Raw genomic sequence first — 144,179 nt, forward strand, 5'->3', positions numbered from 1 at the left:
TCCCTCCCTAACAGCGCTGTGGGAGATCCTACACCACATGGACAAAATACTGGAACTCCCTCCCTAACAGCACTGTGGGTGTAGCTACACCACATGGACAAAGTCCTGGAACTCACTCTCTTACAGCAATGTGGGAGTACCTATACCACATGGACAATATCCTGGAACTCCCTCCCTAACAGCACTGTGTGTGTACCTACACAACATGGTCAAAATCCTTGAACTCCCTCCCTAACAGCACTGTGAGTGTACCTACACCACAGGGACAAAATCCTGGAACGCCCACCCGAACAGCACTGTGGGTGTACCTACACCACACGGTCAAAATCCTGGAACTCCCTCCCTAACAGCACTGTGGGTGTACCTACACCACAGGGACAAAATCCTGGAACTCCGTCCCTAACAGCGCTGTGGGTGTACCTACACCACAGGGACAATATCCTGGAACTCCTTCCCTAACAGCGCTGGGGGTGTACCTACACGACACAGACAGAATCCCGGAACTCTCTCCCTAACAGCACTGTGGGTGTACCTACACCACACGGATAAAATCCTGGTACACACTCCCTAACAGCACTGTGGATGTACCTAAACCACAGGGACAAACTCCTGGAACTCCCTCCCTAACAGCACTATGGGTGTACCTACACTACACATAACAAAATTCTCAAACTCCCTCCATAACAGCACTGTGGGCGTACCAACACCACAGGGTAAACAACTGGAACACCCTCCATAACAGCACTGTGGGTGTACCTACACCACACGGACAAAATCCTGCAACTCCAATCCTAACAGCACTGTGGGTGTACCTACACCACACGGACAAATTCCTGGAATTCCGTCCCTAACAGCACTGTGGGAGTTCCTACACCACATGGACAAAATCCTGGAACTCCCACCATAACAGCACAGTGGGTGTACCTGCACCAGATGGACAAATTCCTGGAACTCCCTCCCTAACAGTACAATGGGTGTACCTACACCACACGGACAAAATCCTGGAACTCCGTCCCTAACAGCGCTTTGGGAGTTCCTACACCACATGGACAAAATCCTGGAACTCCCTCCCTAACAGCACTGTGGGTGTACCTACACCACATGGACAAAATCCTGGAACTCGGTCCCTAACAGCACTGTGGGTGTAGCAACACGACACGGACAAAATCCTGGAACTCTCTCCCTAACAGCACTGTGGGTGTACCTACACCACACGGACAAAATCCTGGAACTCCGTCCCTAACAGCGCTTTGGGAGTTCCTACACCACATGGACAAAATCCTGGAACTCCCTCCCTAACAGCACTGTGGGTGTACCTACACCACATGGACAAAATCCTGGAACTCCCTCCCTAACAGCACTGTGGGTGTACCTACACCACATGGACAAAATCCTGGAACTCCCTCCCTAACAGCACTGTGGGTGTACCTACACCACACGGACAAAATCCTGGAACTCAGTCCCTAACAGCACTGTGGGTGTAGCAACACGACACGGACAAAATCCTGGAACTCTCTCCCTAACAGCACTGTGGGTGTACCTACACAACACGGATAAAATCCTGCAACTACCTCCCTAACAGCGCTGTGGATGTACCTAAACCACAGGGACAAACTCCTGGAACTCCCTCCTTAACAGCGCTGTGGGTGTACCTACGCCACACGCACAAACTCCTGGAAGTCCCTCCCTAACAGCACCGTGGATGTACCTAGACCACGGGAATAAAATGCTGTAACTCCCTCCCTAACAGCACTATGGGTGTACCTACACAACACGGACAAAATTCTCAAACTCCCTCCATAACAGCACTATGGGTGTACCAACACCACAGGGTAAACAACTGGAACACCCTCAATAACAGCACTGTGGGTGTACCTACATTACAGGGACAAAATCCTGGAACTCCCTCCCTAACAGCACTGTGGGTGTACCTACACCACAGGGAAAAAGTCCTGGACCTCCCTCCCTAACAGCACTGTGGGTGTACCTACATGTTGGGACAAAATCCTGGAACTCCCTCCCTAACAGCACTGTGGGTGTACCTACACCACACGAACAAAATCCTGCAACTCCCACCCTAACAGCACTGTGGGTGTACCTACACCACACGGACAAATTCCTGGAACTCCCTCCCTAACAGCACTGTGTGTGTACCTACACCACATGGTCAAAATCCTGGAACTCCCTCCCTTACAGCACTGTGGGTGTACCTACACAACACTGACAATATCCTGGAACTCCTTCCCTAACAGCACTGTGGGTGTACCTACACAGCATGGACAAAATCCTGGAACTCGCTCCCGAACAGCACTGTGGATGTACCTAAACCACAGGGACAAACTCCTGGAACTCCCTCCCTAACAGCACCGTGGGTGTACCTACACGACACAGACAAAATCCTGGGACTCTCTCCCTAACAGCACTGTGGGTGTACCTACACCACATGGACAAAATCCTGGAACTCACTCCCTAACAGCACTGTGGATGTACGTAAACAAAAGGGACAAAGTCCTGGAACTCCCTCCCTAACAGCACTGTGTGCGTACCTACACCACATGGACAAAATCCTGCAACCCTTCCCGAACAGCACTGTGGGTGTACCTACACCAGATGGACAAATTCCTGCAACTCCCACCCTAACAGCACTGTGGGTGTACCTGCACCACACGGACAAAATCCTGCAACTCCCACCCTAACAGCACTGTGGGTGTACCTACACCAGATGGACAAATTCCTGGAACTCCCTCCCTAACAACACAGGGGTGTACCTACACCACATGGACAAAATCCTGGAACTCACTCCCTAACAGCACTGTGGAAGTACCTACACCACAGGGAAAGAATCCTGGTCCTCCCTCCCTAACAGCACTGTGGGTGTACCTACACCACACGGACAAAATCCTGCAACACTTTCCTTACAGCACTGTGGGTGTACCTACAATACAGGGACAAAATCCTGGATCTCCCTCCCTTACAGTACTGTGGATGTACCTACACCTCAGGGAAAAAGTCCTGGACCTCCCTCCCTAACAGCACTGTGGGTGTACCTACATCTTGGGACAAAATCCTGGAACTGCCTCCCTAATAGCACTGTGGGTGTACCTAAACCACACGAACAAAATCCGGCAATTCCCTCCCTAACAGCGCTGCGGTGTACCTACACCACAGGGACAAAATCCTGGAACGCCCACCCTAACAGCACTGTGGGTGTACCTACACCAGATGGTCAATATCCTGGAACTCCCTCCCTAACAGCACTGTGAGTGTACCTACACCACAGGGACAAAATCCTGGAACGCCCACCCTAACAGCACTGTGAGTGTACCTACACCACACGGTCAAAATCCTGGAACTCCCTCCCTAACGGCACTGTGGGTGTACCTACACCAGACGGACAATATGCTGGAACTCCTTCCCTAACAGCACTGTGTTTGTACCTACACGACACGGACAAAATCCTGGAATTCTCTCCCTAACAGCACTGTGGGTGTACCTACACGACACGGACAAAATCCTGGAACTCTCTTCCGAACAGCACTGTGGGTGTACCTACACCACACGGACAAAATCCTGGAACTACCTGCCTAACAGCACTGTGGGTGTACCTACACCACAGGAACAATCTCCTGGAACTCCCTCACTAACAGCACCGTGGGTGTACCTACACCACAGGCACAAAATGCTGTAACTCCATCCCTAACAGCGCTCTGTGTGTACCTACACCACATGGACAAAATCCTTGAACTCCCTCCCTAACAGCACTGTGTGTGTACCTATACCACATAGACAAAATCTTTGAACTCCATCCCTAACAGCACTGTGGAATTACCTACAACACAGTGAAAAAATCCTGGTCCTCCCTCCCAAACAGCACTGTGGGTGTACCTACACCAGATGGACAAATTCCTGCAACTCCCTCCCTAACAGCACTGTGTGTGTACCTACACCACACGGACAAAATCCTGGAACTCCCACCCAAACAGCACTGTGGGTGTACCTACACCAGATGGACAAATTCCTGGAACTCCCTCCCTAACAACACAGGGGTGTACCTACTCCACAGGACAAAATCCTGGAACCCCCACCCTAACAGCACTGGGGGTGTACCTACACCACACGGACAAAATCCTGGAACTCCGTCCCTAACAGCACTGTGGGTGTACCTACACCACATGGACAAAATCCTGGAACTCCCTCCCTAACAGCACTGTGGGTGTACCTACACCACATGGACAAAATCCTGGAACTCCCTCCCTAACAGCACTGTGGGTGTACCTACACCACATGGATAAAATCCTGGAACACCGTCCCTAACAGCACTGTGGGTGTAGCAACACGACACGGACAAAATCCTGGAACTCTCTCCCTAACAGCACTGTGGGTGTACCTACACAACACGGACAAAATCCTGGAACTCCCTCCCTAACAGCACTGTGGGTGTACCTACACCACACGGACAAAATCCTGGAACTCTCTCCCTAACAGCACTGTGGGTGTACCTACACCACACGGACAAAATCCTGGAACTCCCTCCCTAACAGCACTGTGGGTGTACCTACACCACACGGACAAGATCCTGGAACTCTCTCCCTAACAGCACTGTGGGTGTACCTACACAACACGGATAAAATCCTGCAACTACCTCCCTAACAGCGCTGTGGATGTACCTAAACCACATGGACAAACTCCTGGAACTCCCTCCCTAACAGCGCTGCGGGTGTACCTACACCACACGCACAAACTCCTGGAAGTCCCTCCCTAACAGCACCGTGGATGTACCTAGACCACGGGAATAAAATGCTGTAACTCCCTCCCTAACAGCACTATGGGTGTACCTACACTACACGGACAAAATTCTCAAACTCCCTCCATAACAGCACTATGGGTGTACCAACACCACAGGGTAAACAACTGGAACACCCTCCATAACAGCACTGTGGGTGTACCTACATTACAGGGACAAAATCCTGGAACTCCCTCCCTAACAGCACTGTGGATGTACCTACACCACAGGAAAAAAGTCCTGGACCTCCCTCCCTAACAGCACTGTGGGTGTACCTACATGTTGGGACAAAATCCTGGAACTCCCTCCCTAACAGCACTGTGGGTGTACCTACACCACACGAACAAAATCCTGCAACTCCCAACCTAACAGCACTGTGGGTGTACCTACACCACACGGACAAAATCCTGCAACTCCCACCCTAACAGCACTGTGGGTGTACCTACACCAGATGGACAAATTCCTGGAACTCCCTCCCTAACAGCACTGTGGGTGTACCTACACCACATGGTCAAAATCCTGGAACTCCCTCCCTTACAGCACTGTGGGTGTACCTACACAACACTGACAATATCCTGGAACTCCTTCCCTAACAGCACTGTGGGTGTACCTAAACCACAGGGACAAACTCCTGGAACTCCCTCCCTAACAGCACCGTGGGTGTACCTACACGACACGGACAAAATCCTGGAACTCTCTCCCTAACAGCACTGTGGGTGTACCTACACCACATGGACAAAATCCTGGAACTCACTCCCTAACAGCACTGTGGATGTACGTAAACAAAAGGGACAAAGTCCTGGAACTCCCTCCCTAACAGCACTGTGTGCGTACCTACACCACAATGACAAAATCCTGCAACCCTTCCCGAACAGCACTGTGGGTGTACCTACATGTTGGGACAAAATCCTGGAACTCCCTCCCTAACAGCACTGTGGGTGTACCTACACCAGATGGACAAATTCCTGCAACTCCCACCCTAACAGCACTGTGGGTGTACCTGCACCACACGGACAAAATCCTGCAACTCCCACCCTAACAGCATTGTGGGTGTACCTACACCAGATGGACAAATTCCTGGAACTCCCTCCCTAACAACACAGGGGTGTACCTACACCACATGGACAAAATCCTGGAACTCACTCCCTAACAGCACTGTGGAAGTACCTACACCACAGGGAAAGAATCCTGGTCCTCCCTCCCTAACAGCACTGTGGGTGTACCTACACCACACGGACAAAATCCTGCAACACTTTCCTTACAGCACTGTGGGTGTACCTACAATACAGGGACAAAATCCTGGATCTCCCTCCCTTACAGTACTGTGGATGTACCTACACCACAGGGAAAAAGTCCTGGACCTCCCTCCCTAACAGCACTGTGGGTGTACCTACATCTTGTGACAAAATCCTGGAACTCCCTCCCTAACAGCACTGTGGGTGTACCTACACCACACGAACAAAATCCAGAAATTCCCACCCTAACAGCACTGTGGGTGTACCTACACCACATGGACAAAATCCTGCAACTCCCACCCTAACAGTACAGTGGGTGTACCTACACCACACGGACAAAATCCTGGATTTCCGTCCCTAACAGCACTGTGGGTGTACCTACACCTCATGGACAAAATCCTGGAACTCCCTCCCTAACAGCACTGTGGGAGTACCTATACCACATGGACAAAATCCTGGAACTCCCTCCCTAACAGCACTGTGGGTGTACCTACACCACAGGGACAAAATCCTGGAACTCCCTCCCTAACAGCACTGTGGGTGTACCTACACCACAGGGACAAAATCCTGGAAATACCTCCCTAACAGCACTGTGGGTGTACCTACACCTCATGGACAAAATCCAGGAACTCCCTCCCTAACAGCACTGTGGGTGCACCTACACCGCATGGACAAAATCCTGGAACTCCCTCCCTAACAGCACTGTGGGTGTACCTACACCACAGGGACAAAATCCTGGAACGCCCACCCTAACAGCACTGTGGGTGTACCTACACCACACGGTCAAAATCCTGGAACTCCCTCCCTAACAGCACTGTGGGTGTACCTACACCACACGGTCAAAATCCTGGAACTCCCTCCCTAACGGCACTGTGGGTGTACCTACACCACATGGACAAATTCCTGGAACTCGCTCCCTAACAGCACTGTGGGTGAACCTAAACCACAGGGACAAACTGCTGGAACTCCCTCCCTAACAGCACCGTGGGTGTACCTACACGACACGGACAAAATCCTGGAACTCACTCCCTAACAGCACTGTGGGTGTACCTACACCAAACGGACAAAATCCTGGAACTACCTCCCTAACAGCGCTGTGGGTGTACCTACATCTTGGGACAAAATCCTGGAACTCCCTCCCTAACAGCACTGTGGGTGTACCTACACCACATGGACAAAATCCTGGAACTCCCTCCCTAACAGCACTGTGGGTGTACCTACACCAGATAGACAAATTCCTGGAACTCCCTCCCTAACAGTACAGTGGGTGTACCTACACCACACGAACAAAATCCTGGAACTCCCTCCCTAACAGCACTGTGTTTGTACCTACACGACACGGACAAAATCCTGGAACTAACTCCCTAACAGCACTGTGGGTGTACCTACACCACACGGACAAAATCCTGGAACTCCCTCCTTAACAGCACTGTGGGTGTACCTAAACCACACGGACAAAATCCTGGAACTCCCTCCCTAACAGCACTGTGGGTGTACCTACACGACACGGACAAAATCCTGGACCTCTCTCCCCATCAGCACTGTGGGTGTACCTACACCACACGGACAAAATCCTGGAACTAACTGCCTAACAGCGCTGTGGATCTACCTAAACCACAGGGACAATCTCCTGGAACTCCCTCCCTAACAGCGCTCTGTGTGTACCTACACCACATGGACAAAATCCTTGAACTCCCTCCCTAACAGCACTGTGGGTGTACCTAAACCACATGGACAAAATCCTTGAACTCCCTCCCTAACAGAACTGTGGAATTACCTACACCACAGTGAAAAAATCCTGGTCCTCCCTCCCTAACAGCACTGTGGGTGTACCTACACCACACGGACAAAATCCTGCAACACTTCCCGAACAACACTGTGGGTGTACCTACATGTTGGGACAAAATCCTTGAACTCCCTCCCTAACAGCACTGTGGGTGTACCTACACCACACGGACAAAATCCTGCAACACTTCCCGAACAGCACTGTGGGTATACCTACATGCTGGGACAAAATCCTTGAACTCCCTCCCTAACAGCACTGTGGGTGTACCTACACCAGATGGACAAATTCCTGCAACTCCCACCCTAACAGCACTTTGGGTGTACCTACACCACACGGACAAAATCCTGCAACTCCCACCCTAACAGCACTGTGGGTGTACCTACACCAGATGGACAAATTCCTGGAACTCCCTCCCTAACAACACAGGGGTGTACCTACTCCACAGGACAAAATCCTGGAACCCCCACCCTAACAGCACTGGGGGTGTACCTACACCACACGGTCAAAATCCTGGAACTCCCTCCCTAACAGTACTGTGGGTGTACCTACACCAGATGGACAAATTCCTAGAACTCCCTCCCTAACAGCGCTGTGGGTGTACCTACACCACATGGTCAAAATCCTGGAACTCCCTCCCTAACAGCGCTGTGGGTGTACCTACACCACACGGACAAAATCCTGGAACTCCCTCCCTAACAGCGCTGTGTGTGTACCTACACCATTTGGACAAAATCCTTGAACTCCCTCCCTAACAGCACTGTGTGTGTACCTACACCATTTGGACAAAATCCTTGAACTCCCTCCCTAACAGCACTGTGGGTGTACCTATACCACATGGACAAAATCCTTGAACTCCCTCCCTAACAGCACTGTGGAAGTACCTACACCACAGGGAAAAAATCCTGGTCCTCCCTCCCTAACAGCACTGTGGGTGTACCTACACCACACGGACAAAATCCTGCAACACTTCCCTAACAGCACTGTGGGAGTTCCTACACCACATGGATAAAATCCTGGAACTCCCTCCCTAACAGCACTGTGGGTGTACCTACACCACAGGGAAAGAATCCTGGTCCTCCCTCCCTAACAGCACTGTGGGTGTACCTACACCACACGGACAAAATCCTGCAACACTTTCCTTACAGCACTGTGGGTGTACCTACAATACAGGGACAAAATCCTGGATCTCCCTCCCTTACAGTACTGTGGATGTACCTACACCACAGGGAAAAAGTCCTGGACCTCCCACCCTAACAGCACTGTGGGTGTACCTTCATCTTGGGACAAAATCCTGGAACTCCCTCCCTAACAGCACTGTGGGTGTACCTACACCACACGAACAAAATCCTGCAACTCCCACCCTAACAGCACTGTGGGTGTACCTACATCAGATAGACAAATTCCTGGAACTCCCTCCCTAACAGTACAGTGGGTGTACCTACACCACACGGACAAAATCCTGGAACTCCGTCCCTAACAGCGCTTTGGGAGTTCCTACACCACATGGACAAAATCCTGGAACTCCCTCCCTGACAGGACTGTGGGTGTACCTACACCACAGGGACAAAATCCTGGAACGCCCACCCTAACAGCACTGTGGGTGTACCTACACCACATGGACAAAATCCTGGAACACCGTCCCTAACAGCACTGTGGGTGTACCAACACCAGACGGACAATATCCTGGAACTCCTTCCCTAACAGCACTGTGTTTGTACCTACACGACACGGAGAAAATCCTGGAACTCTCTCCCTAACAGCACTGTGGGTGTACCTACACCACACGGACAAAATCCTGGAACTCCCTCCTTAACAGCGCTGTGGATGTACCTAAACCAGAGGGACAAACTCCTGGAACTCCCTCGCTAACAGCACTGTGGGTGTACCTACACGACACGGACAAAATCCTGGAACTCTCTCCCTAACAGCACTGTGGGTGCACCTACACGACAGGGACAAAATCCTTGAACTCCCTCCCTAACAGCACTGTGGAATTACCTACACCACAGTGAAAAAATCCTGGTCCTCCCTCCCAAACAGCACTGTGGGTGTACCTACTTCACACGGACAAAATCTTGCAACACTTCCCGAACAGCACTGTGGGTGTACCTACATGTTGGGACAAAATCCTGGAACTCCCTCCCTAACAGCACTGTGGGTGTACCTACACCAGATGGACAAATTCCTGCAACTCCCTCCCTAACAACACAGGGGTGTACCTACTCCACAGGACAAAATCCTGGAACCACCACCCTAACAGCACTGGGGGTGTACCTACACCACACGGTCAAAATCCAGGAACTCCCTCCCTAACAGCGCTGTGGGTGTACCTACACCACATGCTCAAAATCCTGGAACTCCCTCCCTAACAGCGCTGTGAGTGTACCTACACCACAGGGACAAAATCCTGGAACACCCTCCCTAACAGCACTGTGGGTGTACCTACACCAGATGGACAAATTCCTAGAACTCCCTCCCTAACAGCGCTGTGGGTGTACCTACACCACATGGTCAAAATCCTGGAACTCCCTCCCTAACAGCGCTGTGAGTGTACCTACACCACAGGGACAAAATCCTGGAACACCCTCCCTAACAGCACTGTGGGTGTACCTACACCACACGGACAAAATCCTGGAACACCCTCCCTAACAGCACTGTGTGTGTACCTACACCACACGGACAAAATCCTGGAACTCACTCCCTAACAGCACTGTGGAAGTACCTACACCACAGGGAAAAAATCCTGGTCCTCCCTCCCTAACAGCACTGTGGGTGTACCTACACCACACGAACAAAATCCTGCAACACTTCCCTAACAGCACTGTTGGTGTAGCTACATTACAGGGATAAAATCCTGGAACTCCCTCCCTAACAGCACTGTGGATGTACCTACACCACAGGGAAAAAGTCCTGGACCTCCCTCCCTAACCTCACTGTGGGTGTACCTTCATCTTGGGACAAAATCCTGGAACTCCCTCCCTAACAGCACTGTGGGTGAACGTACACCACACGAACAAAATCCTGCAACTCCCACCCTAACAGCACTGTGGGTGTACCTACACCACACGGTCAAAATCCTGGAACTCCCTCCCTAACAGCACTGTAGGTGTACCTACACTACACGGACAAAATTCTCAAACTCCCTCCATAACAGCACTGTAGGTGTACCTACACTACACGGACAAAATTCTCAAACTCCCTCCATAACAGCAATGTGGGTGTACCTACACCACAGGGTAAACAGCTGGAACACCTTCCCTAACAGCACCTTGGGTGTACTGATACCACAAGGACAAAATCCTCGAACTCCCTCCCTAACAGCACTGTGGGAGTACCTATACCACAAGGACAAAATCCTTGAACTCCCTCCCTAACAGCACTGTGGGTGTACCTACACGACTCGGACAAAATCCTTGAACTCCCTCCCTAACATCACTGTGGAAGTACCTACACCACAGGGAAAAAATCCTGGTCCTCCCTCCCTAGCAGCACTGTGTGTGTACCTACACCACACGGACAAAATCGTGCAACACTTCTCTAACAGCACTGTGTGTGTACCTACACCACACGGACAAAATCCTGCAACACATCCCTTACAGCACTATGGGTGTACCTACATTACAGGGACAAAATCCTGGTCCTCCCTCCCTAAAAGCACTGTGTGTGTACCTACAACACAAGAACAAAATCCTGGAACTCCCTCCCTAACAGCGCTGTGGGTGTACATACACCACACGGACAAACTCCTGGAACTCCCTCCCTAATAGCACCGTGGATGTACCTAGACCACGGGGATAAAATGCTGTAACGCCCTCCCTAACAGCACTATGGGTGTACCTATACCACACGGACACAATGTTTGAACTCCCTCCCTAACAGCACTGTGTGTGTACCTATACCACATGGACAAAATCGTTGAACTCCCTCCCTAACTGCACTGTGGATGTACCTACACCAGAGGGAAAAAGTCCTGGACCTCCCTCCCTAACAGCACTGTGGGTGTACCTACACCTTGGGACAAAATCCTGGAACTCCCTCCCTAACAGCACTGTGGGTGTACCTACACCACACGGACAAAATCCTGCCACTCCCTCCCTAACAGCACTGTGGGTGTACCTACACCACACGGACAAAATCCTGCGACTCCCACCCTAACAGCATTGTGGGTGTACCTACACCAGATGGACAAATTCCTGGAACTCTGTCCCTAACAGCGCTGTGGGTGTACCTACACTACACGGACAAAATTCTCAAACTCCCTCCATAACAGCAATGTGGGTGTACCTACACCACAGGGTAAACAGCTGGAACACCCTCCCTAACAGCACTGTGGGTGTACTGATACCACAAGGACAAAATCCTGGTACTCCCTCCCTAACAGCACTGTGGGTGTACCTACACGACTCGGACAAAATCCTTGAACTCCCTCCCTAACATCACTGTGGAAGTACCTACACCACAGGGAAAAAATCCTGGTCCTCCCTCCCTAGCAGCTCTGTGTGTGTACCTACACCACACGGACAAAATCGTGCAACACTTCTCTAACAGCACTGTGGGTGTACCTACACCACACGGACAAAATCCTGCAACACATCCCTTACAGCACTATGGGTGTAACTACATTACAGGTACAAAATCCTGGACCTCCCTCCCTAAAAACACTGTGGATGTACCTACAACACAAGAACAAAATCCTGGAACTCCCTCCCTAACAGCGCTGTGGGTGTACATACACCACACGGACAAAGTCCTGGAACTCCCTCCCTAATAGCACCGTGGATGTACCTAGACCACGGGGATAAAATGCTGTAACGCCCTCCCTAACAGCACTATGGGTGTACCTATACCACACGGACAAAATCTTTGAACTCCCTCCCTAACAGCACTGTGGATGTACCTACACCAGAGGGAAAAAGTCCTGGACCTCCCTCCCTAACAGCACTGTGGGTGTACCTACACCTTGGGACAAAATCCTGGAACTCCCTCCCTAACAGCACTGTGGGTGTACCTACACCACACGGACAAAATCCTGCCACTCCCTCCCTAACAGCACTGTGGGTGTACCTACACCAGATGGACAAATTCCTGGAACTCCCTCCCTAATAGCACTGTGGGTGTACCTACACCACACGGACAAAATCCTGCCACTCCCTCCCTAACAGCACTGTGGGTGTACCTACACCACACGGACAAAATCCTGCCACTCCCTCCCTAATAGCACTGTGGGTGTACCTACACCGCACCGACAAAATCCTGCAACACTTCCCGAACAGCACTGTCGGTGTACCTACATGTTGGGACAAAATCCTTGAACTCCCTCCCTAACAGCACGGTGTGTGTACCTACACCACACGGACAAAACTCTGGAACTCCCTCCCTAACAGCGCCATGGGTGTACCTACACCACAGGGACAAAATCCTGGAACTCCCTCCCTAACAGCGCTGTGGGAGTACCTACACCACAGGGACAAAATCCTGGAAATCCCTCCCTTACAGCACTGTGGGTGTACCTACAACACAAGAACAAAATCCTGGAACTCCCTCCCTAACAGCGCTGTGGGTGTACCTACACCACATGGACAAATTCCTGCAACACTTCCCTAACAGAACTGTGGGTGCACCTACATTACAGGGACAAAATCCTGGAACTCCCTCGCTAACAGCACTGTGGATGTACCTATACCACAGGGAAAAAGTCCTGGACCTCCCTCCCTAACAGCACTGTGGGTGTACCTACACCACACGGACAAAATCCTGCGACTCCCACCCTAACAGCACTGTGGGTGTACCTACACCAGATGGACAAATTCCTGGAACTCTGTCCCTAACAGCGCTGTGGGTGTACCTACACCACATGGACAAATTCCTGGAACTCACTCCCTAACAACACTGTGGGTGTACCTACACCACACGGTCAAAATCCTGGAACTCCCTCCCTAACAGCACTGTGGGTGTACCTACATTACAGGGACAAAATCCTGGAACTTCCTCGCTAACAGTACTGTGGATGTACCTACACAACAGGGAAAAAGTCCTGGACCTCCGCCCCTAACAGCACTGTGGGTGTACCTACACCAGATGGACAAATTCCTGGAACTCCCTCCCTAACAACACCGGGGTGTCCATACACCACATGGACAAAATCCTGGAACTCCCTCCCTAACAGCACTGTGGGTGTACCTACACCACACGGTCAAAATCCTGGAACTCCCTCCCTAACAGCACTGTGGGTGTACCTACACCACACGGTCAAAATCCTGGAACTCCCTCCCTAACAGCACTGTGGGTGTACCTACACCAGATGGACAAATTCCTGGAACTCCCTCCCTAACAGCACTGTGGGTGTACCTACACCATATGGTCAAAATCCTGGAACTCCCTCCCTAACAGCATTGTGGGTGTACCTACACCACACGGACAAAATCCTGGAACTCCCTCCCTAACAGCACTGTGGGTGTACCTACACCACAGGGACAAAATCGTGGAACTCTCTCCCTAACAGCACTGTGTGTGTACCTACAACACATGGACAAAATCCTTGAACTCCCTCCCTAACAGCACTGTGTGTGTACCTACACCACAGGGAAAAAATCCTGGTCCTCCCTCCCTAACAGCACTGTGTGTGTACCTACACCACTTGGACAAAATCCTTGAACTCCCTCCCTAACAGCACTGTGGGTGTACCTACACCACATGGACAAAATCCTTGAACTCCCTCCCTAACAGCACTGTGGAAGTACCTACACCACAGGGAAAAAATCCTGGTCCTCCCTCCCTAACAGCACTGTGGGTGTACCTACACCACAGGGACAAAATCCTGCAACACTTCCCGATCAGCACTGTGGGTGTACCTTCATCTTGGGTCAAAATCCTGGAACTCCCTCCCTAACAGCGCTGTGAGTGTACCTACACCACACGGACAAAATCCTGGAACACCCTCCCTAACAGCACTGTGGGTGTACCTACACCACACGGACAAAATCCTGGAACTCCCTCCCTAACAGCACTGTGTGTGTACCTACACCACACGGACAAAATCCTGGAACTCCCTCCCTAACAGCACTGTGGAAGTACCTACACCACAGGGAAAAAATCCTGGTCCTCCCTCCCTAACAGCACTGTGGGTGTACCTACACCACACGGACAAAATCCTGCAACACTTCCCTAACAGCACTGTTGGTGTAGCTACATTACAGGGATAAAATCCTGGAACTCCCTCCCTAACAGCACTGTGGATGTACCTACACCACAGGGAAAAAGTCCTGGACCTCCCTCCCTAACCTCACTGTGGGTGTACCTTCATCTTGGGACAAAATCCTGGAACTCCCTCCCTAACAGCACTGTGGGTGAACGTACACCACACGAACAAAATCCTGCAACTCCCACCCTAACAGCACTGTGGGTGTACCTACACCACACGGTCAAAATCCTGGAACTCCCTCCCTAACAGCACTGTAGGTGTACCTACACTACACGGACAAAATTCTCAAACTCCCTCCATAACAGCACTGTAGGTGTACCTACACTACACGGACAAAATTCTCAAACTCCCTCCATAACAGCAATGTGGGTGTACCTACACCACAGGGTAAACAGCTGGAACACCTTCCCTAACAGCACCTTGGGTGTACTGATACCACAAGGACAAAATCCTCGAACTCCCTCCCTAACAGCACTGTGGGAGTACCTATACCACAAGGACAAAATCCTTGAACTCCCTCCCTAACAGCACTGTGGGTGTACCTACACGACTCGGACAAAATCCTTGAACTCCCTCCCTAACATCACTGTGGAAGTACCTACACCACAGGGAAAAAATCCTGGTCCTCCCTCCCTAGCAGCACTGTGTGTGTACCTACACCACACGGACAAAATCGTGCAACACTTCTCTAACAGCACTGTGTGTGTACCTACACCACACGGACAAAATCCTGCAACACATCCCTTACAGCACTATGGGTGTACCTACATTACAGGGACAAAATCCTGGTCCTCCCTCCCTAAAAGCACTGTGTGTGTACCTACAACACAAGAACAAAATCCTGGAACTCCCTCCCTAACAGCGCTGTGGGTGTACATACACCACACGGACAAACTCCTGGAACTCCCTCCCTAATAGCACCGTGGATGTACCTAGACCACGGGGATAAAATGCTGTAACGCCCTCCCTAACAGCACTATGGGTGTACCTATACCACACGGACACAATGTTTGAACTCCCTCCCTAACAGCACTGTGTGTGTACCTATACCACATGGACAAAATCGTTGAACTCCCTCCCTAACTGCACTGTGGATGTACCTACACCAGAGGGAAAAAGTCCTGGACCTCCCTCCCTAACAGCACTGTGGGTGTACCTACACCTTGGGACAAAATCCTGGAACTCCCTCCCTAACAGCACTGTGGGTGTACCTACACCACACGGACAAAATCCTGCCACTCCCTCCCTAACAGCACTGTGGGTGTACCTACACCACACGGACAAAATCCTGCGACTCCCACCCTAACAGCACTGTGGGTGTACCTACACCAGATGGACAAACACCTGGAACTCCCTCCCTAACAGCACTGTGGGTGTACCTACACTACACGGACAAAATTCTCAAACTCCCTCCATAACAGCAATGTGGGTGTACCTACACCACAGGGTAAACAGCTGGAACACCCTCCCTAACAGCACTGTGGGTGTACTGATACCACAAGGACAAAATCCTGGTACTCCCTCCCTAACAGCACTGTGGGTGTACCTACACGACTCGGACAAAATCCTTGAACTCCCTCCCTAACATCACTGTGGAAGTACCTACACCACAGGGAAAAAATCCTGGTCCTCCCTCCCTAGCAGCTCTGTGTGTGTACCTACACCACACGGACAAAATCGTGCAACACTTCTCTAACAGCACTGTGGGTGTACCTACACCACACGGACAAAATCCTGCAACACATCCCTTACAGCACTATGGGTGTACCTACATTACAGGTACAAAATCCTGGACCTCCCTCCCTAAAAACACTGTGGATGTACCTACAACACAAGAACAAAATCCTGGAACTCCCTCCCTAACAGCGCTGTGGGTGTACATACACCACACGGACAAAGTCCTGGAACTCCCTCCCTAATAGCACCGTGGATGTACCTAGACCACGGGGATAAAATGCTGTAACGCCCTCCCTAACAGCACTATGGGTGTACCTATACCACACGGACAAAATCTTTGAACTCCCTCCCTAACAGCACTGTGGATGTACCTACACCAGAGGGAAAAAGTCCTGGACCTCCCTCCCTAACAGCACTGTGGGTGTACCTACACCTTGGGACAAAATCCTGGAACTCCCTCCCTAACAGCACTGTGGGTGTACCTACACCTTGGGACAAAATCCTGCCACTCCCTCCCTAACAGCACTGTGGGTGTACCTACACCACACGGACAAAATCCTGCCACTCCCTCCCTAACAGCACTGTGGGTGTACCTACACCACACGGACAAAATCCTGCCACTCCCTCCCTAATAGCACTGTGGGTGTACCTACACCGCACCGACAAAATCCTGCAACACTTCCTGAACAGCACTGTGGGTGTACCTACATGTTGGGACAAAATCCTTGAACTCCCTCCCTAACAGCACTGTGGGTGTACCTACACCACACGGACAAAACTCTGGAACTCCCTCCCTAACAGCGCCATGGGTGTACCTACACCACAGGGACAAAATCCTGGAACTCCCTCCCTAACAGCGCTGTGGGAGTACCTACACCACAGGGACAAAATCCTGGAAATCCCTCCCTTACAGCACTGTGGGTGTACCTACAACACAAGAACAAAATCCTGGAACTCCCTCCCTAACAGCGCTGTGGGTGTACCTACACCACATGGACAAATTCCTGCAACACTTCCCTAACAGAACTGTGGGTGCACCTACATTACAGGGACAAAATCCTGGAACTCCCTCGCTAACAGCACTGTGGATGTACCTACACAACAGGGAAGAAGTCCTGGACCTCCCTCCCTAACAGCACTGTGGGTGTACCTACACCACACGGACAAAATCCTGCGACTCCCACCCTAACAGCATTGTGGGTGTACCTACACCAGATGGACAAATTCCTGGAACTCTGTCCCTAACAGCGCTGTGGGTGTACCTACACCACATGGACAAATTCCTGGAACTCACTCCCTAACAACACTGTGGGTGTACCTACACCACACGGACAAAATAATGCAACTCACTCCCTAACAGCACTCTGTGTACCTACACCACAGGACAATATACTGGAACACCCACCCTAACAGCACTGTGGGTGTACCTACACCACACGGTCAAAATCCTGGAACTCCCTCCCTAACAGCACTGTGGGTGTACCTACATTACAGGGACAAAATCCTGGAACTTCCTCGCTAACAGTACTGTGGATGTACCTACACAACAGGGAAAAAGTCCTGGACCTCCGCCCCTAACAGCACTGTGGGTGTACCTACACCAGATGGACAAATTCCTGGAACTCCCTCCCTAACAACACCGGGGTGTCCATACACCACATGGACAAAATCCTGGAACTCCCTCCCTAACAGCACTGTGGGTGTACCTACACCAGATGGACAAATTCCTGGAACTCCCTCCCTAACGGCACTGTGGGTGTACCTACACCAGATGGACAAATTCCTGGAACTCCCTCCCTAACAGCACTGTGGGTGTACCTACACCATATGGTCAAAATCCTGGAACTCCCTCCCTAACAGCATTGTGGGTGTACCTACACCACACGGACAAAATCCTGGAACTCCCTCCCTAACAGCACTGTGGGTGTACCTACACCACAGGGAAAAAATCCTGGTCCTCCCTCCCTAACAGCACTGTGTGTGTACCTACACCACTTGGACAAAATCCTTGAACTCCCTCCCTAACAGCACTGTGGGTGTACCTACACCACATGGACAAAATCCTTGAACTCCCTCCCTAACAGCACTGTGGAAGTACCTACACCACAGGGAAAAAATCCTGGTCCTCCCTCCCTAACAGCACTGTGGGTGTACCTACACCACAGGGACAAAATCCTGCAACACTTCCCGATCAGCACTGTGGGTGTACCTTCATCTTGGGACAAAATCCTGGAACTCTCTCCCTAACAGCACTGTGGGTGAACCTACACCACACGAACAAAATCCTGCAACTCCCACCCTAACAGCACTGTGGGTGTACCTATGCCGCATGGACAAAATCCTGGAACTCCCTCCCTAACAGCACTGTGGGTTTACCTACACCACATGGTCAAAATCCTGGAACTCCCTCCCTAACAGCACTGTGGGTGTACCTACACCACATGGACAAAATCCTGGAACTCCCTCCCTAACAGCACTGTGGGTGTACCTACACCACAGGGAAAAAATCCTGGTCCTCCCTCCCTAACAGCACTGTGTGTGTACCTACACCACATGGACAAAATCCTGCAACACTTCCCTAACAGCACTGTGGGTGTACCTACATTACAGGGATAAAATCCTGGACCTCCCTCCCTAACAGCACTGTGGGAGTACCTTCATCTTGGGACAAAATCCTGGAACTCCCTCCCTTAAAGCACTGCGGGGAAAACTACACCACACGAACAAAATCCTGCAACTCCCACCCTAACAGCACTGTGGGTGTACCTACACCAGATGGACAAATTCCTGGAACTCCCTCCCTAACAGCACAGGGGTGTACCTACACCACACGGACAAAATTCTGAAACTCCGTCCCTAACAGCACTGTGGGTGTACCTACACCACATGGACAAAATCCTGGAACTCCCTCCCTAACAGCACTGTGGGTGTACCTACACCACACGGTCAAAATCCTGGAACTCCCTCCTTAACAGCACTGTGGGTGTACCTACGCAGCATGGACAAAATGATAGAGTTTTGTAGGAATCTGTGTGTCTCTGCTTGTATTAAATCACAAATTGTGTCTCAATGTCCATGTAATAAAAGAGTTTTGTAGGACTGGGTGTGTCTCTATATCTTTAAACTCACACATTGGGTCTCACTGTCGATGTAATGAAAGAGTTTTGAAGGAATCTGTGTGTCTCTGCATCTTTAAACTCACACTTTGTATCTCACTGTGCATGTAATCAAAGAGTTTTGCAGGACTGGATGTGTCTCTGTATCTTTAAAGTCACACATTGGGTCTCACTTTCCATGTAATGAAAGAGTTTTCTGGGAATCTGTGTGTCTCTGTATCTTTTAACTTACACATTGTGTCTCACTTTCCATGAAATGAAAGAGTTTTGTAGCAATCTGTGTGTTTCTGCATCTTTACACTCGCACATTGTGTCTCACTTTCCATGTAATGAAATAGTTTTGTAGGAATCTGTGTGTCTCTGCATCTTTAAGCTCACACATTGTCTCACTGTCCATGTGATGAAAGAGTTTTGTAGGAATCTGGGGGTATCTGCATCTTTAAACTCACACATTGTGTCTCACTGTCCATGTAATGAAAGAGTTTTGTAGGAATCTGTGTGTCTCTGCATCTTTAAACTCACACTTTTTTCTCTCTGTGCATGTAATAAAAGAGTTTTGTAGGCCTGCGTGTGTCTCTGTATCTTTAAACTCACACATTGGGTCTCACTGTCCATGTAATGAAAGTGTTTTGTAGGACTGGGTGTGTCTCTGCATCTTTAAACTCACACATTGGTTCTCACTGTCCATGTAAAGAAAGAGTTTTGTAGGACTGAATGTGTCTCTGTATCTTTAAACTCACACATTGTGTCTCACTGTCCATGTAATGATAGAGTTTTGTAGGATTCTGTGTGTCTCTGCATCTTTCAGCTCTCACATTGTGTCTCACTGTCCAATTAATGAAAGAGTTTTGTAGGAATCTGTGTGCATCTGCATCTTTAAACTCACACATTGTGTAACATTGTCCATGTAATGATAGAGTTTTGTAGGAATCTGTGTGTCTCTGTATCTTTTAACTTACAAATTGTGTCTCACTTTCCATGTAACGAAAGAGTTTTGTAGCAATCTGTGTGTTTCTGCATCTTTACACTCACACATTGTATCTCACTGTCCATGTAATGAAAGAGTTTTGTAGGAATCAATGTGTCTCTGCATCTTTAAGCTCCCACATTGTGTCTCACTGTCCATGTAATCAAAGAGTTTTGTAGGAATCTGGGTGTATCTGCATCTTTAAACTCACACATTGTGTCTCACTGTCCATGTAATCAAAGAGTTTTGTAGGAATCTGGGTGTATCTGCATCTTTAAACTCACACATTGTGTCCCACTGTCCATGTAATGAAAGAGTTTTGCAGGAATATGTGAGTCTCTGTATCTTTAAACTCACACATTTGTCTCACTGTCCATGTAATGAGAAGTTTTGTAGGACTGGGTGTTTCTCTGTATCTTTAAACTCACACATTGGGTCTCACTGTCCATGTAATGAAAGAGTTTTGTAGGAATCTGTGTGTCTCTGCATCTTTAAACTCACAAATTGTGTCTCACTGTCCATGTAATAAAATAGTTATGTGGGAATATGTGAGTCTCTGTATCTTTAAACTCACACATTGTGTTTCACTGTCCAAGTAATGAAAGAGTTTTATAGGAATCTGTGTGTATCTGCATCGTTAAACTCACACATTGTATTTCACTGTCCATGTAATGAAAGAGTTTTGTAGGAATCTGTGTGTCTCTGCATCTTTTAAATCACAAATTGTGTCTCAATGTCCATGTAATAAAAGACTTTTGTAGGACTGGGTGTGTCTCTGTATCTTTAAACTCACACATTGGGTCTCACTGTCCATGTAATGAAAGAGTTTTGTAGGAATCTGTGTATATCTGCATCTTTAAACTCACACATTGTGTCTCACTGTCCATGTAAAAATAGAGTTTTGTAGGTATCTGTGTGTCTCTGCATCTTCAAACTCACACATTGTGTCTCACTGTCCATGTAATGAAAGAGTTTTGTACGACTGGGTGTGTCTCGCATCTTTAAACTCACACATTGGTTCTCACTGTCCATGTAAAGAAAGAGTTTTGTAGGAATCTGTGTGTCTCTGTATCTTTAAACTCACACATTGTGTCTCACTGTCCATGTAATGATAGAGTTTTGTAGGATTCTGTGTGTCTCTGCATCTTTCAGCTCTCACATTGTGTCTCACTTTCCAATTAATGAAAGAGTTTTGTAGGAATCTGTGTGTCTCTGCATCTTTAAACTCAAACATTGTGTAACATTGTCCATGTAATGATTGAGTTTTGTAGGAATCTGTGTGTCTCTGCTTGTTTTAAATCACAAATTGTGTCTCAATGTCCATGTAATAAAAGAGTTTTGTAGGACTGAGTGTGTCTCTGTATCTTTAAACTCACACTTTGGGTCTCACTGTCCATGTAATGAAAGAGTTTTGAAGGAATCTGTGTGTCTCTGCATCTTTAAGCTCACACATTGTGTCTCACTGTCCATGTAATGAAAGAGTTTTGTAGGAATCTGTGTGTCTCTGTATCTATTAACTTACACATTGTGTCTCACTTTCCATGTAATGAAAGAGTTTTGTAGCAATCTGTCTGTTTCTGCATCTTTACACTCACACATTGTGTCTCACTTTCCATGTAATGAAAGAGTTTTGTAGGAATCTGTGTGTCTCTGCATCTTTAAGCACACACACTGTGTCTCAATGTCCATGTAATGAAAGAGTTTTGTAGGAATCTGGGGGTATCTGCATCTTAAAACTCACACATTGTGTCTCACTGTCCATGTAATGATAGAGTTTTGTAGCAATCTGTGTGTTTCTGCATCTTTACACTCACACATTGTGTCTCACTTTCCATGTAATGAAAGAGTTTTGTAGGAATCTGTGTGTCTCTGCATCTTTAAACTCACACATTGGGTCTCACTGTCCATGTAATGAAAGAGTTTTGTAGGTCTGGGTTTGTCTCTGCATCTTTAAACTCACACATTGTGTCTCTCTGTCCATGTAATGAAAAGTTTTGTAGGACTGGGTGTTTCTCTGTATCTTTAAACTCACACATTGGGTCTCACTGTCCATGTAATGAAAGAGTTTTGTAGGAATCTGTGTGTCTCTGCATCTTTAAACTCACACTTTGTGTCTCACTGTCCATGTAATGAAATGGTTTTGTAGGAATCTGTGTGTATCTGCATCTTTAAACTCACACTTTTTTCTCTCTGTGCATGTAATAAAAGAGTTTTGTAGGACTGCGTGTGTCTCTGTATCTTTAAACTCACACATTGTGTCTCACTGTCCATGTAATGAAAGAGTTTTGTAGGAATCTGTGTGTCTCTGCATCTTTAAACTCACACATTGTGTCTCACTTTCCATTTAATGAAAGAGTTTTGTAGGAATCTGTGTGTCTCTGTATCTTTTAACTTACACATTGAGTCTCACTTTCCATGTAATGAAAGAGTTTTGTAGGAATCTGTGTGTCTCTGCATCTTTAAACTCACACATTTTGTCTCACTGTCCATGTAATAAAAGAGTTATGTAGGAATATGTGAGTCTCTGTATCTTTAAACTCACACATTGTTTCTCTCTGTCCAAGTAATGAAAGAATTTTGTAGGAATCTGCGTGTATCTGCATCATTAAACTCACACATTGTATTTCACTGTCCATGTAATGAAAGAGTTTTGTAGGAATCTGTATGTCTCTGCATCTTTTAAATTACAAATTGTGTCTCAATGTCCATGTAAAAAAAGTGTTTTGTAGGACTGGGTGTGTCTCTGTATCTTTAAACTCACACATTGTGTCTCACTGTCCATGTAAGGAAAGAGTTTTGTAGGAAGCTTTTTATATCTGCATCTTTAAACTCACACATTGTGTCTCACTGTCCATGTAAAAATAGAGTTTTGTAGGATTCTGTGTGTCTCTGCATCTTCAAACTCACACATTGTGTCTCACTGTCCATGTAATGAAAGAGTTTTGTAGGACTGGGTGTGTCTCTGCATCTTTAAACTCACAGATTGGTTCTCACTGTCCATGTAATGAAAGAGTTTTGTAGGAATCTGTGTGTCTCTGCTTTTTTTAAATCACAAATTGTGTCTCAATGTCCATGTAATAAAAGAGTTTTGTAGTACTGGGTGTGTCTCTATATCTTTAAACTCACACATTGGGTCTCACTGTCCATGTAATGAAAGAGTTTTGTTGGAATCTGTGTGTCTCTGCATTTTTAAACTCACACATTGGGTCTCACTTTCCATGTAATGAAAGAGCTTTTTAGGAATCTGTGTGTCTCTGTATCTTTTAAATTACACATTGTGTCTCACTTTCCATGTAATGAAAGAGTTTTGTAGCAATCTGTGTGTTTCTGCATCTTTACACTCACACATTGTATCTCACTTTCCACGTAATGAAAGAGTTTTGTAGGAATTTGTGTGCCTCTGCATCTTTAAGCTCCCACATTGTGTCTCACTGTCCATGTAATGAAAGAGTTTTGTAGGAATCTGGGTGTATCTGCATCTTTAAACTCACACATTGTGTCTCACTGTCCATGTAATGAAAGAGTTTTGCAGGAATATGTGAGTCTCTGTATCTTTAAACTCACACATTGTGTCTAACTGTCCATGTAATGAAAGAGTTTTGTAGGACTGGGTGTTTCTCTGTATCTTTAAACTCACACATTGTGTCTCACTGTCCATGTAATGAAAGAGTTTTTTAGGAATCTGTGTGTCTCTGCATCTTTAAACTCACAAATTGTGTCTCACTGTCCAAGTAATGAAAGAGTTTTGTATGAATCTGTGTGTATCTGCATCGTTAAACTCACACATTGTATTTCACTGTCTATGTAATGAAAGAGTTTTGTAGGAATCTGTGTGTCTCTGCTCTTTTAAATCACAAATTGTGTATCTATGTCCATGTAATAAAAGAGTTTTGTAGGATGGGTGTGTATCTGTATCTTTAAACTCACACATTGGGTTTCACTGTCCATGTAATGAAAGAGTTTTGTACTTAAGGGTGTGTCTCTGCATCTTTAAACTCACACAAAGTGTCTCACTCTCCATGTAATGAAGGAGTTTTTTAGGACTGGATGTGTCTCTTTATCTTTAAACTCACACATTGTGTCTCACTGTCCATGTAATGAAAGAGTTTTGTAGGAATCTGTGTATATCTGCATCTTTAAACTCACACATTGTGTCTCACTGTCCATGTAAAAATAGAGTTTTGTAGGAATCTGTGTGTCTCTGCATCTTCAAACTCACACATTGCGTCTCACTGTCCATGTAATGAAAGTGTTTTGTAGGACTGGGTGTGTCTCTGCATCTTTAAACTCACACATTGGTTCTCACTGTCCATGTAAAGAAAGAGTTTTGTAGGAATCTGTGTGTCTCTGTATCTTTAAACTCACACATTGTGTCTCACTGTCCATGTAATGATAGAGTTTTGTAGGATTCTGTGTGTCTCTGCATCTTTCAGCTCTCCATTGTGTCTCACTTTCCAATTAATGAAAGAGTTTTGTAGGAATCTGTGTGTATCTGCATCTTTAAACTCAAACATTGTGTAACATTGTCCATGTAATGATTGAGTTTTGTAGGAATCTGTGTGTCTCTGCTTGTTTTAAATCACAAATTGTGTCTCAATGTCCATGTAATAAAAGAGTTTTGTAGGACTGAGTGTGTCTCTGTATCTTTAAACTCACACATTGGGTCTCACTGTCCATGTAATGAAAGAGTTTTGAAGGAATCTGTGTGTCTCTGCATCTTTAAACTCACACTTTGTGTCTCACTGTCCATGTAATCAAAGAGTTTTGTACGACTGGATGTGTCTCTGTATCTTTCAACTCACACATTGGGTCTCACTTTCCATGTAATGAAAGAGTTTTGTAGCAATCTGTGTGTTTCTGCATCTTTACACTCACACATTGTGTCTCACTTTCCATGTAATGAAATAGTTTTGTAGGAATCTGTGTGTCTCTGCATCTTTAAGCTCACACATTGTGTCTCACTGTCCATGTAATGAAAGAGTTTTGTAGGAATCTGGGGGTATCTGCATCTTTAAACTCACACTTTGTGTCTCACTGTCCATGTAATTAAATGGTTTTGTAGGAATCTGTGTGTATCTGCATCTTTAAACTCACACTTTTTCTCTCTGTGCATGTAATAAAAGAGTTTTGTAGGACTGCGTGTGTCTCTGTATCTTTAAACTCACACATTGTGTCTCACTGTCCATGTAATGAAAGAGTTTTGTAGGAATCTGTGTGTCTCTGCATCTTTAAACTCACACATTGTGTCTCACTTTCCATGTAATGAAAGAGTTTTGTAGGAATCTGTGTGTCTCTGTATCTTTTAACTTACACATTGTGTCTCACTTTCCATGTAATGAAAGAGTTTTGTAGCAATCTGTGTGTTTCTGCATCTTTACACTCACATTGTGTCTCACTTTCCATGTAATGAAAGAGTTTTGTAGGAATCAGTGTGTCTCTGCATCTTTAAGCTCCCACATTGTGTCTCGCTGTCCATGTAATGAAAGAGTTTTGTAGGAATCTGGGTGTATCTGCAACTTTAAACTCACACATTGTGTCTCACTGTCCATGTAATGAAAGAGTTTTGCAGGAATATGTGAGTCTCTGTACCTTTAAACTCACACATTGGGTCTCACTGTCCATGTAATGAAAAGTTTTGTAGGACTGGGTGTTTCTCTGTATCTTCAAACTCACACATTGGGTCTCACTGTCCATGTAATGAAAGAGTTTTGTAGGAATCTGTGTGTTTCTGCATCTTTACACTCACACATTATGTCTCACTTTCCATGTAATGAAATAGTTTTGTAGGAATCTTTGTGTCTCTGCATCTTTAAGCTCACACATTGTGTCTCACTGTCCATGTTATGAAAGAGTTTTGTAGGAATCTGGGGGTATCTGCATCTTTAAACTCACACATTGTGTCTCACTGTCCATGTAATGAAAGAGTTTTGTAGGAATCTGTGTGTCTCTGTATCTTTTAACTTACACATTGTGTCTCACTTTCCATGTAATGAAAGAGTTTTGTAGCAATCTGTCTGTTTCTGCATCTTTACACTCACACATTGTGTCTCACTTTCCATGTAATGAAAGAGTTTTGTAGGAATCTGTGTGTCTCTGCATCTTTAAGCACACACACTGTGTCTCAATGTCCATGTAATGAAAGAATTTTGTAGGAATCTGGGGGTATCTGCATCTTAAAACTCACACATTGTGTCTCACTGTCCATGTAATGATAGAGTTTTGTAGCAATCTGTGTGTTTCTGCATCTTTACACTCACACATTGTGTCTCACTTTCCATGTAATGAAAGAGTTTTGTAGGAATCTGTGTGTCTCTGCATCTTTAAACTCACACATTGGGTCTCACTGTCCATGTAATGAAAGAGTTTTGTAGGTCTGGGTTTGTCTCTGCATCTTTAAACTCACACATTGTGTCTCTCTGTCCATGTAATGAAAAGTTTTGTAGGACTGGGTGTTTCTCTGTATCTTTAAACTCACACATTGGATCTCACTGTCCATGTAATGAAAGAGTTTTGTAGGAATCTGTGTGTCTCTGCATCTTTAAACTCACACATTTTGTCTCACTGTCCATGTAATAAAAGAGTTATGTAGGAATATGTGAGTCTCTGTATCTTTAAACTCACACATTGTTTCTCTCTGTCCAAGTAATGAAAGAATTTTGTAGGAATCTGCGTGTATCTGCATCATTAAACTCACACATTGTATTTCACTGTCCATGTAATGAAAGAGTTTTGTAGGAATCTGTGTGTCTCTGCATCTTTTAAATTACAAATTGTGTCTCAATGTCCATGTAATAAAAGTGTTTTGTAGGACTGGGTGTGTCTCTGTATCTTTAAACTCACACATTGTATCTCACTGTCCATGTAATGAAAGAGTTTTGTAGTTAAGGGTGTGTCTCTGCATCTTTAAACTCAGACAAAGTGTCTCACTCTCCATGTAATGAAGGAGTTTTTTAGGACTGGATGTGTCTCTGTATCTTTAAACTCACACATTGTGTCTCACTGTCCATGTAATGAAAGAGTTTTGTAGGAAGCTTGTTATATCTGCATCTTTAAACTCACACATTGTGTCTCACTGTCCATGTAAAAATAGAGTTTTGTAGGATTCTGTGTGTCTCTGCATCTTCAAACTCACACATTGTGTCTCACTGTCCATGTAATGAAAGAGTTTTGTAGGACTGGGTGTGTCTCTGCATCTTTAAACTCACAGATTGGTTCTCACTGTCCATGTAACGAAAGAGTTTTGTAGGAATCTGTGTGTCTCTGTATCTTTAAACTCACACATTGTGTCTCACTGTCCATGTAATGAAAGAGTTTTGTAGGAATCTGTGTGTCTCTGCTTTTTTTAAATCACAAATTGTGTCTCAATGTCCATGTAATAAAAGAGTTTTGTAGTACTGGGTGTGTCTCTATATCATTAAACTCACACATTGGGTCTCACTGTCCATGTAATGAAAGAGTTTTGTTGGAATCTGTGTGTCTCTGCATTTTTAAACTCACACATTGGGTCTCACTTTCCATGTAATGAAAGAGTTTTTTAGGAATCTGTGTGTCTCCGTATCTTTTAACTTACACATTGTGTCTCACTTTCCATGTAATGAAAGAGTTTTGTAGCAATCTGTGTGTTTCTGCATCTTTACACTCACACATTGTGTCTCACTTTCCACGTAATGAAAGAGTTTTGTAGGAATTTGTGTTCCTCTGCATCTTTAAGCTCCCACATTGTGTCTCACTGTCCATGTAATGAAAGAGTTTTGTAGGAATCTGGGTGTATCTGCATCTTTAAACTCACACATTGTGTCTCACTGTCCATGTAATGAAAGAGTTTTGCAGGAATATGTGAGTCTCTGTATCTTTAAACTCACACATTGTGTCTCACTGTCCATGTAATGAAAGAGTTTTGTAGGACTGGGTGTTTCTCTGTATCTTTAAACTCACACATTGTGTCTCACTGTCCATGTAATGAAAGAGTTTTGTAAGAATCTGTGTGTCTCTGCATCTTTAAACTCACACATTGTGTCTCACTGTCCATGTAATGAAAGAGTTTTGTAGGCATCTGTGTGTCTCTGCATCTTTAAACTCACAAATTGTGTCTCACTGTCCATGTAATTAAAGAGTTATGTAGGAATATGTGAGTCTCTGTATCTTTAAACTCACACATTGTGTCTCACTGTCCAAGTAATGAAAGAGTTTTGTATGAATCTGTGTGTATCTGCATCGTTAAACTCACACATTTTATTTCACTGTCTATGTAATGAAAGAGTTTTGTAGGAATCTGTGTGTCTCTGCTCTTTTAAATCACAAATTGTGTATCTATGTCCATGTAATAAAAGAGTTTTGTAGGACTGGGTGTGTATCTGTATCTTTAAACTCACACATTGGGTTTCACTGTCCATGTAATGAAAGAGTTTTGTACTTAAGGGTGTGTCTCTGCATCTTTAAACTCACACAAAGTGTCTCACTCTCCATGTAATGAAGGAGTTTTTTAGGACTGGATGTGTCTCTGTATCTTTAAACTCACACATTGTGTCTCACTGTCCACGTAATGAAAGAGTTTTGTAGGAATCTGTGTATATCTGCCTCTTTAAACTCACACATTGTGTCTCACTGTCCATGTAAAAATAGAGTTTTGTAGGAATCTGTGTGTCTCTGTATCTTTAAACTCACACATTGTGTCTCACTGTCCTTGTAATGATAGAGTTTTGTAGGATTCTGTGTGTCTCTGCATCTTTCAGCTCTCACATTGTGTCTCACTGTCCATGTAATGAAAGAGTTTTGTAGGACTGGGTGTGTCTCTGCATCTTTAAACTCACAGATTGGTTCTCACTGTCCATGTAACGAAAGAGTTTTGTAGGAATCTGTGTGTCTCTGTATCTTTAAACTCACACATTGTGTCTCACTGTCCATGTAATGAAAGAGTTTTGTAGGAATCTGTGTGTCTCTGCTTTTTTTAAATCACAAATTGTGTCTCAATGTCCATGTAATAAAAGAGTTTTGTAGTACTGGGTGTGTCTCTATATCTTTAAACTCACACATTGGGTCTCACTGTCCATGTAATGAAAGAGTTTTGTTGGAATCTGTGTGTCTCTGCATTTTTAAACTCACACATTGGGTCTCACTTTCCATGTAATGAAAGAGTTTTTTAGGAATCTGTGTGTCTCTGTATCTTTTAACTTACACATTGTGTCTCACTTTCCATGTAATGAAAGAGTTTTGTAGCAATCTGTGTGTTTCTGCATCTTTACACTCACACATTGTGTCTCACTTTCCATGTAATGAAATAGTTTTGTAGGAATCTGTGTGTCTCTGCATCTTTAAGCTCCCACATTGTGTCTCACTGTCCATGTAATGAAAGAGTTTTGTAGGAATCTGGGTGTATCTGCATCTTTAAACTCACACATTGTGTCTCACTGTCCATGTAATGAAAGAGTTTTGCAGGAATATGTGAGTCTCTGTATCTTTAAACTCACACATTGTGTCTCACTGTGCATGTAATGAAAGAGTTTTGTCGGACTGGGTGTTTCTCTGTATCTTTAAACTCACACATTGTGTCTCACTGTCCATGTAATGAAAGAGTTTTTTAGGAATCTGTGTGTCTCTGCATCTTTAAACTCACAAATTGTGTCTCACTGTCCATGTAATTAAAGAGTTATGTAGGAATATGTGAGTCTCTGTATCTTTAAACTCACACATTGTGTCTCACTGTCCAAGTAATGAAAGTGTTTTGTATGAATCTGTGTGTATCTGCATCGTTAAACTCACACATTGTATTTCACTGTCTATGTAATGAAAGAGTTTTGTAGGAATCTGTGTGTCTCTGCTCTTTTAAATCACAAATTGTGTATCTATGTCCATGTAATAAAAGAGTTTTGTAGGACTGGGTGTGTATCTGTATCTTTAAACTCACACATTGGGTTTCACTGTCCATGTAATGAAAGAGTTTTGTACTTAAGGGTGTGTCTCTGCATCTTTAAACTCACACAAAGTGTCTCACTCTCCATGTAATGAAGGAGTTTTTTAGGACTGGATGTGTCTCTGTATCTTTAAACTCACACATTGTGTCTCACTGTCCATGTAATGAAAGAGTTTTGTAGGAATCTGTGTATATCTGCATCTTTAAACTCACACATTGTGTCTCACTGTCCATGTAAAAATAGAGTTTTGTAGGAATCTGTGTGTCTCTGCATCTTCAAACTCACACATTGTGTCTCACAGTCCGTGTAATGAAAGAGTTTTGTAGGAATCTGTGTATATCTGCATCTTTAAACTCACACATTGTGTCTCACTGTCCATGTAAAAATAGAGTTCTGTAGGAATCTGTGTGTCTCTGCATCTTCAAACTCACACATTGCGTCTCACTGTCCATGTAATGAAAGTGTTTTGTAGGACTGGGTGTGTCTCTGCATCTTTAAACTCACACATTGGTTCTCACTGTCCATGTAAAGAAAGAGTTTTGTAGGAATCTGTGTGACTCTGTATCTTTAAACTCACACATTGTGTCTCACTGTCCATGTAATGATAGAGTTTTGTAGGATTCTGTGTGTCTCTGCATCTTTCAGCTCTCACATTGTGTCTCACTGTCCAATTAATGAAAGAGTTTTGTAGGAATCTGTGTGTATCTGCATCTTTAAACTCACACATTGTGTAACATTGTCCATGTAATGATTGAGTTTTGTAGGAATCTGTGTGTCTCTGCTTGTTTTAAATCACAAATTGTGTCTCAATGTCCATGTAATAATAGAGTTTTGTAGGACTGAGTGTGTCTCTGTATCTTTAAACTCACACAGTGGGTCTCACTGTCCATGTAATGAAAGAGTTTTGAAGGAATCTGTGTGTCTCTGCATCTTTAAACTCACACTTTGTGTCTCGCTGTCCATGTAATCAAAGAGTTTTGTAGGACTGGATGTGTCTCTGTATCTTTAAACTCACACATTGGGTCTCACTGTCCATGTAATGAAAGAGTTTTGTAGGAATCTGTGTGTCTCTGCTTTTTTTAAATCACAAATTGTGTCTCAATGTCCATGTAATATAAGAGTTTTGTAGTACTGGGTGTGTCTCTATATCTTTAACTCACACATTGGGTCTCACTGTCCATGTAATGAAAGAGTTTTGTTGGAATCTGTGTGTCTCTGCATTTTTAAACTCACACATTGGGTCTCACTTTCCATGTAATGAAAGAGTTTTTTAGGAATCTGTGTGTCTCTGTATCTTTTAACTTACACATTGTGTCTCACTTTCCATGTAATGAAAGAGTTTTGTAGCAATCTGGGTGCTTCTGCATCTTTACACTCACACATTGTGTCTCACTTTCCATGTAATGAAATAGTTTTGTCGGAATCTGTGTGTCTCTGCATCTTTAAGCTCACACATTGTGTCTCACTGTCCATGTAATGAAAGAGTTTTGTAGGAATCTGGGTGTCTCTGCATCTTTAAACTCACACATTGTGTCTCACTGTCCATGTAATGAAAGAGTTTTTTAGGAATCTGGGTGACTCTGCATCTTTAAACTCACACTTTTTTCTCTCTGTGCATGTAATAAAAGAGTTTTGTAGGACTGCGTGTGTCTCTGTATCTTTAAACTCACACATTGTGTCTCACTGTCCATGTAATGAAAGAGTTTTCTAGGTCTGGGTGTGTCTCTGCATCTTTAAACTCACACATTGTGTCTCACACTCCATGTAATGAAAGAGTTTTGTAGGAATCTGTGTGTATCTGCATCTTTAAACTCACACATTGTGTATCACGGTCCATGTAATGCAAGAGGTTTGAAGAATCTGTGTGTCTCTGCATCTTTAAACTCACACATTGTATCTCACTGTCCATGTAATGAAAGAGTTTTGAAGGAATCTGTGTGTCTCTGCATCTTTAAACTCACACTTTGTGTCTCACTGTCCATGTAATCAAAGAGTTTTGTAGGACTGGATGTGTCTCTGTATCTTTAAACTCACACATTGTGTCTCACTTTCCATGTAATGAAAGAGTTTTGTAGGAATCTGTGTGTCTCTGTATCTTTTAACTTACACATTGTGTCTCACATTCCACGTAATGAAAGTGTTTTGTAGCAATCTGTGTGTTTCTGCATCTTTAAGCTCACACATTGTGTCTCAATGTCCATGTAATGAAAGAGTTTTGTAGGAATCTGGGGGTATCTGCATCTTTAAACTCACACATTGTGTCTCACTGTCCATGTAATGAAAGAGTTTTGTAGCAATCTGTGTGTTTCTGCATCTTTACACTCACACATTGTGTCTCACATTCCATGTAATGAAAGAGTTGTAGGAATCTGTGTTTCTCTGCATCTTTAAACTCACACATTGGGTCTCACTGTCCATGTAATGAAAGAGTTTTGTAGGTCTGGGTGTGTCTCTGCATCTTTAAACTCACACATTGTGTATCACGGTCCATGTAATGAAAGAGGTTTGTAGGAATCTGTGTGTCTCTGCATCTTTAAACTCACACATTATGTCTCACTGTCCATGTAATAAAAGATTTCTGTACGACTGGGTGTGTCTCTGTATCTTTAAACGCACACATTGGGTCTCACTGTCCATGTAATGAAGGAGTTTTTTAGGACTGGATGTGTCTCTGTATCATTAAACTCACACATTGTGTCTCACTGTCCATGTAATAATAGAGTTTTGTAGGAATCTGTGTGTCTCTGTATCTTAAAACTCACACTTTGTGTCTCACTATCCATGTAATGAAAGAGTTCTGTATAAATCTGCGTGTCTCTGTACCTTTAAACTGGCACATTTTGTCTCACTGTCCATGTAATTAAAGAGTTTTGTAGGACTGGATGTGTCTCTGCATCTTTAACCTCACACATTGCGTCCCACTTTCCATGTAATGAAAGAGTTTTTTAGGAATCTGTGTGTCTCTGTATCTTTTAACGTACACATTGTGTCTCACTTTCCATGTAATGAAAGAGTTTTGTAGGAATCTGTGTGTTTCTGCATCTTTACACTCACACATTCTGTCTCACTGTCCATGTACTGAAAGAGTTTTGTAGGAATCTGTGAGAATCTGCATCTTTAAACTCACACATTGTGTCTCACTCTCCATGTAATGAAAGAGTTTTGTAGGAATCTTTGTGTATCTGCATCTTTAAGCTCACACATTGTGTATCACGGTCCATGTAATGAAAGAGGTTTGTAGGAATCTGTGTGTCTCTGCATCTTTAAACTCACACATTATGTCTCACTGTCCATGTAATAAAAGAGTTCTGTACGACTGGGTGTGTCTCTGTATCTTGAAACGCACACTTTGGGTCTCACTGTCCATGTAATGAAAGAGTTCTGTAGGAATCTGTGTATCTCTGCATCTTTAAACTCACACATTGGGTCTCACTTTCCATGTAATTAAAAAGTTTGTAGGACTGGGTGTGTCTCGGCATCTTTTAACTCACACATTGTATCTCACTGCCCATGTAATGAAAGAGTTTTGTAGGAATCTGTGTGTCTCTGCATCTTTTAAATCACAAATTGTGTCTCAATGTCCATGTAATAAAAGACTTTTGTAGGACTGGGTGTGTCTCTGTATCTTTAAACTCACACATTGGGTCTCACTGTCCATGTAATGAAAGAGTTTTGTAGTTAAGGGTGTGTCTCTGCATCTTTAAACTCACACAAAGTGTCTCACTCTCCATGTAATGAAGGAGTTTTTTAGGACTGGATGTGTCTCTGTATCTTTAAACTCACACATTGTGTCTCACTGTCCATGTAATGAAAGAGTTTTGTAGGAATCTGTGTGTCTCTGCATCTTTAAACTCACACATTTTTCTCACTGTCCATGTAATGAAAGAGTTTTGTAGGACTGTGTGTGTCTCTGTACCTTTAAACTCACACATTGTGTCTCACTTTCCATGAAATGAAAGAGTTTTTTAGGAATCTGTGTGTCTCTGTATCTTTTAACTTACACATTGTGTCTCACTTTCCATGTAATGAAATAGTTTTGTAGGAATCTGTGTGTTTCTGCATCTTTACACTCACACATTGTGTCTCACTGTCCATGTAATGAAAGAGTTTTGTAGGAGTCTGTGTGTCTCTGTATCTTTAAACTGACACATTTTGTCTCACTGTCCATGTAATTAAAGAGTTTTGTAGGACTGGATGTGTCTCTGTACCTTAAAACTCCGACTTTGTGTCTCACTTTCCATGTAATGAAAGAGGTTTGTAGGAATCTGTGTGTATCTGCATCTTTAAACTCACAAATTGTGTCTCACTGCCCAGGTAATAATAGAGTTTTGTAGGAATCTGTGTGTCTCTGCATCGTCAAACTCACACATTGTGTCTCACTGTCCATGTAATGAAAGAGTTTTGTAGGACTGGGTGTGTCTCTGCATCTTTAAACTCACACATTGTGTCTCACTGTCCATGTAATGAAAGAGTTTTGTAGGAATCTGTGTGTCTCTGCATCTTTAAAATCACAAATTGTTTCTCAATGTCTTATGTAATAAAAGAGTATTGTAGGACTGGGTGTGTCTCTGTATCTTTAAACTCACACATTGGGTCTCACTGTCCATGTAATGAAAGAGTTTTGTTGATCAGGGTATGTCTCTGCATCTTTAAACTCACACAATCTGTCTCACTGTCCATGTAATGAAAGAGTTTTGTTGGAATCTGTGTGTCACTGTATCTTAAAACTCACACATTGTGTCTCACTATGCATGTAATGAAAGAGTTTTGTAGGAGTCTGTGTGTCTCTGCATCTTTAAAATAACAAATTGTGTCTCAATGTCCATGTAATAAAAGAGTTTTGTAGCTCAGGGTGTGTCTCTGCATCTTTAAACTCACACAATGTTTCTCACTGTCCATGTAATGAAAGAGTTTTGTAGGAATCTGGGTGTATCTGCATCTTTAAACTCACACATTGTGTCTCACTGTCCATTTAATGAAAGAGTTTTGTAGGAATCTGTGTGTCTCTGCATCTTTAAACTCACACTTTTTTCTCTCTGTGCATGTAATAAAAGAGTTTTGTAGGACTGCGTGTGTCTCTGTATCTTTAAACTCACACATTGGGTCTCACTGTCCATGTAATGAAAGAGTTTTGTAGGTCTGGGTGTGACTCTGCATCTTTAAACTCACACATTGTGTCCCACTGTCCATGTAATGAAAAAGTTTTGTAGGAATCTGTGTGTGCCTGCATCTTTAAACTCACACATTGTGTCTCACTGTCCATGTAATGAAAGAGTTTTGTAGGAATCTGTGTGTCTCTGCATCTTTAAATTCACACGTTGTGTCTCACTGTCCATGTATTGAAAGAGTTTTGAAGGAATCTGCGTGTCTCTGCAACTTTAAACTCACACATTGTGTCTCACTGTCCATGTAAAAATAGAGATTTTTAGGAAACTGAGTGCTCAGCATCTTCAAACTCACACATTGTGTCTCACTGTCCATGTAATGAAAGAGTTTTGTAGTTCAGGGTGTGTCTCTGCATCTTTAAACTCACACAAAGTGTCTCACTGTCCATGTAATGAAGGAGTTTTTTCAGACTGGATGTGTCTCTGCATCTTTAAACTCACACATTGTGCCTCACTGTCAATGTAATGAAAGAGTTTTGTAGGAATCTGTGTTTCTCTGCATCTTTAAATTCACACGTTGTGTCTCACTGTCCATGTATTGAAAGAGTTTTGAAGGAATCTGTGTGTCTCTGCAACTTTAAGCTCACACATTGTGTCTCATTGTCCATGTAATGAAAGAATTTTGTAGGAATCTGTGTGTCTCTGCATCTTTAAACTCACAAATTGTGTCTCACTGTCCATGTAATAATAGAGTTTTGTAGGAATCTGTGTGTCTCTGTATCTTAAAACTCACACTTTGTGTCTCACTATCCATGTAATGAAAGAGTTCTGTATAAATCTGCGTGTCTCTGTACCTTTAAACTGGCACATTTTGTCTCACTGTCCATGTAATTAAAGAGTTTTGTAGGACTGGATGTGTCTCTGCATCTTTAACCTCACACATTGCGTCCCACTTTCCATGTAATGAAAGAGTTTTTTAGGAATCTGTGTGTCTCTGTATCTTTTAACGTACACATTGTGTCTCACTTTCCTTGTAATGAAAGTGTTTTGTAGGAATCTGTGTGTTTCTGCATCTTTACACTCACACATTCTGTCTCACTGTCCATGTACTGAAAGAGTTTTGTAGGAATCTGTGAGAATCTGCATCTTTAAACGCACACATTGCGTCTCACTGTCCATGTAATGAAAGAGTTTTGTAGGAATCTGTGTGTCTCTGCATCTTTAAAATCACAAATTGTGTCTTAATGTCCATGTAATAAAAGATTTTTGTAAACTGGGTGTGTCTCTGTATCTTTAAACTCACACATTGAGTCTCACTGTCCATGTAAATAAAGAGTTTTGTAGGAATCTGTGTGTCTCTGTATCTTTAAACTCACACATTGTGTCCCACTGTCCATGTAATGAAAGAGTTTTGTAGGAATCTGTGTGTCTCTGCATCTTTCAGCTCTCACATTGTGTCTCATTGTCCATGTAATGAAAGAGTTTTGTAGGAATCTGTGTGTATCTGCATCTTTAAACTCACACATTGTGTCTCACTGTCCATGTAATGAAAGAGTTTTGTTGGAATCTGTGTGTCTCTGTATATTAAAACTCACACATTTTGTCGCACTTTCCATGTAATGAAAGAGTTTTGTAGGAATCTGTGTGTATCTGCATCTTTAAACTCACACATTGTGTCTCACTGTCCATTTAATGAAAGAGTTTTGTAGGAATCTGTGTGTCTCTGCATCTTTAAACTCACACTTTTTTCTCTCTGTGCATGTAATAAAAGAGTTTTGTAGGACTGCGTGTGTCTCTGTATCTTTAAACTCACACATTGGGTCTCACTGTCCATGTAATGAAAGAGTTTTGTAGGTCTGGGTGTGACTCTGCATCTTTAAACTCACACATTGTGTCCCACTGTCCATGTAATGAAAAAGTTTTGTAGGAATCTGTGTGTGCCTGCATCTTTAAACTCACACATTGTGTCTCACTGTCCATGTAATGAAAGAGTTTTGTAGGAATCTGTGTGTCTCTGCATCTTTAAATTCACACGTTGTGTCTCACTGTCCATGTATTGAAAGAGTTTTGAAGGAATCTGCGTGTCTCTGCAACTTTAAACTCACACATTGTGTCTCACTGTCCATGTAAAAATAGAGATTTTTAGGAAACTGAGTGCTCAGCATCTTCAAACTCACACATTGTGTCTCACTGTCCATGTAATGAAAGAGTTTTGTAGTTCAGGGTGTGTCTCTGCATCTTTAAACTCACACAAAGTGTCTCACTGTCCATGTAATGAAGGAGTTTTTTCAGACTGGATGTGTCTCTGCATCTTTAAACTCACACATTGTGCCTCACTGTCAATGTAATGAAAGAGTTTTGTAGGAATCTGTGTTTCTCTGCATCTTTAAATTCACACGTTGTGTCTCACTGTCCATGTATTGAAAGAGTTTTGAAGGAATCTGTGTGTCTCTGCAACTTTAAGCTCACACATTGTGTCTCATTGTCCATGTAATGAAAGAATTTTGTAGGAATCTGTGTGTCTCTGCATCTTTAAACTCACAAATTGTGTCTCACTGTCCATGTAATAATAGAGTTTTGTAGGAATCTGTGTGTCTCTGTATCTTAAAACTCACACTTTGTGTCTCACTATCCATGTAATGAAAGAGTTCTGTATAAATCTGCGTGTCTCTGTACCTTTAAACTGGCACATTTTGTCTCACTGTCCATGTAATTAAAGAGTTTTGTAGGACTGGATGTGTCTCTGCATCTTTAACCTCACACATTGCGTCCCACTTTCCATGTAATGAAAGAGTTTTTTAGGAATCTGTGTGTCTCTGTATCTTTTAACGTACACATTGTGTCTCACTTTCCTTGTAATGAAAGTGTTTTGTAGGAATCTGTGTGTTTCTGCATCTTTACACTCACACATTCTGTCTCACTGTCCATGTACTGAAAGAGTTTTGTAGGAATCTGTGAGAATCTGCATCTTTAAACGCACACATTGCGTCTCACTGTCCATGTAATGAAAGAGTTTTGTAGGAATCTGTGTGTCTCTGCATCTTTAAAATCACAAATTGTGTCTTAATGTCCATGTAATAAAAGATTTTTGTAAACTGGGTGTGTCTCTGTATCTTTAAACTCACACATTGAGTCTCACTGTCCATGTAAATAAAGAGTTTTGTAGGAATCTGTGTGTCTCTGTATCTTTAAACTCACACATTGTGTCCCACTGTCCATGTAATGAAAGAGTTTTGTAGGAATCTGTGTGTCTCTGCATCTTTCAGCTCTCACATTGTGTCTCATTGTCCATGTAATGAAAGAGTTTTGTAGGAATCTGTGTGTATCTGCATCTTTAAACTCACACATTGTGTCTCACTGTCCATGTAATGAAAGAGTTTTGTTGGAATCTGTGTGTCTCTGTATATTAAAACTCACACATTTTGTCGCACTTTCCATGTAATGAAAGAGTTTTGTAGGAATCTGTGTGTCTCTGCATCTTTAAGCTCACACATTGAGTCTCACTGTCCATGTAATGAAAGAGTTTTGTAGGAATCTGTGTGTCTCTGCATCTTTAAACTCACATTTTTTTCTCTCTGTGCATGTAATAAAAGAGTTTTGTAGGACTGCGTGTGTCTCTGTATCTTTAAACTCACACATTGGGTCTCACTGTCCATGTAATGAAAGAGTTTTGTAGGTCTGGGTGTGACTCTGCATCTTTAAACTCACACATTGTGTCTCACTCTCCATGTAATGAAAGAGTTTTGTAGGAATCTTTGTGTATCTGCATCTTTAAACTCACACATTGTGTATCACGGTCCATGTAATGAAAGAGGTTTGTAGGAATCTGTGTGTCTCTGCATCTTTAAACTCACACATTATGTCTCACTGTCCATGTAATAAAAGAGTTCTGTACGACTGGGTGTGTCTCTGTATCTTGAAACGCACACTTTGGGTCTCACTGTCCATGCAATGAAAGAGTTCTGTAGGAATGTGTGTGTCTCTGCAACTTTAAACACACTCATTGTGTCTCACTGTCCATGTAGTGAAAGAGTATTGTAGGAATCTGTGTATCTCTGCATCTTTAAACTCACACATTGGGTCTCACTTTCCATGTAATGAAAAAGTTTGTAGGACTGGGTGTGTCTCGGCATCTTTTAACTCACACATTGTATCTCACTGTCCATGTAATGAAAGAGTTTTGTAGGAATCTGTGTGTCTCTGCATCTTTTAAATCACAAATTGTGTCTCAATGGCCATGTAACAAAAGACTTTTGTAGGACTGGGTGTGTCTCTGTATCTTTAAACTCACACATTGGGTCTCACTGTCCATGTAATGAAAGAGTTTTGTAGTTAAGGGTGTGTCTCTGCATCTTTAAATTCGCACAAAGTGTCTCACTCTCCATGTAATGAAGGAGATTTTTAGGACTGGATGTGTCTCTGTATCTTTAAACTCACACATTGTGTCTCACTGTCCCTGTAATGAAAGAGTTTTGTAGGAATCTGTGTGTCTCTGCATGTTTAAACTCACACATTTTTCTCACTGTCCATGTAATGAAAGAGTTTTGAAGGACTGTGTGTGTCTCTGCATCTTTAAACTCACACATTGTGTCTCACTGTCCATGTACTTAAAGTGTTTTGTAGGACTCGGTGTGTCTCTGTATCTTTAAACTCACACATTGGGTCTCACTGTTCATGTAATAAAAGAGTTTATTAGGTCTGGGGGTGTCTCTGCATCTTTAAACTCACACATTGTGTCTCACTGTCCATATAATGAAAGAGTTTTGTAGGAATCTGTGTTTCTCTGCATCTTTAAATTCACACGTTGTGTCTCGCTGTCCATGTATTGGAAGAGTTTTGAAGGTATCTGCGTGTCTCTGCAACTTTAAACTCACACATTGTGTCTCACTCTCCATGTAAAAATAGAGATTTGTAGGAATCTGTGTGTCTCTGCATCTTTAAAATCACAAATTGTTTCTCAATGTCCATGTATTAAAAGAGTATTGTAGGACTGGGTGTGTCTCTGTATCTTTAAACTCACACATTGTGTCTCACTGTCCATGTAATGAAAGAGTTTTGTAGATCAGGGTATGTCTCTGCATCTTTAAACTCACACAATCTGTCTCACTGTCTATGTAATGAAAGAGTTTTGTTGGAATCTGTGTGTCACTGTATCTTAAAACTCACACATTGTGTCTCACTATCCATGTAATGAAAGAGTTCTGTATAAATCTGAGTGTCTCTGCATCTTTAAACTCACACATTGTGTCTCACTGTCCATGTAATTAAAGAGTTTTGTAGGACTGGATGTGTCTCTGTACCTTTAAACTCACACATTGTGTCTCACTTTCCATGAAATGAAAGAGTTTTTTAGGAATCTGTGTGTCTCTGTATCTTTTAACTTACACATTGTGCCTCACTTTCCATGTAATGAAATAGTTTTGTAGGAATCTGTGTGTTTCTGCATCTTTACACTCACACATTGTGTCTCACTGTCCATGTAATGAAAGAGTTTTGTAGGAGTCTGTGTGTCTCTGCATCTTTAAAATAACAAATTGTGTCTCAATGTCCATGTAATAAAAGAGTTTTGTAGTTCAGGGTGTGTCTCTGCATCTTTAAACTCACACAATGTTTCTCACTGTCCATGTAATGAAAGAGTTTTGTTGGAATCTGGGTGTATCTGCATCTTTAAACTCACACATTGGGTCTCACTGTCTATGTAATGAAAGAGTTTTGAAGGAATCTGTGTGTCTCTGCATCTTTAAACTCACACATTGGGTCTCACTGTCCATGTAATGAAAGAGTTTTTTAGTTCTGGGTGTGTCTCTGCATCTTTAAACTCACACAATGTGCCTCACTGTCGATGTAATGAAAGAGTTTTGTTGGAATCTGTGTGTCTCTGTATCTTTAAACTCACACATTTTAACTCACTCTCCATGTAATGAAAGAGTTTTATACAAATCTGTGTGTCTCTCTATCTTTAAACTCACACAGTGTGTCTCACTGTCCATGTAACGAAAGAGTTTTGTAGGAATCTGTCTTTCTCTGCATCTTTAAACTCACACATTGTGACTCTCTGTCCATAATAATGAAAGAGTTTTGTAGGGGTCTGTGTGTCTCTGCATCTTTAAGCTCGCACATTGTGTCTCACTGTCCATGCAATGAAAGAGTTTTGTAGTAATCTGTGTGTATCTGCACCTTTAAACTCACACATTGGGTCTCACTTTCCATGTAATGAAAGAGTTTTTTAGGAATCTGTGTGTCTCTGTATCTTTTAACTTACACATTGTGTCTCACTTTCCATGTAATGAAAGAGTTTTGTAGCAATCTGTGTGTTTCTGCATCTTTACACTCACACATTGTGTCTCACTTTCCACGTAATGAAAGAGTTTTGTAGGAATTTGTGTGCCTCTGCATCTTTAAGCTCCCACATTGTGTCTCACTGTCCATGTAATGAAAGAGTTTTGTAGGAATCTGGGTGTATCTGCATCTTTAAACTCACACATTGTGTCTCACTGTCCATGTAATGAAAGAGTTTTGCAGGAATATGTGAGTCTCTGTATCTTTAAACTCACACATTGTGTCTCACTGTCCATGTAATGAAAGAGTTTTGTCGGACTGGGTGTTTCTCTGTATCTTTAAACTCACACATTGTGTCTCACTGTCCATGTAATGAAAGAGTTTTTTAGGAATCTGTGTGTCTCTGCATCTTTAAACTCACAAATTGTGTCTCACTGTCCATGTAATTAAAGAGTTATGTAGGAATATGTGAGTCTCTGTATCTTTAAACTCACACATTGTGTCTCACTGTCCAAGTAATGAAAGAGTTTTGTATGAATCTGTGTGTATCTGCATCGTTAAACTCACACATTGTATTTCACTGTCTATGTAATGAAAGAGTTTTGTAGGAATCTGTGTGTCTCTGCTCTTTTAAATCACAAATTGTGTATCTATGTCCATGTAATAAAAGAGTTTTGTAGGACTGGGTGTGTATCTGTATCTTTAAACTCACACATTGGGTTTCACTGTCCATGTAATGAAAGAGTTTTGTACTTAAGGGTGTGTCTCTGCATCTTTAAACTCACACAAAGTGTCTCACTCTCCATGTAATGAAGGAGTTTTTTAGGACTGGATGTGTCTCTGTATCTTTAAACTCACACATTGTGTCTCACTGTCCATGTAATGAAAGTGTTTTGTAGGACTGGGTGTGTCTCTGCATCTTTAAACTCACACATTGGTTCTCACTGTCCATGTAAAGAAAGAGTTTTGTAGGAATCTGTGTGACTCTGTATCTTTAAACTCACACATTGTGTCTCACTGTCCATGTAATGATAGAGTTTTGTAGGATTCTGTGTGTCTCTGCATCTTTCAGCTCTCACATTGTGTCTCACTGTCCAATTAATGAAAGAGTTTTGTAGGAATCTGTGTGTATCTGCATCTTTAAACTCACACATTGTGTAACATTGTCCATGTAATGATTGAGTTTTGTAGGAATCTGTGTGTCTCTGCTTGTTTTAAATCACAAATTGTGTCTCAATGTCCATGTAATAAAAGAGTTTTGTCGGACTGAGTGTGTCTCTGTATCTTTAAACTCACACATTGGGTCTCACTGTCCATGTAATGAAAGAGTTTTGTAGGAATCTGTGTGTCTCTGCATCTTTAAACTCATACATTTTGTCTCACTGTCCATGTAATAAAAGAGTTATGTAGGAATATGTGAGTCTCTGTATCTTTAAACTCACACATTGTTTCTCTCTGTCCAAGTAATGAAAGAATTTTGTAGGAATCTGCGTGTATCTGCATCATTAAACTCACACATTGTATTTCACTGTCCATGTAATGAAAGAGTTTTGTAGGAATCTGTGTGTCTCTGCATCTTTTAAATTACAAATTGTGTCTCAATGTCCATGTAATAAAAGTGTTTTGTAGGACTGGGTGTGTCTCTGTATCTTTAAACTCACACATTGTATCTCACTGTCCATGTAATGAAAGAGTTTTGTAGTTAAGGGTGTGTCTCTGCATCTTTAAACTCAGACAAAGTGTCTCACTCTCCATGTAATGAAGGAGTTTTTTAGGACTGGATGTGTCTCTGTATCTTTAAACTCACACATTGTGTCTCACTGTCCATGTAATGAAAGAGTTTTGTAGGAAGCTTTTTATATCTGCATCTTTAAACTCACACATTGTGTCTCACTGTCCATGTAAAAATAGAGTTTTGTAGGATTCTGTGTGTCTCTGCATCTTCAAACTCACACATTGTGTCTCATTGTCCATGTAATGAAAGAGTTTTGTAGGACTGGGTGTGTCTCTGCATCTTTAAACTCACAGATTGGTTCTCACTGTCCATGTAACGAAAGAGTTTTGTAGGAATCTGTGTGTCTCTGTATCTTTAAACTCACACATTGTGTCTCACTGTCCATGTAATGAAAGAGTTTTGTAGGAATCTGTGTGTCTCTGCTTTTTTTAAATCACAAATTGTGTCTCAATGTCCATGTAATAAGAGAGTTTTGTAGTACTGGGTGTGTCTCTATATCTTTAAACTCACACATTGGGTCTCACTGTCCATGTAATGAAAGAGTTTTGTTGGAATCTGTGTGTCTCTGCATTTTTAAACTCACACATTGGGTCTCACTTTCCATGTAATGAAAGAGTTTTTTAGGAATCTGTGTGTCTCTGTATCTTTTAACTTACACATTGTGTCTCACTTTCCATGTAATGAAAGAGTTTTGTAGCAATCTGTGTGTTTCTGCATCTTTACACTCACACATTGTATCTCACTTTCCACGTAATGAAAGAGTTTTGTAGGAATTTGTGTGCCTCTGCATCTTTAAGCTCCCACATTGTGTCTCACTGTCCATGTAATGAAAGAGTTTTGTAGGAATCTGGGTGTATCTGCATCTTTAAACTCACACATTGTGTCTCACTGTCCATGTAATGAAAGAGTTTTGCAGGAATATGTGAGTCTCTGTATCTTTAAACTCACACATTGTGTCTCACTGTCCATGTAATGAAAGAGTTTTGTAGGACTGGGTGTTTCTCTGTATCTTTAAACTCACACATTGTGTCTCACTGTCCATGTAATGAAAGAGTTTTTTAGGAATCTGTGTGTCTCTGCATCTTTAAACTCACAAATTGTGTCTCACTGTCCATGTAATTAAAGAGTTATGTAGGAATATGTGAGTCTCTGTATCTTTAAACTCACACATTGTGTCTCACTGTCCAAGTAATGAAAGAGTTTTGTATGAATCTGTGTGTATCTGCATCGTTAAACTCACACATTGTATTTCACTGTCTATGTAATGAAAGAGTTTTGTAGGAATCTGTGTGTCTCTGCTCTTTTAAATCACAAATTGTGTATCTATGTCCATGTAATAAAAGAGTTTTGTAGGACTGGGTGTGTATCTGTATCTTTAAACTCACACATTGGGTTTCACTGTCCATGTAATGAAAGAGTTTTGTACTTAAGGGTGTGTCTCTGCATCTTTAAACTCACACAAAGTGTCTCACTCTCCATGTAATGAAGGAGTTTTTTAGGACTGGATGTGTCTCTGTATCTTTAAACTCACACATTGTGTCTCACTGTCCATGTAATGAAAGAGTTTTGTAGGAATCTGTGTATATCTGCATCTTTAAACTCACACATTGTGTCTCACTGTCCATGTAAAAATAGAGTTTTGTAGGAATCTGTGTGTCTCTGCATCTTCAAACTCACACATTGCGTCTCACTGTCCATGTAATGAAAGTGTTTTGTAGGACTGGGTGTGTCTCTGCATCTTTAAACTCACACATTGGTTCTCACTGTCCATGTAAAGAAAGAGTTTTGTAGGAATCTGTGTGACTCTGTATCTTTAAACTCACACATTGTGTCTCACTGTCCATGTAATGATAGAGTTTTGTAGGATTCTGTGTGTCTCTGCATCTTTCAGCTCTCACATTGTGTCTCACTGTCCAATTAATGAAAGAGTTTTGTAGGAATCTGTGTGTATCTGCATCTTTAAACTCACACATTGTGTAACATTGTCCATGTAATGATTGAGTTTTGTAGGAATCTGTGTGTCTCTGCTTGTTTTAAATCACAAATTGTGTCTCAATGTCCATGTAATAATAGAGTTTTGTAGGACTGAGTGTGTCTCTGTATCTTTAAACTCACACATTGGGTCTCACTGTCCATGTAATGAAAGAGTTTTGAAGGAATCTGTGTGTCTCTGCATCTTTAAACTCACACTTTGTGTCTCGCTGTCCATGTACTCAAAGAGTTTTGTAGGACTGGATGTGTCTCTGTATCTTTAAACTCACACATTGGGTCTCACTGTCCATGTAACGAAAGAGTTTTGTAGGAATCTGTGTGTCTCTGCTTTTTTTAAATCACAAATTGTGTCTCAATGTCCATGTAATAAAAGAGTTTTGTAGTACTGGGTGTGTCTCTATATCTTTAAACTCACACATTGGGTCTCACTGTCCATGTAATGAAAGAGTTTTGTTGGAATCTGTGTGTCTCTGCATTTTTAAACTCACACATTGGGTCTCACTTTCCATGTAATGAAAGAGTTTTTTAGGAATCTGTGTGTCTCTGTATCTTTTAACTTACACATTGTGTCTCACTTTCCATGTAATGAAAGAGTTTTGTAGCAATCTGGGTGCTTCTGCATCTTTACACTCACACATTGTGTCTCACTTTCCATGTAATGAAATAGTTTTGTCGGAATCTGTGTGTCTCTGCATCTTTAAGCTCACACATTGTGTCTCACTGTCCATGTAATGAAAGAGTTTTGTAGGAATCTGGGTGTCTCTGCATCTTTAAACTCACACTTTTTTCTCTCTGTGCATGTAATAAAAGAGTTTTGTAGGACTGCGTGTGTCTCTGTATCTTTAAACTCACATATTGTGTCTCACTGTCCATGTAATGAAAGAGTTTTGTAGGTCTGGGTGTGTCTCTGCATCTTTAAACTCACACATTGTGTCTCACACTCCATGTAATGAAAGAGTTTTGTAGGAATCTGTGTGTATCTGCATCTTTAAACTCACACATTGTGTATCACGGTCCATGTAATGCAAGAGGTTTGAAGAATCTGTGTGTCTCTGCATCTTTAAACTCACACATTGTATCTCACTGTCCATGTAATGAAAGAGTTTTGAAGGAATCTGTGTGTCTCTGCATCTTTAAACTCACACTTTGTGTCTCACTGTCCATGTAATCAAAGAGTTTTGTAGGACTGGATGTGTCTCTGTATCTTTAAACTCACACATTGTGTCTCACTTTCCATGTAATGAAAGAGTTTTGTAGGAATCTGTGTGTCTCTGTATCTTTTAACTTACACATTGTGTCTCACATTCCACGTAATGCAAGTGTTTTGTAGCAATCTGTGTGTTTCTGCATCTTTACACTCACACATTGTGTCTCACTTTCCATGTAATGAAAGAGTTTTGTAGGAATCTGTGTGTCTCTGCATCTTTAAGCTCACACATTGTGTCTCAATGTCCATGTAATGAAAGAGTTTTGTAGGAATCTGGGGGTATCTGCATCTTTAAACTCACACATTGTGTCTCACTGTCCATGTAATGAAAGAGTTTTGTAGCAATCTGTGTGTTTCTGCATCTTTACACTCACACATTGTGTCTCACATTCCATGTAATGAAAGAGTTGTAGGAATCTGTGTTTCTCTGCATCTTTAAACTCACACATTGGGTCTCACTGTCCATGTAATGAAAGAGTTTTGTAGGTCTGGGTGTGTCTCTGCATCTTTAAACTCACACATTGTGTATCACGGTCCATGTAATGAAAGAGGTTTGTAGGAATCTGTGTGTCTCTGCATCTTTAAACTCACACATTATGTCTCACTGTCCATGTAATAAAAGATTTCTGTACGACTGGGTGTGTCTCTGTATCTTTAAACGCACACATTGGGTCTCACTGTCCATGTAATGAAGGAGTTTTTTAGGACTGGATGTGTCTCTGTATCGTTAAACTCACACATTGTGTCTCACTGTCCATGTAATAATAGAGTTTTGTAGGAATCTGTGTGTCTCTGTATCTTAAAACTCACACTTTGTGTCTCACTATCCATGTAATGAAAGAGTTCTGTATAAATCTGCGTGTCTCTGTACCTTTAAACTGGCACATTTTGTCTCACTGTCCATGTAATTAAAGAGTTTTGCAGGACTGGATGTGTCTCTGCATCTTTAACCTCACACATTGCGTCCCACTTTCCATGTAATGAAAGAGTTTTTTAGGAACCTGTGTGTCTCTGTATCTTTTAACGTACACATTGTGTCTCACTTTCCTTGTAATGAAAGAGTTTTGTAGGAATCTGTGTGTTTCTGCATCTTTACACTCACACATTCTGTCTCACTGTCCATGTACTGAAAGAGTTTTGTAGGAATCTGTGAGAATCTGCATCTTTAAACTCACACATTGTGTCTCACTCTCCATGTAATGAAAGAGTTTTGTAGGAATCTTTGTGTATCTGCATCTTTAAGCTCACACATTGTGTATCACGGTCCATGTAATGAAAGAGGTTTGTAGGAATCTGTGTGTCTCTGCATCTTTAAACTCACACATTATGTCTCACTGTCCATGTAATAAAAGAGTTCTGTACGACTGGGTGTGTCTCTGTATCTTGAAACGCACACTTTGGGTCTCACTGTCCATGTAAATAAAGAGTTTTGTCGGAATCTGTGTGTCTCTGTATCTTTAAACTCACACATTGTGTCCCACTGTCCATGTAATGAAAGAGTTTTGTTGGAATCTGTGTGTCTCTGTATATTAAAACTCACACATTTTGTCGCACTTTCCATGTAATGAAAGAGTTTTGTAGGAATCTGTGTGTCTCTGCATCTTTAAGCTCACACATTGAGTTTCACTGTCCATGTAATGAAAGAGTTTTGTAGGAATCTGTGTGTCTCTGCATCTTTAAACTCACATTTTTTTCTCTCTGTGCATGTAATAAAAGAGTTTTGTAGGACTGCGTGTGTCTCTGTATCTTTAAACTCACACATTGGGTCTCACTGTCCATGTAATGAAAGAGTTTTGTAGGTCTGGGTGTGACTCTGCATCTTTAAACTCACACATTGTGTCTCACTCTCCATGTAATGAAAGAGTTTTGTAGGAATCTTTGTGTATCTGCATCTTTAAACTCACACATTGTGTATCACGGTCCATGTAATGAAAGAGGTTTGTAGGAATCTGTGTGTCTCTGTACCTTTAAACTCACACATTGTGTCTCACTTTCCATGAAATGAAAGAGTTTTTTAGGAATCTGTGTGTCTCTGTATCTTTTAACTTACACATTGTGTCTCACTTTCCATGTAATGAAATAGTTTTGTAGGAATCTGTGTGTTTCTGCATCTTTACACTCACACATTGTGTCTCACTGTCCATGTAATGAAAGAGTTTTGTAGGAGTCTGTGTGTCACTGTATCTTTAAACTGACACATTTTGTCTCACTGTCCATGTAATTAAAGAGTTTTGTAGGACTGGATGTGTCTCTGTACCTTAAAACTCCGACTTTGTGTCTCACTTTCCATGTAATGAAAGAGGTTTGTAGGAATCTGTGTGTATCTGCATCTTTAAACTCACAAATTGTGTCTCACTGCCCAGGTAATAATAGAGTTTTGTAGGAATCTGTGTGTCTCTGCATCGTCAAACTCACACATTGTGTCTCACTGTCCATGTAATGAAAGAGTTTTGTAGGAAGGGTGTGTCTCTGCATCTTTAAACTCGCACAAAGTGTCTCACTCTCCATGTAATGAAGAGATTTTTAGGACTGATGTGTCTCTGTATCTTTAAACTCACACATTGTGTCTCACTGTCCCTGTAATGAAAGAGTTTTGTAGGAATCTGGTGTGTCTCTGCATGTTTAAACTCACACATTTTTCTCACTGTCCATGTAATGAAAGAGTTTTGAAGGACTGTGTGTGTCTCTGCATCTTTAAACTCACACATTGTGTCTCACTGTCCATGTACTTAAAGAGTTTTGTAGGACTCGGTGTGTCTCTGTATCTTTAAACTCACACATTGGGTCTCACTGTTCATGTAATAAAAGAGTTTATTAGGTCTGGGGTGTCTCTGCATCTTTAAACTCACACATTGTGTCTCACTGTCCATATAATGAAAGAGTTTTGTAGGAATCTGTGTTTCTCTGCATCTTTAAACTCACACGTTGTGTCTCGCTGTCCATGTAATGGAAGAGTTTTGTAGGAATCTGGGTGTATCTGCATCTTTAAACTCACACATTGTGTCTCACTGTCCATTTAATGAAAGAGTTTTGTAGGAATCTGTGTGTCTCTGCATCTTTAAACTCACACTTTTTTCTCTCTGTGCATGTAATAAAAGAGTTTTGTAGGACTGCGTGTGTCTCTGTATCTTTAAACTCACACATTGGGTCTCACTGTCCATGTAATGAAAGAGTTTTGTAGGTCTGGGTGTGACTCTGCATCTTTAAACTCACACATTGTGTCCCACTGTCCATGTAATGAAAAAGTTTTGTAGGAATCTGTGTGTGCCTGCATCTTTAAACTCACACATTGTGTCTCACTGTCCATGTAATTAAAGAGTTTTGTAGGAATCTGTGTGTCTCTGCATCTTTAAATTCACACGTTGTGTCTCACTGTCCATGTATTGAAAGAGTTTTGAAGGAATCTGCGTGTCTCTGCAACTTTAAACTCACACATTGTGTCTCACTGTCCATGTAAAAATAGAGATTTTTAGGAAACTGAGTGCTCAGCATCTTCAAACTCACACATTGTGTCTCACTGTCCATGTAATGAAAGAGTTTTGTAGTTCAGGGTGTGTCTCTGCATCTTTAAACTCACACAAAGTGTCTCACTGTCCATGTAATGAAGGAGTTTTTTCGGACTGGATGTGTCTCTGCATCTTTAAACTCACACATTGTGCCTCACTGTCAATGTAATGAAAGAGTTTTGTAGGAATCTGTGTTTCTCTGCATCTTAAAATTCACACGTTGTGTCTCACTGTCCATGTATTGAAAGTGTTTTGAAGGAATCTGTGTGTCTCTGCAACTTTAAGCTCACACATTGTGTCTCATTGTCCATGTAATGAAAGAATTTTGTAGGAAACTGTGTGTCTCTGCATCTTTAAACTCACAAATTGTGTCTCACTGTCCATGTAATAATAGAGTTTTGTAGGAATCTGTGTGTCTCTGTATCTTAAAACTCACACTTTGTGTCTCACTATCCATGTAATGAAAGAGTTCTGTATAAATCTGCGTGTCTCTGTACCTTTAAACTGGCACATTTTGTCTCACTGTCCATGTAATTAAAGAGTTTTGTAGGACTGGATGTGTCTCTGCATCTTTAACCTCACACATTGCGTCCCACTTTCCATGTAATGAAAGAGTTTTTTAGGAATCTGTGTGTCTCTGTATCTTTTAACGTACACATTGTGTCTCACTTTCCTTGTAATGAAAGTGTTTTGTAGGAATCTGTGTGTTTCTGCATCTTTACACTCACACATTCTGTCTCACTGTCCATGTACTGAAAGAGTTTTGTAGGAATCTGTGAGAATCTGCATCTTTAAACTCACACATTGCGTCTCACTGTCCATGTAATGAAAGAGTTTTGTAGGAATCTGTGTGTCTCTGCATCTTTAAAATCACAAATTGTGTCTTAATGTCCATGTAATAAAAGATTTTTGTAAACTGGGTGTGTCTCTGTATCTTTAAACTCACACATTGAGTCTCACTGTCAATGAAATGAAAGAGTTTTGTAGGAATCTGTGTGTATCTACAACTTTAAACTCACTCATTGTTTCTCATTTTCCATGTAATGAAAGAGTTTTGTAGGAATCTGTGCATCTCTGCATCTTTAACCTCACACATTGTGTCTCACTGTCCATGTAATGAAAGACTTTTGTAGGAATCTGTGTGTCTCTGCATCTTTTAGCTTACACATTGTGTCTCACAGTCCATGTAATGAAAGAGTTTTGTCGGAATCTGTGTATATCTGTTTCTTTAAACTCACACATTGAGTCTCACTGTCCATGTAATGAAAGAGTTTTGTAGGAATCTGTGTGTCTCTGCATCTTTAAGCTCATACATTGTTTCTCACAGTCCATGTAATGAAAGATTTTTGTAGGAATCAGTGTGTATCTGCATCTTTAAACTCACATATTGTGTCTCACTGTCCATATAATGAACGAGTTTTGTAGGAATCTGTGTGTCCCTGCATCCTTAAACTCACACATTTTTCTCGCTGTGCATGTAATAAAAGAGTTTTGTAGGACTGGGTTTGTCTCTGTATCTTTAAATGCACACATTGTGTCTCACTGTCCATGTAATGAAAGAGTTTTGTAGGAATCTGTGTGTCTCTGCATCTTTAAACTCACACATTGGGTCTCACTGTCCACGTAATTAAAGAGTTTTGTAGGACTGGATGTGTCTCTGTACCTTTAAACTCACACATTGTGTCTCACTTTCCCTGAAATGAAAGAGATTTTTAGGAATCTGTGTGTCTCTCTATCTTTTAACTTACACATTGTGTCTCACTTTCCATGTAATGAAATAGTTTTGTAGGAATCTGTGTGTTTCTGCATCTTTACACTCACACATTGTGTCTCACTGTCCATGTAATGAAAGAGTGTTGTAGGAGTCTGTGTGTCTCTGCATCATTAAAATAACAAATTGTGTCTCAATGTCCAAGTAATAAAAGAGTTTTGTAGGACTGGGTTTGTCTCTGTATCTTTAAACTCACACATTGGGTCTCACTGTCCATGTAATGAAAGAGTTTTGTAGTTCAGGGTGTGTCTCTGCATCTTTAAACTCACAATGTGTCTCACTGTCCATGTAATGAAAGAGTTTTGTTGGAATCTGGGTGTCTCTGTATCTTAAAACTCACACATTGTGTCTCACGATCCATGTAATGAAAGAGTTCTGTATAAATCTGTGTGTCTCTGTATCTTTAAACTGACACATTTTGTCTCACTGTCCATGTAATTAAAGAGTTTTGTAGGACTGGATGTGTCTCTGTACCTTTAAACTCAGACATTGTGTCTCACTTTCCATGTAATGAAAGAGTTTTTTAGGAATCTGTGTGTCTCTGTATCTTTTAACTTACACATTGTGTCTCACTTTCCATGTAATGAAAGAGTTTTGTAGGAATCTGTGTGTTTCTGCATCTTTACACTCACACATTGTGTCTCACTGTCCATGTAATGAAAGAGTTTTGTTGGAATATGTGAGTCTCTGTATCTTTAAACTCACACATTGTATCTCTCTGTCCATGTAATGAAAGAGTTTTGTAGGACGGCGTGTGTCTCTGTATCTTTAAACTCACACATTGGGTCTCACTGTCCATGTAATGAAAGAGTTTTGTAGGAATCTGTTTGTCTCTGCATCTTTAAACTCACACATTGTGTCTCACTGTCCATGTAATGAAAGAGTTTTGTAGGACTGGGTGTGTCTCTGCATCTTTAAACTCACACATTGTATCTCACTGCCCTGTAATGAAAGAGTTTTGTAGGAATATGTGAGTCTCTGTATCTTTAAACTCACATATTGTGTCTCACTGTCCATGTAATGAAAGAGTTTTGTAGGACTGGGTGTGTCTCTGTATCTTTTAACTCACACATTGGGTCTCACTGTCCATGCAATGAAAGAGTTTTGTAGTAATCTGTGTGTATCGGCACCTTTAAACTCACACATTGTGTCTCACGGTCCATGTAATGAAAGAGGTTTGTAGAAATCTGTGTGTCTCTGCATCTTTAAACTCACACATTGTGTCTCACTGTCCATGAAATAAAAGAGTTCTGTACGACAAGGTGTGGCTCTGTATCTTTAATCTCACACATTGGGTCTCACTGTCAATGTCATGAAAGAGTTTTGTAGGAATCTGTGTGTCTCTAGGACTTTAAACTCACTCATTGTGTCTCACTGTCCATGTAATGAAAGAGTTTTTTAGTTCTGGGTGTGTCTCTGAATCTTTAAACTCACACAATGTGCCTCACTGTCGATGTAATGAAAGAGTTTTGTTGGAATCTGTGTGTCTCTGTATCTTTAAACTCACATATTTTAACTCACTCTCCATGTAATGAAAGAGTTTTATACAATTCTGTGTGTCTCTCTATCTTTAAACTCACACAGTGTGTCTCACTGTCCATGTAACGAAAGAGTTTTGTAGGTTTCTGTCTTTCTCTGCATCTTTAAACTCACACATTGTGACTCACTGTCCATGCAATGAAAGAGTTTTGTAGTAATCTGTGTGTATCTGCACCTTTAAACTCACACATTGTGTCTCACAGACCATGTAATGAGAGAGGTTTGTAGGAATCTGTGTGTCTCTGCATCTTTAAACTCACACATTGTGTCTCACTGTCCATGTAATAAAAGAGTTCTGTACGACTAGGTGTGGCTCTGTATCTTTAAACACACACATTGGGTCTCACTGTCCATGTAATGAAAGAGTTTTGTAGGAATCTGTGTGTCTCTGCATCTTTAAGCTCACACATTGTTTCTCACAGTCAATGTAATGACAGAGTTTTGTAGGAATCTGTGTGTCTCTGCATCTTTAAGCTCACACATTGTTTCTCACAGTCAATGTAATGACAGAGTTTTGTTGGAATCTGTGTGTATCTGCATCTTTAAACGCACATATTGTGTCTCACTGTCAATGTAATGAAAGAGATTTGTAGGAATCTGTGTGTCTCTGCATCTTTAAACTCACACATTTTTCTCACTGTGCATGTAATAAAAGAGATTGTAGGACTGGGTGTGTCTCTGCATCTTTAAACTCACACATTGTGTCTCACTGTCCATGTAATGAAAGAGTTTTGTAGGAATCTGTGTGTATCTACAACTTTAAACTCACTCATTGTGTCTCATTTTCCATGTAATGAAAGAGTTTTGTAGGAAGCTGTGCGTCTCTGCATCTTTAAGCTCACACATTGTGTCTCACTGTCCATGCAATGAAAGTGTTTTGTAGTAATCTGTTTGTATCTGCACCCTTAAACTCACACATTGTGTCTCACGGTCCATGTAATGTAAGAGGTTTGTAGGAATCTGTGTGTCTCTGCATCTTTAAACTCACACATTGTATCTCACTGTCAATGTCATGAAAGAGTTTTGTAGGAATCTGTGTGTCTCTACAACTTTAAACTCACTCATTGTGTCTCACTGTCCATGTAATGAAAGCGTTTTGTAGGAATCTGTGCGTCTCTGCATCTTTAAACTCACACATTGTGTCCCACTGTCCATGTAATAAACGAGTTCTGTACGACTGGGTGTGTCTCTGTATCTTTTAACTCACACAATGGGTCTCACTGTCCATGTAATGAAAGAGTGTTGTAGGTCTGGGTATGTCTCTGCATTTTTAAACTCACACATTGTGTCTCACTGTCCATGTAATGAAAGAGTTTTGTCGGAATCTGTTTGTCTTTGCATCTTTAAACTCACACATTGGGTCTCACTGTCCATGTAATAAAAGAGTTTTGTAGGAATATGTGAGTCACTTTATCTTTAAACTCACACATTGTGTCTCACTGTCCATGTAATGATAGAGTTTTGTAGGAATCTGTGTGTCTCTGCATCTTTAAACTCACACATTGGGTCTCACTGTCCATGTAATGAAAGAGTTTTTTAGTTCTGGCTGTGTCTCTGCATCTTTAAACTCACACAATGTGCCTCACTGTCGATGTAATGATAGAGTTTTGTTGGAATCTGTGTGTCTCTGTATTTTTAAGCTCACACATTTTGACTCACTGTCAATTTAATGAAAGAGTTTTGTACAAATATGTGTGTCTCTCTATCTTTAAACTCACACATTGTGTCTCTCTGTCCATGTAATGAAAGATTTTTGTAGGAATCTGTCTATCTCTGCATCTTTAAACTCACACATTGTGACTCTCTGTCCAAGTAATGAAAGAGTTTTGTAGGAATCTGTGCGTCTCTGCATCTTTAAGCTCCCACATTGTGCCCCACTGTCAATGTAATGAAAGAGTTTTGTAGGAATCTGAGTGTATCTCATCTTTAAACTCACACATTGTGTCTCACTGTCCATGTAATGAAAGAGTTTTGTAGGAATCTGTGTGTCTCTGCATCTTTAAACTCACACATTGTGTCTCACTGTCCATGAAACGAAAGAGTTTTGTTCTAATCTGTGTGTCTCTGCATCTTTAACCTCACACATTGGTTCTCACTGTCCATGTAATGAAAGAGTTTTGTTGGACTGGGTGTGTCTCTGCATCTTTGAACTCACACATTGTGTCTCACTGTCCATGTAATGAAAGAGTTTTGTAGGAATATGTGAGTCTCTGTATCTTTAAGCTCACACATTGTGTCTCACTGTCCATGTCATGAAAGAGTTTTGTAGGACTGGGTGTGCCTATGTATCTTTAAACTCACACATTGGGTCTCACTGTCCATGTAATGAAAGAGTTTTGTAGGAATCTGTTTGTCTCTGCATGTTTAAACTCACGCATTGTGTCTCACTGTCCATGTAATGAAAGAGTTTTGTAGGACTGGGTGTGTCTCTGAATCTTTAAACTCACACATTGTGTCTCACTGTTCATGTAATGAAAGAATTTTGTAGGAACATGTGAGTCTCTGCATCTTTAAACTCACATATTGTGTCTCACTATCCAAGTAATGAAAGAGTTTTGTAGGACTGGGTGTGCCTCTGTATCTTTAAACTGAAACATTGGGTCTCACTGTCCACGTAATGAAAGAGTTTTGAAGGAATCTGTGTGTCTCTGCATCTTTGAACTCACACATTGTGTCTCACTGTCCATGTAATAAAAGAGTTTTGTAGGACTGGGTGTGTCTGTATCTTTAACCTCACACATTGGTTCTCACTGTCCATGTAATGAAAGAGTTTTGTACGACTGGGTGTGTCTCTGCATCTTTTAACTCACACATTGTGTCTCACTGTCCATGTAATGAAAGAGTTTTGTCGGAATATGTGAGTCTCTGTATCTTTAAGCTCACTCATTGTGTCTCACTGTCCATGTAATGAAAGTGTTTTGTAGGACTGGGTGTGTCTCTGTATCTTTAAACTCACACATTGGGTCTCACAGTCCATGTAATGAAAGAGTTTTGTAGGAATCTGTTTGTCTCTGCATCTTTAAACTCACACATTGTGTCTCACTGTCCATGTAATGAAAGAGTTTTGTAGGACTGGGTGTGTCTCTGTATCTTTAAACTCACACATTAGGTGTCACTGTCCATGTAATGAAAGAGTTTTGTAGTTCAGGGTGTGTCTCTGCATCTTTAAACTCACAATGTGTCTCACTGTCCATGTAATGAAATAGTTTTGTTGGAATCTGGGTGTCTCTGTATCTTAAAACTCACACATTGTGTCTCACGTTCCATGTAATGAAAGAGTTCTGTATAAATCTGTGTGTCTCTGTATCTTTAAACTGACACATTTTGTCTCACTGTCCATGTCATTAAAGAGTTTTGTAGGACTGGATGTGTCTCTGTACCTTTAAACTCAGACATTGCGTCTCACTTTCCATGTAATGAAAGAGTTTTTTAGGAATCTGTGTGTCTCTGTATCTTTTAACTTACACATTGTGTCTCACTTTCCATGTAATGAAAGAGTTTTGTAGGAATCTGAGTGTTTCTGCATCTTTACACTCACACATTGTGTCTAACTGTCCTTGTAATGAAAGAGTTTTGCATGAATCTGAGTGTCTCTGTATCCTTAAACTCACACATTGTGTCTCACTGTCCATGTAATGAAAGAGTTTTGTCGAACTGGGTGTGTGTCTGCATCTTTAAACTCACACATTGTGTCTCACTGTCCATGTAATGAAAGAGTTTTGCAGGAATCTGTGTGTCGCTGCATCTTTCAGCTCTCACGTTGTGTCTCACTGTCCATGTAATGAAAGAGTTTTGTAGGAATCTGTGTGTATCTGCATCTTTAAACTCACACATTGTGTCACAATGTCCATGTAATGAAAGAGTTTTGTAGGACTGGATGTGTCTCTGTATCTTTAAACTCACACATTGTGTCTCACTGTCCATGTAATGAAAGAGTTTTGTACAAATCTGTGTGTCTCTGTTTCGTTAAACTCACACATTGTGTCTCACTTTCCATGTAATGAAAGAGTTTTGTAGGAATCTGTGTGTCTCTGTATCTTTTAACTTACACATTGTGTCTCACTTTCCATGTAATGAAAGAGTTTTTTTAGGAATCTGTGTGTTTCTGCATCTTTACAGTCACACATTGTGTCTCACATTCGATGTAATGAACGAGTTTTGTAGGAATCTGTGTGTCTCTGCATCTTTAAGCTCACACATTGTGTCTCACTGTCCATGTAATAAAAGTGTTTTGTAGGGCTGGGTGCGTCTCTGTATCTTTAAACTCACACATTGTGTCTCACTGTCCATGTAATGAAAGAGTTTTGTAGGTCTGGTTGTGTCTCTGCATCTTTAAACTCACACATTGTGTCTCACTGTCCATGTAATGAAAGCGTTTCGTTGGAATCACTGTTTCTCTTCATCTTTAAACTCACACATTGTTTCTCACTGTCCATGTAATAAAAGTGTTTTGTAGGACTGGGTGTGTCTCTGCATTTTTAAACTCCGACATTCTGTCTCACTGTCCATGTAACGAAAGAGTTTTGGAGGAATCTGTGTGTCTCTGCGTCTTTAAACTCGCACATTGTGTCCCACTGTCCATGTAATGAAAGAGTTTTTTAGTTCTGGGTGTGTCTCTGCATCTTTAAACTAACACAATGTGCCTCACTGTCGATGTAATGAAAGAGTTTTGTTGGAATCTGTTTGTCTCTGTATCTTTAAACTCACACATTTTGACTCACTCTCCATGTAATGAAAGAGTTTTGTACTAATCTGTGTGTCTCTGCATCTTTAAGCTCCCACATTGTGTCTCACTGTCCATGCAATGAAAGAGTTTTGTAGTAATCTGTGTGTATCGGCACCATTAAACTCACACATTGTGTCTCACGGTCCATGTAATGAAAGAGGTTTGTAGAAATCTGTGTGTCTCTGCATCTTTAAACTCACACAATGTGCCTCACTGTCCATGTAATGAAAGAGTTTTGTAGTAATCTGTGTGTATCTGCACCTTTAAACTCACACATTGTGTCTCACGGACCATGTAATGAGAGAGGTTTGTAGGAATCTGTGTGTCTCTGCATCTTTAAACTCACACATTGTGTCTCACTGTCCATGTAATAAAAGAGTTCTGTACGACTAGGTGTGGCTCTGTATCTTTAAACACACACATTGGGTCTCACTGTCCATGTAATGAAAGAGTTTTGTAGGACTGGGTGTGTCTCTGCATCTTTAAACTCACACATTGTGTCTCACTGTCAATGTAATGAAAGAGTTTTGTAGGAATCTGTGTGTATCTACAACTTTAAACTCACTCATTGTGTCTCATTTTCCATGTAATGAAAGAGTTTTGTAGGAATCTGTGCGTCTCTGCATCTTTAGGCTCACACATTGTGTCTCACTGTCCATGTAATGAAAGAGTTTTGTAGGAATCTGTGTGTCTCTGCATCTTTAAGCTCACACATTGTTTCTCACAGTCCATGTAATGAAAAAGTTTTGTTGGAATCTGTGTGTATCTGCTTCTTTAAACTCACATATTGTGTCTCACTGTCCATGTAATGAAAGAGTTTTGTAGGAATCTGTGTGTCTCTGCATCTTTAAACTCACACATTTTTCTCACTGTGCATGTAATAAAAGAGATCGTAGGACTGGGTTTGTCTCTGTATCTTTAAACGCACACATTGTGTCTCACTGTCCATGTAATGAAAGAGTTTTGTAGCAATCTGTGTGTCTCTGCATCTTTAAGCTCACACATTGTGTCTCACTGTCCATGTAATGAAAGAGTTTTGTAGGAATATGTGAGTCTCTGTATCTTTAAGATCACATATTGTGTCTCACTGTCCATGTAATGAAAGAGTTTTGAAGGAATCTGTGTGTCTCTGCATCTTTAAACTCACACATTGGGTCTCACTGACTATGTAATCAAAGAGTTTTGAAGGAATCTGTGTGTCTCTGCATCTTTAAACTCACACATTGGGTCCCACTGTCCATGTAATGAAAGAGTTTTTTAGTTCTGGGTGTGTCTCTGCATCTTTAAACTCACACAATGTGCCTCACTGTCCATGTAATGAAAGAGTTTTGTTGGAATCTGTGTGTCTCTGTATCTTTAAACTCACACATTTTAACTCACTCTCCATGTAATGAAAGAGTTTTATACAAGTCTGTGTGTCTCTCTATCTTTAAACTCACACAGTGTGTCTCACTGTCCATGTAACGAAAGAGTTTTGTAGGTTTCTGTCTTTCTCTGCATCTTTAAACTCACACATTGAGACTCACTGTCCATGCAATGAAAGAGTTTTGTAGTAATCTGTGTGTATCTGCACCTTTAAACTCACACATTGTGTCTCACGGACTATGTAATGAGAGAGGTTTGTAGGAATCTGTGTGTCTCTGCATCTTTAAACTCACAACTTGTGTCTTAATGTCCATGTAATGAAAGAGTTTTGTAGGACTGGGTGTGTCTCTGCATCTTTAAACTCACTCATTGTATCTCACTGCCCATGTAATGAAAGAGTTTTGTAGGATTATGTGAGTCTCTGTATCTTTAAACTCACATATTGTGTCTCACTGTCCATGTAATGAAAGAGTTTTGTAGGACTGGGTGTGTCTCTGTATCTTTTAACTCACACATTGGGTCTCACTGTCCATGTAATGAAAGAGTTTTTTAGTTCTGGGTGTGTCTCTGCATCTTTAAACTAACACAATGTGCCTCACTGTCGATGTAATGAAAGAGTTTTGTTGGAATCGGTTTGTCTCTGTATCTTTAAACTCACACATTTTGACTCACTGTCCATGTAATGAAAGAGTTTTGTAGGAATCTGTTTGTCTCTGCATCTTTAAACTCACACATTGTGACTCACTGTCCATGTAATGAAAGAGTTTTGTAGGAATCTGTGTGTCTCTGCATCTTTAAGCTCCCACATTGTGACTCACTGTCCATGCAACGAAAGAGTTTTGTAGTAATCTGTGTGTATCGGCACCTTTAAACTCACACATTGTGTCTCACGGTCCATGTAATGAAAGAGGTTTGTAGAAATCTGTGTGTCTCTGCATCTTTAAACTCACACATTGTGTCTCACTGTCCATGAAATAAAAGAGTTCTGTACGACAAGGTGTGGCTCTGTATCTTTAATCTCACACATTGGGTCTCACTGTCAATGTCATGAAAGAGTTTTGTAGGAATCTGTGTGTCTCTAGAACTTTAAACTCACTCATTGTGTCTCACTGTCCATGTAATGAAAGAGTTTTTTAGTTCTGGGTGTGTCTCTGAATCTTTAAACTCACACAATGTGCCTCACTGTCGATGTAATGAAAGAGTTTTGTTGGAATCTGTGTGTCTCTGTATCTTTAAACTCACATATTTTAACTCACTCTCCATGTAATGAAAGAGTTTTATACAAATCTGTGTGTCTCTCTACCTTTAAACTCACACAGTGTGTCTCACTGTCCATGTAACGAAAGAGTTTTGTAGGTTTCTGTCTTTCTCTGCATCTTTAAACTCACACATTGTGACTCACTGTCCATGCAATGAAAGAGTTTTGTAGTAATCTGTGTGTATCTGCACCTTTAAACTCACACATTGTGTCTCACGGACCATGTAATGAGAGAGGTTTGTAGGAATCTGTGTGTCTCTGCATCTTTAAACTCACACATTGTGTCTCACTGTCCATGAAATAAAAGAGTTCTGTACGACAAGGTGTGGCTCTGTATCTTTAATCTCACACATTGGGTCTCACTGTCAATGTCATGAAAGAGTTTTGTAGGAATCTGTGTGTCTCTAGAACTTTAAACTCACTCATTGTGTCTCACTGTCCATGTAATGAAAGAGTTTTTTAGTTCTGGGTGTGTCTCTGAATCTTTAAACTCACACAATGTGCCTCACTGTCGATGTAATGAAAGAGTTTTGTTGGAATCTGTGTGTCTCTGTATCTTTAAACTCACATATTTTAACTCACTCTCCATGTAATGAAAGAGTTTTATACAAATCTGTGTGTCTCTCTACCTTTAAACTCACACAGTGTGTCTCACTGTCCATGTAACGAAAGAGTTTTGTAGGTTTCTGTCTTTCTCTGCATCTTTAAACTCACACATTGTGACTCACTGTCCATGCAATGAAAGAGTTTTGTAGTAATCTGTGTGTATCTGCACCTTTAAACTCACACATTGTGTCTCACGGACCATGTAATGAGAGAGGTTTGTAGGAATCTGTGTGTCTCTGCATCTTTAAACTCACACATTGTGTCTCACTGTCCATGTAATAAAAGAGTTCTGTACGACTATGTGTGGCTCTGTATCTTTAAACTCACTCATTGTGTCTCATTTTCCATGTAATGAAAGAGTTTTGTAGGACTGGGTGTGTCTCTGCATCTTTAAACTCACAGATTGGTTCTCACTGTCCATGTAACGAAAGAGTTTTGTAGGAATCTGTGTGTATCTACAACTTTAAACTCACACATTGTGTCTCACAGTCCATGTAATGAAAGAGTTTTGTAGGAATCTGTGCGTCTCTGCATCTTTAAGCTCACACATTGTGTCTCACTGTCCATGTAATGAAAGAATTTTGTAGGAATCTGTGTGTCTCTGCATCTTTAAGCTCACACATTGTTTCTCACAGTCAATGTAATGACAGAGTTTTGTTGGAATCTGTGTGTATCTGCATCTTTAAACTCACATATTGTGTCTCACTGTCCATGTAATGAAAGAGTTTTGTAGGAATCTGTGTGTCTCTGCATCTTTAAACTCTCACATTTTTCTCACTGTGCATGTAATAAAAGAGATTGTAGGACTGGGTTTGTCTCTGTATCTTTAAACGCACACATTGTGTCTCACTGTCCATGTAATGAAAGAGTTTTGTAGCAATCTGTGTGTCTCTGCATCTTTAAGCTCACACATTGTGTCTCACTGTCCATGTAATGAAAGAGTTTTGTAGGAATATGTGAGTCTCTGTATCTTTAAGATCACATATTGTGTCTCACTGTCCATGTAATGAAAGAGTTTTGAAGGAATCTGTGTGTCTCTGCATCTTTAAACTCACACATTGGGTCTCACTGACTATGTAATCAAAGAGTTTTGAAGGAATCTGTGTGTCTCTGCATCTTTAAACTCACACATTGGGTCTCACTGTCCATGTAATGAAAGCGTTTCGTTGGAATCACTGTTTCTCTTCATCTTTAAACTCACACATTGTTTCTCACTGTCCATGTAATAAAAGTGTTTTGTAGGACTGGGTGTGTCTCTGCATTTTTAAACTCCGACATTCTGTCTCACTGTCCATGTAACGAAAGAGTTTTGGAGGAATCTGTGTGTCTCTGCGTCTTTAAACTCGTACATTGTGTCCCACTGTCCATGTAATGAAAGAGTTTTTTAGTTCTGGGTGTGTCTCTGCATCTTTAAACTAACACAATGTGCCTCATTGTCGATGTAATGAAAGAGTTTTGTTGGAATCTGTTTGTCTCTGTATCTTTAAACTCACACATTTTGACTCACTGTCCATGTAATGAAAGAGTTTTGTAGGAATCTGTGTGTCTCTGCATCTTTAAGCTCCCGCATTGTGTCTCACTGTCCATGCAATGAAAGAGTTTTGTAGTAATCTGTGTGTATCGGCACCTTTAAACTCACACATTGTGTCTCACGGTCCATGTAATGAAAGAGGTTTGTAGAAATCTGTGTGTCTCTGCATCTTTAAACTCACACATTGTGTCTCACTGTCCATGAAATAAAAGAGTTCTGTACTACAAGGTGTGGCTCTGTATCTTTAATCTCACACATTGGGTCTCACTGTCAATGTCATGAAAGAGTTTTGTAGGAATCAGTGTGTCTCTAGAACTTTAAACTCACTCATTGTGTCTCACTGTCCATGTAATGAAAGAGTTTTTTAGTTCTGGGTGTGTCTCTGAATCTTTAAACTCACACAATGTGCCTCACTGTCGATGTAATGAAAGAGTTTTGTTGGAATCTGTGTGTCTCTGTATCTTTAAACTCACACATTTTAACTCACTCTCCATGTAATGAAAGAGTTTTATACAATTCTGTGTGTCTCTCTATCTTTAAACTCACACAGTGTGTCTCACTGTCCATGTAACGAAAGAGTTTTGTAGGTTTCTGTCTTTCTCTGCATCTTTAAACTCACACATTGTAACTCACTGTCCATGCAATGAAAGAGTTTTGTAGTAATCTGTGTGTATCTGCACCTTTAAACTCACACATTGTGTCTCACGGACCATGTAATGAGAGAGGTTTGTAGGAATCTGTGTGTCTCTGCATCTTTAAACTCACACATTGTGTCTCACTGTCCATGTAATAAAAGAGTTCTGTACGACTAGGTGTGGCTCTGTATCTTTAAACACACACATTGGGTCTCACTGTCCATGTAATGAAAGAGTTTTGTAGGACTGGGTGTGTCTCTGCATCTTTAAACTCACACATTGTGTCTCACTGTCAATGTAATGAAAGAGTTTTGTAGGAATCTGTGTGTATCTACAACTTTAAACTCACTCATTGTGTCTCATTTTCCATGTAATGAAAGAGTTTTGTAGGAATCTGTGTGTCTCTGCATCTTTTAGCTCACACATTGTGTCTCACAGTCCATGTAATGAAAGAGTTTTGTTGGAATCTGTGTGTATCTGCATCTTTAAACTCACATATTGTGTCTCACTGTCCATGTAATGAAAGAGTTTTGTAGGAATCTGTGTGTCTCTGCATCTTTAAACTCACACATTTTTCTCACTGTGCATGTAATAAAAGAGTTTTGTAGGACTGGGTTTGTCTCTGTATCTTTAAACGCACACATTGTGTCTCACTGTCCATGTAATGAATGAGTTTTTTAGTTCTGGGTATTACTCTGCATCTTTAAACTCACACAATGTCCCTCACTGTCGAAGTAATGAAAGAGTTTTGTTGGAATCTGTGTGTCTCTGTATCTTTAAACTCAAACATTTTGACTCACTGTCCATGTAATGAAAGAGTTTTGTACAAATCTGTGTGTCTCTCTATCTTTAAACTCACACATTGTTTCTCACTGTCCATGTAACGAAAGAGTTTTGTAGGAATCTGTCTTTCTCTGCATCTGTAAACTGACACATTGTGACTCTCTGCCCATGTAATGAAAGTGTTTTGTAGGAATCAGTGTGTCTCTGCATCTTTAAACTCACACATTGTGTCTCACTGTCCATGCAATGAAAGTGTTTTGTAGTAATCTTTTTGTATCTGCACCTTTAAACTCACACATTGTGTCTCACGGTCCATGTAATGTAAGAGGTTTGTAGGAATCTGTGTGTCTCTGCATCTTTAAACTCACACATTGTGTCTCACTGTCAATGTCATGAAAGAGTTTTGTAGGAATCTGTGTGTCTCTACAACTTTAAACTCACTCATTGTGTCTCACTGTCCATGTAATGAAAGCGTTTTGTAGGAATCTGTGCGTCTCTGCATCTTTAAACTCACACATTGTGTCTCATTGTCCATGTAATAAAAGAGTTCTGTACGACTGGGTGTGTCTCTGTATCTTTAAACTCACACAATGGGTCTCACTGTCCATGTTATGAAAGAGTTTTGTAGGTCTGGGTATGTCTCTGCATTTTTAAACTGACACATTGTGTCACACTGTCCATGTAACGAATGAGTTTTGTAGGAATCTGTGTGTCTCTGCATCTTTAAACTCATACATTGTGTCTCACTGTCCATGTAATGAAAGTGTTTAGTAGTAATCTGTGTGTCTCTGCATCTTTAAACTCACACATTGTGTCTCACTGTCCATGTAATAAAAGAGTTTTGGAGGACTGGGTGTGTCTCTGTATCTTTAAACTCACACATTGGGTCTCACTGTCCATGTAATGAAAGAGTTTTGTAGGAATCTGTTTGTCTCTGCATCTTTAAACTCACACATTGGGTCTCACTGTCCATGTAATAAAAGAGTTTTGTAGTAATATGTGAGTCACTTTATCTTTAAACTCACACATTGGGTCTCACTGTCCATGTAATGAAAGAGTTTTTTAGTTCTGGCTGTGTCTCTGCATCTTAAAACTCACACAATGTGCCTCACTGTCGATGTAATGAAAGAGTTTTGTTGGAATCTGTTTGTCTCTGTATTTTTAAGCTCACAGATTTTGACTCACTGTCAATGTAATGAAAGAGTTTTGTACAAATCTGTGTGTCTCTCTATCTTTAAACTCACACATTGTGTCTCTCTGTCCATGTAATGAAAGATTTTTGTAGGAATCTGTCTTTCTCTGCATCTTTAAACTCACACATTGTGACTCTCTGTCCAAGTAATGAAAGAGTTTTGTAGGAATCTGTGTGTCTCTGCATCTTTAAGCTCCCACATTGTGCCCCACTGTCCATGTAATGAAAGAGTTTTGTAGGAATCTGAGTGTATCTCATCTTTAAACTCACACATTGTGTCTCACTGTCCATGTAATGAAAGAGTTTTGTAGGAATCTGTGTGTCTCTGCATCTTTAAACTCACACATTGTGTCTCACTGTCCATGTAATGAAAGAGTTTTGCAGGAATCTGTGTGTCGCTGCATCTTTCAGCTCTCACGTTGTGTCTCACTGTCCATGTAATGAAAGAGTTTTGTAGGAATCTGTGTGTATCTGCATCTTTAAACTCACACATTGTGTCACAATGTCCATGTAATGAAAGAGTTTTGTAGGACTGGATGTGTCTCTGTATCTTTAAACACACACATTGTGTCTCACTGTCCATGTAATGAAAGAGTTTTGTACAAATCTGTATGTCTCTGTTTCGTTAAACTCACACATTGTGTCTCACTTTCCATGTAATGAAAGAGTTTTGTAGGAATCTGTGTGTCTCTGTATCTTTTAACTTACACATTGTTTCTCACTTTCCATGTAATGAAAGAGTTTTTTTAGGAATCTGTGTGTTTCTGCATCTTTACAGTCACACATTGTGTCTCACTGTCCATGTAATAAAAGTGTTTTGTAGGACTGGGTGCGTCTCTGTATCTTTAAACTCACACATTGTGTCTCACTGTCCATGTAATGAAAGAGTTTTGTAGGTCTGGTTGTGTCTCTGCATCTTTAAACTCACACATTGTGTCTCACTGTCCATGTAATGAAAGCGTTTCGTTGGAATCACTGTTTCTCTTCATCTTTAAACTCACACATTGTTTCTCACTGTCCATGTAATAAAAGTGTTTTGTAGGACTGGGTGTGTCTCTGCATTTTTAAACTCCGACATTCTGTCTCACTGTCCATGTAACGAAAGAGTTTTGGAGGAATCTGTGTGTCTCTGCGTCTTTAAACTCGCACATTGTGTCCCACTGTCCATGTAATGAAAGAGTTTTTTAGTTCTGGGTGTGTCTCTGCATCTTTAAACTAACACAATGTGCCTCACTGTCGATGTAATGAAAGAGTTTTGTTGGAATCTGTTTGTCTCTGTATCTTTAAACTCACACATTTTGACTCACTCTCCATGTAATGAAAGAGTTTTGTACTAATCTGTGTGTCTCTGCATCTTTAAGCTCCCACATTGTTCTCACTGTCCATGCAATGAAAGAGTTTTGTAGTAATCTGTGTGTATCGGCACCTTTAAACTCACACATTGTGTCTCACGGTCCATGTAATGAAAGAGGTTTGTAGAAATCTGTGTGTCTCTGCATCTTTAAACTCACACAATGTGCCTCACTGTCCATGTCATGAAAGAGTTTTGTTGGAATCTGTGTGTCTCTGTATCTTTAAACTCACACATTTTAACTCACTCTCCATGTAATGAAAGAGTTTTATACAAATCTGTGTGTCTCTCTATCTTTAAACTCACACAGTGTGTCTCACTGTCCATGTAACGAAAGAGTTTTGTAGGTTTCTGTCTTTCTCTGCATCTTTAAACTCACACATTGTGACTCACTGTCCATGCAATGAAAGAGTTTTGTAGTAATCTGTGTGTATCTGCACCTTTAAACTCACACATTGTGTCTCACGGACCATGTAATGAGAGAGGTTTGTAGGAATCTGTGTGTCTCTGCATCTTTAAACTCACACATTGTGTCTCACTGTCCATGTAATAAAAGAGTTCTGTACGACTAGGTGTGGCTCTGTATCTTTAAACACACACATTGGGTCTCACTGTCCATGTAATGAAAGAGTTTTGTAGGACTGGGTGTGTCTCTGCATCTTTAAACTCACACATTGTGTCTCACTGTCAATGTAATGAAAGAGTTTTGTAGGAATCTGTGTGTATCTACAACTTTAAACTCACTCATTGTGTCTCATTTTCCATGTAATGAAAGAGTTTTGTAGGAATCTGTGCGTCTCTGCATCTTTAAGCTCACACATTGTGTCTCACTGTCCATGTAATGAAAGAGTTTTGTAGGAATCTGTGTGTCTCTGCATCTTTAAGCTCACACATTGTTTCTCACAGTCCATGTAATGAAAAAGTTTTGTTGGAATCTGTGTGTATCTGCATCTTTAAACTCACATATTGTGTCTCACTGTCCATGTAATGAAAGAGTTTTGTAGGAATCTGTGTGTCTCTGCATCTTGAAACTCACACATTTTTCTCACTGTGCATGTAATAAAAGAGATCGTAGGACTGGGTTTGTCTCTGTATCTTTAAACGCACACATTGTGTCTCACTGTCAATGTAATGAAAGAGTTTTGTAGGAATCTGTGTGTCTCTGCATCTTTAAGCTCACACATTGTGTCTCACTGTCCATGTAATGAAAGAGTTTTGTAGGAATATGTGAGTCTCTGTATCTTTAAGATCACATATTGTGTCTCACTGTCCATGTAATGAAAGAGTTTTGAAGGAATCTGTGTGTCTCTGCATCTTTAAACTCACACATTGGGTCTCACTGACTATGTAATCAAAGAGTTTTGAAGGAATCTGTGTGTCTCTGCATCTTTAAACTCACACATTGTGTCTCACTGTCCATGTAATGAAAGAGTTTTTTAGTTCTGGGTGTGTCTCGCATCTTTAAACTCACACAATGTGCCTCACTGTCCATGTAATGAAAGAGTTTTGTTGGAATCTGTGTGTCTCTGTATCTTTAAACTCACACATTTTAACTCACTCTCCATGTAATGAAAGAGTTTTATACAAGTCTGTGTGTCTCTCTATCTTTAAACTCACACAGTGTGTCTCACTGTCCATGTAACGAAAGAGTTTTGTAGGTTTCTGTCTTTCTCTGCATCTTTAAACTCACACATTGAGACTCACTGTCCATGCAATGAAAGAGTTTTGTAGTAATCTGTGTGTATCTGCACCTTTAAACTCACACATTGTGTCTCACTGACTATGTAATGAGAGAGGTTTGTAGGAATCTGTGTGTCTCTGCATATTTAAACTCACAACTTGTGTCTCACTGTCCATGTAATGAAAGAGTTTTGTAGGACTGGGTGTGTCTCTGCATCTTTAAACTCACACATTGTATCTCACTGCCCATGTAATGAAAGAGTTTTGTAGGAATCTGAGTCTATCTCATCTTTAAACTCACACATTGTGTCTCACTGTCCATGTAATGAAAGAGTTTTGTAGGAATCTGTCTGTCTCTGCATCTTTAAACTCACACGTTGTGTCTCACTGTCCATGTAATGAAAGAGATTTGTAGGAATCTGTGTGTCTCTGCATCTTTAAACTCACACATTGTGTCTCACTGTCCATGTAATGAAAGAGTTTTGCAGGAATCTGTGTGTCGCTGCATCTTTCAGCTCTCACGTTGTGTCTCACTGTCCATGTAATGAAAGAGTTTTGTAGGAATCTGTGTGTATCTGCATCTTTAAACTCACACATTGTGTCACAATGTCCATGTAATGAAAGAGTTTTGTAGGACTGGATGTGTCTCTGTATCTTTAAACTCACACATTGTGTCTCACTGTCCATGTAATGAAAGAGTTTTGTACAAATCTGTGTGTCTCTGTTTCGTTAAACTCACACATTGTGTCTCACTTTCCATGTAATGAAAGAGTTTTGTAGGATTCTGTGTGTCTCTGTATCTTTTAACTTACACATTGTGTCTCACTTTCCATGTAATGAAAGAGTTTTTTTAGGAATCTGTGTGTTTCTGCATCTTTACAGTCACACATTGTGTCTCACTTTCGATGTAATGAACGAGTTTTGTAGGAATCTGTGTGTCTCTGCATCTTTAAGCTCACACATTGTGTCTCACTGTCCATGTAATAAAAGTGTTTTGCAGGACTGGGTGCGTCACTGTATCTTTAAACTCACACATTGTGTCTCACTGTCCATGTAATGAAAGAGTTTTGTAGGTCTGGTTGTGTCTCTGCATCTTTAAACTCACACATTGTGTCTCACTGTCCATGTAATGAAAGCGTTTCGTTGGAATCACTGTTTCTCTTCATCTTTAAACTCACACATTGTTTCTCACTGTCCATGTAATAAAAGTGTTTTGTAGGACTGGGTGTGTCTCTGCATTTTTAAACTCCGACATTCTGTCTCACTGTCCATGTAACGAAAGAGTTTTGGAGGAATCTGTGTGTCTCTGCGTCTTTAAACTAACACAATGTGCCTCACTGTCGATGTAATGAAAGAGTTTTGTTGGAATCTGTTTGTCTCTGTATCTTTAAACTCACACATTTTGACTCACTCTCCATGTAATGAAAGAGTTTTGTACTAATCTGTGTGTCTCTGCATCTTTAAGCTCCCACATTGTGTCTCACTGTCCATGCAATGAAAGAGTTTTGTAGTAATCTGTGTGTATCGGCACCTTTAAACTCACACATTGTGTCTCACGGTCCATGTAATGAAAGAGGTTTGTAGAAATCTGTGTGTCTCTGCATCTTTAAACTCACACAATGTGCCTCACTGTCCATGTAATGAAAGAGTTTTGTTGGAATCTGTGTGTCTCTGTATCTTTAAACTCACACATTTTAACTCACTCTCCATGTAATGAAAGAGTTTTATACAAATCTGTGTGTCTCTCTATCTTTAAACTCACACAGTGTGTCTCACTGTCCATGTAACGAAAGAGTTTTGTAGGTTTCTGTCTTTCTCTGCATCTTTAAACTCACACATTGTGACTCACTGTCCATGCAATGAAAGAGTTTTGTAGTAATCTGTGTGTATCTGCACCTTTAAACTCACACATTGTGTCTCACGGACCATGTAATGAGAGAGGTTTGTAGGAATCTGTGTGTCTCTGCATCTTTAAACTCACACATTGTGTCTCACTGTCCATGTAATAAAAGAGTTCTGTACGACTAGGTGTGGCTCTGTATCTTTAAACACACACATTGGGTCTCACTGTCCATGTAATGAAAGAGTTTTGTAGGACTGGGTGTGTCTCTGCATCTTTAAACTCACACATTGTGTCTCACTGTCAATGTAATGAAAGAGTTTTGTAGGAATCTGTGTGTATCTACAACTTTAAACTCACTCATTGTGTCTCATTTTCCATGTAATGAAAGAGTTTTGTAGGAATCTGTGCGTCTCTGCATCTTTAAGTTCACACATTGTGTCTCACTGTCCATGTAATGAAAGAGTTTTGTAGGAATATGTGAGTCTCTGTATCTTTAAGATCACATATTGTGTCTCACTGTCCATGTAATGAAAGAGTTTTGAAGGAATCTGTGTGTCTCTGCATCTTTAAACTCACACATTGGGTCTCACTGACTATGTAATCAAAGAGTTTTGAAGGAATCTGTGTGTCTCTGCATCTTTAAACTCACACATTTGGTCTCACTGTCCATGTAATGAAAGAGTTTTTTAGTTCTGGGTGTGTCTCTGCATCTTTAAACTCACACAATGTGCCTCACTGTCCATGTAATGAAAGAGTTTTGTTGGAATCTGTGTGTCTCTGTATCTTTAAACTCACACATTTTAACTCACTCTCCATGTAATGAAAGAGTTTTATACAAGTCTGTGTGTCTCTCTATCTTTAAACTCACACAGTGTGTCTCACTGTCCATGTAACGAAAGAGTTTTGTAGGTTTCTGTCTTTCTCTGCATCTTTAAACTCACACATTGAGACTCACTGTCCATGCAATGAAAGAGTTTTGTAGTAATCTGTGTGTATCTGCACCTTTAAACTCACACATTGTGTCTCACGGACTATGTAATGAGAGAGGTTTGTAGGAATCTGTGTGTCTCTGCATCTTTAAACTCACAACTTGTGTCTCACTCTCCATGTAATGAAAGAGTTTTGTACTAATCTGTGTGTCTCTGCATCTTTAAGCTCCCACATTGTGTCTCACTGTCCATGCAATGAAAGAGTTTTGTAGTAATCTGTGTGTATCGGCACCTTTAAACTCACACATTGTGTCTCACGGTCCATGTAATGAAAGAGGTTTGTAGAAATCTGTGTGTCTCTGCATCTTTAAACTCACACAATGTGCCTCACTGTCCATGTAATGAAAGAGTTTTGTTGGAATCTGTGTGTCTCTGTATCTTTAAACTCACACATTTTAACTCACGCTCCATGTAATGAAAGAGTTTTATACAAATCTGTGTGTCTCTCTATCTTTAAACTCACACAGTGTGTCTCACTGTCCATGTAACGAAAGAGTTTTGTAGGTTTCTGTCTTTCTCTGCATCTTTAAACTCACACATTGTGACTCACTGTCCATGCAATGAAAGAGTTTTGTAGTAATCTGTGTGTATCTGCACCTTTAAACTCACACATTGTGTCTCACGGACCATGTAATGAGAGAGGTTTGTAGGAATCTGTGTGTCTCTGCATCTTTAAACTCACACATTGTGTCTCACTGTCCATGTAATAAAAGAGTTCTGTACGACTAGGTGTGGCTCTGTATCTTTAAACACACACATTGGGTCTCACTGTCCATGTAATGAAAGAGTTTTGTAGGACTGGGTGTGTCTCTGCATCTTTAAACTCACACATTGTGTCTCACTGTCAATGTAATGAAAGAGTTTTGTAGGAATCTGTGTGTATCTACAACTTTAAACTCACTCATTGTGTCTCATTTTCCATGTAATGAAAGAGTTTTGTAGGAATCTGTGCGTCTCTGCATCTTTAAGCTCACACATTGTGTCTCACTGTCCATGTAATGAAAGAGTTTTGTAGGAATATGTGAGTCTCTGTATCTTTAAGATCACATATTGTGTCTCACTGTCCATGTAATGAAAGAGTTTTGAAGGAATCTGTGTGTCTCTGCATCTTTAAACTCACACATTGGGTCTCACTGACTATGTAATCAAAGAGTTTTGAAGGAATCTGTGTGTCTCTGCATCTTTAAACTCACACATTTGGTCTCACTGTCCATGTAATGAAAGAGTTTTTTAGTTCTGGGTGTGTCTCTGCATCTTTAAACTCACACAATGTGCCTCACTGTCCATGTAATGAAAGAGTTTTGTTGGAATCTGTGTGTCTCTGTATCTTTAAACTCACACATTTTAACTCACTCTCCATGTAATGAAAGAGTTTTATACAAGTCTGTGTGTCTCTCTATCTTTAAACTCACACAGTGTGTCTCACTGTCCATGTAACGAAAGAGTTTTGTAGGTTTCTGTCTTTCTCTGCATCTTTAAACTCACACATTGAGACTCACTGTCCATGCAATGAAAGTGTTTTGTAGTAATCTGTGTGTATCTGCACCTTTAAACTCACACATTGTGTCTCACGGACTATGTAATGAGAGAGGTTTGTAGGAATCTGTGTGTCTCTGCATCTTTAAACTCACAACTTGTGTCTCACTCTCCATGTAATGAAAGAGTTTTGTACTAATCTGTGTGTCTCTGCATCTTTAAGCTCCCACATTGTGTCTCACTGTCCATGCAATGAAAGAGTTTTGTAGTAATCTGTGTGTATCGGCACCTTTAAACTCACACATTGTGTCTCACGGTCCATGTAATGAAAGAGGTTTGTAGAAATCTGTGTGTCTCTGCATCTTTAAACTCACACAATGTGCCTCACTGTCCATGTAATGAAAGAGTTTTGTTGGAATCTGTGTGTCTCTGTATCTTTAAACTCACACATTTTAACTCACTCTCCATGTAATGAAAGAGTTTTATACAAGTCTGTGTGTCTCTCTATCTTTAAACTCACACAGTGTGTCTCACTGTCCATGTAACGAAAGAGTTTTGTAGGTTTCTGTCTTTCTCTGCATCTTTAAACTCACACATTGTGACTCACTGTCCATGCAATGAAAGAGTTTTGTAGTAATCTGTGTGTATCTGCACCTTTAAACTCACACATTGTGTCTCACGGACCATGTAATGAGAGAGGTTTGTAGGAATCTGTGTGTCTCTGCATCTTTAAACTCACACATTGTGTCTCACTGTCCATGTAATAAAAGAGTTCTGTACGACTAGGTGTGGCTCTGTATCTTTAAACACACACATCGGGTCTCACTGTCCATGTAATGAAAGAGTTTTGTAGGACTGGGTGTGTCTCTGCATCTTTAAACTCACACATTGTGTCTCACTGTCAATGTAATGAAAGAGTTTTGTAGGAATCTGTGTGTATCTACAACTTTAAACTCACTCATTGTGTCTCATTTTCCATGTAATGAAAGAGTTTTGTAGGAATCTGTGCGTCTCTGCATCTTTAAGCTCACACATTGTGTCTCACTGTCCATGTAATGAAAGAGTTTTGTAGGAATATGTGAGTCTCTGTATCTTTAAGATCACATATTGTGTCTCACTGTCCATGTAATGAAAGAGTTTTGAAGGAATCTGTGTGTCTCTGCATCTTTAAACTCACACATTGGGTCTCACTGACTATGTAATCAAAGAGTTTTGAAGGAATCTGTGTGTCTCTGCATCTTTAAACTCACACATTTGGTCTCACTGTCCATGTAATGAAAGAGTTTTTTAGTTCTGGGTGTGTCTCTGCATCTTTAAACTCACACAATGTGCCTCACTGTCCATGTAATGAAAGAGTTTTGTTGGAATCTGTGTGTCTCTGTATCTTTAAACTCACACATTTTAACTCACTCTCCATGTAATGAAAGAGTTTTATACAAGTCTGTGTGTCTCTCTATCTTTAAACTCACACAGTGTGTCTCACTGTCCATGTAACGAAAGAGTTTTGTAGGTTTCTGTCTTTCTCTGCATCTTTAAACTCACACATTGAGACTCACTGTCCATGCAATGAAAGAGTTTTGTAGTAATCTGTGTGTATCTGCACCTTTAAACTCACACATTGTGTCTCACGGACTATGTAATGAGAGAGGTTTGTAGGAATCTGTGTGTCTCTGCATCTTTAAACTCACAACTTGTGTCTCACTGTCCATGTAATGAAAGAGTTTTGTAGGACTGGGTGTGTCTCTGCATCTTTAAACTCACACATTGTATCTCACTGCCCATGTAATGAAAGAGTTTTGTAGGAATCTGAGTCTATCTCATCTTTAAACTCACACATTGTGTCTCACTGTCCATGTAATGAAAGAGTTTTGTAGGAATCTGTGCGTCTCTGCATCTTTAAGCTCACACATTGTGTCTCACTGTCCATGTAATGAAAGAGTTTTGTAGGAATCTGTGTGTCTCTGCATCTTTAAGCTCACACATTGTTTCTCACAGTCCATGTAATGAAAAAGTTTTGTTGGAATCTGTGTGTATCTGCATCTTTAAACTCACATATTGTGTCTCACTGTCCATGTAATGAAAGAGTTTTGTAGGAATCTGTGTGTCTCTGCATCTTTAAACTCACACATTTTTCTCACTGTGCATGTAATAAAAGAGATTGTAGGACTGGGTTTGTCTCTGTATCTTTAAACGCACACATTGTGTCTCACTGTCCATGTAATGAAAGAGTTTTGTAGGAATCTGTGTGTCTCTGCACCTTTAAGCTCACACATTGTGTCTCACTGTCCATGTAATGAAAGAGTTTTGTAGGAATATGTGAGTCTCTGTATCTTTAAGATCACATATTGTGTCTCACTGTCCATGTAATGAAAGAGTTTTGAAGGAATCTGTGTGTCTCTGCATCTTTAAACTCACACATTGGGTCTCACTGACTATGTAATCAAAGAGTTTTGAAGGAATCTGTGTGTCTCTGCATCTTTAAACTCACACATTGGGTCTCACTGTCCATGTAATGAAAGAGTTTTTTAGTTCTGGGTGTGTCTCTGCATCTTTAAACTCACACAATGTGCCTCACTGTCCATGTAATGAAAGAGTTTTGTTGGAATCTGTGTGTCTCTGTATCTTTAAACTCACACATTTTAACTCACTCTCCATGTAATGAAAGAGTTTTATACAAGTCTGTGTGTCTCTCTATCTTAAAACTCACACAGTGTGTCTCACTGTCCATGTAACGAAAGAGTTTTGTAGGTTTCTGTCTTTCTCTGCATCTTTAAACTCACACATTGAGACTCACTGTCCATGCAATGAAAGAGTTTTGTAGTAATCTGTGTGTATCTGCACCTTTAAACTCACACATTGTGTCTCACGGACTATGTAATGAGAGAGGTTTGTAGGAATCTGTGTGTCTCTGCATCTTTAAACTCACAACTTGTGTCTCACTGTCCATGTAATGAAAGAGTTTTGTAGGACTGGGTGTGTCTCTGCATCTTTAAACTCACTCATTGTATCTCACTGCCCATGTAATGAAAGAGTTTTGTAGGATTATGTGAGTCTCTGTATCTTTAAACTCACATATTGTGTCTCACTGTCCATGAAATGAAAGAGTTTTGTAGGACTGGGTGTGTCTCTGTATCTTTTAAATCACACATTGGGTCTCACTGTCCATGTAATGAAAGAGTTTTTTAGTTCTGGGTGTGTCTCTGCATCTTTAAACTAACACAATGTGCCTCACTGTCGATGTAATGAAAGAGTTTTGTTGGAATCTGTTTGTCTCTGTATCTTTAAACTCACACATTTTGACTCACTCTCCATGTAATGAAAGAGTTTTGTAGGAATCTGTGTGTCTCTGCATCTTTAAACTCACACATTGTGACTCACTGTCCATGCAATGAAAGAGTTTTGTAGGAATCTGTGTGTCTCTGCATCTTTAAACTCACACATTGTGACTCACTTTCCATGTAATGAAAGAGTTTTGTAGGAATCTGTGTGTCTCTGCATCTTTAAGCTCCCACATTGTGTCGCACTGTCCATGAAATAAAAGAGTTCTGTACGACAAGGTGTGGCTCTGTATCTTTAATCTCACACATTGGGTCTCACTGTCAATGTCATGAAAGAGTTTTGTAGGAATCTGTGTGTCTCTAGAACTTTAAACTCACTCATTGTGTCTCACTGTCCATGTAATGAAAGAGTTTTTTAGTTTTGGGTGTGTCTCTGAATCTTTAAACTCACACAATGTGCCTCACTGTCGATGTAATGAAAGAGTTTTGTTGGAATCTGTGTGTCTCTGTATCTTTAAACTCACATATTTTAACTCACTCTCCATGTAATGAAAGAGTTTTTTCCAAATCTGTGTGTCTCTCTATCTTTAAACTCACACAGTGTGTCTCACTGTCCATGTAACGAAAGAGTTTTGTAGGTTTCTGTCTTTCTCTGCATCTTTAAACTCACACATTGTGTCTCACGGACCATGTAATGAGAGAGGTTTGTAGGAATCTGTGTGTCTCTGCATCTTTTAACTCACACATTGTGTCTCACTGTCCATGTAATAAAAGAGTTCTGTACGACTAGGTGTGGCTCTGTATCTTTAAACTCACTCATTGTGTCTCATTTTCCATGTAATGAAAGAGTTTTGTAGGACTGGGTGTGTCTCTGCATCTTTAAACTCACACATTGTGTCTCACTGTCAATGTAATGAAAGAGTTTTGTAGGAATCTGTGTGTATCTACAACTTTAAACTCACACATTGTGTCTCACAGTCCATGTAATGAAAGAGTTTTGTAGGAATCTGTGCGTCTCTGCATCTTTAAGCTCACACATTGTGTCTCACTGTCCATGTAATGAAAGAGTTTTGTAGGAATCTGTGTGTCTCTGCATCTTTAAGCTCACACATTGTTTCTCACAGTCAATGTAATGACAGAGTTTTGTTGGAATCTGTGTGTATCTGCATCTTTAAACTCACATATTGTGTCTCACTGTCCATGTAATGAAAGAGTTTTGTAGGAATCTGTGTGTCTCTGCATCTTTAAACTCTCACATTTTTCTCACTGTGCTTGTAATAAAAGAGATTGTAGGACTGGGTTTGTCTCTGTATCTTTAAATGCACACATTGTGTCTCACTGTCCATGTAATGAAAGAGTTTTGTAGGAATCTGTGTGTCTCTGCATCTTTAAGCTCACACATTGTGTCTCACTGTCCATGTAATGAAAGAGTTTTGTAGGAATATGTGAGTCTCTGTATCTTTAAGATCACATATTGTGTCTCACTGTCCATGTAATGAAAGAGTTTTGAAGGAATCTGTGTGTCTCTGCATCTTTAAACTCACACATTGGGTCTCACTGACTATGTAATCAAAGAGTTTTGAAGGAATCTGTGTGTCTCTGCATCTTTAAACTCACACATTGGGTCTCACTGTCCATGTAATGAAAGCGTTTCGTTGGAATCACTGTTTCTCTTCATCTTTAAACTCACACGTTGTTTCTCACTGTCCATGTAATAAAAGTGTTTTGTAGGACTGGGTGTGTCTCTGCATTTTTAAACTCCGACATTCTGTCTCACTGTCCATGTAACGAAAGGGTTTTGGAGGAATCTGTGTGTCTCTGCGTCTTTAAACTCGCACATTGTGTCTCACTGTCCATGTATTGAAAGAGTTTTTTAGTTCTGGGTGTGTCTCTGCATCTTTAAACTAACACAATGTGCCTCATTGTTGATGTAATGAAAGAGTTTTGTTGGAATCTGTTTGTCTCTGTATCTTTAAACTCACACATTTTGACTCACTCTCCATGTAATGAAAGAGTTTTGTAGGAATCTGTGTGTCTCTGCATCTTTAAGCTCCCACATTGTGTCTCACTGTCCATGCAATGAAAGAGTTTTGTAGTAATCTGTGTGTATCGGCACCTTTAAACTCACACATTGTGTCTCACGATCCATGTAATGAAAGAGGTTTGTAGAAATCTGTGTGTCTCTGCATCTTTAAACTCACACATTGTGTCTCACTGTCCATGAAATAAAAGAGTTCTGTACGACAAGGTGTGGCTCTGTATCTTTAATCTCACACATTGGGTCTCACTGTCAATGTCATGAAAGAGTTTTGTAGGAATCTGTGTGTCTCTAGAACTTTAAACTCACTCATTGTGTCTCACTGTCCATGTAATGAAAGAGTTTTTTAGTTCTAGGTGTGTCTCTGAATCTTTAAACTCACAAAATGTGCCTCACTGTCGATGTAATGAAAGAGTTTTGTTGGAATCTGTGTGTCTCTGTATCTTTAAACTCACACATTTTAACTCACTCTCCATGTAATGAAAGAGTTTTATACAAATCTGTGTGTCTCTCTATCTTTAAACTCACACAGTGTGTCTCACTGTCCATGTAACGAAAGAGTTTTGTAGGTTTCTGTCTTTCTCTGCATCTTTAAACTCACACATTGTGACTCACTGTCCATGCAATGAAAGAGTTTTGTAGTAATCTGTGTGTATCTGCACCTTTAAACTCACACATTGTGTCTCACGGACCATGTAATGAGAGAGGTTTGTAGGAATCTGTGTGTCTCTGCATCTTTAAACTCACACATTGTTTCTCACTGTCCATGTAATAAAAGAGTTCTGTACGACTAGGTGTGGCTCTGTATCTTTAAACACACACATTGGGTCTCACTGTCCATGTAATGAAAGAGTTTTGTAGGACTGGGTGTGTCTCTGCATCTTTAAACTCACACATTGTGTCTCACTGTCAATGTAATGAAAGAGTTTTGTAGGAATCTGTGTGTATCTACAACTTTAAACTCACTCATTGTGTCTCATTTTCCATGTAATGAAAGAGTTTTGTAGGAATCTGTGCGTCTCTGCATCTTTAAACTCACACATTGTGTCTCACTGTCCATGTAATGAAAGAGTTTTGTAGGAATCTGTGTGTCTCTGCATCTTTAAACTCACACATTTTTCTCACTGTGCATGTAATAAAAGAGATTGTAGGACTGGGTTTGTCTCTGTATCTTTAAACGCACACATTGTGTCTCACTGTCCATGTAATGAAAGAGTTTTGTAGGAATCTGTGTGTCTCTGCATCTTTAAGCTCACACATTGTGTCTCACTGTCCATGTAATGAAAGAGTTTTGTAGGAATATGTGAGTCTCTGTATCTTTAAGATCACATATTGTGTCTCACTGTCCATGTAATGAAAGAGTTTTGAAGGAATCTGTGTGTCTCTGCATCTTTAAACTCACACATTGGGTCTCACTGACTATGTAATCAAAGAGTTTTGAAGGAATCTGTGTGTCTCTGCATCTTTAAACTCACACATTTGGTCTCACTGTCCATGTAATGAAAGAGTTTTTTAGTTCTGGGTGTGTCTCTGCATCTTTAAACTCACACAATGTGCCTCACTGTCCATGTAATGAAAGAGTTTTGTTGGAATCTGTGTGTCTCTGTATCTTTAAACTCACACATTTTAACACACTCTCGATGTAATGAAAGAGTTTTATACAAGTCTGTGTGTCTCTCTATCTTTAAACTCACACAGTGTGTCTCACTGTCCATGTAACGAAAGAGTTTTGTAGGTTTCTGTCTTTCTCTGCATCTTTAAACTCACACATTGAGACTCACTGTCCATGCAATGAAAGAGTTTTGTAGTAATCTGTGTGTATCTGCACCTTTAAACTCACACATTGTGTCTCACGGACTATGTAATGAGAGAGGTTTGTAGGAATCTGTGTGTCTCTGCATCTTTAAACTCACAACTTGTGTCTCACTGTCCATGTAATGAAAGAGTTTTGTAGGACTGGGTGTGTCTCTGCATCTTTAAACTCACACATTGTATCTCACTGCCCATGTAATGAAAGAGTTTTGTAGGATAATGTGAGTGTCTGTATCTTTAAACTCACATATTGTGTCTCACTGTCCATGTAATGAAAGAGTTTTGTAGGACTGGGTGTGTCTCTGTATCTTTTAACTCACACATTGGGTCTCACTGTCCATGTAATGAAAGAGTTTTTTAGTTCTGGGTGTGTCTCTGCATCTTTAAACTAACACAATGTGCCTCACTGTCGATGTAATGAAAGAGTTTTGTTGGAATCTGTTTGTCTCTGTATCTTTAAACTCACACATTTTGACTCACTCTCCATGTAATGAAAGAGTTTTGTAGGAATCTGTGTGTCTCTGCATCTTTAAACTCACACATTGTGACTCACTGTCCATGCAATGAAAGAGTTTTGTAGTAATCTGTGTGTATCGGCACCTTTAAACTCACACATTGTGTCTCACGGTCCATGTAATGAAAGAGGTTTGTAGAAATCTGTGTGTCTCTGCATCTTTAAACTCACACATTGTGTCTCACTGTCCATGAAATAAAAGAGTTCTGTACGACAAGGTGTGGCTCTGTATCTTTAATCTCACACATTGGGTCTCACTGTCAATGTCATGAAAGAGTTTTGTAGGAATCTGTGTGTCTCTAGAACTTTAAACGCACTCATTGTGTCTCACTGTGCATGTAATAAAAGAGTTTTGTAGGACTGGGTTTGTCTCTGTATCTTTAAACGCACACATTGTGTCTCACTGTCCATGTAATGAATGAGTTTTTTAGTTCTGGGTATTACTCTGCATCTTTAAACTCACACAATGTCCCTCACTGTCGAAGTAATGAAAGAGTTTTGTTGGAATCTGTGTGTCTCTGTATCTTTAAACTCACACATTTTGACTCACTGTCCATGTAATGAAAGAGTTTTGTACAAATCTGTGTGTCTCTCTATCTTTAAACTCACACATTGTTTCTCACTGTCCATGTAACGAAAGAGTTTTGTAGGAATCTGTCTTTCTCTGCATCTGTAAACTGACACATTGTGACTCTCTGCCCATGTAATGAAAGTGTTTTGTAGGAATCAGTGTGTCTCTGCACCTTTAAACTCACACATTGTGTCTCACGGTCCATGTAATGTAAGAGGTTTGTAGGAATCTGTGTGTCTCTGCATCTTTAAACTCACACATTGTGTCTCATTGTCCATGTAATAAAAGAGTTCTGTACGACTGGGTGTGTCTCTGTATCTTTAAACTCACACAATGGGTCTCATTGTCCATGTTATGAAAGAGTTTTGTAGGTCTGGGTATGTCTCTGCATTTTTAAACTCACACATTGTTTCACACTGTCCATGTAACGAATGAGTTTTGTAGGAATCTGTGTGTCTCTGCATCTTTAAACTCATACATTGTGTCTCACTGTCCATGTAATGAAAGTGTTTAGTAGTAATCTGTGTGTCTCTGCATCTTTAAACTCACACATTGTGTCTCACTGTCCATGTAATAAAAGAGTTTTGGAGGACTGGGTGTGTCTCTGTATCATTAACCTCACACATTGGTTCTCAGTGTCCATGTAATGAGTGAGTTTTGTAGGATTCTGTGTGTATCTGCACCTTTAAACACATACATTGTGTCTCACTGTCCATGTAATGAAAGAGTTTTGTAGGACTGGGTGTGTCTCTGTATCTTTAAACTCACACATTGGGTCTCACTGTCCATGTAATGAAAGAGTTTTGTAGGAATCTGTTTGTCTCTGCATCTTTAAACTCACACATTGGGTCTCACTGTCCATGTAATAAAAGAGTTTTGTAGGAATATGTGAGTCACTTTATCTTTAAACTCACACATTGTGTCTCACTGTCCATGTAATGATAGAGTTTTGTAGGAATCTGTGTGTCTCTGCATCTTTAAACTCACACATTGGGTCTCACTGTCCATGTAATGAAAGAGTTTTTTAGTTCTGGCTGTGTCTCTGCATCTTAAAACTCACACAATGTGCCTCACTGTCAATGTAATGAAAGAGTTTTGTTGGAATCTGTGTGTCTCTCTATCTTTAAACTCACACATTGTGTCTCACTCTCCATGTAATGAAAGAGTTTTATAGGAATCTGTCTTTCTCTGCATCTTTAAACTGACACATTGTGTGTCACTGTCCATGCAATGAAAGATTTTTGTAGGAATATGTGAGTCTCTGCATCTTTAAACTCACACATTGGGTCTCACTGTCCATGTAATGAAAGAGTTTTTTAGTTCTGGCTGTGTCTCTGCATCTTTAAACTCACACAATGTGCCTCACTGTCGATGTAATGATAGAGTTTTGTTGGAATCTGTTTGTCTCTGTATTTTTAAGCTCACAGATTTTGACTCACTGTCCATGTAATAAAAGTGTTGTGTAGGACTGGGTGTGTCTCTGTATCTTTAAACTAACACATTGGGTCTCACTGTCCATGTAATGAAAGAGTTTTGTAGGTCTGGGTATGTCTCTGCATTTTTAAACTGAGACATTGTGTCTCACTGTTCATGTAACGAAAGAGTTTTGTAGGAATCTGTGTGTCTCTGCATCTTTAAACTCACACATTGTGTCCCACTGTCCATGTAATGAAAGAGTTTTGTAGGAATCTGTGTGTATCTGCATCTTTAAACTCACACATTGTGTCTCACTGTCCATGTAATGGAAGAGTTGTGAAGGAATCTGTGTGTCTCTGCATCTTTAAACTCACACATTGTGTCTCACTGTCCATGTAATAAAAGAGTTTTGTAGGACTGGGTGTGTCTCTGCATCTTTAACCTCACACATTGTGTCTCACTGTCCATGTAATGAAAGAGTTTTGTCGGAATATGTGAGTCTCTGTATCATTAAGCTCACACATTGTGTCTCACTGTCCATGTAATAAAAGAGTTTTGTAGGACTGGGTGTGTCTCTGTATCTTTAACTCACACATTGGTTCTCACTGTCCATGTAATGAAAGAGTTTTGTAGGACTGGGTGTGTCTCTGCATCTTTAGAACTCACACATTGTGTCTCACTGTCCATGTAAAGAAAGAGTTTTGTAGGAATATGTGTGTCTCTGTATCTTTAAAGCTCACACATTGTGTCTCACTGTCCATGTAATGAAAGAGTTTTGTAGGACTGGGTGTGTCTCTGCTATCTTAAACTCACACATTGGGTCTCACTGTCCATGTAATGAAAGAGTTTTGTAGGAATCTGTGTGTATCTGCATCTTTAAACTCACACATTGTGTCTCACTGTCCATGTAATGAAAGAGTTTTGTAGGACTGGGTGTGTCTCTGCATCTTTAAACTCACACATTGTGTCTCACTGTCCATGTAATGAAAGAGTTTTGTAGGAATCTGTGTGTCTCTGCATCTTTAAACTCAGACATTGTGTCTCACTGTCCATTCAATGAAAGTGTTTTGTAGTAATCTGTGTGTATCTGCACCTTTAAACTCACACATTGTGTCTCACGGACCATGTAATGAGAGAGGTTTGTAGGAATCTGTGTGTCTCTGCATCTTTAAACTTACACATTGTGTCTCACTGTCCTTGTAATAAAAGAGTTCTGTACGACTAGGTGTGGCTCTGTATCTTTAAACTCACTCATTGTGTCTCATTTTCCATGTAATGAAAGAGTTTTGTAGGACTGGGTGTGTCTCTGCATCTTTAAACTCACACATTGTGTCTCACTGTCAATGTAATGAAAGAGTTTTGTAGGAACCTGTGTGTATCTACAACTTTAAACTCACACATTGTGTCTCACAGTCCATGTAATGAAAGTGTTTTGTAGGAATCTGTGCGTCTCTGCATCTTTAAGCTCACACATTGTGTCTCACTGTCCATGTAATGAAAGAGTTTTGTAGGAATCTGTGTGTCTCTGCATCTTTAAGCTCACACATTGTTTCTCACAGTCAATGTAATGACAGAGTTTTGTTGGAATCTGTGTGTATCTGCATCTTTAAACTCACATATTGTGTCTCACTGTCCATGTAATGAAAGAGTTTTGTAGGAATCTGTGTGTCTCTGCATCTTTAAACTCTCACATTTTTCTCACTGTGCATGTAATAAAAGAGATTGTAGGACTGGGTTTGTCTCTGTATCTTTAAACGCACACATTGTGTCTCACTGTCCATGTAATGAAAGAGTTTTGTAGCAATCTGTGTGTCTCTGCATCTTTAAGCTCACACATTGTGTCTCACTGTCCATGTAATGAAAGAGTTTTGTAGGAATATGTGAGTCTCTGTATCTTTAAGATCACATATTGTGTCTCACTGTCCATGTAATGAAAGAGTTTTGAAGGAATCTGTGTGTCTCTGCATCTTTAAACTCACACATTGGGTCTCACTGACTATGTAATCAAAGAGTTTTGAAGGAATCTGTGTGTCTCTGCATCTTTAAACTCACACATTGGGTCTCACTGTCCATGTAATGAAAGCGTTTCGTTGGAATCACTGTTTCTCTTCATCTTTAAACTCACACATTGTTTCTCACTGTCCATGAAATAAAAGTGTTTTGTAGGACTGGGTGTCTCTCTGCATTTTTAAACTCCGACATTCTGTCTCACTGTCCATGTAACGAAAGAGTTTTGGAGGAATCTGTGTGTCTCTGCGTCTTTAAACTCGCACATTGTGTCCCACTGTCCATGTAATGAAAGAGTTTTTTAGTTCTGGGTGTGTCTCTGCATCTTTAAACTAACACAATGTGCCTCATTGTCGATGTAATGAAAGAGTTTTGTTGGAATCTGTTTGTCTCTGTATCTTTAAACTCACACATTTTGACTCACTCTCCATGTAATGAAAGAGTTTTGTAGGAATCTGTGTGTCTCTGCATCTTTAAGCTCCCACATTGTGTCTCACTGTCCATGCAATGAAAGTGTTTTGTAGTAATCTGTGTGTATCTGCACCTTTAAACTCACACATTGTGTCTCACTGTCCATGTAATGAAAGAGTTTTGTAGGACTGGGTGTGTCTCTGCATCTTTAAACTCACACATTGTGTCTCACTGTCCATGAAATAAAAGAGTTCTGTACGACAAGGTGTGGCTCTGTATCTTTAAACTCACACATTGTGTCTCACTGTCATGTCATGAAAGAGGTTTTGTAGGAATCTGTGTGTCTCTGAACTTTAAACTCACACATTGTGTCTCACTGTCCATGTAATGAAAGAGTTTTGTAGTTCTAGTTGTGTCTCTGTATCTTTAAACTCACACAATGTGCCTCACTGTCCGATGTAATGAAAGAGTTTTGTTGGAATCTGTGTTTCTCTGTATCTTTAAACTCACACATTGTTACTCACTGTCCATGTAATGAGAGAGGTTTGTAGGAATCTGTGTGTCTCTGCATCTTTAAACTCACACATTGTGTCTCACTGTCCATGTAATAAAAGAGTTCTGTACGACTAGGTGTGGCTCTGTATCTTTAAACACACACATTGGGTCTCACTGTCCATGTAATGAAAGAGTTTTGTAGGACTGGGTGTGTCTCTGCATCTTTAAACTCACACATTGTGTCTCACTGTCAATGTAATGAAAGAGTTTTGTAGGAATCTGTGTGTATCTACAACTTTAAACTCACTCATTGTGTCTCATTTTCCATGTAATGAAAGAGTTTTGTAGGAATCTGTGCGTCTCTGCATCTTTAAACTCACACATTGTGTCTCACTGTCCATGTAATGAAAGAGTTTTGTAGGAATCTGTGTGTCTCTGCATCTTTAAACTCACACATTTTTCTCACTGTGCATGTAATAAAAGAGATTGTAGGACTGGGTTTGTCTCTGTATCTTTAAACGCACACATTGTGTCTCACTGTCCATGTAATGAAAGAGTTTTGTAGGAATCTGTGTGTCTCTGCATCTTTAAGCTCACACATTGTGTCTCACTGTCCATGTAATGAAAGAGTTTTGTAGGAATATGTGAGTCTCTGTATCTTTAAGATCACATATTGTGTCTCACTGTCCATGTAATGAAAGAGTTTTGAAGGAATCTGTGTGTCTCTGCATCTTTAAACTCACACATTGGGTCTCACTGACTATGTAATCAAAGAGTTTTGAAGGAATCTGTGTGTCTCTGCATCTTTAAACTCACACATTGGGTCTCACTGTCCATGTAATGAAAGAGTTTTTTAGTTCTGGGTGTGTCTCTGCATCTTTAAACTCACACAATGTGCCTCACTGTACATGTAATGAAAGAGTTTTGTTGGAATCTGTGTGTCTCTGTATCTTTAAACTCACACATTTTAACTCACTCTCCATGTAATGAAAGAGTTTTATACAAGTCTGTGTGTCTCTCTATCTTTAAACTCACACAGTGTGTCTCACTGTCCATGTAACGAAAGAGTTTTGTAGGTTTCTGTCTTTCTCTGCATCTTTAAACTCACACATTGAGACTCACTGTCCATGCAATGAAAGAGTTTTGTAGTAATCTGTGTGTATCTGCACCTTTAAACTCACACATTGTGTCTCACTGACTATGTAATGAGAGAGGTTTGTAGGAATCTGTGTGTCTCTGCATCTTTAAACTCACATCTTGTGTCTCACTGTCCATGTAATGAAAGAGTTTTGTAGGACTGGGTGTGTCTCTGCATCTTTAAACTCACACATTGGGTCTCACTGTCCATATAATGAAAGAGTTTTGTAGGAATCTGTTTGTCTCTGCATCTTTAAACTCACACATTGTGTCTCACTGTCCATGTAATGAAAGAGTTTTGTAGGAATCTGTGTATCTCTGTATCTTTAAACTCAAACATTGGGTCTCACTGTCCATGTAATGAAAGAGTTTTGTAGGAATCTGTGTGTCTCTGCATCTTTAAGCTCTCACATTGCGTCTCACTGTCCATGCAATGAAAGAGTTTTGTAGTAATCTGTGTGTATCTGCACCTTTAAACTCACACATTTTGTCTCACTGTCCATGTAATGAAAGAGGTTTGTAGGAATCTGTGTATCTCTGCATCTTTAACTCACACATTGTGTCTCACTGTCCTTGTAATAAAAGAGTTCTGTTCAACTGGGTGTGTCTCTGTATCTTTAAACACACGCATTGGGTCTCAATGTCCATGTAATGAAAGACTTTTGTTGGAATCTGTGTTTCTCTGCATCTTTAAACTCACACATTGTTTCTCACTGTCCATGTAATAAAAGTGTTGTGTAGGACTGGGTGTGTCTCTGTATCTTTAAACTAACACATTGGGTCTCACTGTCCATGTAATGAAAGAGTTTTGTAGGTCTGGGTATGTCTCTGCATTTTTAAACTGAGACATTGTGTCTCACTGTTCATGTAACGAAAGAGTTTTGTAGGAATCTGTGTGTCTCTGCATCTTTAAACTCACACATTGTGTCCCACTGTCCATGTAATGAAAGAGTTTTGTAGGAATCTGTGTGTATCTGCATCTTTAAACTCACACATTGTGTCTCACTGTCCATGTAATGGAAGAGTTGTGAAGGAATCTGTGTGTCTCTGCATCTTTAAACTCACACATTGTGTCTCACTGTCCATGTAATAAAAGAGTTTTGTAGGACTGGGTGTGTCTCTGCATCTTTAACCTCACACATTGTGTCTCACTGTCCATGTAATGAAAGAGTTTTGTCGGAATATGTGAGTCTCTGTATCATTAAGCTCACACATTGTGTCTCACTGTCCATGTAATGAAAGAGTTTTTTTCGACTGGGTGTGTCTCTGTATATTTGAACTCACACATTGTGTCTCACAGTCCATGTAATGAAAGAGTTTTGTAGGAATATGTGAGTCTCTGTATCTTTAAACTCACACATTGTGTCTCACTGTCCATGTAATGAAAGAGTTTTGTAGGACTGGGTTTGTCTCTGCATCTTTAAACTCACACATTGTGTCTCACTGTCCATGTAATGAAAGAGTTTTTTAGTTCTGGGTGTATCTCTGCATTCTTAAACTCACACAAAGTGCCTCACTGTCGATTTAATGAAAGAGTTTTGTTGGAATCTGTGTGTCTCTGTATCTTTAAACTCTCACATTTTGAATCGCTGTCCATGTAACGAAAGAGTTTTGTAGGAATCTGTCTTTCTCTGCATCTTTAAACTCACACATTGTGACTCTCTGCCCTTGTAATGAAAGAGTTTTGTAGGAATCTGTGTGTCTCTGCATCTTTAAACTCAGACATTGTGTCTCACTGTCCATGCAATGAAAGTGTTTTGTAGTAATCTGTGTGTATCTGCACCTTTAAACTCACACATTGTGTCTCACGGACCATGTAATGAGAGAGGTTTGTAGGAATCTGTGTGTCTCTGCATCTTTAAACTTACACATTGTGTCTCACTGTCCTTGTAATAAAAGAGTTCTGTACGACTAGGTGTGGCTCTGTATCTTTAAACTCACTCATTGTGTCTCATTTTCCATGTAATGAAAGAGTTTTGTAGGACTGGGTGTGTCTCTGCATCTTTAAACTCACACATTGTGTCTCACTGTCAATGTAATGAAAGAGTTTTGTAGGAACCTGTGTGTATCTACAACTTTAAACTCACACATTGTGTCTCACAGTCCATGTAATGAAAGTGTTTTGTAGGAATCTGTGCGTCTCTGCATCTTTAAGCTCACACATTGTGTCTCACTGTCCATGTAATGAAAGAGTTTTGTAGGAATCTGTGTGTCTCTGCATCTTTAAGCTCACACATTGTTTCTCACAGTCAATGTAATGACAGAGTTTTGTTGGAATCTGTGTGTATCTGCATCTTTAAACTCACATATTGTGTCTCACTGTCCATGTAATGAAAGAGTTTTGTAGGAATCTGTGTGTCTCTGCATCTTTAAACTCTCACATTTTTCTCACTGTGCATGTAATAAAAGAGATTGTAGGACTGGGTTTGTCTCTGTATCTTTAAACGCACACATTGTGTCTCACTGTCCATGTAATGAAAGAGTTTTGTAGCAATCTGTGTGTCTCTGCATCTTTAAGCTCACACATTGTGTCTCACTGTCCATGTAATGAAAGAGTTTTGTAGGAATATGTGAGTCTCTGTATCTTTAAGATCACATATTGTGTCTCACTGTCCATGTAATGAAAGAGTTTTGAAGGAATCTGTGTGTCTCTGCATCTTTAAACTCACACATTGGGTCTCACTGACTATGTAATCAAAGAGTTTTGAAGGAATCTGTGTGTCTCTGCATCTTTAAACTCACACATTGGGTCTCACTGTCCATGTAATGAAAGCGTTTCGTTGGAATCACTGTTTCTCTTCATCTTTAAACTCACACATTGTTTCTCACTGTCCATGAAATAAAAGTGTTTTGTAGGACTGGGTGTCTCTCTGCATTTTTAAACTCCGACATTCTGTCTCACTGTCCATGTAACGAAAGAGTTTTGGAGGAATCTGTGTGTCTCTGCGTCTTTAAACTCGCACATTGTGTCCCACTGTCCATGTAATGAAAGAGTTTTTTAGTTCTGGGTGTGTCTCTGCATCTTTAAACTAACACAATGTGCCTCATTGTCGATGTAATGAAAGAGTTTTGTTGGAATCTGTTTGTCTCTGTATCTTTAAACTCACACATTTTGACTCACTCTCCATGTAATGAAAGAGTTTTGTAGGAATCTGTGTGTCTCTGCATCTTTAAGCTCCCACATTGTGTCTCACTGTCCATGCAATGAAAGAGTTTTGTAGTAATCTGTGTGTATCGGCACCTTTAAACTCACACATTGTGTCTCACTGTCCATGTAATGAAAGAGGTTTGTAGAAATCTGTGTGTCTCTGCATCTTTAAACTCACACATTGTGTCTCACTGTCCATGAAATAAAAGAGTTCTGTACGACAAGGTGTGGCTCTGTATCTTTAATCTCACACATTGGGTCTCACTGTCAATGTCATGAAAGAGTTTTGTAGGAATCTGTGTGTCTCTAGAACTTTAAACTCACTCATTGTGTCTCACTGTCCATGTAATGAAAGAGTTTTTTAGTTCTAGTTGTGTCTCTGAATCTTTAAACTCACACAATGTGCCTCACTGTCGATGTAATGAAAGAGTTTTGTTGGAATCTGTGTGTCTCTGTATCTTTAAACTCACACATTTTAACTCACTCTCCATGTAATGAGAGAGGTTTGTAGGAATCTGTGTGTCTCTGCATCTTTAAACTCACACATTGTTTCTCACTGTCCATGTAATAAAAGAGTTCTGTACGACTAGGTGTGGCTCTGTATCTTTAAACACACACATTGGGTCTCACTGTCCATGTAATGAAAGAGTTTTGTAGGACTGGGTGTGTCTCTGCATCTTTAAACTCACACATTGTGTCTCACTGTCAATGTAATGAAAGAGTTTTGTAGGAATCTGTGTGTATCTACAACTTTAAACTCACTCATTGTGTCTCATTTTCCATGTAATGAAAGAGTTTTGTAGGAATCTGTGCGTCTCTGCATCTTTAAACTCACACATTGTGTCTCACTGTCCATGTAATGAAAGAGTTTTGTAGGAATCTGTGTGTCTCTGCATCTTTAAACTCACACATTTTTCTCACTGTGCATGTAATAAAAGAGATTGTAGGACTGGGTTTGTCTCTGTATCTTTAAACGCACACATTGTGTCTCACTGTCCATGTAATGAAAGAGTTTTGTAGGAATCTGTGTGTCTCTGCATCTTTAAGCTCACACATTGTGTCTCACTGTCCATGTAATGAAAGAGTTTTGTAGGAATATGTGAGTCTCTGTATCTTTAAGATCACATATTGTGTCTCACTGTCCATGTAATGAAAGAGTTTTGAAGGAATCTGTGTGTCTCTGCATCTTTAAACTCACACATTGGGTCTCACTGACTATGTAATCAAAGAGTTTTGAAGGAATCTGTGTGTCTCTGCATCTTTAAACTCACACATTGGGTCTCACTGTCCATGTAATGAAAGAGTTTTTTAGTTCTGGGTGTGTCTCTGCATCTTTAAACTCACACAATGTGCCTCACTGTTCATGTAATGAAAGAGTTTTGTTGGAATCTGTGTGTCTCTGTATCTTTAAACTCACACATTTTAACTCACTCTCCATGTAATGAAAGAGTTTTATACAAGTCTGTGTGTCTCTCTATCTTTAAACTCACACAGTGTGTCTCACTGTCCATGTAACGAAAGAGTTTTGTAGGTTTCTGTCTTTCTCTGCATCTTTAAACTCACACATTGAGACTCACTGTCCATGCAATGAAAGAGTTTTGTAGTAATCTGTGTGTATCTGCACCTTTAAACTCACACATTGTGTCTCACTGACTATGTAATGAGAGAGGTTTGTAGGAATCTGTGTGTCTCTGCATCTTTAAACTCACAACTTGTGTCTCACTGTCCATGTAATGAAAGAGTTTTGTAGGACTGGGTGTGTCTCTGCATCTTTAAACTCACACATTGTATCTCACTGCCCATGTAATGAAAGAGTTTTGTAGGATTATGTGAGTGTCTGTATCTTTAAACTCACATATTGTGTCTCACTGTCCATGTAATGAAAGAGTTTTGTAGGACTGGGTGTGTCTCTGTATCTTTTAACTCACACATTGGGTCTCACTGTCCATGTAATGAAAGAGTTTTTTAGTTCTGGGTGTGTCTCTGCATCTTTAAACTAACACAATGTGCCTCACTGTCGATGTAATGAAAGAGTTTTGTTGGAATCTGTTTGTCTCTGTATCTTTAAACTCACACATTTTGACTCACGCTCCATGTAATGAAAGAGTTTTGTAGGAATCTGTGTGTCTCTGCATCTTTAAACTCACACATTGTGACTCACTGTCCATGCAATGAAAGAGTTTTGTAGTAATCTGTGTGTATCTGCATCTTTAAGCTCCCACATTGTGTCTCACTGTCCATGCAATGAAAGAGTTTTGTAGTAATCTGTGTGTATCGGCACCTTTAAACTCACACATTGTGTCTCACGGTCCATGTAATGAAAGAGGTTTGTAGAAATCTGTGTGTCTCTGCATCTTTAAACTCACACATTGTGTCTCACTGTCCATGAAATAAAAGAGTTCTGTACGACAAGGTGTGGCTCTGTATCTTTAATCTCACACATTGGGTCTCACTGTCAATGTCATGAAAGAGTTTTGTAGGAATCTGTGTGTCTCTAGAACTTTAAACGCACTCATTGTGTCTCACTGTCCATGTAATGAAAGAGTTTTTTAGTTCTGGGTGTGTCTCTGAATCTTTAAACTCACACAATGTGCCTCACTGTCGATGTAATGAAAGAGTTTTGTTGGAATCTGTGTGTCTCTGTATCTTTAAACTCACATATTTTAACTCACTCTCCATGTAATGAAAGAGTTTTATACAAATCTGTGTGTCTCTCTATCTTTAAACTCACACAGTGTGTCTCACTGTCCATGTAACGAAAGAGTTTTGTAGGTTTCTGTCTTTCTCTGCATCTTTAAACTTACATATTGTGACTCACTGTCCAAGCAATGAAAGAGTTTTGTAGTAATCTGTGTGTATCTGCACCTTTAAACTCACACATTGTGTCTCACGGACCTTGTAATGAGAGAGGTTTGTAGGAATCTGTGTGTCTCTGCATCTTTAAACTCACAACTTGTGTCTCACTGTCCATGTAATAAAAGAGTTCTGTACGACTAGGTGTGGCTCTGTATCTTTAAACTCACTCATTGTGTCTCATTTTCCATGTAATGAAAGAGTTTTGTAGGACTGGGTGTGTCTCTGCATCTTTAAACTCACACATTGTGTCTCACTGTCAATGTAATGAAAGAGTTTTGTAGGAATCTGTGTGTATCTACAACTTTAAACTCACACATTGTGTCTCACAGTCCATGTAATGAAAGAGTTTTGTAGGAATCTGTGCGTCTCTGCATCTTTAAGCTCACACATTGTGTCTCACTGTCCATGTAATGAAAGAGTTTTGTAGGAATCTGTGTGTCTCTGCATCTTTAAGCTCACACATTGTTTCTCACAGTCAATGTAATGACAGAGTTTTGTTGGAATCTGTGTGTATCTGCATCTTTAAACTCACATATTGTGTCTCACTGTCCATGTAATGAAAGAGTTTTGTAGGAATCTGTGTGTCTCTGCATCTTTAAACTCTCACATTTTTCTCACTGTGCATGTAATAAAAGAGATTGTAGGACTGGGTTTGTCTCTGTATCTTTAAACGCACACATTGTGTCTCACTGTCCATGTAATGAAAGAGTTTTGTAGCAATCTGTGTGTCTCTGCATCTTTAAGCTCACACATTGTGTCTCACTGTCCATGTAATGAAAGAGTTTTGTAGGAATATGTGAGTCTCTGTATCTTTAAGATCACATATTGTGTCTCACTGTCCATGTAATGAAAGAGTTTTGAAGGAATCTGTGTGTCTCTGCATCTTTAAACTCACACATTGGGTCTCACTGACTATGTAATCAAAGAGTTTTGAAGGAATCTGTGTGTCTCTGCATCTTTAAACTCACACATTGGGTCTCACTGTCCATGTAATGAAAGCGTTTCGTTGGAATCACTGTTTCTCTTCATCTTTAAACTCACACATTGTTTCTCACTGTCCATGTAATAAAAGTGTTTTGTAGGACTGGGTGTCTCTCTGCATTTTTAAACTCCGACATTCTGTCTCACTGTCCATGTAACGAAAGAGTTTTGGAGGAATCTGTGTGTCTCTGCGTCTTTAAACTCGCACATTGTGTCCCACTGTCCATGTAATGAAAGAGTTTTTTAGTTCTGGGTGTGTCTCTGCATCTTTAAACTAACACAATGTGCCTCATTGTCGATGTAATGAAAGAGTTTTGTTGGAATCTGTTTGTCTCTGTATCTTTAAACTCACACATTTTGACTCACTCTCCATGTAATGAAAGAGTTTTGTAGGAATCTGTGTGTCTCTGCATCTTTAAGCTCCCACATTGTGTCTCACTGTCCATGCAATGAAAGAGTTTTGTAGTAATCTGTGTGTATCGGCACCTTTAAACTCACACATTGTGTCTCACGGTCCATGTAATGAAAGAGGTTTGTAGAAATCTGTGTGTCTCTGCATCTTTAAACTCACACATTGTGTCTCACTGTCCATGAAATAAAAGAGTTCTGTACGACAAGGTGTGGCTCTGTATCTTTAATCTCACACATTGGGTCTCACTGTCAATGTCATGAAAGAGTTTTGTAGGAATCTGTGTGTATCTAGAACTTTAAACTCACTCATTGTGTCTCACTGTCCATGTAATGAAAGAGTTTTTTAGTTCTGGGTGTGTCTCTGAATCTTTAAACTCACACAATGTGCGTCACTGTCCATGTAATGAAAGAGTTTTGTTGGAATCTGTGTGTCTCTGTATCTTTAAACTCACACATTTTAACTCACTCTCCATGTAATGGAAGAGTTTTATACAAATCTGTGTGTCTCTCTATCTTTAAACTCACACAGTGTGTCTCACTGTCCATGTAATGAAAGAGTTTTGTAGGTTTCTGTCTTTCTCTGCATCTTTAAACTCACACATTGTGACTCACTGTCCATGCAATGAAAGAGTTTTGTAGTAATCTGTGTGTATCTGCACCTTTAAACTCACACATTGTGTCTCACGGACCATGTAATGAGAGAGGTTTGTAGGAATCTGTGTGTCTCTGCATCTTTAAACTCACACATTGTGTCTCACTGTCCATGTAATAAAAGAGTTCTGTACGACAAGGTGTGGCTCTGTATCTTTAAACACACACATTGTGTCTCACTGTCCATGTAATAAAAGAGTTTTGTAGGAATGGGTGTGTCTCTATCTTTAACCTCACACATTGGTTCTCACTGTCCATGTAATGAAAGAGTTTTTTAGGACTGGGTGTGTCTCTGTATATTTGAACTCACACATTGTGTCTCACAGTCCATGCAATGATAGAGTTTTGTTGGAATCTGTGTTTCTCTGCATCTTTAAACTCACACATTGTTTCTCACTGTCCATGTAATAAAAGTGTTTTGTAGGACTGGGTGTGTCTCTGTATCTTTAAACTCACACATTGGGTCTCACTGTCCATGTAATGAAAGAGTTTTGTAGGAATCTGTTTGTCTCTGTATCTTTAAACTCACACATTGTGTCTCAATGTCCATGTCATGAAAGAGTTTTGTAGGACTGGGTGTGTCTCTGTATCTTTAAACTCAAACATTGGGTCTCACTGTCCATGTAATGAAAGAGTTTTGAAGGAATCTGTGTGTCTCTGCATTTTAAACTCACACATTGTGTCTTACTGTCCATGTAATAAAAGAGTTTTTTGGAATATGTGAGTCTCTGTATCTTTAAACTCAGACATTGTGTCTCACTGTCCATGTAATGAAAGAGTTTTGTAGGAATCTGTGTGTCTCTGCATCTTTAAACTCACACATTGTGTCTCACTGTCCATGTAATGAAAGAGTTTTTTAGTTCTGGGTGTGTCTCTGCATCTTTAAACTCACACAATGTGCCGCACTGTCGATGTAATGAAAGAGTTTTGTTGGAATCTGTGTGTCCCTGCATCTTTAAACTCACACATTTTGACTCACTGTCCATGTAATGAAAGAGTTTTGTACAAATCTGTGTGTCTCTCTATCTTTAAACTCACACATTGTGTCTCACTGTCCATGTAATGAAAGAGTTTTGTAGGAATATGTGAGTCTGTGTATCTTTAAGCTCACACATTGTGTCTCATTGTCCATGTAATGAAAGAGTTTTGTAGGACCGGGTGTGTCTCTGTATCTTTAAACTCACACATTGGGTCTCACTGTCCATGTAATGAAAGAGTTTTGTAGGAATCTGTTTGTCTCTGCATCTTTAAACTCACACATTGTGTCTCACTGTCCATGTAATGAAAGAGTTTTGTAGGAATCTGTGTATCTCTGTATCTTTAAACTCACACATTGTGTCTCACTGTCCATGTAATGAAAGAGTTTTGTAGGAATCTGTGCATCTCTGCATCTTTAACCTCACACATTGTGTCTCACTGTCCATGTAATGAAAGAGTTTTGTAGGAATCTGTGTGTCTCTGCATCTTTTAGCTTACACATTGTGTCTCACAGTCCATGTAATGAAAGAGTTTTGTCGGAATCTGTGTATATCTGTTTCTTTAAACTCACACATTGAGTCTCACTGTCCATGTAATGAAAGAGTTTTGTAGGAATCTGTGTGTCTCTGCATCTTTAAGCTCATACATTGTTTCTCACAGTCCATGTAATGAAAGAGTTTTGTAGGAATCAGTGTGTATCTGCATCTTTAAACTCACATATTGTGTCTCACTGTCCATATAATGAACGAGTTTTGTAGGAATCTGTGTCTCCCTGCATCCTTAAACTCACACATTTTTCTCGCTGTGCATGTAATAAAAGAGTTTTGTAGGACTGGGTTTGTCTCTGTATCTTTAAATGCACACATTGTGTCTCACTGTCCATGTAATGAAAGAGTTTTGTAGGAATCTGTGTGTCTCTGCATCTTTAAACTCACACATTGGGTCTCACTGTCCACGTAATTAAAGAGTTTTGTAGGACTGGATGTGTCTCTGTACCTTTAAACTCACACATTGTGTCTCACTTTCCCTGAAATGAAAGAGATTTTTAGGAATCTGTGTGTCTCTCTATCTTTTAACTTACACATTGTGTCTCACTTTCCATGTAATGAAATAGTTTTGTAGGAATCTGTGTGTTTCTGCATCTTTACACTCACACATTGTGTCTCACTGTCCATGTAATGAAAGAGTGTTGTAGGAGTCTGTGTGTCTCTGCATCATTAAAATAACAAATTGTGTCTCAATGTCCAAGTAATAAAAGAGTTTTGTAGGACTGGGTGTGTCTCTGTATCTTTAAACTCACACATTGGGTCTCACTGTCCATGTAATGAAAGAGTTTTGTAGTTCAGGGTGTGTCTCTGCATCTTTAAACTCACAATGTGTCTCACTGTCCATGTAATGAAAAAGTTTTGTTGGAATCTGGGTGTCTCTGTATCTTAAAACTCACACATTGTGTCTCACGATCCATGTAATGAAAGAGTTCTGTATAAATCTGTGTGTCTCTGTATCTTTAAACTGACACATTTTGTCTCACTGTCCATGTAATTAAAGAGTTTTGTAGGACTGGATGTGTCTCTGTACCTTTAAACTCAGACATTGTGTCTCACTTTCCATGTAATGAAAGAGTTTTTTAGGAATCTGTGTGTCTCTGTATCTTTTAACTTACACATTGTGTCTCACTTTCCATGTAATGAAAGAGTTTTGTAGGAATCTGTGTGTTTCTGCATCTTTACACTCACACATTGTGTCTCACTGTCCATGTAATGAAAGAGTTTTGTTGGAATATGTGAGTCTCTGTATCTTTAAACTCACACATTGTATCTCACTGTCCATGTAATGAAAGAGTTTTGTAGGACGGCGTGTGTCTCTGTATCTTTAAACTCACACATTGGGTCTCACTGTCCATGTAATGAAAGAGTTTTGTAGGAATCTGTTTGTCTCTGCATCTTTAAACTCACACATTGTGTCTCACTGTCCATGTAATGAAAGAGTTTTGTAGGACTGGGTGTGTCTCTGCATCTTTAAACTCACACATTGTATCTCACTGCCCTGTAATGAAAGAGTTTTGTAGGAATATGTGAGTCTCTGTATCTTTAAACTCACATATTGTGTCTCACTGTCCATGTAATGAAAGAGTTTTGTAGGACTGGGTGTGTCTCTGTATCTTTTAACTCACACATTGGGTCTCACTGTCCATGCAATGAAAGAGTTTTGTAGTAATCTGTGTGTATCGGCACCTTTAAACTCACACATTGTGTCTCACGGTCCATGTAATGAAAGAGGTTTGTAGAAATCTGTGTGTCTCTGCATCTTTAAACTCACACATTGTGTCTCACTGTCCATGAAATAAAAGAGTTCTGTACGACAAGGTGTGGCTCTGTATCTTTAATCTCACACATTGGGTCTCACTGTCAATGTCATGAAAGAGTTTTGTAGGAATCTGTGTGTCTCTAGGACTTTAAACTCACTCATTGTGTCTCACTGTCCATGTAATGAAAGAGTTTTTTAGTTCTGGGTGTGTCTCTGAATCTTTAAACTCACACAATGTGCCTCACTGTCGATGTAATGAAAGAGTTTTGTTGGAATCTGTGTGTCTCTGTATCTTTAAACTCACACATTTTAACTCACTCTCCATGTAATGAAAGAGTTTTATACAATTCTGTGTGTCTCTCTATCTTTAAACTCACACAGTGTGTCTCACTGTCCATGTAACGAAAGAGTTTTGTAGGTTTCTGTCTTTCTCTGCATCTTTAAACTCACACATTGTGACTCACTGTCCATGCAATGAAAGAGTTTTGTAGTAATCTGTGTGTATCTGCACCTTTAAACTCACACATTGTGTCTCACAGACCATGTAATGAGAGAGGTTTGTAGGAATCTGTGTGTCTCTGCATCTTTAAACTCACACATTGTGTCTCACTGTCCATGTAATAAAAGAGTTCTGTACGACTAGGTGTGGCTCTGTATCTTTAAACACACACATTGGGTCTCACTGTCCATGTAATGAAAGAGTTTTGTAGGAATCTGTGTGTCTCTGCATCTTTAAGCTCACACATTGTTTCTCACAGTCAATGTAATGACAGAGTTTTGTAGGAATCTGTGTGTCTCTGCATCTTTAAGCTCACACATTGTTTCTCACAGTCAATGTAATGACAGAGTTTTGTTGGAATCTGTATGTATCTGCATCTTTAAACGCACATATTGTGTCTCACTGTCAATGTAATGAAAGAGATTTGTAGGAATCTGTGTGTCTCTGCATCTTTAAACTCACACATTTTTCTCACTGTGCATGTAATAAAAGAGATTGTAGGACTGGGTGTGTCTCTGCATCTTTAAACTCACACATTGTGTCTCACTGTCAATGTAATGAAAGAGTTTTGTAGGAATCTGTGTGTATCTACAACTTTAAACTCACTCATTGTGTCTCATTTTCCATGTAATGAAAGAGTTTTGTAGGAATCTGTGCGTCTCTGCATCTTTAAGCTCACACATTGTGTCTCACTGTCCATGCAATGAAAGTGTTTTGTAGTAATCTGTTTGTATCTGCACCCTTAAACTCACACATTGTGTCTCACGGTCCATGTAATGTAAGAGGTTTGTAGGAATCTGTGTGTCTCTGCATCTTTAAACTCACACATTGTATCTCACTGTCAATGTCATGAAAGAGTTTTGTAGGAATCTGTGTGTCTCTACAACTTTAAACTCACTCATTGTGTCTCACTGTCCATGTAATGAAAGCGTTTTGTAGGAATCTGTGCGTCTCTGCATCTTTAAACTCACACATTGTGTCCCACTGTCCATGTAATAAACGAGTTCTGTACGACTGGGTGTGTCTCTGTATCTTTTAACTCACACAATGGGTCTCACTGTCCATGTAATGAAAGAGTTTTGTAGGTCTGGGTATGTCTCTGCATTTTTAAACTCACACATTGTGTCTCACTGTCCATGTAATAAAAGAGTTTTGGAGGACTGGGTGTGTCTCTGTATCATTAACCTCACACATTGGTTCTCAGTGTCCATGTAATGAGTGAGTTTTGTAGGAATCTGTGTGTATCTGCATCTTTAAACACATACATTGTGTCTCACTGTCCATGTAATGAAAGAGTTTTGTAGGACTGGGTGTGTCTCTGTATCTTTAAACTCACACATTTGGTCTCACTGTCCATGTAATGAAAGAGTTTTGTCGGAATCTGTTTGTCTTTGCATCTTTAAACTCACACATTGGGTCTCACTGTCCATGTAATAAAAGAGTTTTGTAGGAATATGTGAGTCACTTTATCTTTAAACTCACACATTGTGTCTCACTGTCCATGTAATGATAGAGTTTTGTAGGAATCTGTGTGTCTCTGCATCTTTAAACTCACACATTGGGTCTCACTGTCCATGTAATGAAAGAGTTTTTTAGTTCTGGCTGTGTCTCTGCATCTTTAAACTCACAATGTGCCTCACTGTCGATGTAATGATAGAGTTTTGTTGGAATCTGTGTGTCTCTGTATTTTTAAGCTCACACATTTTGACTCACTGTCAATGTAATGAAAGAGTTTTGTACAAATATGTGTGTCTCTCTATCTTTAAACTCACACATTGTGTCTCTCTGTCCATGTAATGAAAGATTTTTGTAGGAATCTGTCTATCTCTGCATCTTTAAACTCACACATTGTGACTCTCTGTCCAAGTAATGAAAGAGTTTTGTAGGAATCTGTGTGTCTCTGCATCTTTAAGCTCCTACATTGTGCCCCACTGTCAATGTAATGAAAGAGTTTTGTAGGAATCTGAGTGTATCTCATCTTTAAACTCACACATTGTGTCTCACTGTCCATGTAATGAAAGAGTTTTGTAGGAATCTGTGTGTCTCTGCATCTTTAAACTCACACATTGTGTCTCACTGTCCATGAAACGAAAGAGTTTTGTTCTAATCTGTGTGTCTCTGCATCTTTAAACTCACACATTGTGTCTCAATGTCCATGTAATAAAAGAGTTTTGTAGGACTGGGTATGTCTCTGCATCTTTAACCTCACACATTGGTTCTCACTGTCCATGTAATGAAAGAGTTTTGTTGGACTGGGTGTGTCTCTGCATCTTTGAACTCACACATTGTGTCTCACTGTCCATGTAATGAAAGAGTTTTGTAGGAATATGTGAGTCTCTGTATCTTTAAGCTCACACATTGTGTCTCACTGTCCATGTAATGAAAGAGTTTTGTAGGACTGGGTGTGCCTATGTATCTTTAAACTCACACATTGGGTCTCACTGTCCATGTAATGAAAGAGTTTTGTAGGAATCTGTTTGTCTCTGCATGTTTAAACTCACGCATTGTGTCTCACTGTCCATGTAATGAAAGAGTTTTGTAGGACTGGGTGTGTCTCTGAATCTTTAAACTCACACATTGTGTCTCACTGTTCATGTAATGAAAGAATTTTGTAGGAACATGTGAGTCTCTGCATCTTTAAACTCACATATTGTGTCTCACTATCCAAGTAATGAAAGAGTTTTGTAGGACTGGGTGTGCCTCTGTATCTTTAAACTGAAACATTGGGTCTCACTGTCCACGTAATGAAAGAGTTTTGAAGGAATCTGTGTGTCTCTGCATCTTTGAACTCACACATTGTGTCTCACTGTCCATGTAATAAAAGAGTTTTGTAGGACTGGGTGTGTCTGTATCTTTAACCTCACACATTGGTTCTCACTGTCCATGTAATGAAAGAGTTTTGTACGACTGGGTGTGTCTCTGCATCTTTTAACTCACACATTGTGTCTCACTGTCCATGTAATGAAAGAGTTTTGTCGGAATATGTGAGTCTCTGTATCTTTAAGCTCACTCATTGTGTCTCACTGTGCATGTAATGAAAGAGTTTTGTAGGACTGGGTGTGTCTCTGTATCTTTAAACTCACACATTGGGTCTCACAGTCCATGTAATGAAAGAGTTTTGTAGGAATCTGTTTGTCTCTGCATCTTTAAACTCACACATTGTGTCTCACTGTCCATGTAATGAAAGAGTTTTGTAGGACTGGGTGTGTCTCTGTATCTTTAAACTCACACATTAGGTGTCACTGTCCATGTAATGAAAGAGTTTTGTAGTTCAGGGTGTGTCTCTGCATCTTTAAACTCACAATGTGTCTCACTGTCCATGTAATGAAATAGTTTTGTTGGAATCTGGGTGTCTCTGTATCTTAAAACTCACACATTGTGTCTCACGTTCCATGTAATGAAAGAGTTCTGTATAAATCTGTGTGTCTCTGTATCTTTAAGCTGACACATTTTGTCTCACTGTCCATGTCATTAAAGAGTTTTGTAGGACTGGATGTGTCTCTGTACCTTTAAACTCAGACATTGCGTCTCACTTTCCATGTAATGAAAGAGTTTTTTAGGAATCTGTGTGTCTCTGTATCTTTTAACTTACACATTGTGTCTCACTTTCCATGTAATGAAAGAGTTTTGTAGGAATCTGAGTGTTTCTGCATCTTTACACTCACACATTGTGTCTAACTGTCCTTGTAATGAAAGAGTTTTGCATGAATCTGAGTGTCTCTGTATCCTTAAACTCACACATTGTGTCTCACTGTCCATGTAATGAAAGAGTTTTGTCGAACTGGGTGTGTGTCTGCATCTTTAAACTCACACATTGGGTCTCACTGTCCATGTAATGAAAGAGTTTTGTAGGAATCTGTGTGTCTCTGTATCTTTAAACTCACACATTGTGTCTCACTGTCCATGTAATGAAAGAGTTTTGTAGGAATCTGTGTGTCTCTGCATCTTTCAGCTCACACATTGTGTCTCACTGTCCATGTAATGAAAGAGTTTTGTAGGAATCTGTGTGTATCTGCATCTTTAAACTCACACATTGTGTCTCACTGTCCATGTAATGAAAGAGTTTTGCAGGAATCTGTGTGTCGCTGCATCTTTCAGCTCTCACGTTGTGTCTCACTGTCCATGTAATGAAAGAGTTTTGTAGGAATCTGTGTGTATCTGCATCTTTAAACTCACACATTGTGTCACAATGTCCATGTAATGAAAGAGTTTTGTAGGACTGGATGTATCTCTGTATCTTTAAACTCACACATTGTGTCTCACTGTCCATGTAATGAAAGAGTTTTGTACAAATCTGTGTGTCTCTGTTTCGTTAAACTCACACATTGTGTCTCACTTTCCATGTAATGAAAGAGTTTTGTAGGAATCTGTGTCTCTCTGTATCTTTTAACTTACACATTGTGTCTCACTTTCCATGTAATGAAAGAGTTTTTTTAGGAATCTGTGTGTTTCTGCATCTTTACAGTCACACATTGTGTCTCACATTCGATGTAATGAACGAGTTTTGTAGGAATCTGTGTGTCTCTGCATCTTTAAGCTCACACATTGTGTCTCACTGTCCATGTAATAAAAGTGTTTTGTAGGGCTGGGTGCGTCTCTGTATCTTTAAACTCACACATTGTGTCTCACTGTCCATGTAATGAAAGAGTTTTGTAGGTCTGGTTGTGTCTCTGCATCTTTAAACTCACACATTGTGTCTCACTGTCCATGTAATGAAAGCGTTTCGTTGGAATCACTGTTTCTCTTCATCTTTAAACTCACACATTGTTTCTCACTGTCCATGTAATAAAAGTGTTTTGTAGGACTGGGTGTGTCTCTGCATTTTTAAACTCCGACATTCTGTCTCACTGTCCATGTAACGAAAGAGTTTTGGAGGAATCTGTGTGTCTCTGCGTCTTTAAACTCGCACATTGTGTCCCACTGTCCATGTAATGAAAGAGTTTTTTAGTTCTGGGTGTGTCTCTGCATCTTTAAACTAACACAATGTGCCTCACTGTCGATGTAATGAAAGAGTTTTGTTGGAATCTGTTTGTCTCTGTATCTTTAAACTCACACATTTTGACTCACTCTCCATGTAATGAAAGAGTTTTGTACTAATCTGTGTGTCTCTGCATCTTTAAGCTCCCACATTGTGTCTCACTGTCCATGCAATGAAAGAGTTTTGTAGTAATCTGTGTGTATCGGCACCATTAAACTCACACATTGTGTCTCACGGTCCATGTAATGAAAGAGGTTTGTAGAAATCTGTGTGTCTCTGCATCTTTAAACTCACACAATGTGCCTCACTGTCCATGTAATGAAAGAGTTTTGTAGTAATCTGTGTGTATCTGCACCTTTAAACTCACACATTGTGTCTCACGGACCATGTAATGAGAGAGGTTTGTAGGAATCTGTGTGTCTCTGCATCTTTAAACTCACACATTGTGTCTCACTGTCCATGTAATAAAAGAGTTCTGTACGACTAGGTGTGGCTCTGTATCTTTAAACACACACATTGGGTCTCACTGTCCATGTAATGAAAGAGTTTTGTAGGACTGGGTGTGTCTCTGCATCTTTAAACTCACACATTGTGTCTCACTGTCAATGTAATGAAAGAGTTTTGTAGGAATCTGTGTGTATCTACAACTTTAAACTCACTCATTGTGTCTCATTTTCCATGTAATGAAAGAGTTTTGTAGGAATCTGTGCGTCTCTGCATCTTTAGGCTCACACATTGTGTCTCACTGTCCATGTAATGAAAGAGTTTTGTAGGAATCTGTGTGTCTCTGCATCTTTAAGCTCACACATTGTTTCTCACAGTCCATGTAATGAAAAAGTTTTGTTGGAATCTGTGTGTATCTGCTTCTTTAAACTCACATATTGTGTCTCACTGTCCATGTAATGAAAGAGTTTTGTAGGAATCTGTGTGTCTCTGCATCTTTAAACTCACACATTTTTCTCACTGTGCATGTAATAAAAGAGATCGTAGGACTGGGTTTGTCTCTGTATCTTTAAACGCACACATTGTGTCTCACTGTCCATGTAATGAAAGAGTTTTGTAGCAATCTGTGTGTCTCTGCATCTTTAAGCTCACACATTGTGTCTCACTGTCCATGTAATGAAAGAGTTTTGTAGGAATATGTGAGTCTCTGTATCTTTAAGATCACATATTGTGTCTCACTGTCCATGTAATGAAAGAGTTTTGAAGGAATCTGTGTGTCTCTGCATCTTTAAACTCACACATTGGGTCTCACTGACTATGTAATCAAAGAGTTTTGAAGGAATCTGTGTGTCTCTGCATCTTTAAACTCACACATTGGGTCCCACTGTCCATGTAATGAAAGAGTTTTTTAGTTCTGGGTGTGTCTCTGCATCTTTAAACTCACACAATGTGCCTCACTGTCCATGTAATGAAAGAGTTTTGTTGGAATCTGTGTGTCTCTGTATCTTTAAACTCACACATTTTAACTCACTCTCCATGTAATGAAAGAGTTTTATACAAGTCTGTGTGTCTCTCTATCTTTAAACTCACACAGTGTGTCTCACTGTCCATGTAACGAAAGAGTTTTGTAGGTTTCTGTCTTTCTCTGCATCTTTAAACTCACACATTGAGACTCACTGTCCATGCAATGAAAGAGTTTTGTAGTAATCTGTGTGTATCTGCACCTTTAAACTCACACATTGTGTCTCACGGACTATGTAATGAGAGAGGTTTGTAGGAATCTGTGTGTCTCTGCATCTTTAAACTCACAACTTGTGTCTTAATGTCCATGTAATGAAAGAGTTTTGTAGGACTGGGTGTGTCTCTGCATCTTTAAACTCACACATTGTATCTCACTGCCCATGTAATGAAAGAGTTTTGTAGGATTATGTGAGTCTCTGTATCTTTAAACTCACATATTGTGTCTCACTGTCCATGTAATGAAAGAGTTTTGTAGGACTGGGTGTGTCTCTGTATCTTTTAACTCACACATTGGGTCTCACTGTCCATGTAATGAAAGAGTTTTTTAGTTCTGGGTGTGTCTCTGCATCTTTAAACTAACACAATGTGCCTCACTGTCGATGTAATGAAAGAGTTTTGTTGGAATCGGTTTGTCTCTGTATCTTTAAACTCACACATTTTGACTCACTGTCCATGTAATGAAAGAGTTTTGTAGGAATCTGTTTGTCTCTGCATCTTTAAACTCACACATTGTGACTCACTGTCCATGTAATGAAAGAGTTTTGTAGGAATCTGTGTGTCTCTGCATCTTTAAGCTCCCACATTGTGACTCACTGTCCATGCAACGAAAGAGTTTTGTAGTAATCTGTGTGTATCGGCACCTTTAAACTCACACATTGTGTCTCACGGTCCATGTAATGAAAGAGGTTTGTAGAAATCTGTGTGTCTCTGCATCTTTAAACTCACACATTGTGTCTCACTGTCCATGAAATAAAAGAGTTCTGTACGACAAGGTGTGGCTCTGTATCTTTAATCTCACACATTGGGTCTCACTGTCAATGTCATGAAAGAGTTTTGTAGGAATCTGTGTGTCTCTAGAACTTTAAACTCACTCATTGTGTCTCACTGTCCATGTAATGAAAGAGTTTTTTAGTTCTGGGTGTGTCTCTGAATCTTTAAACTCACACAATGTGCCTCACTGTCGATGTAATGAAAGAGTTTTGTTGGAATCTGTGTGTCTCTGTATCTTTAAACTCACATATTTTAACTCACTCTCCATGTAATGAAAGAGTTTTATACAAATCTGTGTGTCTCTCTACCTTTAAACTCACACAGTGTGTCTCACTGTCCATGTAACGAAAGAGTTTTGTAGGTTTCTGTCTTTCTCTGCATCTTTAAACTCACACATTGTGACTCACTGTCCATGCAATGAAAGAGTTTTGTAGTAATCTGTGTGTATCTGCACCTTTAAACTCACACATTGTGTCTCACGGACCATGTAATGAGAGAGGTTTCTAGGAATCTGTGTGTCTCTGTATCTTTTAACTTACACATTGTGTCTCACTTTCCATGTAATGAAAGAGTTTTTTTAGGAATCTGTGTGTTTCTGCATCTTTACAGTCACACATTGTGTCTCACATTCGATGTAATGAACGAGTTTTGTAGGAATCTGTGTGTCTCTGCATCTTTAAGCTCACACATTGTGTCTCACTGTCCATGTAATAAAAGTGTTTTGTAGGGCTGGGTGCGTCTCTGTATCTTTAAACTCACACATTGTGTCTCACTGTCCATGTAATGAAAGAGTTTTGTAGGTCTGGTTGTGTCTCTGCATCTTTAAACTCACACATTGTGTCTCACTGTCCATGTAATGAAAGCGTTTCGTTGGAATCACTGTTTCTCTTCATCTTTAAACTCACACATTGTTTCTCACTGTCCATGTAATAAAAGTGTTTTGTAGGACTGGGTGTGTCTCTGCATTTTTAAACTCCGACATTCTGTCTCACTGTCCATGTAACGAAAGAGTTTTGGAGGAATCTGTGTGTCTCTGCGTCTTTAAACTCGCACATTGTGTCCCACTGTCCATGTAATGAAAGAGTTTTTTAGTTCTGGGTGTGTCTCTGCATCTTTAAACTAACACAATGTGCCTCACTGTCGATGTAATGAAAGAGTTTTGTTGGAATCTGTTTGTCTCTGTATCTTTAAACTCACACATTTTGACTCACTCTCCATGTAATGAAAGAGTTTTGTACTAATCTGTGTGTCTCTGCATCTTTAAGCTCCCACATTGTGTCTCACTGTCCATGCAATGAAAGAGTTTTGTAGTAATCTGTGTGTATCGGCACCATTAAACTCACACATTGTGTCTCACGGTCCATGTAATGAAAGAGGTTTGTAGAAATCTGTGTGTCTCTGCATCTTTAAACTCACACAATGTGCCTCACTGTCCATGTAATGAAAGAGTTTTGTAGTAATCTGTGTGTATCTGCACCTTTAAACTCACACATTGTGTCTCACGGACCATGTAATGAGAGAGGTTTGTAGGAATCTGTGTGTCTCTGCATCTTTAAACTCACACATTGTGTCTCACTGTCCATGTAATAAAAGAGTTCTGTACGACTAGGTGTGGCTCTGTATCTTTAAACACACACATTGGGTCTCACTGTCCATGTAATGAAAGAGTTTTGTAGGACTGGGTGTGTCTCTGCATCTTTAAACTCACACATTGTGTCTCACTGTCAATGTAATGAAAGAGTTTTGTAGGAATCTGTGTGTATCTACAACTTTAAACTCACTCATTGTGTCTCATTTTCCATGTAATGAAAGAGTTTTGTAGGAATCTGTGCGTCTCTGCATCTTTAGGCTCACACATTGTGTCTCACTGTCCATGTAATGAAAGAGTTTTGTAGGAATCTGTGTGTCTCTGCATCTTTAAGCTCACACATTGTTTCTCACAGTCCATGTAATGAAAAAGTTTTGTTGGAATCTGTGTGTATCTGCTTCTTTAAACACACATATTGTGTCTCACTGTCCATGTAATGAAAGAGTTTTGTAGGAATCTGTGTGTCTCTGCATCTTTAAACTCACACATTTTTCTCACTGTGCATGTAATAAAAGAGATCGTAGGACTGGGTTTGTCTCTGTATCTTTAAACGCACACATTGTGTCTCACTGTCCATGTAATGAAAGAGTTTTGTAGCAATCTGTGTGTCTCTGCATCTTTAAGCTCACACATTGTGTCTCACTGTCCATGTAATGAAAGAGTTTTGTAGGAATATGTGAGTCTCTGTATCTTTAAGATCACATATTGTGTCTCACTGTCCATGTAATGAAAGAGTTTTGAAGGAATCTGTGTGTCTCTGCATCTTTAAACTCACACATTGGGTCTCACTGACTATGTAATCAAAGAGTTTTGAAGGAATCTGTGTGTCTCTGCATCTTTAAACTCACACATTGGGTCCCACTGTCCATGTAATGAAAGAGTTTTTTAGTTCAGGGTGTGTCTCTGCATCTTTAAACTCACACAATGTGCCTCACTGTCCATGTAATGAAAGAGTTTTGTTGGAATCTGTGTGTCTCTGTATCTTTAAACTCACACATTTTAACTCACTCTCCATGTAATGAAAGAGTTTTATACAAGTCTGTGTGTCTCTCTATCTTTAAACTCACACAGTGTGTCTCACTGTCCATGTAACGAAAGAGTTTTGTAGGTTTCTGTCTTTCTCTGCATCTTTAAACTCACACATTGAGACTCACTGTCCATGCAATGAAAGAGTTTTGTAGTAATCTGTGTGTATCTGCACCTTTAAACTCACACATTGTGTCTCACGGACTATGTAATGAGAGAGGTTTGTAGGAATCTGTGTGTCTCTGCATCTTTAAACTCACAACTTGTGTCTTAATGTCCATGTAATGAAAGAGTTTTGTAGGACTGGGTGTGTCTCTGCATCTTTAAACTCACACATTGTATCTCACTGCCCATGTAATGAAAGAGTTTTGTAGGATTATGTGAGTCTCTGTATCTTTAAACTCACATATTGTGTCTCACTGTCCATGTAATGAAAGAGTTTTGTAGGACTGGGTGTGTCTCTGTATCTTTTAACTCACACATTGGGTCTCACTGTCCATGTAATGAAAGAGTTTTTTAGTTCTGGGTGTGTCTCTGCATCTTTAAACTAACACAATGTGCCTCACTGTCGATGTAATGAAAGAGTTTTGTTGGAATCGGTTTGTCTCTGTATCTTTAAACTCACACATTTTGACTCACTGTCCATGTAATGAAAGAGTTTTGTAGGAATCTGTTTGTCTCTGCATCTTTAAACTCACACATTGTGACTCACTGTCCATGTAATGAAAGAGTTTTGTAGGAATCTGTGTGTCTCTGCATCTTTAAGCTCCCACATTGTGACTCACTGTCCATGCAACGAAAGAGTTTTGTAGTAATCTGTGTGTATCGGCACCTTTAAACTCACACATTGTGTCTCACGGTCCATGTAATGAAAGAGGTTTGTAGAAATCTGTGTGTCTCTGCATCTTTAAACTCACACATTGTGTCTCACTGTCCATGAAATAAAAGAGTTCTGTACGACAAGGTGTGGCTCTGTATCTTTAATCTCACACATTGGGTCTCACTGTCAATGTCATGAAAGAGTTTTGTAGGAATCAGTGTGTCTCTAGAACTTTAAACTCACTCATTGTGTCTCACTGTCCATGTAATGAAAGAGTTTTTTAGTTCTGGGTGTGTCTCTGAATCTTTAAACTCACACAATGTGCCTCACTGTCGATGTAATGAAAGAGTTTTGTTGGAATCTGTGTGTCTCTGTATCTTTAAACTCACATATTTTAACTCACTCTCCATGTAATGAAAGAGTTTTATACAAATCTGTGTGTCTCTCTACCTTTAAACTCACACAGTGTGTCTCACTGTCCATGTAACGAAAGAGTTTTGTAGGTTTCTGTCTTTCTCTGCATCTTTAAACTCACACATTGTGACTCACTGTCCATGCAATGAAAGAGTTTTGTAGTAATCTGTGTGTATCTGCACCTTTAAACTCACACATTGTGTCTCACGGACCATGTAATGAGAGAGGTTTGTAGGAATCTGTGTGTCTCTGTATCTTTTAACTTACACATTGTGTCTCACTTTCCATGTAATGAAAGAGTTTTTTTAGGAATCTGTGTGTTTCTGCATCTTTACAGTCACACATTGTGTCTCACATTCGATGTAATGAACGAGTTTTGTAGGAATCTGTGTGTCTCTGCATCTTTAAGCTCACACATTGTGTCTCACTGTCCATGTAATAAAAGTGTTTTGTAGGGCTGGGTGCGTCTCTGTATCTTTAAACTCACACATTGTGTCTCACTGTCCATGTAATGAAAGAGTTTTGTAGGTCTGGTTGTGTCTCTGCATCTTTAAACTCACACATTGTGTCTCACTGTCCATGTAATGAAAGCGTTTCGTTGGAATCACTGTTTCTCTTCATCTTTAAACTCACACATTGTTTCTCACTGTCCATGTAATAAAAGTGTTTTGTAGGACTGGGTGTGTCTCTGCATTTTTAAACTCCGACATTCTGTCTCACTGTCCATGTAACGAAAGAGTTTTGGAGGAATCTGTGTGTCTCTGCGTCTTTAAACTCGCACATTGTGTCCCACTGTCCATGTAATGAAAGAGTTTTTTAGTTCTGGGTGTGTCTCTGCATCTTTAAACTAACACAATGTGCCTCACTGTCGATGTAATGAAAGAGTTTTGTTGGAATCTGTTTGTCTCTGTATCTTTAAACTCACACATTTTGACTCACTCTCCATGTAATGAAAGAGTTTTGTACTAATCTGTGTGTCTCTGCATCTTTAAGCTCCCACATTGTGTCTCACTGTCCATGCAATGAAAGAGTTTTGTAGTAATCTGTGTGTATCGGCACCATTAAACTCACACATTGTGTCTCACGGTCCATGTAATGAAAGAGGTTTGTAGAAATCTGTGTGTCTCTGCATCTTTAAACTCACACAATGTGCCTCACTGTCCATGTAATGAAAGAGTTTTGTAGTAATCTGTGTGTATCTGCACCTTTAAACTCACACATTGTGTCTCACGGACCATGTAATGAGAGAGGTTTGTAGGAATCTGTGTGTCTCTGCATCTTTAAACTCACACATTGTGTCTCACTGTCCATGTAATAAAAGAGTTCTGTACGACTAGGTGTGGCTCTGTATCTTTAAACACACACATTGGGTCTCACTGTCCATGTAATGAAAGAGTTTTGTAGGACTGGGTGTGTCTCTGCATCTTTAAACTCACACATTGTGTCTCACTGTCAATGTAATGAAAGAGTTTTGTAGGAATCTGTGTGTATCTACAACTTTAAACTCACTCATTGTGTCTCATTTTCCATGTAATGAAAGAGTTTTGTAGGAATCTGTGCGTCTCTGCATCTTTAGGCTCACACATTGTGTCTCACTGTCCATGTAATGAAAGAGTTTTGTAGGAATCTGTGTGTCTCTGCATCTTTAAGCTCACACATTGTTTCTCACAGTCCATGTAATGAAAAAGTTTTGTTGGAATCTGTGTGTATCTGCTTCTTTAAACTCACATATTGTGTCTCACTGTCCATGTAATGAAAGAGTTTTGTAGGAATCTGTGTGTCTCTGCATCTTTAAACTCACACATTTTTCTCACTGTGCATGTAATAAAAGAGATCGTAGGACTGGGTTTGTCTCTGTATCTTTAAACGCACACATTGTGTCTCACTGTCCATGTAATGAAAGAGTTTTGTAGCAATCTGTGTGTCTCTGCATCTTTAAGCTCACACATTGTGTCTCACTGTCCATGTAATGAAAGAGTTTTGTAGGAATATGTGAGTCTCTGTATCTTTAAGATCACATATTGTGTCTCACTGTCCATGTAATGAAAGAGTTTTGAAGGAATCTGTGTGTCTCTGCATCTTTAAACTCACACATTGGGTCTCACTGACTATGTAATCAAAGAGTTTTGAAGGAATCTGTGTGTCTCTGCATCTTTAAACTCACACATTGGGTCCCACTGTCCATGTAATGAAAGAGTTTTTTAGTTCAGGGTGTGTCTCTGCATCTTTAAACTCACACAATGTGCCTCACTGTCCATGTAATGAAAGAGTTTTGTTGGAATCTGTGTGTCTCTGTATCTTTAAACTCACACATTTTAACTCACTCTCCATGTAATGAAAGAGTTTTATACAAGTCTGTGTGTCTCTCTATCTTTAAACTCACACAGTGTGTCTCACTGTCCATGTAACGAAAGAGTTTTGTAGGTTTCTGTCTTTCTCTGCATCTTTAAACTCACACATTGAGACTCACTGTCCATGCAATGAAAGAGTTTTGTAGTAATCTGTGTGTATCTGCACCTTTAAACTCACACATTGTGTCTCACGGACTATGTAATGAGAGAGGTTTGTAGGAATCTGTGTGTCTCTGCATCTTTAAACTCACAACTTGTGTCTTAATGTCCATGTAATGAAAGAGTTTTGTAGGACTGGGTGTGTCTCTGCATCTTTAAACTCACACATTGTATCTCTCTGCCCATGTAATGAAAGAGTTTTGTAGGATTATGTGAGTCTCTGTATCTTTAAACTCACATATTGTGTCTCACTGTCCATGTAATGAAAGAGTTTTGTAGGACTGGGTGTGTCTCTGTATCTTTTAACTCACACATTGGGTCTCACTGTCCATGTAATGAAAGAGTTTTTTAGTTCTGGGTGTGTCTCTGCATCTTTAAACTAACACAATGTGCCTCACTGTCGATGTAATGAAAGAGTTTTGTTGGAATCGGTTTGTCTCTGTATCTTTAAACTCACACATTTTGACTCACTGTCCATGTAATGAAAGAGTTTTGTAGGAATCTGTTTGTCTCTGCATCTTTAAACTCACACATTGTGACTCACTGTCCATGTAATGAAAGAGTTTTGTAGGAATCTGTGTGTCTCTGCATCTTTAAGCTCCCACATTGTGACTCACTGTCCATGCAACGAAAGAGTTTTGTAGTAATCTGTGTGTATCGGCACCTTTAAACTCACACATTGTGTCTCACGGTCCATGTAATGAAAGAGGTTTGTAGAAATCTGTGTGTCTCTGCATCTTTAAACTCACACATTGTGTCTCACTGTCCATGAAATAAAAGAGTTCTGTACGACAAGGTGTGGCTCTGTATCTTTAATCTCACACATTGGGTCTCACTGTCAATGTCATGAAAGAGTTTTGTAGGAATCTGTGTGTCTCTAGAACTTTAAACTCACTCATTGTGTCTCACTGTCCATGTAATGAAAGAGTTTTTTAGTTCTGGGTGTGTCTCTGAATCTTTAAACTCACACAATGTGCCTCACTGTCGATGTAATGAAAGAGTTTTGTTGGAATCTGTGTGTCTCTGTATCTTTAAACTCACATATTTTAACTCACTCTCCATGTAATGAAAGAGTTTTATACAAATCTGTGTGTCTCTCTACCTTTAAACTCACACAGTGTGTCTCACTGTCCATGTAACGAAAGAGTTTTGTAGGTTTCTGTCTTTCTCTGCATCTTTAAACTCACACATTGTGACTCACTGTCCATGCAATGAAAGAGTTTTGTAGTAATCTGTGTGTATCTGCACCTTTAAACTCACACATTGTGTCTCACGGACCATGTAATGAGAGAGGTTTGTAGGAATCTGTGTGTCTCTGCATCTTTAAACTCACACATTGTGTCTCACTGTCCATGTAATAAAAGAGTTCTGTACGACTATGTGTGGCTCTGTATCTTTAAACTCACTCATTGTGTCTCATTTTCCATGTAATGAAAGAGTTTTGTAGGACTGGGTGTGTCTCTGCATCTTTAAACTCACAGATTGGTTCTCACTGTCCATGTAACGAAAGAGTTTTGTAGGAATCTGTGTGTATCTACAACTTTAAACTCACACATTGTGTCTCACAGTCCATGTAATGAAAGAGTTTTGTAGGAATCTGTGCGTCTCTGCATCTTTAAGCTCACACATTGTGTCTCACTGTCCATGTAATGAAAGAGTTTTGTAGGAATCTGTGTGTCTCTGCATCTTTAAGCTCACACATTGTTTCTCACAGTCAATGTAATGACAGAGTTTTGTTGGAATCTGTGTGTATCTGCATCCTTAAACTCACATATTGTGTCTCACTGTCCATGTAATGAAAGAGTTTTGTAGGAATCTGTGTGTCTCTGCATCTTTAAACTCTCACATTTTTCTCACTGTGCATGTAATAAAAGAGATTGTAGGACTGGGTTTGTCTCTGTATCTTTAAACGCACACATTGTGTCTCACTGTCCATGTAATGAAAGAGTTTTGTAGCAATCTGTGTGTCTCTGCATCTTTAAGCTCACACATTGTGTCTCACTGTCCATGTAATGAAAGAGTTTTGTAGGAATATGTGAGTCTCTGTATCTTTAAGATCACATATTGTGTCTCACTGTCCATGTAATGAAAGAGTTTTGAAGGAATCTGTGTGTCTCTGCATCTTTAAACTCACACATTGGGTCTCACTGACTATGTAATCAAAGAGTTTTGAAGGAATCTGTGTGTCTCTGCATCTTTAAACTCACACATTGGGTCTCACTGTCCATGTAATGAAAGCGTTTCGTTGGAATCACTGTTTCTCTTCATCTTTAAACTCACACATTGTTTCTCACTGTCCATGTAATAAAAGTGTTTTGTAGGACTGGGTGTGTCTCTGCATTTTTAAACTCCGACATTCTGTCTCACTGTCCATGTAACGAAAGAGTTTTGGAGGAATCTGTGTGTCTCTGCGTCTTTAAACTCGTACATTGTGTCCCACTGTCCATGTAATGAAAGAGTTTTTTAGTTCTGGGTGTGTCTCTGCATCTTTAAACTAACACAATGTGCCTCATTGTCGATGTAATGAAAGAGTTTTGTTGGAATCTGTTTGTCTCTGTATCTTTAAACTCACACATTTTGACTCACTGTCCATGTAATGAAAGAGTTTTGTAGGAATCTGTGTGTCTCTGCATCTTTAAGCTCCCACATTGTGTCTCACTGTCCATGCAATGAAAGAGTTTTGTAGTAATCTGTGTGTATCGGCACCTTTAAACTCACACATTGTGTCTCACGGTCCATGTAATGAAAGAGGTTTGTAGAAATCTGTGTGTCTCTGCATCTTTAAACTCACACATTGTGTCTCACTGTCCATGAAATAAAAGAGTTCTGTACGACAAGGTGTGGCTCTGTATCTTTAATCTCACACATTGGGTCTCACTGTCAATGTCATGAAAGAGTTTTGTAGGAATCAGTGTGTCTCTAGAACTTTAAACTCACTCATTGTGTCTCACTGTCCATGTAATGAAAGAGTTTTTTAGTTCTGGGTGTGTCTCTGAATCTTTAAACTCACACAATGTGCCTCACTGTCGATGTAATGAAAGAGTTTTGTTGGAATCTGTGTGTCTCTGTATCTTTAAACTCACACATTTTAACTCACTCTCCATGTAATGAAAGAGTTTTATACAATTCTGTGTGTCTCTCTATCTTTAAACTCACACAGTGTGTCTCACTGTCCATGTAACGAAAGAGTTTTGTAGGTTTCTGTCTTTCTCTGCATCTTTAAACTCACACATTGGGACTCACTGTCCATGCAATGAAAGAGTTTTGTAGTAATCTGTGTGTATCTGCACCTTTAAACTCACACATTGTGTCTCACGGACCATGTAATGAGAGAGGTTTGTAGGAATCTGTGTGTCTCTGCATCTTTAAACTCACACATTGTGTCTCACTGTCCATGTAATAAAAGAGTTCTGTACGACTAGGTGTGTCTCTGTATCTTTAAACACACACATTGGGTCTCACTGTCCATGTAATGAAAGAGTTTTGTAGGACTGGGTGTGTCTCTGCATCTTTAAACTCACACATTGTGTCTCACTGTCAATGTAATGAAAGAGTTTTGTAGGAATCTGTGTGTATCTACAACTTTAAACTCACTCATTGTGTCTCATTTTCCATGTAATGAAAGAGTTTTGTAGGAATCTGTGTGTCTCTGCATCTTTTAGCTCACACATTGTGTCTCACAGTCCATGTAATGAAAGAGTTTTGTTGGAATCTGTGTGTATCTGCATCTTTAAACTCACATATTGTGTCTCACTGTCCATGTAATGAAAGAGTTTTGTAGGAATCTGTGTGTCTCTGCATCTTTAAACTCACACATTTTTCTCACTGTGCATGTAATAAAAGAGTTTTGTAGGACTGGGTTTGTCTCTGTATCTTTAAACGCACACATTGTGTCTCACTGTCCATGTAATGAATGAGTTTTTTAGTTCTGGGTATTACTCTGCATCTTTAAACTCACACAATGTCCCTCACTGTCGAAGTAATGAAAGAGTTTTGTTGGAATCTGTGTGTCTCTGTATCTTTAAACTCACACATTTTGACTCACTGTCCATGTAATGAAAGAGTTTTGTACAAATCTGTGTGTCTCTCTATCTTTAAACTCACACATTGTTTCTCACTGTCCATGTAACGAAAGAGTTTTGTAGGAATCTGTCTTTCTCTGCATCTGTAAACTGACACATTGTGACTCTCTGCCCATGTAATGAAAGTGTTTTGTAGGAATCAGTGTGTCTCTGCATCTTTAAACTCACACATTGTGTCTCACTGTCCATGCAATGAAAGTGTTTTGTAGTAATCTTTTTGTATCTGCATCTTTAAACTCACACATTGTGTCTCACTGTCAATGTCATGAATGAGTTTTGTAGGAATCTGTGTGTCTCTACAACTTTAAACTCACTCATTGTGTCTCACTGTCCATGTAATGAAAGCGTTTTGTAGGAATCTGTGCGTCTCTGCATCTTTAAACTCACACATTGTGTCTCATTGTCCATGTAATAAAAGAGTTCTGTACGACTGGGTGTGTCTCTGTATCTTTAAACTCACACAATGGGTCTCACTGTCCATGTTATGAAAGAGTTTTGTAGGTCTGGGTATGTCTCTGCATTTTTAAACTGACACATTGTGTCACACTGTCCATGTAACGAATGAGTTTTGTAGGAATCTGTGTGTCTCTGCATCTTTAAACTCATACATTGTGTCTCACTGTCCATGTAATGAAAGTGTTTAGTAGTAATCTGTGTGTCTCTGCATCTTTAAACTCACACATTGTGTCTCACTGTCCATGTAATAAAAGAGTTTTGGAGGACTGGGTGTGTCTCTGTATCTTTAAACTCACACATTGGGTCTCACTGTCCATGTAATGAAAGAGTTTTGTAGGAATCTGTTTGTCTCTGCATCTTTAAACTCACACATTGGGTCTCACTGTCCATGTAATAAAAGAGTTTTGTAGTAATATGTGAGTCACTTTATCTTTAAACTCACACATTGTGTCTCACTGTCCATGTAATGATAGAGTTTTGTAGGAATCTGTGTGTCTCTGCATCTTTAAACTCACACATTGGGTCTCACTGTCCATGTAATGAAAGAGTTTTTTAGTTCTGGCTGTGTCTCTGCATCTTAAAACTCACACAATGTGCCTCACTGTCGATGTAATGAAAGAGTTTTGTTGGAATCTGTGTGTCTCTGTATCTTTAAACTCAGAAATTTTGACTCACTGTCCAAGCAATGAAAGAGTTTTGTACAAATCTGTGTGTCTCTCTATCTTTAAACTCACACATTGTGTCTCACTGTCCATGTAATGAAAGAGTTTTATAGGAATCTGTCTTTCTCTGCATCTTTAAACTGACACATTGTGTGTCACTGTCCATGCAATGAAAGATTTTTGTACGAATATGTGAGTCTCTGCATCTTTAAACTCACACATTGGGTCTCACTGTCCATGTAATGAAAGAGTTTTTTAGTTCTGGCTGTGTCTCTGCATCTTTAAACTCACACAATGTGCCTCACTGTCGATGTAATGATAGAGTTTTGTTGGAATCTGTTTGTCTCTGTATTTTTAAGCTCACAGATTTTGACTCACTGTCAATGTAATGAAAGAGTTTTGTACAAATCTGTGTGTCTCTCTATCTTTAAACTCACACATTGCGTCTCTCTGTCCATGTAATGAAAGATTTTTGTAGGAATCTGTCTTTCTCTGCATCTTTAAACTCACACATTGTGACTCTCTGTCCAAGTAATGAAAGAGTTTTGTAGGAATCTGTGTGTCTCTGCATCTTTAAGCTCCCACATTGTGCCCCACTGTCCATGTAATGAAAGAGTTTTGTAGGAATCTGAGTGTATCTCATCTTTAAACTCACACATTGTGTCTCACTGTCCATGTAATGAAAGAGTTTTGTAGGAATCTGTGTGTCTCTGCATCTTTAAACTCACACATTGTGTCTCACTGTCCATGTAATGAAAGAGTTTTGCAGGAATCTGTGTGTCGCTGCATCTTTCAGCTCTCACGTTGTGTCTCACTGTCCATGTAATGAAAGAGTTTTGTAGGAATCTGTGTGTATCTGCATCTTTAAACTCACACATTGTGTCACAATGTCCATGTAATGAAAGAGTTTTGTAGGACTGGATGTGTCTCTGTATCTTTAAACACACACATTGTGTCTCACTGTCCATGTAATGAAAGAGTTTTGTACAAATCTGTATGTCTCTGTTTCGTTAAACTCACACATTGTGTCTCACTTTCCATGTAATGAAAGAGTTTTGTAGGAATCTGTGTGTCTCTGTATCTTTTAACTTACACATTGTTTCTCACTTTCCATGTAATGAAAGAGTTTTTTTAGGAATCTGTGTGTTTCTGCATCTTTACAGTCACACATTGTGTCTCACTGTCCATGTAATAAAAGTGTTTTGTAGGACTGGGTGCGTCTCTGTATCTTTAAACTCACACATTGTGTCTCACTGTCCATGTAATGAAAGAGTTTTGTAGGTCTGGTTGTGTCTCTGCATCTTTAAACTCACACATTGTGTCTCACTGTCCATGTAATGAAAGCGTTTCGTTGGAATCACTGTTTCTCTTCATCTTTAAACTCACACATTGTTTCTCACTGTCCATGTAATAAAAGTGTTTTGTAGGACTGGGTGTGTCTCTGCATTTTTAAACTCCGACATTCTGTCTCACTGTCCATGTAACGAAAGAGTTTTGGAGGAATCTGTGTGTCTCTGCGTCTTTAAACTCGCACATTGTGTCCCACTGTCCATGTAATGAAAGAGTTTTTTAGTTCTGGGTGTGTCTCTGCATCTTTAAACTAACACAATGTGCCTCACTGTCGATGTAATGAAAGAGTTTTGTTGGAATCTGTTTGTCTCTGTATCTTTAAACTCACACATTTTGACTCACTCTCCATGTAATGAAAGAGTTTTGTACTAATCTGTGTGTCTCTGCATCTTTAAGCTCCCACATTGTGTCTCACTGTCCATGCAATGAAAGAGTTTTGTAGTAATCTGTGTGTATCGGCACCTTTAAACTCACACATTGTGTCTCACGGTCCATGTAATGAAAGAGGTTTGTAGAAATCTGTGTGTCTCTGCATCTTTAAACTCACACAATGTGCCTCACTGTCCATGTAATGAAAGAGTTTTGTTGGAATCTGTGTGACTCTGTATCTTTAAACTCACACATTTTAACTCACTCTCCATGTAATGAAAGAGTTTTATACAAATCTGTGTGTCTCTCTATCTTTAAACTCACACAGTGTGTCTCACTGTCCATGTAACGAAAGAGTTTTGTAGGTTTCTGTCTTTCTCTGCATCTTTAAACTCACACATTGTGACTCACTGTCCATGCAATGAAAGAGTTTTGTAGTAATCTGTGTGTATCTGCACCTTTAAACTCACACATTGTGTCTCACGGACCATGTAATGAGAGAGGTTTGTAGGAATCTGTGTGTCTCTGCATCTTTAAACTCACACATTGTGTCTCACTGTCCATGTAATAAAAGAGTTCTGTACGACTAGGTGTGGCTCTGTATCTTTAAACACACACATTGGGTCTCACTGTCCATGTAATGAAAGAGTTTTGTAGGACTGGGTGTGTCTCTGCATCTTTAAACTCACACATTGTGTCTCACTGTCAATGTAATGAAAGAGTTTTGTAGGAATCTGTGTGTATCTACAACTTTAAACTCACTCATTGTGTCTCATTTTCCATGTAATGAAAGAGTTTTGTAGGAATCTGTGCGTCTCTGCATCTTTAAGCTCACACATTGTGTCTCACTGTCCATGTAATGAAAGAGTTTTGTAGGAATCTGTGTGTCTCTGCATCTTTAAGCTCACACATTGTTTCTCACAGTCCATGTAATGAAAAAGTTTTGTTGGAATCTGTGTGTATCTGCATCTTTAAACTCACATATTGTGTCTCACTGTCCATGTAATGAAAGAGTTTTGTAGGAATCTGTGTGTCTCTGCATCTTGAAACTCACACATTTTTCTCACTGTGCATGTAATAAAAGAGATCGTAGGACTGGGTTTGTCTCTGTATCTTTAAACGCACACATTGTGTCTCACTGTCAATGTAACGAAAGAGTTTTGTAGGAATCTGTGTGTCTCTGCATCTTTAAGCTCACACATTGTGTCTCACTGTCCATGTAATGAAAGAGTTTTGTAGGAATATGTGAGTCTCTGTATCTTTAAGATCACATATTGTGTCTCACTGTCCATGTAATGAAAGAGTTTTGAAGGAATCTGTGTGTCTCTGCATCTTTAAACTCACACATTGGGTCTCACTGACTATGTAATCAAAGAGTTTTGAAGGAATCTGTGTGTCTCTGCATCTTTAAACTCACACATTGTGTCTCACTGTCCATGTAATGAAAGAGTTTTGTACAAATCTGTGTGTCTCTGTTTCGTTAAACTCACACATTGTGTCTCACTTTCCATGTAATGAAAGAGTTTTGTAGGAATCTGTGTGTCTCTGTATCTTTTAACTTACACATTGTGTCTCACTTTCCATGTAATGAAAGAGTTTTTTTAGGAATCTGTGTGTTTCTGCATCTTTACAGTCACACATTGTGTCTCACTTTCGATGTAATGAACGAGTTTTGTAGGAATCTGTGTGTCTCTGCATCTTTAAGCTCACACATTGTGTCTCACTGTCCATGTAATAAAAGTGTTTTGTAGGACTGGGTGCATCTCTGTATCTTTAAACTCACACATTGTGTCTCACTGTCCATGTAATGAAAGAGTTTTGTAGGTCTGGTTGTGTCTCTGCATCTTTAAACTCACACATTGTGTCTCACTGTCCATGTAATGAAAGCGTTTCGTTGGAATCACTGTTTCTCTTCATCTTTAAACTCACACATTGTTTCTCACTGTCCATGTAATAAAAGTGTTTTGTAGGACTGGGTGTGTCTCTGCATTTTTAAACTCCGACATTCTGTCTCACTGTCCATGTAACGAAAGAGTTTTGGAGGAATCTGTGTGTCTCTGCGTCTTTAAACTCGCACATTGTGTCCCACTGTCCATGTAATGAAAGAGTTTTTTAGTTCTGGGTGTGTCTCTGCATCTTTAAACTAACACAATGTGCCTCACTGTCGATGTAATGAAAGAGTTTTGTTGGAATCTGTTTGTCTCTGTATCTTTAAACTCACACATTTTGACTCACTCTCCATGTAATGAAAGAGTTTTGTACTAATCTGTGTGTCTCTGCATCTTTAAGCTCACACATTGTGTCTCACTGTCCATGCAATGAAAGAGTTTTGTAGTAATCTGTGTGTATCGGCACCTTTAAACTCACACATTGTGTCTCACGGTCCATGTAATGAAAGAGGTTTGTAGAAATCTGTGTGTCTCTGCATCTTTAAACTCACACAATGTGCCTCAGTGTCCATGTCATGAAAGAGTTTTGTTGGAATCTGTGTGTCTCTGTATCTTTAAACTCACACATTTTAACTCACTCTCCATGTAATGAAAGAGTTTTATACAAATCTGTGTGTCTCTCTATCTTTAAACTCACACAGTGTGTCTCACTGTCCATGTAACGAAAGAGTTTTGTAGGTTTCTGTCTTTCTCTGCATCTTTAAACTCACACATTGTGACTCACTGTCCATGCAATGAAAGAGTTTTGTAGTAATCTGTGTGTATCTGCACCTTTAAACTCACACATTGTGTCTCACGGACCATGTAATGAGAGAGGTTTGTAGGAATCTGTGTGTCTCTGCATCTTTAAACTCACACATTGTGTCTCACTGTCCATGTAATAAAAGAGTTCTGTACGACTAGGTGTGGCTCTGTATCTTTAAACACACACATTGGGTCTCACTGTCCATGTAATGAAAGAGTTTTGTAGGACTGGGTGTGTCTCTGCATCTTTAAACTCACACATTGTGTCTCACTGTCAATGTAATGAAAGAGTTTTGTAGGAATCTGTGTGTATCTACAACTTTAAACTCACTCATTGTGTCTCATTTTCCATGTAATGAAAGAGTTTTGTAGGAATCTGTGCGTCTCTGCATCTTTAAGCTCACACATTGTGTCTCACTGTCCATGTAATGAAAGAGTTTTGTAGGAATCTGTGTGTCTCTGCATCTTTAAGCTCACACATTGTTTCTCACAGTCCATGTAATGAAAAAGTTTTGTTGGAATCTGTGTGTATCTGCATCTTTAAACTCACATATTGTGTCTCACTGTCCATGTAATGAAAGAGTTTTGTAGGAATCTGTGTGTCTCTGCATCTTGAAACTCACACATTTTTCTCACTGTGCATGTAATAAAAGAGATCGTAGGACTGGGTTTGTCTCTGTATCTTTAAACGCACACATTGTGTCTCACTGTCAATGTAACGAAAGAGTTTTGTAGGAATCTGTGTGTCTCTGCATCTTTAAGCTCACACATTGTGTCTCACTGTCCATGTAATGAAAGAGTTTTGTAGGAATATGTGAGTCTCTGTATCTTTAAGATCACATATTGTGTCTCACTGTCCATGTAATGAAAGAGTTTTGAAGGAATCTGTGTGTCTCTGCATCTTTAAACTCACACATTGGGTCTCACTGACTATGTAATCAAAGAGTTTTGAAGGAATCTGTGTGTCTCTGCATCTTTAAACTCACACATTGTGTCTCACTGTCCATGTAATGAAAGAGTTTTGTACAAATCTGTGTGTCTCTGTTTCGTTAAACTCACACATTGTGTCTCACTTTCCATGTAATGAAAGAGTTTTGTAGGAATCTGTGTGTCTCTGTATCTTTTAACTTACACATTGTGTCTCACTTTCCATGTAATGAAAGAGTTTTTTTAGGAATCTGTGTGTTTCTGCATCTTTACAGTCACACATTGTGTCTCACTTTCGATGTAATGAACGAGTTTTGTAGGAATCTGTGTGTCTCTGCATCTTTAAGCTCACACATTGTGTCTCACTGTCCATGTAATAAAAGTGTTTTGTAGGACTGGGTGCGTCTCTGTATCTTTAAACTCACACATTGTGTCTCACTGTCCATGTAATGAAAGAGTTTTGTAGGTCTGGTTGTGTCTCTGCATCTTTAAACTCACACATTGTGTCTCACTGTCCATGTAATGAAAGCGTTTCGTTGGAATCACTGTTTCTCTTCATCTTTAAACTCACACATTGTTTCTCACTGTCCATGTAATAAAAGTGTTTTGTAGGACTGGGTGTGTCTCTGCATTTTTAAACTCCGACATTCTGTCTCACTGTCCATGTAACGAAAGAGTTTTGGAGGAATCTGTGTGTCTCTGCGTCTTTAAACTCGCACATTGTGTCCCACTGTCCATGTAATGAAAGAGTTTTTTAGTTCTGGGTGTGTCTCTGCATCTTTAAACTAACACAATGTGCCTCACTGTCCATGTAATGAAAGAGTTTTGTTGGAATCTGTTTGTCTCTGTATCTTTAAACTCACACATTTTGACTCACTCTCCATGTAATGAAAGAGTTTTGTACTAATCTGTGTGTCTCTGCATCTTTAAGCTCCCACATTGTGTCTCACTGTCCATGCAATGAAAGAGTTTTGTTGGAATCTGTGTGTCTCTGTATCTTTAAACTCACACATTTTAACTCACTCTCCATGTAATGAAAGAGTTTTATACAAATCTGTGTGTCTCTCTATCTTTAAACTCACACAGTGTGTCTCACTGTCCATGTAACGAAAGAGTTTTGTAGGTTTCTGTCTTTCTCTGCATCTTTAAACTCACACATTGTGACTCACTGTCCATGCAATGAAAGAGTTTTGTAGTAATCTGTGTGTATCTGCACCTTTAAACTCACACATTGTGTCTCACGGACCATGTAATGAGAGAGGTTTGTAGAAATCTGTGTGTCTCTGCATCTTTAAACTCACACATTGTGTCTCACGGACCATGTAATGAGAGAGGTTTGTAGGAATCTGTGTGTCTCTGCATCTTTAAACTCACACATTGTGTCTCACTGTCCATGTAATAAAAGAGTTCTGTACGACTAGGTGTGGCTCTGTATCTTTAAACACACACATTGGGTCTCACTGTCCATGTAATGAAAGAGTTTTGTAGGACTGGGTGTGTCTCTGCATCTTTAAACTCACACATTGTGTCTCACTGTCAATGTAATGAAAGAGTTTTGTAGGAATCTGTGTGTATCTACAACTTTAAACTCACTCATTGTGTCTCATTTTCCATGTAATGAAAGAGTTTTGTAGGAATCTGTGCGTCTCTGCATCTTTAAGCTCACACATTGTGTCTCACTGTCCATGTAATGAAAGAGTTTTGTAGGAATCTGTGTGTCTCTGCATCTTTAAGCTCACACATTGTTTCTCACAGTCCATGTAATGAAAAAGTTTTGTTGGAATCTGTGTGTATCTGCATCTTTAAACTCACATATTGTGTCTCACTGTCCATGTAATGAAAGAGTTTTGTAGGAATCTGTGTGTCTCTGCATCTTGAAACTCACACATTTTTCTCACTGTGCATGTAATAAAAGAGATCGTAGGACTGGGTTTGTCTCTGTATCTTTAAACGCACACATTGTGTCTCACTGTCAATGTAACGAAAGAGTTTTGTAGGAATCTGTGTGTCTCTGCATCTTTAAGCTCACACATTGTGTCTCACTGTCCATGTAATGAAAGAGTTTTGTAGGAATATGTGAGTCTCTGTATCTTTAAGATCACATATTGTGTCTCACTGTCCATGTAATGAAAGAGTTTTGAAGGAATCTGTGTGTCTCTGCATCTTTAAACTCACACATTGGGTCTCACTGACTATGTAATCAAAGAGTTTTGAAGGAATCTGTGTGTCTCTGCATCTTTAAACTCACACATTGTGTCTCACTGTCCATGTAATGAAAGAGTTTTGTACAAATCTGTGTGTCTCTGTTTCGTTAAACTCACACATTGTGTCTCACTTTCCATGTAATGAAAGAGTTTTGTAGGAATCTGTGTGTCTCTGTATCTTTTAACTTACACATTGTGTCTCACTTTCCATGTAATGAAAGAGTTTTTTTAGGAATCTGTGTGTTTCTGCATCTTTACAGTCACACATTGTGTCTCACTTTCGATGTAATGAACGAGTTTTGTAGGAATCTGTGTGTCTCTGCATCTTTAAGCTCACACATTGTGTCTCACTGTCCATGTAATAAAAGTGTTTTGTAGGACTGGGTGCGTCTCTGTATCTTTAAACTCACACATTGTGTCTCACTGTCCATGTAATGAAAGAGTTTTGTAGGTCTGGTTGTGTCTCTGCATCTTTAAACTCACACATTGTGTCTCACTGTCCATGTAATGAAAGCGTTTCGTTGGAATCACTGTTTCTCTTCATCTTTAAACTCACACATTGTTTCTCACTGTCCATGTAATAAAAGTGTTTTGTAGGACTGGGTGTGTCTCTGCATTTTTAAACTCCGACATTCTGTCTCACTGTCCATGTAACGAAAGAGTTTTGGAGGAATCTGTGTGTCTCTGCGTCTTTAAACTCGCACATTGTGTCCCACTGTCCATGTAATGAAAGAGTTTTTTAGTTCTGGGTGTGTCTCTGCATCTTTAAACTAACACAATGTGCCTCACTGTCGATGTAATGAAAGAGTTTTGTTGGAATCTGTTTGTCTCTGTATCTTTAAACTCACACATTTTGACTCACTCTCCATGTAATGAAAGAGTTTTGTACTAATCTGTGTGTCTCTGCATCTTTAAGCTCCCACATTGTGTCTCACTGTCCATGCAATGAAAGAGTTTTGTAGTAATCTGTGTGTATCGGCACCTTTAAACTCACACATTGTGTCTCACGGTCCATGTAATGAAAGAGGTTTGTAGAAATCTGTGTGTCTCTGCATCTTTAAACTCACACAATGTGCCTCACTGTCCATGTCATGAAAGAGTTTTGTTGGAATCTGTGTGTCTCTGTATCTTTAAACTCACACATTTTAACTCACTCTCCATGTAATGAAAGAGTTTTATACAAATCTGTGTGTCTCTCTATCTTTAAACTCACACAGTGTGTCTCACTGTCCATGTAACGAAAGAGTTTTGTAGGTTTCTGTCTTTCTCTGCATCTTTAAACTCACACATTGTGACTCACTGTCCATGCAATGAAAGAGTTTTGTAGTAATCTGTGTGTATCTGCACCTTTAAACTCACACATTGTGTCTCACGGACCATGTAATGAGAGAGGTTTGTAGGAATCTGTGTGTCTCTGCATCTTTAAACTCACACATTGTGTCTCACTGTCCATGTAATAAAAGTGTTCTGTACGACTAGGTGTGGCTCTGTATCTTTAAACACACACATTGGGTCTCACTGTCCATGTAATGAAAGAGTTTTGTAGGACTGGGTGTGTCTCTGCATCTTTAAACTCACACATTGTGTCTCACTGTCAATGTAATGAAAGAGTTTTGTAGGAATCTGTGTGTATCTACAACTTTAAACTCACTCATTGTGTTTCATTTTCCATGTAATGAAAGAGTTTTGTAGGAATCTGTGCGTCTCTGCATCTTTAAGCTCACACATTGTGTCTCACTGTCCATGTAATGAAAGAGTTTTGTAGGAATATGTGAGTCTCTGTATCTTTAAGATCACATATTGTGTCTCACTGTCCATGTAATGAAAGAGTTTTGAAGGAATCTGTGTGTATCTGCATCTTTAAACTCACACATTGGGTCTCACTGACTATGTAATCAAAGAGTTTTGAAGGAATCTGTGTGTCTCTGCATCTTTAAACTCACACATTTGGTCTCACTGTCCATGTAATGAAAGAGTTTTTTAGTTCTGGGTGTGTCTCTGCATCTTTAAACTCACACAATGTGCCTCACTGTCCATGTAATGAAAGAGTTTTGTTGGAATCTGTGTGTCTCTGTATCTTTAAACTCACACATTTTAACTCACTCTCCATGTAATGAAAGAGTTTTATACAAGTCTGTGTGTCTCTCTATCTTTAAACTCACACAGTGTGTCTCACTGTCCATGTAACGAAAGAGTTTTGTAGGTTTCTGTCTTTCTCTGCATCTTTAAACTCACACATTGAGACTCACTGTCCATGCAATGAAAGAGTTTTGTAGTAATCTGTGTGTATCTGCACCTTTAAACTCACACATTGTGTCTCACGGACTATGTAATGAGAGAGGTTTGTAGGAATCTGTGTGTCTCTGCATCTTTAAACTCACAACTTGTGTCTCACTGTCCATGTAATGAAAGAGTTTTGTAGGACTGGGTGTGTCTCTGCATCTTTAAACTCACACATTGTATCTCACTGCCCATGTAATGAAAGAGTTTTGTAGGAATCTGAGTCTATCTCATCTTTAAACTCACACATTGTGTCTCACTGTCCATGTAATGAAAGAGTTTTGTAGGAATCTGTGCGTCTCTGCATCTTTAAGCTCACACATTGTGTCTCACTGTCCATGTAATGAAAGAGTTTTGTAGGAATCTGTGTGTCTCTGCATCTTTAAGCTCACACATTGTTTCTCACAGTCCATGTAATGAAAAAGTTTTGTTGGAATCTGTGTGTATCTGCATCTTTAAACTCACATATTGTGTCTCACTGTCCATGTAATGAAAGAGTTTTGTAGGAATCTGTGTGTCTCTGCATCTTTAAACTCACACATTTTTCTCACTGTGCATGTAATAAAAGAGATTGTAGGACTGGGTTTGTCTCTGTATCTTTAAACGCACACATTGTGTCTCACTGTCCATGTAATGAAAGAGTTTTGTAGGAATCTGTGTGTCTCTGCACCTTTAAGCTCACACATTGTGTCTCACTGTCCATGTAATGAAAGAGTTTTGTAGGAATATGTGAGTCTCTGTATCTTTAAGATCACATATTGTGTCTCACTGTCCATGTAATGAAAGAGTTTTGAAGGAATCTGTGTGTCTCTGCATCTTTAAACTCACACATTGGGTCTCACTGACTATGTAATCAAAGAGTTTTGAAGGAATCTGTGTGTCTCTGCATCTTTAAACTCACACATTGGGTCTCACTGTCCATGTAATGAAAGAGTTTTTTAGTTCTGGGTGTGTCTCTGCATCTTTAAACTCACACAATGTGCCTCACTGTCCATGTAATGAAAGAGTTTTGTTGGAATCTGTGTGTCTCTGTATCTTTAAACTCACACATTTTAACTCACTCTCCATGTAATGAAAGAGTTTTATACAAGTCTGTGTGTCTCTCTATCTTAAAACTCACACAGTGTGTCTCACTGTCCATGTAACGAAAGAGTTTTGTAGGTTTCTGTCTTTCTCTGCATCTTTAAACTCACACATTGAGACTCACTGTCCATGCAATGAAAGAGTTTTGTAGTAATCTGTGTGTATCTGCACCTTTAAACTCACACATTGTGTCTCACGGACTATGTAATGAGAGAGGTTTGTAGGAATCTGTGTGTCTCTGCATCTTTAAACTCACAACTTGTGTCTCACTGTCCATGTAATGAAAGAGTTTTGTAGGACTGGGTGTGTCTCTGCATCTTTAAACTCACTCATTGTATCTCACTGCCCATGTAATGAAAGAGTTTTGTAGGATTATGTGAGTCTCTGTATCTTTAAACTCACATATTGTGTCTCACTGTCCATGAAATGAAAGAGTTTTGTAGGACTGGGTGTGTCTCTGTATCTTTTAACTCACACATTGGGTCTCACTGTCCATGTAATGAAAGAGTTTTTTTGTTCTGGGTGTGTCTCTGCATCTTTAAACTAACACAATGTGCCTCACTGTCGATGTAATGAAAGAGTTTTGTTGGAATCTGTTTGTCTCTGTATCTTTAAACTCACACATTTTGACTCACTCTCCATGTAATGAAAGAGTTTTGTAGGAATCTGTGTGTCTCTGCATCTTTAAACTCACACATTGTGACTCACTGTCCATGTAATGAAAGAGTTTTGTAGGAATCTGTGTGTCTCTGCATCTTTAAGCTCCCACATTGTGTCTCACTGTCCATGCAATGAAAGAGTTTTGTAGTAATCTGTGTGTATCGGCACCTTTAAACTCACACATTGTGTCTCACGGTCCATGTAATGAAAGAGGTTTGTAGAAAACTGTGTGTCTCTGCATCTTTAAACTCACACATTGTGTCTCACTGTCCATGAAATAAAAGAGTTCTGTACGACAAGGTGTGGCTCTGTATCTTTAATCTCACACATTGGGTCTCACTGTCAATGTCATGAAAGAGTTTTGTAGGAATCTGTGTGTCTCTAGAACTTTAAACTCACTCATTGTATCTCACTGGCCATGTAATGAAAGAGTTTTTTAGTTCTGGGTGTGTCTCTGAATCTTTAAACTCACACAATGTGCCTCACTGTCGATGTAATGAAAGAGTTTTGTTGGAATCTGTGTGTCTCTGTATCTTTAAACTCACATATTTTAACTCACTCTCCATGTAATGAAAGAGTTTTATACAATTCTGTGTGTCTCTCTATCTTTAAACTCACACAGTGTGTCTCACTGTCCATGTAACGAAAGAGTTTTGTAGGTTTCTGTCTTTCTCTGCATCCTTAAACTCACACATTGTGACTCACTGTCCATGCAATGAAAGAGTTTTGTAGTAATCTGTGTGTATCTGCACCTTTAAACTCACACATTGTGTCTCACGGACCATGTAATGAGAGAGGTTTGTAGGAATCTGTGTGTCTCTGCATCTTTAAACTCACACATTGTGTCTCACTGTCCATGTAATAAAAGAGTTCTGTACGACTAGGTGTGGCTCTGTATCTTTAAACTCACTCATTGTGTCTCATTTTCCATGTAATGAAAGAGTTTTGTAGGACTGGGTGTGTCTCTGCATCTTTAAACTCACACATTGTGTCTCACTGTCAATGTAATGAAAGAGTTTTGTAGGAATCTGTGTGTATCTACTACTTTAAACTCACACATTGTGACTCACTGTGCATGTAATGAAAGAGTTTTGTAGGAATCTGTGTGTCTCTGCATCTTTAAGCTCACACATTGTGTCTCACTGTCCATGTAATAAAAGTGTTTTGTAGGGCTGGGTGCGTCTCTGTATCTTTAAACTCACACATTGTGTCTCACTGTCCATGTAATGAAAGAGTTTTGTAGGTCTGGTTGTGTCTCTGCATCTTTAAACTCACACATTGTGTCTCACTGTCCATGTAATGAAAGCGTTTCGTTGGAATCACTGTTTCTCTTCATCTTTAAACTCACACATTGTTTCTCACTGTCCATGTAATAAAAGTGTTTTGTAGGACTGGGTGTGTCTCTGCATTTTTAAACTCCGACATTCTGTCTCACTGTCCATGTAACGAAAGAGTTTTGGAGGAATCTGTGTGTCTCTGCGTCTTTAAACTCGCACATTGTGTCCCACTGTCCATGTAATGAAAGAGTTTTTTAGTTCTGGGTGTGTCTCTGCATCTTTAAACTAACACAATGTGCCTCACTGTCGATGTAATGAAAGAGTTTTGTTGGAATCTGTTTGTCTCTGTATCTTTAAACTCACACATTTTGACTCACTCTCCATGTAATGAAAGAGTTTTGTACTAATCTGTGTGTCTCTGCATCTTTAAGCTCCCACATTGTGTCTCACTGTCCATGCAATGAAAGAGTTTTGTAGTAATCTGTGTGTATCGGCACCATTAAACTCACACATTGTGTCTCACGGTCCATGTAATGAAAGAGGTTTGTAGAAATCTGTGTGTCTCTGCATCTTTAAACTCACACAATGTGCCTCACTGTCCATGTAATGAAAGAGTTTTGTAGTAATCTGTGTGTATCTGCACCTTTAAACTCACACATTGTGTCTCACGGACCATGTAATGAGAGAGGTTTGTAGGAATCTGTGTGTCTCTGCATCTTTAAACTCACACATTGTGTCTCACTGTCCATGTAATAAAAGAGTTCTGTACGACTAGGTGTGGCTCTGTATCTTTAAACACACACATTGGGTCTCACTGTCCATGTAATGAAAGAGTTTTGTAGGACTGGGTGTGTCTCTGCATCTTTAAACTCACACATTGTGTCTCACTGTCAATGTAATGAAAGAGTTTTGTAGGAATCTGTGTGTATCTACAACTTTAAACTCACTCATTGTGTCTCATTTTCCATGTAATGAAAGAGTTTTGTAGGAATCTGTGCGTCTCTGCATCTTTAAGCTCACACATTGTGTCTCACTGTCCATGTAATAAAAGAGTTTTGTAGTAATATGTGAGTCACTTTATCTTTAAACTCACACATTGTGTCTCACTGTCCATGTAATGATAGAGTTTTGTAGGAATCTGTGTGTCTCTGCATCTTTAAACTCACACATTGGGTCTCACTGTCCATGTAATGAAAGAATTTTTTAGTTCTGGCTGTGTCTCTGCATCTTAAAACTCACACAATGTGCCTCACTGTCGATGTAATGAAAGAGTTTTGTTGGAATCTGTGTGTCTCTGTATCTTTAAACTCAGAAATTTTGACTCACTGTCCAAGCAATGAAAGAGTTTTGTACAAATCTGTGTGTCTCTCTATCTTTAAACTCACACATTGTGTCTCACTGTCCATGTAATGAAAGAGTTTTATAGGAATCTGTCTTTCTCTGCATCTTTAAACTGACACATTGTGTGTCACTGTCCATGCAATGAAAGATTTTTGTACGAATATGTGAGTCTCTGCATCTTTAAACTCACACATTGGGTCTCACTGTCCATGTAATGAAAGAGTTTTTTAGTTCTGGCTGTGTCTCTGCATCTTTAAACTCACACAATGTGCCTCACTGTCGATGTAATGATAGAGTTTTGTTGGAATCTGTTTGTCTCTGTATTTTTAAGCTCACAGATTTTGACTCACTGTCAATGTAATGAAAGAGTTTTGTACAAATCTGTGTGTCTCTCTATCTTTAAACTCACACATTGCGTCTCTCTGTCCATGTAATGAAAGATTTTTGTAGGAATCTGTCTTTCTCTGCATCTTTAAACTCACACATTGTGACTCTCTGTCCAAGTAATGAAAGAGTTTTGTAGGAATCTGTGTGTCTCTGCATCTTTAAGCTCCCACATTGTGCCCCACTGTCCATGTAATGAAAGAGTTTTGTAGGAATCTGAGTGTATCTCATCTTTAAACTCACACATTGTGTCTCACTGTCCATGTAATGAAAGAGTTTTGTAGGAATCTGTGTGTCTCTGCATCTTTAAACTCACACATTGTGTCTCACTGTCCATGTAATGAAAGAGTTTTGCAGGAATCTGTGTGTCGCTGCATCTTTCAGCTCTCACGTTGTGTCTCACTGTCCATGTAATGAAAGAGTTTTGTAGGAATCTGTGTGTATCTGCATCTTTAAACTCACACATTGTGTCACAATGTCCATGTAATGAAAGAGTTTTGTAGGACTGGATGTGTCTCTGTATCTTTAAACACACACATTGTGTCTCACTGTCCATGTAATGAAAGAGTTTTGTACAAATCTGTATGTCTCTGTTTCGTTAAACTCACACATTGTGTCTCACTTTCCATGTAATGAAAGAGTTTTGTAGGAATCTGTGTGTCTCTGTATCTTTTAACTTACACATTGTTTCTCACTTTCCATGTAATGAAAGAGTTTTTTTAGGAATCTGTGTGTTTCTGCATCTTTACAGTCACACATTGTGTCTCACTGTCCATGTAATAAAAGTGTTTTGTAGGACTGGGTGCGTCTCTGTATCTTTAAACTCACACATTGTGTCTCACTGTCCATGTAATGAAAGAGTTTTGTAGGTCTGGTTGTGTCTCTGCATCTTTAAACTCACACATTGTGTCTCACTGTCCATGTAATGAAAGCGTTTCGTTGGAATCACTGTTTCTCTTCATCTTTAAACTCACACATTGTTTCTCACTGTCCATGTAATAAAAGTGTTTTGTAGGACTGGGTGTGTCTCTGCATTTTTAAACTCCGACATTCTGTCTCACTGTCCATGTAACGAAAGAGTTTTGGAGGAATCTGTGTGTCTCTGCGTCTTTAAACTCGCACATTGTGTCCCACTGTCCATGTAATGAAAGAGTTTTTTAGTTCTGGGTGTGTCTCTGCATCTTTAAACTAACACAATGTGCCTCACTGTCGATGTAATGAAAGAGTTTTGTTGGAATCTGTTTGTCTCTGTATCTTTAAACTCACACATTTTGACTCACTCTCCATGTAATGAAAGAGTTTTGTACTAATCTGTGTGTCTCTGCATCTTTAAGCTCCCACATTGTGTCTCACTGTCCATGCAATGAAAGAGTTTTGTAGTAATCTGTGTGTATCGGCACCTTTAAACTCACACATTGTGTCTCACGGTCCATGTAATGAAAGAGGTTTGTAGAAATCTGTGTGTCTCTGCATCTTTAAACTCACACAATGTGCCTCACTGTCCATGTCATGAAAGAGTTTTGTTGGAATCTGTGTGACTCTGTATCTTTAAACTCACACATTTTAACTCACTCTCCATGTAATGAAAGAGTTTTATACAAATCTGTGTGTCTCTCTATCTTTAAACTCACACAGTGTGTCTCACTGTCCATGTAACGAAAGAGTTTTGTAGGTTTCTGTCTTTCTCTGCATCTTTAAACTCACACATTGTGACTCACTGTCCATGCAATGAAAGAGTTTTGTAGTAATCTGTGTGTATCTGCACCTTTAAACTCACACATTGTGTCTCACGGACCATGTAATGAGAGAGGTTTGTAGGAATCTGTGTGTCTCTGCATCTTTAAACTCACACATTGTGTCTCACTGTCCATGTAATAAAAGAGTTCTGTACGACTAGGTGTGGCTCTGTATCTTTAAACACACACATTGGGTCTCACTGTCCATGTAATGAAAGAGTTTTGTAGGACTGGGTGTGTCTCTGCATCTTTAAACTCACACATTGTGTCTCACTGTCAATGTAATGAAAGAGTTTTGTAGGAATCTGTGTGTATCTACAACTTTAAACTCACTCATTGTGTCTCATTTTCCATGTAATGAAAGAGTTTTGTAGGAATCTGTGCGTCTCTGCATCTTTAAGCTCACACATTGTGTCTCACTGTCCATGTAATGAAAGAGTTTTGTAGGAATCTGTGTGTCTCTGCATCTTTAAGCTCACACATTGTTTCTCACAGTCCATGTAATGAAAAAGTTTTGTTGGAATCTGTGTGTATCTGCATCTTTAAACTCACATATTGTGTCTCACTGTCCATGTAATGAAAGAGTTTTGTAGGAATCTGTGTGTCTCTGCATCTTGAAACTCACACATTTTTCTCACTGTGCATGTAATAAAAGAGATCGTAGGACTGGGTTTGTCTCTGTATCTTTAAACGCACACATTGTGTCTCACTGTCAATGTAACGAAAGAGTTTTGTAGGAATCTGTGTGTCTCTGCATCTTTAAGCTCACACATTGTGTCTCACTGTCCATGTAATGAAAGAGTTTTGTAGGAATATGTGAGTCTCTGTATCTTTAAGATCACATATTGTGTCTCACTGTCCATGTAATGAAAGAGTTTTGAAGGAATCTGTGTGTCTCTGCATCTTTAAACTCACACATTGGGTCTCACTGACTATGTAATCAAAGAGTTTTGAAGGAATCTGTGTGTCTCTGCATCTTTAAACTCACACATTGTGTCTCACTGTCCATGTAATGAAAGAGTTTTGTACAAATCTGTGTGTCTCTGTTTCGTTAAACTCACACATTGTGTCTCACTTTCCATGTAATGAAAGAGTTTTGTAGGAATCTGTGTGTCTCTGTATCTTTTAACTTACACATTGTGTCTCACTTTCCATGTAATGAAAGAGTTTTTTTAGGAATCTGTGTGTTTCTGCATCTTTACAGTCACACATTGTGTCTCACTTTCGATGTAATGAACGAGTTTTGTAGGAATCTGTGTGTCTCTGCATCTTTAAGCTCACACATTGTGTCTCACTGTCCATGTAATAAAAGTGTTTTGTAGGACTGGGTGCATCTCTGTATCTTTAAACTCACACATTGTGTCTCACTGTCCATGTAATGAAAGAGTTTTGTAGGTCTGGTTGTGTCTCTGCATCTTTAAACTCACACATTGTGTCTCACTGTCCATGTAATGAAAGCGTTTCGTTGGAATCACTGTTTCTCTTCATCTTTAAACTCACACATTGTTTCTCACTGTCCATGTAATAAAAGTGTTTTGTAGGACTGGGTGTGTCTCTGCATTTTTAAACTCCGACATTCTGTCTCACTGTCCATGTAACGAAAGAGTTTTGGAGGAATCTGTGTGTCTCTGCGTCTTTAAACTCGCACATTGTGTCCCACTGTCCATGTAATGAAAGAGTTTTTTAGTTCTGGGTGTGTCTCTGCATCTTTAAACTAACACAATGTGCCTCACTGTCGATGTAATGAAAGAGTTTTGTTGGAATCTGTTTGTCTCTGTATCTTTAAACTCACACATTTTGACTCACTCTCCATGTAATGAAAGAGTTTTGTACTAATCTGTGTGTCTCTGCATCTTTAAGCTCACACATTGTGTCTCACTGTCCATGCAATGAAAGAGTTTTGTAGTAATCTGTGTGTATCGGCACCTTTAAACTCACACATTGTGTCTCACGGTCCATGTAATGAAAGAGGTTTGTAGAAATCTGTGTGTCTCTGCATCTTTAAACTCACACAATGTGCCTCACTGTCCATGTCATGAAAGAGTTTTGTTGGAATCTGTGTGTCTCTGTATCTTTAAACTCACACATTTTAACTCACTCTCCATGTAATGAAAGAGTTTTATACAAATCTGTGTGTCTCTCTATCTTTAAACTCACACAGTGTGTCTCACTGTCCATGTAACGAAAGAGTTTTGTAGGTTTCTGTCTTTCTCTGCATCTTTAAACTCACACATTGTGACTCACTGTCCATGCAATGAAAGAGTTTTGTAGTAATCTGTGTGTATCTGCACCTTTAAACTCACACATTGTGTCTCACGGACCATGTAATGAGAGAGGTTTGTAGGAATCTGTGTGTCTCTGCATCTTTAAACTCACACATTGTGTCTCACTGTCCATGTAATAAAAGAGTTCTGTACGACTAGGTGTGGCTCTGTATCTTTAAACACACACATTGGGTCTCACTGTCCATGTAATGAAAGAGTTTTGTAGGACTGGGTGTGTCTCTGCATCTTTAAACTCACACATTGTGTCTCACTGTCAATGTAATGAAAGAGTTTTGTAGGAATCTGTGTGTATCTACAACTTTAAACTCACTCATTGTGTCTCATTTTCCATGTAATGAAAGAGTTTTGTAGGAATCTGTGCGTCTCTGCATCTTTAAGCTCACACATTGTGTCTCACTGTCCATGTAATGAAAGAGTTTTGTAGGAATCTGTGTGTCTCTGCATCTTTAAGCTCACACATTGTTTCTCACAGTCCATGTAATGAAAAAGTTTTGTTGGAATCTGTGTGTATCTGCATCTTTAAACTCACATATTGTGTCTCACTGTCCATGTAATGAAAGAGTTTTGTAGGAATCTGTGTGTCTCTGCATCTTGAAACTCACACATTTTTCTCACTGTGCATGTAATAAAAGAGATCGTAGGACTGGGTTTGTCTCTGTATCTTTAAACGCACACATTGTGTCTCACTGTCAATGTAACGAAAGAGTTTTGTAGGAATCTGTGTGTCTCTGCATCTTTAAGCTCACACATTGTGTCTCACTGTCCATGTAATGAAAGAGTTTTGTAGGAATATGTGAGTCTCTGTATCTTTAAGATCACATATTGTGTCTCACTGTCCATGTAATGAAAGAGTTTTGAAGGAATCTGTGTGTCTCTGCATCTTTAAACTCACACATTGGGTCTCACTGACTATGTAATCAAAGAGTTTTGAAGGAATCTGTGTGTCTCTGCATCTTTAAACTCACACATTGTGTCTCACTGTCCATGTAATGAAAGAGTTTTGTACAAATCTGTGTGTCTCTGTTTCGTTAAACTCACACATTGTGTCTCACTTTCCATGTAATGAAAGAGTTTTGTAGGAATCTGTGTGTCTCTGTATCTTTTAACTTACACATTGTGTCTCACTTTCCATGTAATGAAAGAGTTTTTTTAGGAATCTGTGTGTTTCTGCATCTTTACAGTCACACATTGTGTCTCACTTTCGATGTAATGAACGAGTTTTGTAGGAATCTGTGTGTCTCTGCATCTTTAAGCTCACACATTGTGTCTCACTGTCCATGTAATAAAAGTGTTTTGTAGGACTGGGTGCGTCTCTGTATCTTTAAACTCACACATTGTGTCTCACTGTCCATGTAATGAAAGAGTTTTGTAGGTCTGGTTGTGTCTCTGCATCTTTAAACTCACACATTGTGTCTCACTGTCCATGTAATGAAAGCGTTTCGTTGGAATCACTGTTTCTCTTCATCTTTAAACTCACACATTGTTTCTCACTGTCCATGTAATAAAAGTGTTTTGTAGGACTGGGTGTGTCTCTGCATTTTTAAACTCCGACATTCTGTCTCACTGTCCATGTAACGAAAGAGTTTTGGAGGAATCTGTGTGTCTCTGCGTCTTTAAACTCGCACATTGTGTCCCACTGTCCATGTAATGAAAGAGTTTTTTAGTTCTGGGTGTGTCTCTGCATCTTTAAACTAACACAATGTGCCTCACTGTCCATGTAATGAAAGAGTTTTGTTGGAATCTGTTTGTCTCTGTATCTTTAAACTCACACATTTTGACTCACTCTCCATGTAATGAAAGAGTTTTGTACTAATCTGTGTGTCTCTGCATCTTTAAGCTCCCACATTGTGTCTCACTGTCCATGCAATGAAAGAGTTTTGTTGGAATCTGTGTGTCTCTGTATCTTTAAACTCACACATTTTAACTCACTCTCCATGTAATGAAAGAGTTTTATACAAATCTGTGTGTCTCTCTATCTTTAAACTCACACAGTGTGTCTCACTGTCCATGTAACGAAAGAGTTTTGTAGGTTTCTGTCTTTCTCTGCATCTTTAAACTCACACATTGTGACTCACTGTCCATGCAATGAAAGAGTTTTGTAGTAATCTGTGTGTATCTGCACCTTTAAACTCACACATTGTGTCTCACGGACCATGTAATGAGAGAGGTTTGTAGGAATCTGTGTGTCTCTGCATCTTTAAACTCACACATTGTGTCTCACTGTCCATGTAATAAAAGAGTTCTGTACGACTAGGTGTGGCTCTGTATCTTTAAACACACACATTGGGTCTCACTGTCCATGTAATGAAAGAGTTTTGTAGGACTGGGTGTGTCTCTGCATCTTTAAACTCACACATTGTGTCTCACTGTCAATGTAATGAAAGAGTTTTGTAGGAATCTGTGTGTATCTACAACTTTAAACTCACTCATTGTGTCTCATTTTCCATGTAATGAAAGAGTTTTGTAGGAATCTGTGCGTCTCTGCATCTTTAAGCTCACACATTGTGTCTCACTGTCCATGTAATGAAAGAGTTTTGTAGGAATCTGTGTGTCTCTGCATCTTTAAGCTCACACATTGTTTCTCACAGTCCATGTAATGAAAAAGTTTTGTTGGAATCTGTGTGTATCTGCATCTTTAAACTCACATATTGTGTCTCACTGTCCATGTAATGAAAGAGTTTTGTAGGAATCTGTGTGTCTCTGCATCTTGAAACTCACACATTTTTCTCACTGTGCATGTAATAAAAGAGATCGTAGGACTGGGTTTGTCTCTGTATCTTTAAACGCACACATTGTGTCTCACTGTCAATGTAACGAAAGAGTTTTGTAGGAATCTGTGTGTCTCTGCATCTTTAAGCTCACACATTGTGTCTCACTGTCCATGTAATGAAAGAGTTTTGTAGGAATATGTGAGTCTCTGTATCTTTAAGATCACATATTGTGTCTCACTGTCCATGTAATGAAAGAGTTTTGAAGGAATCTGTGTGTCTCTGCATCTTTAAACTCACACATTGGGTCTCACTGACTATGTAATCAAAGAGTTTTGAAGGAATCTGTGTGTCTCTGCATCTTTAAACTCACACATTGTGTCTCACTGTCCATGTAATGAAAGAGTTTTGTACAAATCTGTGTGTCTCTGTTTCGTTAAACTCACACATTGTGTCTCACTTTCCATGTAATGAAAGAGTTTTGTAGGAATCTGTGTGTCTCTGTATCTTTTAACTTACACATTGTGTCTCACTTTCCATGTAATGAAAGAGTTTTTTTAGGAATCTGTGTGTTTCTGCATCTTTACAGTCACACATTGTGTCTCACTTTCGATGTAATGAACGAGTTTTGTAGGAATCTGTGTGTCTCTGCATCTTTAAGCTCACACATTGTGTCTCACTGTCCATGTAATAAAAGTGTTTTGTAGGACTGGGTGCGTCTCTGTATCTTTAAACTCACACATTGTGTCTCACTGTCCATGTAATGAAAGAGTTTTGTAGGTCTGGTTGTGTCTCTGCATCTTTAAACTCACACATTGTGTCTCACTGTCCATGTAATGAAAGCGTTTCGTTGGAATCACTGTTTCTCTTCATCTTTAAACTCACACATTGTTTCTCACTGTCCATGTAATAAAAGTGTTTTGTAGGACTGGGTGTGTCTCTGCATTTTTAAACTCCGACATTCTGTCTCACTGTCCATGTAACGAAAGAGTTTTGGAGGAATCTGTGTGTCTCTGCGTCTTTAAACTCGCACATTGTGTCCCACTGTCCATGTAATGAAAGAGTTTTTTAGTTCTGGGTGTGTCTCTGCATCTTTAAACTAACACAATGTGCCTCACTGTCCATGTAATGAAAGAGTTTTGTTGGAATCTGTTTGTCTCTGTATCTTTAAACTCACACATTTTGACTCACTCTCCATGTAATGAAAGAGTTTTGTACTAATCTGTGTGTCTCTGCATCTTTAAGCTCCCACATTGTGTCTCACTGTCCATGCAATGAAAGAGTTTTGTTGGAATCTGTGTGTCTCTGTATCTTTAAACTCACACATTTTAACTCACTCTCCATGTAATGAAAGAGTTTTATACAAATCTGTGTGTCTCTCTATCTTTAAACTCACACAGTGTGTCTCACTGTCCATGTAACGAAAGAGTTTTGTAGGTTTCTGTCTTTCTCTGCATCTTTAAACTCACACATTGTGACTCACTGTCCATGCAATGAAAGAGTTTTGTAGTAATCTGTGTGTATCTGCACCTTTAAACTCACACATTGTGTCTCACGGACCATGTAATGAGAGAGGTTTGTAGGAATCTGTGTGTCTCTGCATCTTTAAACTCACACATTGTGTCTCACTGTCCATGTAATAAAAGAGTTCTGTACGACTAGGTGTGGCTCTGTATCTTTAAACACACACATTGGGTCTCACTGTCCATGTAATGAAAGAGTTTTGTAGGACTGGGTGTGTCTCTGCATCTTTAAACTCACACATTGTGTCTCACTGTCAATGTAATGAAAGAGTTTTGTAGGAATCTGTGTGTATCTACAACTTTAAACTCACTCATTGTGTCTCATTTTCCATGTAATGAAAGAGTTTTGTAGGAATCTGTGCGTCTCTGCATCTTTAAGCTCACACATTGTGTCTCACTGTCCATGTAATGAAAGAGTTTTGTAGGAATCTGTGTGTCTCTGCATCTTTAAGCTCACACATTGTTTCTCACAGTCCATGTAATGAAAAAGTTTTGTTGGAATCTGTGTGTATCTGCATCTTTAAACTCACATATTGTGTCTCACTGTCCATGTAATGAAAGAGTTTTGTAGGAATCTGTGTGTCTCTGCATCTTGAAACTCACACATTTTTCTCACTGTGCATGTAATAAAAGAGATCGTAGGACTGGGTTTGTCTCTGTATCTTTAAACGCACACATTGTGTCTCACTGTCAATGTAACGAAAGAGTTTTGTAGGAATCTGTGTGTCTCTGCATCTTTAAGCTCACACATTGTGTCTCACTGTCCATGTAATGAAAGAGTTTTGTAGGAATATGTGAGTCTCTGTATCTTTAAGATCACATATTGTGTCTCACTGTCCATGTAATGAAAGAGTTTTGAAGGAATCTGTGTGTCTCTGCATCTTTAAACTCACACATTGGGTCTCACTGACTATGTAATCAAAGAGTTTTGAAGGAATCTGTGTGTCTCTGCATCTTTAAACTCACACATTGTGTCTCACTGTCCATGTAATGAAAGAGTTTTGTACAAATCTGTGTGTCTCTGTTTCGTTAAACTCACACATTGTGTCTCACTTTCCATGTAATGAAAGAGTTTTGTAGGAATCTGTGTGTCTCTGTATCTTTTAACTTACACATTGTGTCTCACTTTCCATGTAATGAAAGAGTTTTTTTAGGAATCTGTGTGTTTCTGCATCTTTACAGTCACACATTGTGTCTCACTTTCGATGTAATGAACGAGTTTTGTAGGAATCTGTGTGTCTCTGCATCTTTAAGCTCACACATTGTGTCTCACTGTCCATGTAATAAAAGTGTTTTGTAGGGCTGGGTGCGTCTCTGTATCTTTAAACTCACACATTGTGTCTCACTGTCCATGTAATGAAAGAGTTTTGTAGGTCTGGTTGTGTCTCTGCATCTTTAAACTCACACATTGTGTCTCACTGTCCATGTAATGAAAGCGTTTCGTTGGAATCACTGTTTCTCTTCATCTTTAAACTCACACATTGTTTCTCACTGTCCATGTAATAAAAGTGTTTTGTAGGACTGGGTGTGTCTCTGCATTTTTAAACTCCGACATTCTGTCTCACTGTCCATGTAACGAAAGAGTTTTGGAGGAATCTGTGTGTCTCTGCGTCTTTAAACTCGCACATTGTGTCCCACTGTCCATGTAATGAAAGAGTTTTTTAGTTCTGGGTGTGTCTCTGCATCTTTAAACTAACACAATGTGCCTCACTGTCGATGTAATGAAAGAGTTTTGTTGGAATCTGTTTGTCTCTGTATCTTTAAACTCACACATTTTGACTCACTCTCCATGTAATGAAAGAGTTTTGTACTAATCTGTGTGTCTCTGCATCTTTAAGCTCCCACATTGTGTCTCACTGTCCATGCAATGAAAGAGTTTTGTAGTAATCTGTGTGTATCGGCACCTTTAAACTCACACATTGTGTCTCACGGTCCATGTAATGAAAGAGGTTTGTAGAAATCTGTGTGTCTCTGCATCTTTAAACTCACACAATGTGCCTCACTGTCCATGTCATGAAAGAGTTTTGTTGGAATCTGTGTGTCTCTGTATCTTTAAACTCACACATTTTAACTCACTCTCCATGTAATGAAAGAGTTTTATACAAATCTGTGTGTCTCTCTATCTTTAAACTCACACAGTGTGTCTCACTGTCCATGTAACGAAAGAGTTTTGTAGGTTTCTGTCTTTCTCTGCATCTTTAAACTCACACATTGTGACTCACTGTCCATGCAATGAAAGAGTTTTGTAGTAATCTGTGTGTATCTGCACCTTTAAACTCACACATTGTGTCTCACGGACCATGTAATGAGAGAGGTTTGTAGGAATCTGTGTGTCTCTGCATCTTTAAACTCACACATTGTGTCTCACTGTCCATGTAATAAAAGTGTTCTGTACGACTAGGTGTGGCTCTGTATCTTTAAACACACACATTGGGTCTCACTGTCCATTTAATGAAATAGTTTTGTAGGACTGGGTGTGTCTCTGCATCTTTAAACTCACACATTGTGTCTCACTGTCAATGTAATGAAAGAGTTTTGTAGGAATCTGTGTGTATCTACAACTTTAAACTCACTCATTGTGTTTCATTTTCCATGTAATGAAAGAGTTTTGTAGGAATCTGTGCGTCTCTGCATCTTTAAGCTCACACATTGTGTCTCACTGTCCATGTAATGAAAGAGTTTTGTAGGAATATGTGAGTCTCTGTATCTTTAAGATCACATATTGTGTCTCACTGTCCATGTAATGAAAGAGTTTTGAAGGAATCTGTGTGTATCTGCATCTTTAAACTCACACATTGGGTCTCACTGACTATGTAATCAAAGAGTTTTGAAGGAATCTGTGTGTCTCTGCATCTTTAAACTCACACATTTGGTCTCACTGTCCATGTAATGAAAGAGTTTTTTAGTTCTGGGTGTGTCTCTGCATCTTTAAACTCACACAATGTGCCTCACTGTCCATGTAATGAAAGAGTTTTGTTGGAATCTGTGTGTCTCTGTATCTTTAAACTCACACATTTTAACTCACTCTCCATGTAATGAAAGAGTTTTATACAAGTCTGTGTGTCTCTCTATCTTTAAACTCACACAGTGTGTCTCACTGTCCATGTAACGAAAGAGTTTTGTAGGTTTCTGTCTTTCTCTGCATCTTTAAACTCACACATTGAGACTCACTGTCCATGCAATGAAAGAGTTTTGTAGTAATCTGTGTGTATCTGCACCTTTAAACTCACACATTGTGTCTCACGGACTATGTAATGAGAGAGGTTTGTAGGAATCTGTGTGTCTCTGCATCTTTAAACTCACAACTTGTGTCTCACTGTCCATGTAATGAAAGAGTTTTGTAGGACTGGGTGTGTCTCTGCATCTTTAAACTCACACATTGTATCTCACTGCCCATGTAATGAAAGAGTTTTGTAGGAATCTGAGTCTATCTCATCTTTAAACTCACACATTGTGTCTCACTGTCCATGTAATGAAAGAGTTTTGTAGGAATCTGTGCGTCTCTGCATCTTTAAGCTCACACATTGTGTCTCACTGTCCATGTAATGAAAGAGTTTTGTAGGAATCTGTGTGTCTCTGCATCTTTAAGCTCACACATTGTTTCTCACAGTCCA

Source organism: Carcharodon carcharias (assembly GCF_017639515.1).
Source record: "Carcharodon carcharias isolate sCarCar2 chromosome 29 unlocalized genomic scaffold, sCarCar2.pri SUPER_29_unloc_8, whole genome shotgun sequence".
Lineage (NCBI taxonomy): Eukaryota > Metazoa > Chordata > Chondrichthyes > Lamniformes > Lamnidae > Carcharodon > Carcharodon carcharias.